We start from the raw sequence: 134,456 nt of genomic DNA, 5'->3' as shown, positions 1-134,456 counted from the left end.
CTGATATCCCCCTCCCGCTCCCCACTTGCAACCCCCTCGTGGCCCAGAGCACCCCGCTGACTCCCAGCAAGGGGCACCCGGACTGGCACCCACCAAGAAACCAAACCCCGGGCACCCGCGCTCGCTCCTGGCTGCCGGGCGGCTGCTGGAGCATCGCGGCACCAGCGGGGCTTTGGCAGGGGGAGCCACAGCAACCGAAAACCCACCCGCCGCTCCCCACGGGGTTATTTCCCAGGCCTGGAGGGGGGGACATGCATGTTGCAGGCAGGGATGCTCCCCACTGCCTGGCACGGCTGCTGCCTGCTTAATTGCGCTGAAAGCACAACAGATGGCAGAATGGCTTCAAGATGTTCTTTTGCAACATTTTGGTGCTGCTGGGCTCTTTTGCTCGCCTTCCTCCAACACAGCTCCAAGGAGGGAGGTCGAGAAGAGCCCTGTTTGCATGGCGGGGGACGATGACCCCAGCCGTGGTGGCCGAGCGCAGGGACACAGTGCAGCCAGGGAATTAAAGGGAATTAAAACATTTGCTGGCCTCACACTGCATCGCTTTCTTCCCGCTGTAATCCCTGGCTGCGCTGCCCTTCCTGCCTGCACCTCCATCACCTGCCTGCTGGTCCCGGGGAACAAAAGCCCCTTTTCCAGCGCTGCCTGAAGTGGGGACATGTGCCTGTGGCAGCTGGTGGCAGCAGCTGGGTGCTGGGGGGTCACTCCCGTCCCAGCGAGGGGTTTCATGCCGTGGGGGGCTGTTGAGAAACCTCGTGGCTTCTTCAGCTGGGTCAGGGTCCCGCCAAGCTCCTGCCTGCGGGAAGGATCCATCCCCGCTCCCCATGCTGAAGCTGATTGCGGTCCCAGGCCCGGTGGCATTGCCACGTTTCGGGCTGTGCTGGGCTCTCCCGCCACGGCTCCAGGAGCAGCGCCAGGGCCCGGCACCGACCGAGCACCCCGGGATAGTGTGGCACCCCCACCCCGAGCTGTGCTGGTGCTGGGCTCCATCACGGTGACTGTGCGATGCTGGCACCCAGCCTGGCTGTGCTGCACCGGTACCCAGCACCAGCATCCAGTCCTGGCTGTGCTGCACCGGTACCCAGCACCAACGCCCAGCACCCACCATGGCGGTGCTGGACCCGCACCCGTTACACGGCTGTGCTGCACTAGCCTCCAGCACCCAGCACCGGCACTCAGCACCCAGCACGGCTGTGATGCGCTGGCACCAGTTACCAGCACCCATCACCAGCACCCATCACCAGCACCCAGCCCTGGCACCCATCACCCAGCCCAGCGTGGCGGCTCCTCCACCTGCCCGCCCCCCCCCGCCGGGAGACAGGGGAGAGGTGTATTAACACGCGGCTTTGATGAATTATTTATAAGGCAGGTGACCTCATTCATTCAGATTGATTTTCCTCTGTGTCACTCCAATTCCATCATGCTCCTGGAACCGGCGGGCAGGCGGCACGTCAGGTACGGACGGGGACTGCTCCGCTCCCAGCATCAGCCAAAGGCCCTTTGCCAGCTAAAGAATTATTATTATTATTATTATTATTATTACTACTATTAGCATCAGCATCAGCACCAGCACAGCACCATTATTAAAATAAAGAATATAAAATAAATATAAGTACATAATAATAATAATAATAAAAATACAGATTATACACATATAAATAGATTCTTATTAATAGTATTAATAATAATAATAATAATGTTAATATTGAAGGTATTACCTCCCTCGTGTTCCCCCCAGAACCCTGCACCACTCTGGGCTGTGCCCACCCTGCCTTGCCCGGAGCAGACAGACCCGCAGGTGCCCAGGCTGCCGGCGGGCGGCTGGACTGGGGCCACCAAGGGCTGTGCCGTCACCTCCCTGGGGTGTCCCCAAGTGGGAAAGTGGGAGATGGCAGCCTGGCTGCTCCCCATAACCCATTGCCTTAAGGATGTGGGCTACAAGGGCACTGTCAGGTTTAAACTGCACATATATTTATATTTTCAAAGAAGTGTTCTTCTCTGTGTTCAACCAGATGCTTCGGTTTATTCATATATATATATATATATGTTTAAATTTTTTTATATATATATATATATGAGTGTGTGTATGTGTGTGTTTGTATGTGTGTATATATATAGAGAGAGTTATATTTGGTCCCCCCAGTGCTGGGGCTGCTCCGGCCCCATCCCCACCCAGCAGTCACAGGGAGAGGATGGAGGCTGGGGGGGCGCATCCTGCCAGCCCAGATGGGGGTTTCCCTGTGCAGGGCAGGTGCACCAAGGGGGTGCTGGGCCCTGCGCTGCAGGACGGGGCCACAGGGGACTGGAGCAGCTCCTGCAGACCCTTCCCAGCTGCTTGCTGCCTGCCCGAGCACTCCGTGCCTCAGTTCCCCTCCCGGGTCGGCAGGAGGAGCATCCCCTGGGCAAGCAGGAGGGGAGGCTGTGCCTTGCAGGAGGAAGGCTGGAGGAGGGCTCACTGCAGCTGGGAGACGTGGGGAAAGGCTGAGCGCGGTGATGTGACAGACAGCCGCATGCTGCAGGCGGTGACAGATGGGGGCTGGTGGTACCTCTGGTGCTGCTGGCCTTGTGGCATGGTGCGCCTATGGGAGAGCACCATCCCGGTGCCTCCATTGCCCTCCCCACTGCTCCCAGCATCCCCTGGCCAAGCATCCTTCCAGCTGAGCATCCCCCTGACTGAGCATCCCTCCAGTAGAGCGTCCCTCTGGCCGGGCATCCCCCCGACTGAGCATCCCCCCTGGATGAGCACCCCTCCAGCTGAGCATCCCTCCACTAGAGCATCCCTCTGGACGAGCATCCCTTTGCCAGAGCATCCCTCCAGCCCAGCAGCCAGCACTGGCTGATGGCCAATTCCCTTAACGAACCTGCCGATACCCCAATTTCCCCCCTGCGCCAGCGATGTCTAATGAAGCCGGGCCCGCAGTGGATCAGCGGGGCGGCTGCCCGTCGCTATTGTCGCCTGACAATGAGACGCGCCCGGCCCAGCTCCCCGAGAGCGCTATTAGCCCAAATATTTGCTTCCCGTCTCCAGGGTGACGGGGTTGCCAGCGCTCACCCACATCCCTCCTTTGATCATTTTCCTCTTGATCTTCAGCGCGCCAGTTCCCTGCGCTCCTCTCCATCTCCCTCGCCTCGCGGGGATGCGGGAGCTGCTGGCAGCTGCAGAATGCGGGCGCGGGGATGCGGCGTTGGGGATGAAGGCAGGGCTGGGGGTGATGGAGATGAGGGGTGGGGGCTGAAGGCTGGGCTGGGCAGGATGGAGATCCTTCCTGGGGAGTGCCAATGGGGAGCACAGGGAATACCTGCATCTTCTGGCAAAGATGGCGGGGGGGGGCAAGAATCTTCCCTTTGCAGCACCTCCCATTTTCCCCCTTTTGGCCCATTTTCACCCCGCCTTGCCCATGGAGGCTGCAAAAGAGGAGACTGGGCGATGATCCTGCCCTCTCAGGGGCAGATTGGCTGTAGCAGATTCAAGCGCCTGACACAAACCCCATGGCCACAACCTCCATGTCCCCGTGGCCACAACCACCTCCCCGGGTACAGACGGGGCGGTTCAATGACCACGGACGGGAGGACAGACACTTATCGGTGGGACCACGCTCCCTCCAGCGTGCTGGGACAGCAGTACCCAGCTCAGCATCGCGGCAGAAGCTCCGGGAAGGATTGATCCAACTTCTCCCACTCCTTCCCCCGCTCCTACGCACCCTCCTGGAACAGGTTTTTCCCAGCTCAGGGAGGCAAGCGGAGCCACCAACAGCCCGGGCTTGTTTCCATCCCTCCCAAAACTCACCCGGGTCCAACACTGGCTCTTGGCCCAGTGGATGGAGTCGGGAAATTTGGCCTTCCCGCACTCAGCACCTTCCCAAGTAAAAGGGGAATTTCGGTGCCAGACGGGATCAGCTCCAAAACCTCCGGGGATTTGGCGGTGGCAGGGGAGGGACCATCAGCGCCGAGCGATTTCTAAGCAGCGTTTTCAAAAAAACAAAGCGAAATCTTTGCCAGAAAATGTTATTTCGATCACTTCGGCAACCACAAGTCATTTCAAAGCGGTGTTTTGTGTTTGGAAGTGGACCCAAATATAAAGGAGATGGGGAAAGAAAAAAACCTGGCCCAGCTCCCCCCTGCTTCCAGCCCCTCGGGCAGGATGCGGCCAGGCAGGATCGGGGGGAGCCACTGGGGGCCTGCGTGGGGCTGGGACCGGTGCTGTGGGGTGGGAGCGAAGCCACCTAGGAAGCCGACGGAATCACAGAGAAGGGTGTCAGGGTTTAGAAGCCGTTGGGGAGGGATTTGGTGAGTGCTTGGGGAGTGCCACCGTCCCTGGTGACAAGCCAACTCCAGTGTCCCCATCCTTGGGGCAGGTGTTCTGGGCAGCCATGGCCCCATGGCCTTTCCCTTGCAAACCCAAAGCCAATCCCAAATCCTTCTGCTTTGCAACAACCTGGCCCCGCACCCCAAATTCCCCTGGGGAAAAGGGCAGGATCTGGCCGCCCTTTCTGAGAAAGCTCAGGAAAGCGGTGTCTGGACTGTGGGCTCTGGAGATGGGCTGCAAGGGGGGGGTGCCTGGAGCATCCCCTGCCCGGGAGTAGCATGAGGCCAGGAGGGACCACGAGGGATGTCATCATGGACCAGGAGGGACCAGGGGGGATGTCATCGTGGGGCCAGGAGGGACATGGTTGCACAGGACCAGGGGGGACCAGGAGGGACCATTATTGGCAGGCCAGGAGGACTGGGGGGCATCATTGGTCAGGGCCAGGAGAGACATTGTTGTGTGGGACCAGTAGGGACACGACTGGAGAACCAGGAGGGACATCACTGCAGGACCAGGAAGGACCAGGAGAACCTGGAGGGACCATTAGGGACAATGTCTCAGGACCAGGAGGGATGCCATCACAGGGGACCAGGAGAGACATCATCAGAGCAGGAGAAAACACCAGGATGGCCATTTTCACAGGCTCGGTGGAACCAGAAGGGTCACTGTCATCAGGTGGGAGCACCTGAGGACACCAAGACATGGGGAAGTGGCAGCACGGGTGGTGGGAATGGCCGTGGCCGGGCGGCCAGGAGAGACGTGCTCACCCGCACTTTGCTGCATGATGGTGATTAAGTTGCTTCCCTTCGTTATGGTCCCTCGGGGAGGTGTTAAACAGCTGCTAATAAAGACGGATGTTTCAGAAGTGATGTCTCCAGAGCCTTTACATCCATTGAATTTCGGGAAAAGCCACCGAGGTGCCCGGAACCACCGGCCAGAGCAGCACCATCCTTGTGCCAGCAGCACCGGCAGCACCGCAGCAAACACCCCGTGCCGACGGTGCTGCCTTTGGGGTGAGATCTCCATTGCAGGGGCGGCGGGGGGGGATGATGGGGAAGGATTTTGGGGGGCTCGGAGGATGCCAAGGGCTGGCCGTGAGCCTGGAGATGTCCTGGGGAGGGGAAGGGTGACCTGAAAGGCTGCAGCGGGGCGGGAAGCAACAGGAAGGGAAGGAAAAACCCGTCAGCAACTGCCCATTAAAATTCATGAAACCTGTTAAAAAGCAGAAAGCAGCGCGAGCTCCTGGCTGCTGATGACAAAGCCGGCGAAGGAGGTGTTGGTGACAGCTCCATACATCTGCAAACTTGTGGTTAAACCCCATTCTCAAGCCAGGCTCCGTCTGGGGGGCACAGTAACGACGGGGGCTTTGTCAGTGCCCACCCACTGCTGGGCAGAGGTGACGGATGGAGGTACCAAACCTCCAGCTCCAGGCACGTCCCTGGGCCAAGGCGACCCCTTCCCCTCGCCAGGGACCCTCAACTCCCTCTGCTCCCCGGACGGTGCATTTGCATCTTAGAGCTCATGTATTTTCCCTTTTCCCATATATTTTTAGCCCCCCCCCACGCACACAACCCCCCTCCCAGCTGCCTGCAAACGGGTTTAACAAGCCACAGCGCATTTCCCTCACCGTAATTAGCAACGTTTCTGCAGGCAAATGGCAGTCGGGAGTGGAAGTGGCATTTCCTTAATTAAAACAATTAATTAGGGTGGGGTGAGAGGGAAGATAAAACATCATCCCTATAGAAATGGCTCTCAGAGCAGCCAGTCCCCTACAACTGTGCCAGGGCTGTGGCTTCCCCAGGGTGACAATGTCACTCGTGTCCCTGTGTCCCCACCCTGGGGTGCTGCCCTGACCGCTGAGCACCCCAGGGTGCCCCCTCAGACCCCGACCACAGCTCCTTGACCTGCAAGGACCAGTTGATTGTCCCAAAATGTCACCGTCCCTGTGCCGGCCGGGCTCAGCCAGAGCATCCTGGCGATGCCGGCAGTGTGCCGGCCCCGGTTCCTCACCCGGGTATAAATATCCGTGTGTTACTTAGCGACTAATTGCACAGAGCGCAACAGCGGGGGGTGCCAGCCCCTAATGAGAATCTGGAATCACAAGCTGCTAATTACCCCTGTGCTGAACTGCTGCTTCGTTACTGCTGGGGTCTGGCTGTCCAGCCCGGCCGCACAGATCCCACCCGCATCCCTTACGGCATCCCCCGGCACTGCCGGACCGAGACCCCTGTGCCAAGGGGTTATGGGGTGGATGGCGGCCAAATCCAAGGGTCTTCCCATACGGATGTCCTCTCTGAGGGCAGGCGCCTTCCGGCACCCGCATCCCAGGATGCTCCTGGCTCCGCCACGGACATGGTCACATCCCTTTGGGTGAACAGCCGTGGACGGGCTGTTGTTTAAGGACCAAAGGGTGCCCGTCTGGGGATGGGGTCTGTCCCCATGTGGCCTTGGCCTTGGTGAGTGCGGCGCAGGCAGCTCCATGGCCAGGGAGGTGTGGGGTGGAGCGTTGGTGCTTGTCCGTGTGTCCAGCAGCGGGACCCCCGTCCGGGGAGGCTGCGCTGCTCCCGCTGCTGCTCATCGTGGGGTGCTGGGGAGCCCATGGGGGGAGGGTGCAGGGGGGTGGGCGTGCAGGGGGGCGCGCAGGGCTGGGGGCGTGGATGGTGTGTGCATGGACGGGTGCACGCCGAGGGGGAAACATGGCCAGGCGGGTGGATGCGCAGGTGCGTGCGGTGGGGGTGCGCACACGCAAACACGGTGCGGGGGTGTTTTCAGTCAAGGCCCTTCCTCATGCGAATGACCAGCCCCAGCCAGGCCGGGGGAACCCCGCGGCATCACCGACCCTTCCCCGGCGGCGCTTCTCCCCCTTGCTGGACCCATCCACCCCCTGGTTTGAACCGAGGGCTTTTACTCACTCCCAGAAGCGCCGACACTCATCGGCTCCCGCTGGCTCCCCGCAGGAGGAGGCTCCAGCACTGCCCGGCACAGGCAGCCCGGCTCGCAGCGCCAGATTAACCTCTGGCTGAACCACCGTGACACCGCGGTACCTGGTGTGTTCCCAGCACCGGGGTTGCCTTTCCCCAGAGCAAGACGCACAGAATTCCGGGTACCCAGCCCCACGCCCACCCCAAACACAGGAGCATCCCTCCGAGCCCAGCATCTCCCTAGGGGGGGACTTTTCTTTCTAGGCTGTGGGCACCGCGTGGATGGTGGAAAGCTGGTCCCGGGTAAATATCTCCCGGCGGGTGAGTGCGGGGATGCTGCCTTCACAGGATTTACAGCTTCAAAGCCTCTGCCTCAAAGCCTGCAAATATCTTTTCATCATTTCATCCACGGTCTAATTACCCGGCTGGCCGCCGGCGCTGGCCGGCTCTCCCAGGTACAGCCTCCCCTTAATAGCTGGGATTTATTATTTAAATGTCTTTTTTCAGCTCCTGTTTCCCGTTCAGGCTCGGAGGGTGCCCGTGGGGTGCAGATCCCCTGCACCCCAAAACCTGGGCACCCTCAACTGCTGGCACCCGGCGTTCATGCTCTCACCCGTGCCGAGTTATTAATTAAAGGCCACGTATCATTCCCTGCTTCATCTTGGGTGTAATTAGATCACGGGGATGCCGGGAAGCGGCACTGGGTGACGTTTGCTGGAGGGAACCGGAGTCATCCCAGCCCAACCGGCGCATCCCAGCGCATTCCATCCCACCGCAGATCTCCCCGGCCCCCTGCAAAATTCGGGGGTTTTCTGTTCTGCCAAGGGACCGGCTCACGCTGGGGGGCCCGTGAGCGGCGGTGCCGGCCTGCCTGCCTTGGCACAGAGCCTCCGTGCCGGTGATTTACAGCGGGTACCAACCCTGCCGGCCCCGGGGCCGCCTGCTGTGATGGATGTGGGGAGCAGCCCCGGCTGCTCGTGCCCGTTAATTATTCGCTTTGGATTTATGAGAAATTACAGCACCCCTTAACGATGGCAGCCAGCTCGCCTCGATTTAGCCGGAGACGGCAGCAATGCCTGGGTCAGCGCCGGCTGTGCCGCTTGCCCGGCTTTTCGGAGGGGCTGCCTTTCCCTGCAGCCAGCTCAGCCGAGAGGATAATTTATGGTTTCGTATCAGCGCCGCTGATCTTGGAGCCTTTCCAGCCTCCTCTTCCCTCTCCCCGCACCGGTGTTCCTCGAAAGCCGACTTCCCAGGATGGGATCCAGCTCCTTGCCGGGCCGCCGCCATCCCCGGCATCCCTGGCCATGCCACCCCTCGGGGACCTGGATCCTGCTTGCGATGAACTCGTGCATGTGCTGAGCTGTGACAGGGCTCAGCAGGTCTCTGGCAACAACAAAGCTGGTTCCTGCACCCGTTTAAGGACGCTCTGGTGCTCCAGTTGCATGGGCAGCACCATCCCCACAGCCTGGGAGCCCTCTCCCACCACCCCTGGACCCCTCCTGGGACGTGCACCCACCCAGGAGCCCTGTGGGAGCGTGGGCACCCCAGGACCCATATACAGAGGGTGATTTTAAGGTGCCAAATTGCCTTTTAGTGATTAAATGCCCCGTGGAAGTGGGGTGTGGGCTCTGGCAGGGGAAGGTCAGCAACAGGCAGTGGTGTCCCCCCAGTCTGGGAAATGGCCTTGGTGCCACCAGCAGGCTCCAGTCTAGGGGAGATTTTCTTGGATTTTGGTGTTTTCTAGGTGGCTGTTGGAGCTCTTCAGCTGGAAGAGAGGAGAGGCAGAGACAGGAGCCGGCAGCTGAAATGGGCAGAGCTTCAGGGATGCAGCACTGTGGCGGTGCCCAGAGGCCACGGTGATGGGCACCAGCTGGGTGACGCTGCCGGAGAGTGTGGTGACAGCCACGGCACGGGCAGGGTTAAGGCGAGCGGCTGCAGGCAGAGCCCTGCCAGGGGAATTAGCCATGTCCCTCCGGTGCAGGCAATTCCCTGCCTTGTCCATCGATCCCTGCGAGGTGTTAAGAGAGGCTGGAGCATCGATCGGAGCAAAGCCCTGGGCGGCAGCAAGGCCGAAGGCTTTCCTGGGCAGGGGAATGCAGGATCCGGCCTCGGGGGCTGGAAGCCAAAGCAGGAACGTTCCCACTGCGATGCACCTGCAGAGGTGCTGCACTGCCCCAGCACAGGCATCCCTTTGGGGACAAAGCATGCCAGGGTTGGGGACACGCAACAGCGTGATGCTCGGCAGTGGAAATGCTGCTGATGATGGGAAACACCGACAAAACCTCCCCGTGTCTGCCAGGCACCTGCGGCGTGCCGGCTTGGCATTTCACCACCGCAAACCGCTCACTGGAGCGCATCCCGGGCACTCACGGTGACAGACGGGGACATTAAACAACGGGCTGATGCCCAAAGCATCCAGCCGCGCTGCTCCCGCGGCACCCGGTGTGGGTTTATCCCCCGCCTCGGGATGCAGCGGGTACCGGAGCATCACCCCGCCTCCGGAGCATCACCCTGTCTCATGGCATTGGGTGCCGCTCCACCGGCGTTTAAATAACAGAGTGATTAAAAAAAAAAAAGGATTCCATTTTCCTGAAAAGAAAGGAAGGGCTAAAGGCGAAAGAGACCGTTTACCAAGCGGCTGGCAGCCCAGGGAAAATTGCTATCAAGGTAAAAAAAATCATAGATTAAGGAAAGGAAAGAGCTGACCTTAACTCCAGTCCTTAGACAGGGAGGAAGGGTGGGATTTTCACCACTTAATTGGGTTTTTTTAACCATTTAGGGCGGTTTGCTTGCTCTACTTCAAAGCTGAGTGCGCATCATTTTTTACTAACTTGCTGTAATAATAGCATAAATAAATAATATTTTTTTTAAAAGCAGCAGCTTTGACTCTGATTGCCCTTGAATTTAGTGAATTCAGTCGTTGTTCAAGGAACAGAGCTCTGTGCGTGTCCCCGGCTCCTGGGGCTTTATCCTCTTGGAGAGGGGACATCCCAGCTGGAGGATTGGGCTGAAAGCTGGAAAATAGATGGGGGGCAGGGGGGGGAAGAGGGAACAACAAATAAGTGGCAGGATGGGGTCAGCAGCCTGCTCCAAGTTTGCGCCTTTATTTTGGGTGAAATTCTTGTGAGTTCTTTTCTCTCCGGGCTGTGGGAGGGGATTTTCCCCCTCCCCAGGTCTTGTCTCTGCAGCGGGTGTTGCCTGAGCTACCCCGGGGGGGGTAAAAAATGCTTTGGCTTGGTCTGGGCCGCCCAGCGAGCGCCGGAGTTAGCCACGCTTGAGGGGAAAATCACAATTGCTGCCGGGGCTGGCTCTTCCCCGGCAAAAGCATCCGTATGGGGGGGGCGGTGGCATCCACGCCGGCTGCCTGCCATGGGGACAGCCCAGTTGGGGGGTGCTGGTGCCACTGGTTGGGTTGGGGGGGACGTCCCTTGGTCACGGTGCATTGGGATGCTGGGGAAACTGAGGCACGGGGTGGGAGGAAGAGGTTTCCAAGGTGGGGGACATGGGGGAAGGAACAGCAGGGTGCAATAGTGTTGGAGGGTGGATGGGGGGGACGTTGTCCCTTGTCCCATCACCCCAGTAGGGAAATTTCCCCCTGCCCATCCCGAAAGTCTTCTCTCTGCTCCTCTTCCTTGGCAGGATACAGAAAACCAAAGGATTTTGTCCTGGGGGGGGAAAGGGAGAGGCTGAGGAGGAGCGAGGATGGGCAACAGCTCTTCCGAGGAAGAAGTGAGTGTGGCAAAGCCCCTCAGAGGGACTGAGGAGACCGAGACCCTTGCCCCCCCATCACATCGTTTCATGGCCGGAGGGAGGGAGAACAGAAAGCCTCCGGGTTGGAAAAAGGTTGCGAAAGTCGCTGCCTCCGTATGGAAATGGAGCAGGAGAGAGCTGAAGGGGAGGTTAAAAATAGTCCTGGCTCGGTGGGAGGCTGGGGGGGGACATGGGGTTGGCTGGGAGGGAAAGGGCTGGGGGGGAAACAGCTGGATTGGGAGGGACTGGGCTCCAGGGAGCACATCGGGATGGGGAAGCTCTGGGTGACAGTGGGAATAGCTGGTTTGGGGAATGGGGGGGCAACAGCCTGATAGATGGCCCTGGGATGGCAATGGGAACAGCTGGAATGGGGTCATGGGGCGGGCACATCTGGAGGGGAGAGCCCTGGGTTTATGGGGAGAGCAGCCGGAGGGACTGTGCAGGGCTGGCAGTGGGAACAGCTGGATTTGGCCTTGGGGAACGTCTGGGTGGGAGACCCCAGTGATGGCCAAGGCCAGGGCAGGCTGAGGTTCACGGGGACATGGGGTGGCCCTGAACGTCACCAGGCCAAGCTGGGTCCCCATGGGGCTCGGGAGGCTCGGTTCCTTCCCGGCCACCCCAGGAGCAGACAGGGAGGTTTTTTTCTCTTTCCGGATGAACTTGATGAAGTTACCACTCATCTCCTGGAGCAGGGAGATGGCAGCGGGGTGGCAGGAACGAGGTCATTAAAGCAGAAAGAGAAATACATTAGAAATGTTCAACTGCTCAGTCTAGCCTGAAATGTGCTTAAATCAGCCCCGAGTAAACAATGAGACGGGATTAATCGTGATTAGCTTTCATTAGAAAGGTGGCATCACCCTCCCCTGCTCCCCAAGGGCTGCTCCCTGCCTTGTTGGGGACCTGGGGATCACCCAGCCGGATCCATCCCTGGCCAAGCGGGTGGCAACGTCCTTCCCGAGCTCGGTGGCTGCGGGGAACCGCTTTATCTCCGCTGAGGCAGAGACGAGGGGCTGGCAGCAGCCGGAGCTTCAAAGGGAACCTGCAAATCCGGCATATGCAAAACCCCATCCGGCACTGCAGATAAACAGGGACGCGGCTTGTCGGCCTCTGCCAGCCCTGGGCTCGTGCTCGGCTCTGGGGTGATGCTCGGCCCCAGGGTGATGCTCAGCCCCGGGGCAGCGCTTTGCTCCAGGGTGATGCTCAGCTCCAGGTGATGCTCGGCCCCAGGATGACGCTCGGCCCCAGGGCAGCGCTTGGCTCCAAGATGATACTCAGCCTCATGGCGATGCCTGACCACGGGGTGATGCTTGGCCCCGGGGTGATGCCTGGCCTCAGGGCAATATTCATCCTTGGCGTGATGCTCAGCCTCAGGACACAGCCCATTTTTGCAGTCCCCCATGTCCAGGCAGGACTTTTGGGGTCGGGACAAGCCGGCAGAGCTCTCAGGGATGCATCGGAAAGGGGTGAGGACACCATGTCCTCCGTGGGCCCTGCAGTCCCTGGCGCTGACGGCTGGCGCTGGGCTCCCCAGGGAAATGCTGCTGGCGGCCCTGCAGGGTGGGACACTCTGGTGGGTGACATGTCCCTCCGTCCCCCAGAGGCTGGCAGCTGGCTGACACGAGTTGCCAGGTCTCAGCTCACAACCACCCACACCCCAAAACCCCTCCCTGGCAGGAGGGATGGAAAGAACCCCGTGCTGCCTCCGGAATGGGGCAAATTCACTCATTTCTGGGGCTGCCCGGCACGTACGCAGCAGCTCCCTCCCTCGCTCCAGGGGTGGCCGTGCCCAGCAGCTCATCGCCTTCTCCCCGGCAGCATCCCTCGCTGACAGGTAGTGATTTGTAAATATTTAAAACCCAACCCCAACTGCCGGTTTGCAGCACGGCCCCGGCTGCTGCCACGATGGTCTGCGGAGAGAAGGCAGAGCCCAGTCGGGAGCTGGGTGAGCCCCATCTCCTGTCCCCCCCCGGGCACCCACATCGCCGGGTGCACCCATTACCAGCGATGATTAATCTCTGGTGCATCATCAGCATCTTGTGCAACCGTGGGGTCCTTCTCCCCCGCCCCCCGAGCACAGCCCCCATCATTAGCACCCAGAAAATGTTGGGTTTCTGGCTGGGAAAACACAGCAGATATGTACATTAAACATCAAATTATAAAATTAACAGATTCAAACTGAGGATGATTTGCATGTGCAAATTAACTTAATTACCACTCTTCCTCCCCGAGCGCCACAGCGTGCTGGGGAAGGGCCGGGCACAACCACGGCCGGTGGCAGGTGCTGGGGACCCGGCGGCATATTTGGGGGGGGGCCGGTGCCAGCTGGGGAAGTTGGGGGGGGCGATTGCAATGCTCCCAGGCGAGCGAATGCAGGGCCACATGTGTGTGCACACACGCACACACGTGCACACGCATGCACGTACCCATGCATGCCCATCCGGCGGCACAAAGGCGTCTCTGTGGTGCGGTGCCCGGCTCCCGGGGCAGGTGGGTGGCGTTGGCACGGAGCGGGGGGCCTGAAAGGCGGGCAGCGTGCCCACCGGGGCTGCCAGCGCCGCCGGCACCCAGCGCCGCAGGGCCCGCGGCAGCCAGCCAGCGCCCGGCACCCACCCCGGCGGCCACGGCTGCAGCTGGGGGGCCCGGGGAGAAGCGCTCCCTGCGCTATGGGGCGTGCACATGCATGCACATACACATGCATGCACATGTGTGTACACAGGCACGCATACGCACACACGTGTACACGCATGCACACACCTCTGCACATAGGCACACACATATGTATGCACAAGAATGCGTGCACACACGTGTACCTGTGCACACACGTGCACGGGGAGGCATGCACACACATCTGCACATAGGCACACACATGCATGCATGTACACACGTATGTATGCATAAGGATGCGTGCACACACATGCACACGGACATGCACCTGCACGCACCTATGCGCACACATGTGCACACAAGCACAGGCGTGCACACACATGAACACATGCACGTGAACAAGCACACACACGCGCCTGCACACAGCGCTCAGCCCTGCCCCAGTCTCTCCCCACCTCCTTGCCCCGTCACTGGATCCCCCCGTGCCTCAGTTTCCCCACCTTCCCCAGCCACGGCGCCCTCAGAACTGGGCCGGGATATGGTGGAATTAAGGGAGTTGTTGGGAATTCTCTCCCTCTCCTGTCTCTCTCTCTCTCTCTCTCTCTCCTATTTCCATTCTGGCTTTTATTTATTTTCCTGGTCTCCGTCATGTCACAGCCCAACCCTTGGGTGCCCCCATGCCCAGAGCACCCCCAGGACAGCAGGCAGCACCCCCCCCCGGGGGGAGACTGGGCTGGGAGGACGCTGTACGATTCCCAGTTCATCCCATTAAGAGGGCTGCTGGGCCAGGCGGAGCCCTCCTGCAGGTGCAGGCAGGCGGCGAGCAGCAGCTAATTAGGAGGGAGGCAATAAGCCGGGGTTAAATGAGCACAGGGGGAGTTTTCACGGCGCGACCAGAGGTGGGTGCCGTGCCTGCCCGCCCCCCAGGGAGGGCTGTGGATGGGGGTCGTGCCTGGGGCTGGGTGCAGGGGATGTTCCCGAAGACGCGATGGTGAAGGCTGGTCCCCACCCGTGGAGCGAGCACGGGGAGGAGAGGACAGCCCCCCCCAAGCCATGGTACCTGACCCCCATGCCATGACCTCCCCAGGGCTGGTGGGGCAGACAGTGTCCCTAGGGACCCTCTGGGGACCAGCCCTGCGTCCTCCTGCCCCCCAAGACTCCCTCCCCGCTGGGAGGAAGGAGGGCAGGGTACACCGGGGGTACACCACCATGCGGGTGGGAGGTCCCTGTCCTGGGGAGGGGACTCCACTGGGGTCCTGAGCCGGAGGGGTCCACGAGCGAGGATGGGGGCTGCTGATAAGTCACCGCTCCCCAAAACCCCTGCCTGGGCCCCAGCAGGGCTCGGGGGGTTGGGGGGGCTGGCTGGGCGGGGGGGGGGGGTGGCATGAAATGCCGTGCCGAACGCGGCAGGCGTGCTGGGGCAGGCCTGGGGGCCGCGGCTCCACCCGCCGCTGCCCCGCGTGCTCAGCATGCACGAGGCCGGCGGGGCGCATACACGGGGGGCCGACATCCCCCCCCGGTCCCCCCACACCCACCCTGCCACAGAGAACGGCACTGCTCATCACGCATGTAGCCATGGGATTTACGGCGAGCCAATTAGCTCTGCTGTCGCTTGCTCTGTTTCCAAAAGGTCAAAGAAACCCCACAGCCCGGGAATAAATCTCGATGCGGAGCCTGTGGATGAGAATAGCCCTCCCCGAGCTGTGGTTTTCCAGATTGCTGGCCAAAATCCTTCCCCGGGAGGATTCCTATGGCCATCACGGCTGGGGAATGTCGGGATGCTGTGGGATATTAAGGTGCCATGGGATGTCGGGGTGCCATGGGATGTCAGCGACATTCAGCAAAAAGCATCTTTGCGATGCTCGGAGGAGGCACAGGAATTGGAGAGGAATTAATCCAGAGGAGTGTTAATTGGGCTTAATTAGCCCAAGTTTGGCCACAGTAAGGGAGCTGAGGGCCGGGGTGTGTGTGAACAGGTCAAAGGGCTCAGCGGTGTCCCCTCAGTGTCTCCCTGGGGACAGTGACTCAGGCGCTGAGTCAAGGCTGTGGTTTCCTTCCTCTGAAGACCCCCCTTTCCAGTGTCTGTCCCCCCCCGGGGTGGTGGCTGTCCCCTTCCCCGCCCCGGGGACCAGGAGGGACCGGAGGAGAGGCAGGAAGAGGTGAATCACCGGCGGCGTGAGAAACCTCCTGCTTCCCAGGCAGGCTGAGCATGGGGCAGAACTCGGTGCACCGATGACACCCAGGCAGGCGGGAGCCAGGCTGCCCCAGCACCGGCGGCTCTGCGGGATCCGTGCTTTGCTTCTCCAGAAACCCGGCTGCCTGCGGAGCGGTGACACCGACGCCAGAGGTCAGTGGCATCGCCCGAGGTGCACCCCGGCACCCTGGGGGCTCAGCTGAGATTTCCCATCCTGGGGAGTGCGTGTGTGTGTATGTTTATTTCTGACTGCCGGGATTTGGGTCTTTTCGGGCAAAGTTAGCTAAAACCGGCTGGGGAAGCAGATGGCGGTGGGGGGACGGTGGTAAAGCATGGAAGCAGTGAAAGCAAAGCACCGTCACCCACCACACTGGGCCCCCACCCTGTGTGTCAGCCCCAGAGCCTGGTGTGCCCCCCCCCGGACACCACCCCGCATCCCCGGGGTGGGATGTTGGGCCTTCCCCATGGGGCACAGAGCAGCTCTGAGCCCTCGGTGTGAGGGGAAACTGAGGCAGGGGGCAGGGATGTGCTCGGTAGCAATGGGGGGGAGCCCCCTTGCCGGGGGGGGGTGCAAGGCTGAGGCAGAGTCGGGGGGACAGGGTCGCACTACCTCTCCGTGCCAGGGAGGGGGGGAAACTGAGGCAGGGGACCGGGGGGGGTGTCGGTCCTGACCCCTCCCGTGCCAGGGATGGAAGAGGGGGGGATGCCCTTTTGCCGCGGGGGGTCCGAGGCAGGCGGGGAGGGCTCCCCCCGCCTCTCCCCTCCTCTCGGCGCCAGGGGCGGGGGGGCCCCGAGGCCGGGCCGGGCCGGGCCGCCTCCCCGGGGCGGGGGCAGGGCGAGGCGGGGGGGGCGCAGCAGCCGCTCCGGGAGCGGCGGCGGCTCCTCCATCGCCGCTGTTGCCGGAGCGGCCCCGGTAGAGCCGCATCCACCGGGCGGGCCCGGCTCCGGCTCCGGCTCCGGCCGCGGCCCCCCCCGCGCCGCCCGCGGCCCCGCCCCGCCCGGGCTCCGGTGCCCCGGCGCCTCCCGCCGCGGCGGCGGAGCGCAGCGGAACGGAGCGGAGCGGGGCCGGGCCGAGCCGCGCTGCCGGCGGCCGCAGGTGCGCGGTGCACCGGGACCCTCCCCCGCGGCCCCCAGCCCCGGACCCCCCCACCCCGGGACGGCGGAGGTAAGGACGCGGCGGGTGCCCTCTCCCTCCCCCCCCCCCCCGCGGCGATGCGGTCCGGTCCAACGGGTTTATTCCCCCCCCTTCCATCGGTTGCCCCCTCCCGGGGGGAGGATGGGAGGGAGCGGAGGGTGCCCCCCCCAGCCCTCCCCCCTCCCGCCGGCGGAGGCTGCTGCATTGGGAAGCGGCGCTTTTGTTAGCGGCTCCGGGCGGAGCGGGCGGAACCTTGAAGGGTCACGGGCTGGAGGGCCCCCCCCCGCACCCCCCGGCACCCTCGGCACCCCCAACCCGCACCCCTCTGCCCCCTCCTCCTTGTCCCCTGAGGCCCCCCCGCACCGCGTGTCCCCCCCCCAACCTCCATTCCTGCGTCCCCATCCCTACCCGAGCACTCCTGGGGAGCCCCCCGGCGCCCCCATCCTCCCCCCTGCAGCCCCCTCCGGCACCCCAGGCACCCCTCCGCACCCCCAGCCCGCACCCCCAGCCCACCCCGGCGAGCCTCCCCGCACACCGATCCTGCACCCCCGGCACCACGGAGACCCTCCCGCACCCGGATCCTGCACCCCCACGCCCCCCCCCCAGCATCCTTGTCCCCCCCCAGCACCCCGTTCTCCCCGCAGCATCCCGATCCCGCTCCCCTCTCCCCAAGGCAGCACCCCGATCCCCACCCCCCGCACCCTTGAGCCCCGCACAGCACCTCAGTCCCGCACCCCCCCCCTCCACCCAGCACCCAGTCCCACCCCCCCATCCCCTCCCACGCCCCCATCCCACCCGTCAGAACCCCAGACCGGCACCCCGACACCCCCCCCAGCCCCGGGACACGGTGATGGGCGGGAGGTGCGGGAGGGGTCGGGGGGAGCTGGGAGGACGGAGATGGTGGGGGGGGCGTCCCTGCTTCATCGGGCTCCGTTTTGCCTCCGCCGCCACTTTGGGAAGCAGCCAGGGCTTGTTGGTTTTTTTTGGGGGGAGGCAGGAAAAAGGGGGGCTGTTTTGTGCCCCCCCCCATGCGGCCTCAGCTGGGCTGGGGGGGGGGCGGGCAGAGAGACTGAACTGGGGGGGCCTGTCCAATGCAGCCCCCAAAAGGGCGGAGGGGAGCAGCAAGGTCTCAGCCTGGGGGGGGTTGCGATAGGCCCCCCCCAAAAAATAACCCTGCAGGGCTGGGGGGGCAGAGCCCTCACAAACTGGGGGGGTGCCTGGCTCCGTCTCGCTGAATCTGTAACTTGGTGGGGACAAGGAACAGGGGGGCAGACCTGTCAAAAGTGGGGCACCCCCCCCGAGCATGGGGGGGGTGGTGGCACACCCCAGCGTCAGAGCATGGCTGTGGAGCCCCGTGCAGGCAGTGGCTGGGGGGGCCCCGTCCCCCTTTTGGGGCTCAGCACTGTCATGCCGACTGCAAATTTGGAGGGGGGGGTCAACCCTAAAATAACATGAGGTGTAAGGTGCTAACCACAACCCAAATCCTGCCCGGTCGCCCCCACTGCTGGGTGCCCTGGGCACCCCCCAACCCCAGCACCCCCCCACTCCTCCCAGGCCAGGCCTCCCTTGCTCTCACATAACCCAGAGCAGCTGGGGTGCTGGGCCCCCCCGAGCCCCCACCTGCCCCGGCTGCTCCCACTCCGTGGGGCCGGAGGGAATGGGGAGCTTTGGGGGGGCCCAGCACCCCCCACAGCAGCGGGGAGGGCTGCGGGGCTGTGCCGTCGGCTCGGGGTGACCTTGGGTGAGCACTGCCTCTTGCTGTGCCTCAGTTTCCCCCCCCTCAGGGACACCCACCTCTGCTTGTCACCCGTGTCTGGCGGAGGTGGGGATGATGGTGTCACATTGGGACCACTGCCCCTCCCCGATGCCCCACTCCATTCTCTTTGCGGGTGCCCCAGCCGGGCCGGATCCTGCTCCGAGGGGCGCACGGCTGAGCTCCCCGTCCCATCCTGCTGAGACAGCCGTGGGGAAGGAGTGTGTTGCCTTCGGGAGGGTCCCCTCTGTGTGTGTCCCCCCGGCAATTTCAACCACATTTAGGGCTGGAACCGGTGACACTAGAGGGCAGGCAGCTCCGTGCACAGCTGGGGGGTGCAGGATCCGGCCCTGGGTGCCAGGACCCTGGTCACACCGTGTGCCCCCTGCTCCCCGAGCCATGGGGGGGTGTTTGCAGGTGCGTGTCCCCGCTGGGTGCTGGGGGCCAGGGCCGAGCGGGTGCTGAGCACAGGCAGCGATGCCCATTTTGCAGCATCCCCGGGGTGACACGGGAATTGGGTCACCGCTGTCACCGGGGCACGTGGCTGCAGCGGGGAGCAGGGGGGATGTTTTGTGCATGGGGGGAGGCTGGAGGTGGTCCCTGACCGGGGGTGGGATTGGGGCTGTGAGGATGCTGGGGGCAGCTCAGCCCCCGCCAGTGGTGCCGGTGCAGCCGGTGTTCCGGCTGCGGGGGAGATGGCTCCTTTCTGCCCTCCCCCTGGGAACTGCTTCGCAAGATGTTTTCCCCGCCGATCCCATAAACAAAGGGACCCCCCCTCCAAATTCAACCCCCAGCAGCAGCAAAGCCACCGGCAAAACCGGGCTGCGCTGCTCGGTGACCGCAGCGGGCTGGAGGTGGCTGTGCACACGTGTGCATGCGTGTGCGTGCGTGTCCATGTGTGTGCACGCGTGTGGGTGTGCCGCTCCCTGTGGCGGAGCTGCCCCCAGCTGCGGGGACCCCAGTGCTCTCCCAAAACCAGGTGGTTTTTGGGCGCTTTGCAGCCCACCAAGCCCTGCCAGGAGCCCGAAGTCACGGGGCAGGGTGGTGACGTGCCAGGCTGGGTGTCACCGTCCCCCTCGCACGCCCCCTCATCCCTCCGAGCCGGCATCCCTCGCTCCGCACACGCCACGTGATGGTTTGGCTCCCAGTTAAACCAGTGGCTCCTGGGAGAACTCTTCCCTCCCCATCAGATCTGCCGGGCCGGTGCTGGGGGGGCCGAGTCTGGCCACGAGGCCCGTGCCGGCACGATGCTCGCCGGGTACCGCAGCTGGATGCAGCTCCCTGCTGCAGTGCCGGACGCGGTTTGTATCCTTAGACAAGCTCGAATATTTTTAATTAAACCTGCCAGTTTGGATGAGATTTAATTTTTCAGTGGGCTGAGCCGCGCCGGCCCCTCAGTACATCTCCCGCACCGGGGCCGCTCCAGCCGTATCTATTTCCCGGCGTTGCCTTCTGAGGTTATTCCTACTGGTGGCTTTCCCGGTGCCAGCACCTCTTGCTGTGCCAGGTGAGTGGGGTGCCACTGGCCCAGTTGGGATGGTTTGACAGCGGTGCCGGTGTGGTGGCATCTGGTGTGCGTTCTGGCAACATAAATAGTAGTGAAGAAAACCAAGAACAAGCCCGGTTCCATCTGGCCTGTGCCACGGCGCCTGCTTAACCTGTCTGCGCCCGATCGCCGCTGGCATCGCCCGATCACCGCTGGCAACATCCCATCACCACCAACAGCATCCGATAGCTGCCGGCATCATCTGATTGCCACCAGCATCACAGGTGCCGCATCCCGGGGGCTCCAGGATCTCTACTTCCCATCCCTCCATCCCCAGGATGGAGATGGAGGTGGCTGCCGGAGCGTGGTACCCAAAAGGATGCTGCCATATCCCCAGCAGCACCCAGTCCCACCGCAGAGGGGACCCGGTGGCCCTGGGGACCTCCCCGCTCGTCCCTGGGGACCTTCGGGCTTCACTTGCATCCCCTGAAAGGGGTGATGAAGGTTTCGATTCCCTGCGCAAAGGCAGGAGGGAGAGGGAGAGCGATCGTCTGGCACGGAGGAGATCCCAGTGGGGCTGCCTTGTGCTAACAGGATTTTACTCCCTATTTAATTACAATTTTGTCAAATTAAAAAAAAAAAAAAGAAAGAAAGAAAAAGAGGGGAAAAAAAAGATCCCTCTTGTCTCTTTGTGCCGGTTCCTGGCACCCGGTTAATTAAAGAGCGGCTGGTGAAGCCACCAGTCCCCAGAGGAGGTCCCAGGGGACCCCAGCCCCAGGGCTTGGCAGTCACACCTTGGTTCCAGTTCCTCCCAGTTCAGCCCAGTTCGGCCCGCGGGTGGCGAGGTGGGCCACAGCTCTGGCAGCAGCGTGCCAATGCGCCGTGGCTAATCCCCGGCTCTTCTCTGTGTAATCCCACCCGCCGGGATAATCTCATCAAACCCAGCGGCGCCGCGGCCGAACTCAGTGCCGGGTTTGGTGCTGGATGGATCTGGGCGGGGGGGGCGGGACATGGTGGCCCTGGGGGAGCGGTGGCTGCAGTCAAATCCTTGGTGGGGTGATGTGGGGCTGTGGATGCTTGTGGGGTGCTTGGGCATCGGGTGGGGAAACTGAGGCACGGAGTAGGGGACAGCATGTGACTTTGCGGTAGTTGGGGACTGGGACAGGGGGTGGTGGCAGCCACCCCCGTCCCAGCACTGAAAACAAATCCGAGGCGATGGAGAAGGGTGGGATGGGAAGAGGCAGCAGTGGGAGCACCCACAGGCTCTTTGGAGAGACCGGGCCCAGTTTGGGCGGTGGGAAAATAACTGGCTTTTATTATCAGCCCCGTCCATCATCTCCTGCCGAGGGAAAGGGGTGTAAAGTGCCGGGAAATTGGGAAGCATTAAAAAAGGAGCTTTGGGAGGCCAGGAGCCATCCTGGCCCTGCGCTGCGTGGGGCCTGATCCTGCCCAGGGCAGCGGGTCGGGAGTGTGGAGCTGCAGAGAACCCCGGCCCGTGTCCTTCGTGTCACCCGCGGGGACTGAGCTGGCGCACCATGGGGTCAGTGCTGGGAACAGCCTGGAGCACGGGCTGGGGCCCGATCCTGCCCAGCTTGGGGGGTGCCCGGCTCCCACCCACCCCCAGCACCCCGGTCATCGCACAGCTGCTGCTGCTCACACATGACAGCCCCATGCACACAAACGCCAGACGCGTGCACCCCCACGGGTGCACAACAGCCCCATGCGCACACACAGAGCCCTGTGTGCACACCTGTCCCTGCACACTCCTCACGCGCATGACAGCCGGTGCACAGACACCTGCACACACGTGATACCCCATGCACAGACACCTGCACACACATGACACGTAGTGTACACACGCCAGCACACACGTGACAGCCGGTACCCATGCTGACACCCGCACACACGTGACACAGTGCACACTGCCACACACATGTGCCAGCTGGTGCACACACCAACACCTACACAGCTGTCACACATGGTGCACACACACCTGCACGCAGATGACACGCAGTGCACATGCACCGGCACACACACGTGACACCTAGTGTCCACACGCCTGCACACGTGTGCCCGCCGGTGCCTATGCTGACACCTGCACACACCTGACAGCTGGTGCACATGCACACACACACAGGCACACACGTGACATCTGCTGCACACGCCAACACCTGCACACACACCCAACGCATGGTGCACACACACCCACACACAGATGACACCCGCCACATCTGGCGGGGCCACCCAGGGGACAGGGACCTTTATCACCCGTCCTGCCACAAGCTTTGTGGCACCGGTGGCCAGGAGCAACGCGGTGGCGGCGGGGAGGAGAGCGGGTCCATGCCGGCCTGGTGGGTGCCAGCGGCTGAGGGGGCTTTGCCGGCGCTGGCGGGGGAACAAGGAGCCGTTTCGAGGGCAGCGAGGAAACACCTGACCTTCCGGCGAGGCGGCCAGCGCGGGGGCGGCGGCGCTGGGCGCGCGCCCGCAAACAATGGCCCTTTGTTCCGCGCCGCCACTGGCATCCCGCATCCCAGCCTGCATCCCATCCTGCATCCCACCCCACATCCCAGCCTGCATCCCATCCAGCATCCCGCATCCCATCCTGCGTCCCTCATCCCATCCCAGCCTGCATCCTAGCCTCCATCCCATCCCGCATCCCAGCCTGCATCCCATCTAGTATCCCACCCACATCCCAGCCTGAATCCTCTATCCCACTCTGCATCTCATCCTGCATCCCATCCCGCATCCCAGCCTGCATCCCATCCTGCATCCCTCATCCCATCCTGAATCCCATCCAGCATCCCGCATCCCATCCCACATCCTATCCCGCATCCCATCTCGTATCCTGCATCCCATCCCGCATCCTGCATCCCAGCCTGCATCCCATCTCGTATCCTGCATCCCAGCCTGCATCCCACATCCCAGCCTGCATCTAATATCCCACCCACATCCCACCCTGCATCCCACATCCCAGCCTGCATCCTGTATCCCACATTGCATCCCTCCTCGCATCCCGCATCCCGCCCTGCATCCCACATCACATCCCACATCCCACGTGCCATCCCGCACCCTGGCAGTGCCGCAGTGCCAGCACCCACACTACCCTGGCTCCGGTGCATCCCACAGCCCAGCTGGGGCTCGGGGTGTGCCCGTGTCAGGGTGCTGGTGGCTCGTGGCAGCGGGGGCATTGGGTGTCACCCTTCATGGCCCACGCACCAGCACCAGGAGCTGGCAGTGGCCGTGGCTCCTGTCCCCAGGGGTGTCACCGTCCCTTGGTGTCCCCAGGAGGTGGGTGGTGCGGGGGAGAGAGAGGGGTTTTCACAGAGTGGGTGCCCTGGGTAGAAACACACCCCGGGTGGCAGCTCCGGGGCCACCATCACCTCAGGGACTGCGTGATGCTGGGGACGGTGGCACAGCAGAGTCCCTGAGAGCTGCAACCCTCCCCAGCGCCCACCTGCACCCCTCGCCCCCCGGCACCGCGCTGTTTCACCAAGCAGGCAGGATATTTCATCTTATTTAACTACAAATAAGTGTTTTGGAGCGTAGAAATCTGAACTCGAGGCGCTGGCGCCCAGGCTTGGAGCAATTAAAAGCCCCGTTTTCCCGGCCGGAGCAGAGCAGCCGAGCGCAGCTGGCGCGGGGGAGCCCGGAATGGAAATAAAACCATCAAAACCAACAACTAAACTTTATTAAGGTTTAAAAAATGAGCAGGCTGAGGGGTTGAGCGCTTGCTCCTGGCCTCCCCAGCACCTCCTCCACCTCCTCTGGCTCTCCCCAGCTGCTGGCGTCTGTGGGTTTGTTATTGTAGGGTTGCTTTCTCAGGACTGGGGTTGTTTGGGGGTTTTTTGGGCTGTTTCTGACAGGTGTGGGTGTGTGCGGCAACCTCCCGCCTGGGCTCCGGGCCCTGGTTTGTGACTGTAGGGTTCCCACTTGGAGCTGGGTGTGAAGAGGCAGGTTTGTGATGGTGGGTCTCCCATGTGGAGCTGGGTTTGCCTGTTGGGGTTGAACCAGGAGCTCTGTGTCCCTCTGCCCACTCGGGGACAGGGCACCCTGGGGACACCTGGGGGACCAGGGTCCCTGAGGACAGGGCAGCCCAGAGCTGGGGGCACCCTGGGCATGGGGCTACCTGGGGACAGGGCTCCCTGGGAACATGGGCTCCCTGGGGACGGGGCATCCTGGGCATGGGGCTCCTTGGAGACAGGGTTCCCTGGGGACATGAGCTCCCTGGGGATAGGGGCTCCCTGGGGACAGGGCACCCTGGGGTGCACAGGGGAGGTCCCGGGAGCAGTGGCCAGACTCCGGCTGGGAGCAGGGGGCTCCCCCTTCCTATGCTGAGGGGAAACTGAGGCAGGAGGCTGGAAGCGGTGACTCAGGGTGGCCGGACCTGCTCCTGCCGGCGGGACCTGACTGCGGCCGCCCACAGCCAGGGTGGCCCCAGGGCCATGCGGGTGCCCAAGCGGTGTGCCAGGGTGACACTTGGCAGCCCAAGGGGACCCAGCGAGGGTGCAGAGCCGCTGGGGTGGCACAGGAGACCAGAAAGGACGAGGGGGGTGAGTGCCTTTGGGTACAAGGGGGGATGTGTGACTCTGGGGACAAGGGGGACAATGGGGATGGCTGTCTTGGAGGGGCAGGAGGGACATGTGAGGATGAGAGCTTTTGGGGACAAGAGAATGAGTGCCCTTGGGGACACGGGGGTGACTGTCTTTGCGGGGACAGGAGGGCCATGGGGGGATCGGTATCTGTAGGGACAAGTGCCTTGGGGGAACCAGCAGGACAAGAGGATCCATGTGCCTGGGGGGGGACAGGGGACAAGGGCTGTGAATGGGGAAGGGGAGGGAACAGGGCAGCCATGTGCTTGGGGACAGGGGACAACGGCTGTGAACTGGGGGGGACAGCATCCTGGGGTGCCCCTGCCTGCCACCCTGTCCCCTCCATGGGGTTTATTTTGGCATGAAGCGTGACACCTTCTTGATAGGAAACCATCCGTAATATGCAGATGAGTATGTATTTAATATGCAAATTACCTTGCGGCTCTGGCCGGCCACCAGCCCAGGCGTGGCGGAGGGGATGTGCCAGGGTCACGCAGCACCCATGGGTGTCACCCAGCGGGTGTCAAAGGTGCTGACAGCACCCAGTGGCTCATGTCACCCCTGGGGATCGCGGCGGGTGACGAGTGCAGGGACAAAGCCACCCAAAGTGACCACGGGGTCCCCACCATCCCCAGAACCCGTGTTGGGGGGTCGGCCCCCCCCTGGTGCTCGGGGATGTCCTGGGGGGCCCAGACGCCTGGGTCCCCACCGGGGGGGGTGGGTCGTGGGTGCTGGGGAGGGGACAGGGACAGGGACAGGGGCTATAAACGGCAGCTGTAAGAGGAGCCGGTAACCGGAGCGGGAGGCCCGGGGGGACATTTGAGCCGCCGGCGGGGCCGTGGAAGCGCCAAGGTAAATGGTGGGTGCTCTGAGTGTGTGTGTGTGTGTGTCCACGCCAGTGGCCCCCCGTCCCTGTCACCCGCATGGGGACCCCACTAATGCTGGGGTCCCACCCATCCTCTTGGCACCCCCCCAGCTCTGGGGGTGCTAACTGCCTGCTGCACCCCCCGGGAGGTGCTGCTTGGTGGAGGGAGGGGGGACACGGTGGCAGGGGACAGGGCCAGGGCCAGCCTGCGGTGCCAGGTGGCCGGGGTGACATTTGCTCTGTCCCCGCCGTGGGGACAGCTGCTTCCTGGCTCTGCCATCTGAACCGGCCCCGGAACGGAAACCCGGGGGGGGGGCTGAGCCCCCCCCACCCCGGCGGTGGCAGCAGCTGGGTTGGGGGGGGCTCCCCACAGCCATTTCGGTGCGACCCCCAAAACCCCCCCTGTGGCAATGGGGGGAACCCCCCATGTGACCGCCCAGAGCAAGGGATGCTCTGGGGACCCGCATTTTGGGGGGCTGGTGAGTGGAGGGGGCGCATTTTCCTTAATGCTGCTTATAAGGGCCTCATTAGCATATCTAATTGCTGGTTGCTTATTGGCGCTGGGTACTTTCTGAAGGAAATCACCCCAAACAGCAAATAAATCTGGCATTAGCCCTGTGAAAGGGGAAGGGATTTATTTAGATATTGAGATAATACCGTAAACCCCCCCCCCCATACATTGTCAAATGCCTGATAACGACCCTGATTAATTAGGGGCTGGTGGCTGGTCGTGCTGGACCACTGCTGCTGGTATTCCTAAAAAAAGTTGTATTTTAAGGGATTTCAGGGCTGGTGTTCCCTTCATTTCCTTGTGTCCCCCACCCTTTCCTGGTGTTCCACCCCTTTCCCGGTGTACCCCCCCATTTCCCAGTGTGTCCCCCCGTTCTAACGGGTTTCTGTTGTGAGGCTGAGCCGGGGCGGGTGGAATCTGGGATCCCATGGGAATGAACTGGGATCAGCTCCGGGTGCGGCGATGGCTGGTGAGGATGTGGGGAACGGGACTGTGGTGCCGCTCGGGGGGTCCCATGGGTGGCCACCCCCCCCCCGGGTCCCCGGCTGCGGTGACAGCTGCCAGGGGGGTTGGTGGCTCCAGTTACGGTGACATCAGCCCTACCTTCCCACCTGGCGCGGGTGGGGGGCGCGGGCCCCCCTCCCCCGGGGGTCCCTGCGGGGGGGTTATGTGACAGCTGAGCCACTTTCGGGACGCCGGAGCCCCCAGCACCGTCGGGGCGTCCTGAGAAGGGGGGGACACTCACCCCCAGCTATGGGACCCAGGCGTCGGGGACCCCCCCTTGGAGCGGTGGGGACAGCGGTGGCCGTGCCATAGGGCCAGCAGAGGTGGCCGGTGGAGCTCAGGTGGGCAGAGCCCGGTGCCGGGGGCGGGGGGGGGCAGGAGCCGTACCCCACCACAGGGAAGGGCTCCCATCCCCGGGAGGGGAATGGGGGCAGCGTGTCCCCCCTCCCCGGCAGGCGGGGGGTGTGTGCTGGCAGACCCCTCTTCGGGGTCACAGGGACCCCACTGCGCTTCGGGGTCACTGCTCCTAGAAATTATGGCGGGGGGGGAAAAAGTGTGTGGGGGGGCTGCTCCCCCTTCCTGCCCCATCACCCCTGTGTTGGGGGTTGGGGAGACGCTGCGGGGGGGAAAGACAGGGTTAGTGGCTGCTCCCCACCCCCCCAAAAAAAAAAAGCGTTGTGTGCAGTGGGTGAGGGCTGAGTGAGCTTTCAAATGGGGAAACTGAGGCACGGGGGGGCTGCAGCAGGGACAAAGGCAAGGGAAATGGCCGAGGATGTTCAGCTGTGCGGTGTCAGAGACATGGGGGCTTGAGACCCTGAAGCCCCCCCGGACCATCCAGTGCATCCCCGGCATGGCCACCCTGTCCCCACCCACTGCCTCAGTTTCCCCACCGCCGCCTTGGGGACACGCACGGTGACCATCCCCTCTCCTCTGCCGCCACCGTGAATGGGTCCCTGTTTGTCACCCGCCCCCCCCACCGTGCCCCCCCTCCCCTCTGGCCCCCTCCTCCCCACTGCCTTTTCTTTGCCCGCACAATCGCAGGCATTTATGTCGCCGGAGGCTCCAGTTACCCCGTGCCCGCTCACTGTCACCACCCAGGCTGGGGGGGCGCGGACATGGTGACACCGGACCCCCTGGCTTGGGGATACAGGGACCCAAGGCTGCAACGCAACAACCCCGCGCCCCAAATCCCACCCGGCATGGTTGGATTCTCAGGTGGCTGATATACGCTGAACCCTTCCCTTGGGCTGCTTTTTGGGGTCCCCCTCTCCCTCCAATGCCTGGGGACACTTAAATTTGGTGGGTTTTGGATGCTGCTGGTGTCACCCAGCGTGGAGGGGGGAGTTACAACGTGGGGACATCGTTACCCAAGTGGCATCGCTCGTTTGGGTAACGAGGCTAGACAAGGAGCCCCCACCAGCCCCTAAAGGTAAAGCTGGAGGGGGGGCTTTGGGGAACCCCCCTAATTCAGCTCAGGTGGTAAAAGCCTCTGAAGCTTAAACTACAGCAATTAAATTGTTCATGGCCTTTAGAAAACAGCTCAGACACAAAAAATAGATTTAAAAAAATAGGAATTTTCAGGCTGGTTGCCCAGGGGATGGGACCCATCCTGGCCGGTTTGTCACCCACGGTGTGCCATGGGTGACAAACCTGCAGCTGCCTGTGCCAAAACCAGCTCATTTCCCTCTTTTTGGGGGGAAAAATCCCCCCCCATCCCACTCCTCGTCAGCAGCGCCAAACCTCTGGGTTGCTCTTGGCGTTGGCTGTGGTGGTGCCACCGGCGTTGCAAGGGCTTTGAGGCCCTTGCAGGGCCCCATCGGTTATTTTTTATAGAAATATATCTTTTAATATATATTTTTATAGAAAAATTAATAAGAGGTGGTGCTGTTTGCTCCTTGTGAAGGTGGGGGAACTGAGGCATGGACCCGTCCCACGGCTGTGGCCGTCCCCAGGAGGCCACTGTGCCCCTGGGAACACATCCCTGGGGGCTGTGACACTGTGGGGTCAGTTGTTCTTGGGGGATGTGACACTGTGGGGATGGGGTTGGGTGTCCCTGGGGTCTGTGACACCCTGGGGATGGGGCCAGTTGTCCCTGGGGGCTGTGACACAGTGGGGTTGGGGTCAGATGTCCCTGGAGACTGACACTGCAGGGTGGACCGGGATGGGGACAGTGCTGGTTCTCAGCCAGGGCTGGTGACACTGCAGAGGGGACAGGGACGAGTCTCCCCACTGGAGCTGCCCGGCATCCAGGCGCCGCAACCCCCATCCCCACGCAATGTCACCCATCCTCGCTGCCCGCAGGGGACACAGCAGCAGGAGGGCGACGGTTCAATTGAACCCGCTCCCTGCTCTCACAGAATTGATAATCAATTAAATCCCTGCCTGGCTGCTAATTACCCAGCCCTACCCCCATCCCCACTGCCCCACGGGGATGGGGGGCAGGATAGCGATGGTGGCCCAGTGCGGTGGGGGGGACGGTGGAGGTGGCATTGGGGCTGTCTGTGCGGGGGGCGGTGTGTTGTGGCACGTGGTGCTCCAGTGTGTCCCCAGGGATTTTCTGAGCTATCCCAATGTCATTTTGGATGGAGAAAAGTCTCACTGGCTTCCCCCGTGTCCCCGTGTCCCTATATCCCCCCGTCCCTGTGTACCCATGTCCCAGCCCTACCATGCCACCACGCTCTGGCTCAGTTCCCCTATGGCTAGTTGGTGGTGAGCCACCAGCGAAGCCCCAGTTTGGGCCCAGTAGCCCCAGTGCAGAGCCGCGCAGGCGCTGGGGGCGCGGGGGCCGCTTTTCCCAGCATATTTGAAATTCTTCAGCCGGGGAAGGACTTGCTTCCCTATCACCACTCCCGGCCGCATCCCACGCCGGCCCCTCGCCGCTGGCACTGGCCCAGCACCGACGCCTTAAGCCCCCCCCACCCTCCCCCGAGACCGCCCCTGGACCCCAGCACTGGTGACGGGTTTGGGGTACAGGTGGGTCACGCAATGGGGAAGGAGCCCAGGCGTCCGGGTGGGTGTTGCCCCACACACACACCTCTCCCCATTCCCGCAGGTGCAGTGGGTGCCCACCCGCGGCGGGGGGTACCATGGGGCCACCACCCCGCGTCCCCCTGGTCCTGCTGCTCCTGCTGGTGGCAGAGAGGACGGCCCACGGCACCTTCCCCGAGGAGCCCGGCCCCATCGCTGTGGCCCCTGAGGACTGTGAGTGCCCACCCGGGGGTGCAGGGTAGGGGTCAGGGTGCTGCATTGATGCACAAGGTGGGGACGTGGCTCAGCAAGGGGACGGGGTTTTGGGGTGCTTTGGGGTGAAGGCGGGAGGGGGCACCCATGTGAAGTGGGTTTGGGGTGAAGGCGGGAGGGGGCACCCATGGGCAGGGCTGGGTGAGGGCAGTCGCCCCGGCTCTCTGGGGGAACCGGGGTGGGTGGGGGTGCCCTGGCAGTGTGTGACCCCCCATGTGTCCTGTCCTCCCCCAGATGTGAAGCACTACGCCGTCTTCGTGGGCCACGGGACGAGCCGACCAGCTGGCCCCGAGGGTGGGAGCACCCAGCGCCTCAACATCCAGCGCATCCTCAAGGTCAACCGGACCCTCTTCATCGGGGAGAGGTCTGAACCGCGGCACCCCAAAACCTCCTGCCCCACTGGGGTGGGCACCCAACACCCCCCCCAACCCTCTTTGCTGGGGAGTGACGCCTGGGGCACCCCAAAATCTGCCATGGGGCTCCTCGGGGGGGGGCTCCGTCATGGCTGGCCCTGCCCCAGTGATGCTCATCGCCCACCCCAGCACCCCACATCCCCCCAGTGGGGTGGTAGTGGATCCTGCACCCCCCCCCAGCATGCCTCCCTGGGGGGCACATCCACGGGGTGCCCTGCGGGGTGGTGACACCTGTGTCCCCGTCCCCAGGGACAACGTCTACCGTGTCAGCCTGGAGCCCACCGGTGCCGGCGAGATGCGCTACCACCGGGTAAGTGCCGAGCCCTCAGGTGCCGGGGGGACACTGGGGCGGGGAGGGCTGCCAGCTTCTCCCCAGCCCCACGCTGGGTTTTCTTGCCCCCCCAGAAGCTGACGTGGCGCTCGAACCAGCACGACATCAGCATCTGCCGGATGAAGGGGAAACACGAGGTATGGGGCAGGGGGGCTGCACCTCATGGGACTCCTCCCGGTGGGGACCGAGCACCCTCTGCACCCTGTGTCACACAGACAAGGCCACCCTGTCGTGTCCCCCCCTCAGTGTCACCCTCTCCCTCCCCGCTCCCTGCCAGCGGTTGTGTCTCTGTGATTTATTGGCCACTTGGATAATTGGGTTTGTAATTAATTATTTCGGGATCAAAGCAGGCCCGGCCCAGCATCTGCCAGAAATCCAATTTCCAGGTCCCTTAAATGCCATTTTGGGGTGAAAACAGCCCCCAAGCCAGACCCTCACATCAATGGAGGAGTGGGTGGCAGCACCCAGAGGTGGGGTGGGGGGGACAGGGTGCCGAGGGGTGACGGTCCCCTCTCACCGGCGCAGGCAGAGTGCCGTAACTTCGTCAAGGTGCTGCTGGTGCGGAATGAGAGCCTGCTCTTCGTCTGCGGCACCAACGCCTTCAACCCCGTCTGCGCCAACTACAGCGTGAGTCACCCAACCCCCCTGCCGGGACGGGGCCACCTGGGACCCCACATGTCACCCCCGCTGTGTCCGAGTGGCTGGCGGGCAGGGGATGCTCCTGCCTGCGTGGCATCGCTCACGGCCCTGTCTCACCCGCTATAGATGGACACTCTGGAGCCCGTCGGGGACAACATCAGCGGCATGGCCCGGTGTCCCTATGACCCCAAGCATGCCAACGTGGCCCTCTTCACAGGTCAGTGGTGGCACCGCTGGCACCTCGCCAGGCTCTCTGCCTGCTGTCCCCTGCCCCGTGCCCGGCTGACGTCCCTCTCCCGCGCAGGGGGGATGCTCTTCACTGCCACCGTGACGGATTTCCTGGCCATCGACGCTGTCATCTACCGCAGCCTGGGGGACAGCCCGACCCTCCGCACCGTCAAACATGACTCCAAATGGTTCAAAGGTGCCCCCTGTGGCATGGTGCCCACCATGTGCCACACAGCACTGGTCCCTGTCCCCTTTGATGACATCCTGGGACCTCCCTGACCCTGCCACTGTCCCCACAGAGCCCTACTTTGTGCACGCCGTGGAATGGAGAAGCCACGTCTACTTCTTCTTTCGGGAGATTGCCATGGAGTTCAACTACCTGGAGAAGGTGGGAGACATCCCTGTGATGGCCCAAGACACTCAGAGTGGAAATGGGGACAAGGGGACTGTCATCAGGGTTGGGTACCAGCTGGTGATGGGTGTCCATCCCATAGGTGGTGGTGTCACGGGTGGCCCGGGTGTGCAAGAACGACATGGGGGGCTCACAGCGGGTGCTGGAGAAGCAGTGGACCTCCTTCCTCAAGGCCCGGCTCAACTGCTCCGTGCCGGGTGATTCGCATTTCTACTTCAATGTCATCCAAGCCGTGACGGACATCCTGGAGCTGGACGGACGCCCTGTGGTGCTGGCCGTCTTCTCCACGCCTGCGAACAGGTCAGACCCTCTTGTGCCCCACCGAGACCCATGAGGCTGGGCTGGGACCCCTCTGTGCGCCCCAGTGGCCATGGGGGCCATGGGGGACAGGTTGAGGTGTTCAACCTGTGCCCATGTCCCCCCAGCATCCCTGGCTCGGCCGTCTGTGCCTTCGACATGACGCAAGTGGCCGCCGTCTTCGAGGGACGTTTCCGGGAGCAGAAATCGCCTGAGTCCATCTGGACACCTGTGCCCGAGGACATGGTGCCGAAGCCCCGGTGAGTGACCTGCTGTGGGGACAGGGATGGGGACAGCCAGGCTGGGACCTGCAGGAAGGGGCATGGGGATGGAGGTGGGGACAGGGATGGGGACAGGGACAGCCAGGTCTGGTACCCACAGGGAGAGTGATGGAAGTAGGCATAGGGGCAGGGATGGGGACGGGGACAGGAATGGGAACAGGGACAGGGACAGGGACAGGAATGATCAGGGCTGTTAACTGCAGGGAGGGTGGGGACAGGGATGGGGATGGGGACAGGGATGGGGATGGGGACGGGGATGATGATGGGGACATCATCAGGGATGGGGACGGGGACAGGGATGGGGATGGGGACAGGGATGATGATGATGGGGACAGGGATGGGGATGGGGACAGGGATGATGATGATGGGGACAGGGACAGTTCTGACACCAGCGGGAAGGGTAGAGGGGATGGGGACAGGAACAGTGACAGCCAGGGCTAGTACCGGCTGGGCTGGGGATAGGGCTGGTGACAGGCAGGGCTGGTGGTGGCAGGTTTGGGGGCAGGCGGGGCTGGGGACAGGGCCACTGTGGCTGTGGGGACGCTGAGCTGTGCCACCGTGGCCGCAGGCCCGGGTGCTGCGCGTCCCCGGGGATGCGCTACAACTCCTCCAGCACCTTCCCCGATGAGATCCTCAACTTTGTCAAGACGCACCCACTGATGGACGAGGCGGTGCCGTCCCTGGGCAACGCGCCCTGGATCCTCCGCACCATGAGCCGGTGAGCGCCCAGGGCAGGATCCGTCCTGGGGAGGGGCTGAGGGGACTGGTGGGTGCTGGGAGGACTGGGGGGTGCTGGGGGAACTGGGGGGTGCTGGCCAGAGTCTCTCCCACCGCCCTTGCATGCATGTGCAAAGGAGACCGCCAGGAGACCTGATAAATCTCATAAACTTTGCAGTCAAGATCGTCTCGTCCTAATTAAATCTGCCTTAATTGCTGCTTGATGGGGAATTAATCAAGCAGCGCTCTCGGGCCGTAGCCTCCCGCCGGCAGGGCAGCTGGGGCGCTTGTGGGACTGGGGACGGGGACACAGGGCTGGAGACAGGGACACGACGCTGGGGATGAGCATGTGGGGCTGGGGACGGGGCCACAGGGTTAGGGACAGGGCCGTGAGGCTGGGATGGGGACACAAAGCTGGGAAGGGGACACAAGGGTGGGGACAGGGATGCAGGGCTGGGATGGGGACATGAGGCTGGGGATGGGGATGTGGGGATGGGGACCAGCTAGGATCCTGTCAAGGGACTGGGAGGATCTGGGGTGGTTCCTTGGTGGGATCTGAGCTGAGTCCCGGTGGGGATCTGGGTGGAATCCAGGCTGGGTCCAGGCAGGATCTGGGATGGATCATGGGTGGGATCTGGGATGGATCTGGCTGGTTCCTGGGTGGGACCTGGGCTGGGTCCTGGCTGGGATCTGGACTAGTTTCCATCCGGGATCTGCACGACCCCTCACGCTCCCTGGGGACTCCCTGCTCTGGGCCAGCCACAGCCTGTCCATCCCCAGGGAGGGTCCCAGGCCCCCCATCCTGCCTCAGGTTCCCCCTCCCTGGGGACACGCAGGCTCCCACACACCCCAACGCCTGCTCTGCTCACATCACGCAGGTACCAGCTCCGCAAGATCGTGGTGGACAATGCAGCGGGGCCGTGGGGCAACCACACCGTGGTCTTCCTGGGCTCCAGCACAGGCACCGTCCTCAAGTTCCTCATCCAGCCCAACGCCAGCACCAGCCCCGCACCCGTCCCCCCCGGCAGCCAGAGCGTCTTCCTGGAGGAGTTTGAGACCTACCAGCCTGGGAGGTGGGTGCTGGAGTGCTGGGAGGGAGGGGAAGGGTGAGTCGGGGTGGTCAGATATGTGTGTGTATGGATGGATGGATGGGTGGACGGATGGAGGGATGGATGGATAGATGGATGGATGGAGAGTGGGTGAATGGATGGATGGGTGGGTGGATGGATGGATGGATGTGTGTGTGTGTGGATGGATGGATGGATGGATGGATGGGTGGATGGATGGATTGATGGGCGGATGAGTGGTTGGATGGGTGGGTGGATGGATGGGTGGGCAGGTGGGTGAGTAGGCAGGTGGGTGGGTGAGTGACTGGTTGGATGGATGGGTGGATGAGTGGTTGGAGAGCTGGATGGATGAGAGGTGGTTGGATTGATGGGTGGAAGGATGGATGAGATGTTTAGGGAGGGATTGATTGGCAGTTGCAAGATGACAGGGGAGGATGAATGAGGTGGTTGGGGAGGGAGGGATGGATGGATGGATGGATGGATGGATGGATAAGATGGATGGATGGTTGGTTGGAGGGGATGGGTCAGAGGGATGCAAGGGGTGGGTGAGGGGAATGGGTGACATGCCCTCCTTTGGACCAGCCTACACTTGGGCTGGCTCCATGGTGGGCAGGCATGGACCAGGGCCAGAGCCACGCTGAGCTGTGCCCCATCCCCAGATGTGGCCGGGACACAGAGGATGAGCGGCGGCTCCTGGGGCTGGAGCTGGACAAGGCAGCGGGGTCCCTGCTGCTGGCCTTCCCCCCGTGTGTGGCCAGGGTGCCGGTGGCTCGCTGCCAGCAGCACTCAGGCTGCATGAGGTGAGTGTGCCGGTCTCAGCTGCCCCCCGGTGTGGCTTGCTGAGCCGGGGGGCACACAAAGAGCAGGGAGGGGTTACCTTCACATCCCAGGAATTTGCCCTGCGCTGGGTTCCAGCTGCGAAGGACTCAGCATGGCTGGGAGCATGGCCAAGGGAAACTGAGGCATGGCGTGGCACGGGGTCAGGGTCCCTCGTGGGAGTCTGGGGTGTCATATCCCCCGCCATGTTGGGCCTGATCCTGATGTCTCTGCTCCCTGCCAGGAACTGCCTCGGGAGCCGGGACCCCTACTGCGGCTGGACACCTGAGGGCTCCTGTGTTTTCCTGGAGCCCAGCCCCAGGTAACGCTGCCAGGCCCGGGGGGCAAAAAGGCCAGGGGACACAGTCTCAGGGGATCCCCAGAGAGCACTGGCTCCTGCAACCCCCTACCCTTACCTCTGAGACAGAGCAAACTCATTGCTTGCTGAAGCAAGCTGGGAGCCCTCTGCCAGGCTATTAGGGACCGGCTGACCCCCCCCCGAATTTGCACTCCCCCAGGGTGGCTTTCGAGCAGGACATCGCCGGCAGCAGCACGTCCCACCTGGGCGAGTGCGAGGGTGAGTGCGGGGCAGGGGTGGGGCTTGGGGACATGGCAGTAGCACCACCAGACTCCCACTGCAGCCATCCCCTGACGTATGTGTCCCCCCGCCATCACCCAGGGCTGGTGACGGAGAGCTTTGTGGACGAGCCGGACGGGCTGGTATCGGTGAACCTGTTGGTGATCTCCTCCGTAGCAGCCTTCGTCATCGGCGCCGTCATCTCCGGCTTCAGCGTCTGCTGGTTCATCGGCCACCGGGACCGCAAGGAGCTGGCCCGCCGCAAGGACAAGGAGACCATCCTGGCACACAGCGAGTCGGTGGTGAGCGTCAGCCGGCTGGGCGAGCGGCGGGCGCGTGGCGGGCAACCCGGCGCCTTGCTGGCCCCGCTGATGCCCAATGGTTGGCCCAAGGAGTTGGGGAAGGTCACCCAACACGACCTGGACTCGGGGGTCCTGCCCACGCCGGAGCAGACCCCGTTGCAGCAGAAACGCTGCCCTGGTGCCCTCCAAAACTGCACCTGGGAGCAGAGTCATAACATCATCAACGCCGCCTTGCGGGACCCCGGTGGATCCGGCACTGCTGGTGCCGGTCGGCTGCGTGCTGGCTCCGGCCGCTCGGCTCGCGGCATCCCCCTCTCCTGCCACGCCATCCTGGTGGACCAGGAGCTGGAAGCTGAACTCAGCGACTCCTCGGGTGATGGGCATTGGGGTCGGGACCCCCAGGAGGGTCCCCACACCCGGCAGCACGCACCCGCTGGCACCCGCCGCCCACCCCGCAGCTCCTACGGTGACTTCGCCAGCACGCCGCACCCCAGCCCCGATCGCCGACGGGTGGTTTCGGCACCGGGCGGGGAGGGGGGAGACTTTACTGAGGGGCCACCCTGGCACCCCGAGCAGCTGAACTTCAACGCCAACAATGGCACGGGCCGCCCTGGCGCCCACCTCAAGAGGAACCACACGTTCAACAGCGGCGAGGCGTCGGGGGGCAGTTACGGGCAACACGGCACAGCACCCCGGGCAGCCAGCGCTGGGCCCCCCCGGGCACTGACGGACCTGCACCACCTCCTGCGCTACGGCGTGGAGCGGACTCCCTCGGGAAAATAGGGTCCCACCATGTGTGTCCCCCCACCCAGGGTACCCATGGGGTCCCCCACCGGCTCCCTGGGGACAGGGAGGGGTGGCCAGGCAGGAGCTGCAGGCATGGGGTGAGATGCTGCATGGGTCAGGACAGACACCCCCTGGGTGTCCCCAAGTAGGGTTTGGAGCTGGCCGCGATTGGCATGGGGCAGTGCCCCGCGCTCCGGCTGCTTGATCCTGGGGGGGTCCATCCAGCCGGTCCCCTCCCCAGGCTGGACCCAGGGACCATGGATCCCTGGGAGGGGGATCCCTGGGAGGCAGCAGGATGGACGCACAGACACGGACCCTGCTGAGGCGGAGCAGGGCTGTGCCCCCCACAGCCCCGCAGCCCCTCGGACCCATCAGCTGCACCTGGGGGGGCTTGTGGGTGCTGCCAGCACCCCGGGGACACCTGGCCAGGGGGGTGCCACCAGGGTTGTGTTGGTTGTGGTGATGGGACACGGTGAACATTTGGGGTGCAGGGAGATGGGGGGGGGGCAAATACTTGTGTTACCTGGGGATGGGGCACACTCATCCCCCGGCCTGGGGTCACCCCTGCCCAGTGCCAGCTTGGGGGGGTGGGGGGCCCTTGTCCATGCCCCCCCACTCCTCCCTCCTGGAAAGCACAGCCGTGATGTGGGGGCACCGCTGGGGCTGGGGAGGGTTCCCCACCGAACCCACTCTCTGCTGGCAAAGGGTGCCCTTTCGGTGCCACCCCTGCCTGGCCCTGGGGGGGCAGGTCCCCGGGGGGGGTGGCAGGCTGTAAATAGGGTGGGGGGTGGCGGGCGCCCCCCCCCCCCCCCCCCCAGCGGCCATGCATGCGGCCGCCCGCGGTCTGTACCCCGCGGCCCCAATAAATGCCCGTTTACTGGAGGCAACTCCCCCACTGCTGCCTCGGCACCTTCTTACACCCCGCCTTGCCCTGGGACCCCCCAGCCTCGGGAGGCGGCAGCAGCTGGGGCTGGGCAGGGGGTGCTGCTGGTGGGGGGGACATGGGCATCTGGTGTGCAAAGTCCTCATGTGGGGACACCCCCCCCCAACATGCCATGCGTGTCTCCATGCACTCACCCCCCTCCGTGGGCACATGTGCATCTGCTGCACTCACACATGCACCCCCACCCTCCCCGCGCACCCCCCACCTTGGTGCTCACTCCCCCCCCCCGGGTACCCTCCCACTCCAGCCCTGCACCCATCCACTGCCATACTACCATCCCCTCTCCCATGCAACGAGTTCCTCCATGCTCAGCCTGCAGTGGCCACCAGCCACAGGGGCGGGGGGGGCTCATGGGGGCTTTGCCACGCAGGCAGTGGGTGCGACACAGGGTCCCACTGCTCCCCAGCACCCATGTCATGCTGTGCATCAGCTCCCCCCAGGGCTTGTACAGCACCGTGTGCTGCCGACAGCACAGCGGGTGCTGGGGTCCCCTGGGTATCTGAGAGGGGTGAGGGTGGAAGGGGGGTGTCAATGCTGCGTTCCCCAAGAGCCGGGGGGGTGCAATGAGGACACGGCGGACACCAGCACCCTGCACCGGATGCCAGCACCCTGCAAGCTGGCAGTGACGGCAGCGATTTCCCAACCGGCACGTGAGGCCGTGCCACCAGCCCCCTGGGCTGACAGCCACCGAGGAGACAGGACCGTCCCCAAGGAGCCTTGCCACCGGTTGGGAAGGTAAGGGCAGGGCTGGGGGTCTCGGAGTGGGGTTGGGGAGAGGGGGGGACATGGGGGGTCAGGGCATCTCCCTGCCTGCAGGCATGGCCTGCCCTCTCCCGGGTGGAGGGCCGGCAGTGGGACAGCAGTGGCGGGGCTTGCACAACCCTCGAGTGACGATGGCTGCCTGCCTACAGCCCTGCACCGCGATGCCACCCAGCCGGATCCTGCCACCGCTGCTGCTGCTGCTGCTGCTGGCGCCGGGCCCCACCGCCCCGTGCTCCCCCCCCCAGCCCAATGCCACCCATTTCGTCTGCACCGAGCCCACCCTGAGCACCTTCCCTGCCGGGCTGCCCCCCACCACCCTGGCTGTCTCGGTGGAGTTCACGGCACTGGCCACCCTCCTCCCCACCGCCCTGGCGGGGCTGCCCCGGCTGCAGGAGCTGCACCTCTCCTCCAACCGCCTCACCACCCTCCCCGAACCCCTCCTGCGCCCTGTGCCCACCCTGCGTGTCCTCGACCTGACGGACAACCTCCTGGCTGACCTCCCCACTGGCATCTTCACCGCCGCCGGCCACCTCCAGCACTTGGTGCTGCGGGGGAACCGGCTGCAGGCGCTGCAACCTGCCTGGTTCCGGCACCTTCCCCGCCTGCAGTGGCTCGACCTGGCTGACAACGCCTTGACGGAAGTGCCACCTGCGATTTTCCACCCCTTGAGCTCCCTGCATAGCCTGGATCTATCCCACAACCGCTTGGCAACCCTGGCACCGGACGCACTGGCCGGGCTGCGGGTGCTGGAGAGGCTTGACCTGGAGGGCAACCAGCTGGGCACGCTGCTGCCTGCCGTCTTCGCCCCCACGCCCGCCCTGCGCCTCCTCTTCCTCCAGGACAACAAGCTGCAGACACTGCCCACCGGCGTCTTCGTCCCCCTGCACCATCTCCGCGTTCTCGACCTGTCGGGTAACCGGCTGCAGGCGCTGGAGCTGCCCCCCGGCACCATGTTGGACCTCGACATCTCCGGGAACCCCTGGGCCTGCGAGTGCCCACTGCTGATGCTGCTGCGGCAGGCGGCCCCGCAGCTCACTGCCAGCCGCAATACCCTCTGCGCCAGCCCCGCGCACCGCCGGGGACAGGAGGTGGCTGCTGTGAGCCGGGCTGGGGACACGGGCTGCGAGCCTAAGGGGGACGGGCAGCGCCCACCGAATCCCTAGGCAAGGGGTTTGGTGTCAACCCAGGTGGCCGGGCATGTCACCTCCCTCCCTGCCACTCTGTCACCAGCCGAGATGAGCTCTCCTGGGGAAACTGAGGCAGTGAGACAGGGGTGCAGCTGTCCCCAGCCCAAAGGCCACTCTCCCCATCCCGTGATGCCCATCCCAATGGCTCCCAGCCCCATCCCACTTGGCTCAGGCTGTCCCACATCCCTGTCCCCATCCCGCCTGGCACATGTCCCTGTCCCCACCCCACAACAGCACATTAAATGCCATCACTTGTAGTCATCACATTGTCTCCTGTGTGTTGTCCTGTGAAGTCCCCAGGGATAAGACAGTGACAGGCACCATGCCCCTGGCTGTGCCCATCCCATACCTTCTGTGTCCCCTGCCCATGCCCATTCCATCTAGGCCAGCCCACTCCCCCACAGGCCCACTCCCTGGGATTGCCCCCATCCTCTCCCGCCAGCCTTGCTCACCCCCAGGTGACACAGCTGTCCCCTCGCCTGACCATCCAGAGAGGCTGAGGGAGGCGTGGGACCCTGTGGGAGCTCTGCTTCACATGGGAACACCTGGTTTGGAGACATTTGGTATGGAGATATTTGGCATGGGGACACGTGACAAAGGGACATTTGGTATAGAGTCACTTGGTATGGGGACACATGTCAAGAGGACACTCATTGTGGAGATGCTTGGCATGGAGACACCTGGCGTTGGGTCACTTTGGAAACACCTAGGGTGGGGACACTTGGCATGGAGATGCTTGGTAAGGGGACACCTGGTATGGGGACTTCTGTCAAGGGGAAACTTGATATGGAGATGCTTGGCATGGGGACACCTGGCAAGGGGACACTGGGTATGGGGACATATGTCAAGAGGACACTCGGTATGGAGATGCTTGGCATGGGGACACCTGGCAAGGGGACACTTGCCATGGGGACACACGGCAAAGGGACACTTAGTATGGGGACACCAGTCATTGTGTCCTGTTGCTGTGGGGACACGTGGTGAGGGGGCACCTGGGGCGGGGACACGTGGCGTGGGGCGGTGGGCCGGGGCCCCTGGCCGCCCAGCCGGGGCCGGGTGTCGCTGGGGGTGTCGCTGGGGTTGTCCCCCCGCTGTCCCCGGGCAGGATCGGGCCCCCGCGGCCCCACGTGAGAGCCACCACGTGGCGGCGCCCTCCAAAGCCCGCCCCCCTGCCCGCCTCTCACTCCTGATTGGTGGCGGCGCGGCCCTCCCCTTCGCTGATTGGCTCCCGCCGCCAACTATGAATCCGGCGCTGGGCGGGAGCCGGGGATCGCGATCACGGCCGGGGGTCGCGACAGACCGCCCCCCACCCCCCGTAAGTACTGTGCCCGGGACTTGGCGGTAGTTGGAGGGTGGAAAGCGGGCCTGGGGGGGGGGCGTCCAGGGGCTCCCGCGGGATCGGGGGGTCCCAGGTGTCCCCTGCATGTCCCCCCCCTCCGCCCCTCCGTGATGGGTGCCACGGAGCAGCCCAGGGACTCCTAGGGGACCTGCCCCCCCCGGGACCTGACCCCGGGACCCAGAGGGACACCCCCAAGGACCACAGGGGACACCCAGGGACCCCGAGGGGACCTGCCCCCTGGGACCTGACCTCCGGGACACAAGGGGACCCCTCCAGGGACGCAAGGGGACCTGCCCCCCTCCAAGGACCTGCCTTCAGGCCCCCCCCTCCAAAGCCCCCTAGGAGTTGCCCCCTGGGTTGCACAGGACCAGGCTGGGGGGACAGCGGGGCAGGGACGCTGCCGTGTCCCCCGCGGGCCCCAGAGTGCAGCCGTGGGGCAGCGGGACACCCCAAGGGGCAGAGATGCTGCGGGGGCGGGGGGGGGGCGCACACGGTGGGGTCTGTCAGCTGCCCCGCTCCCTGTGGTGGGTCCTGGGGCTGCCCCGGCCGAGGTGACGGTGACCGGTGGCACGTCCCCACTGCAGGGTTGCGTAAGGCGAACCCAGCCCGGCTTCCGGGTGAATCACCCAAAACCCCTCCCCAGCCCCAAACGGGGGAATGGGGGGGCCCAAGCAGGGATGGGGGGGCCCAATCCTGCTGCATCCCGGCATGGCAGGAGATCAGCCCCACCCCCAAACCCCTTCCAGACCCCCATGACACCCCCTCGAGCGGCTCAGAGGCTTCCAGCTGCCTTCCACTCATGTCATGAGTTGATGGGTCTCAGCTCTTGGAGGAGTAGGGGCTGTGGAGGGGCGTGTTGGGGGGGCTCAGCCCCACCACGTGCTGCTTTCCATGGCATGGCGAGGGGTGGCCACAGGGCTCGGCCACCCCAGGGGTCCACACCAGGCTCAGCCACCCATGTCACCCTGTGATCTCTCTCTTCCGGCTGCAGCCGCCGCTGTCATGTCAGCCAAAAACACTGCACCGGCAGAGGATGGGCAGGAGCTGAAGGTAGGGTGGCAAGGAGGGTTCAAGGTGGGACTGCAGGCATCGCTTGGGGCCCCAGCTCACCGTCACTGCCCCAGCAGAGTGTGGTGAGCCGGGTGGCCAGCCTGGCCCTGGTGAGCTCTGCCTGCGGCGCCGTCTCCACAGCGTACACCACCACCAAGGAGAGCCACCCCTACGTCAGGTCCGTCTGCGACGCCGCCGAAAAGGGGGTGAAGACGCTGACAGCAGCGGCGGTCAGCGGGGCCCAGCCCATCCTCACCAAGCTGGAGCCGCAGAGTGAGTGGGGCTGGGAGGGGGGCAGCACCCCGTGGGATTTGGGGTACGCCAAAAACTGGCCTTCGCAAAGATCCTGCAAGTCATCAGGATATTAAAACCACCTATTTTCACACCTCTAGTTTCCACTGCGAACGAGTACGCCTGCAAAGGGCTGGATAAGCTGGAGGAGAAGTTGCCCATCCTGCAGCAGCCCACGGAGAGGGTAACGTCTCCCCTGGGGGACGTGGGGGGGGGGGTGTCCAACCAGCGCTGGGCGAGGTGCTGGGACAAGGTGTCCCTCTGATGTCCCCTCCCAGGTGGTTGCAGGGACCAGGGAGCTGGTGTCATCCACTGTGAGCGGGGCGGTGGGCCTGGCCCGTGGCGCAGTGCAGGGCAGCGTGGAGAGGACGCGCTCGGCACTGAGCACCGGTGTCAGCAGCGTGGTGGGCTCCCGCGTGGGCCGGCTGCTGGCCACAGGGGTGGACGCGGTGCTGGGGAAATCGGAGGAACTGGTGGAGCGATACCTGCCTGGGACAGACGAGGAGCTGGGTGAGTGCCGACCGCACCGTGCCAGAAACCGTCTCCCATCTCCATCTCCCACATTTTGCCCTCCGGGACCTCCACCCCATCACTCACCACCGCTCCAACACCCAGTGCCCCTCCTTAGCCCCCTGCGGCAGTGCCCATGGCCACCGTGACACCGCACAGGGGGCCATCCCCACCCGTTGGGAACCCGAAGCCAGGGAAGGCGGTGGGTGAACTCTCACCTGGAAACCAGAAAGCAAATATAGCCCTGTGCCGCCGCTGCGGGTATTTATAGCTCAGCACGGGGTAGGGGTGGGCAGAGCTGGCCCCATGTCATGGCAGAGGTGACCGGAGAGGCCACCTGGCTTTTTGGTGACACCTACACATGACTTGGTGGCCAAGCATCCCATGGGTGGGCACCCCTGCCTCCCCATGATGGGTGCGGAGCTTGGGGGGCTCATCCTAGCACCAGGGGGTGGGATGCTCTGGTGCCTGGCACGCGATGCTCTGGTCCCTGATGCGGGATGGTCCAGCCACCCAGTTCTCGCCCCACAGCAGTGGCGGCAGCGGGTGTAGAGGTGGCCTCACCGGAGTGGCAGAGACGGTGGCAGAGTTACTTTGTCCGCGTGGGCTCGCTCTCAGCCAAGCTACGGCACCGAGCCCTCCGGCGCTCACTGGGTGAGCTGCAGCGGGCACGGCACAGCGCCCTCCAGGTCCTGGCCAAGCTCCACCACATCTTCGAGCTGGTAAGGATGCCTTGGGGACCACGCCAGCCCCATGCCAGCCTGGCACACCCCCCCCCGTGTGATCCCACCTCACTGTGTCTTTCCCCAGATTGAACAGGGGTGGCAGGGCATGGACGGGCCCCTGTACGGCACCCGGCAACACCTCCACCGCATGTGGCTGGAGTGGAGCCAGCAGGATGCTGTGCCCATGGAGGAGAGCGAGGTACGGAGAGGTGTACCATGCGGGACACCAAGGTATGGGGTGGAGTTGGGGGCTGTGCCCATGGAGGACACCAAGGTATAGGATGGAGGACCATGCCCCTGCAGGTGACCACAATACAGGGCAGGGGTACCCATGGAGGACACCAAGGTACAGGGTGGGGTGGGAGGCCCTTCCCATGGAAGACACTGAGGTATGAGGTAGGGGCCCATGTCCATGGAGGACACCGAGATACAGGTTGGGGGGCCATTCTTCTGAAGGACATCAAGGTATGGGATGGGGGATCATGCTTGTGGAGGTCACCAAGGTATGGGATGGGGGACCATGCCCTTGGAGGACACCAAGGTATGGTGTAGGGGACCATACCCATGGAAGGACACCAAGGTAAGTGGTGGAAGGCCATGCCCATGGAGGACACCAAGGTACAGGTGTCCAAGCCAGGCACGGGCAGCATCGTACTCCAGGGCCACCACTGCCCGCTGGCTGCCTTGCAGGTGGAGGCACGGACACTGGCCATGCTACGCGGGCTCCTGTGCCAGCTCCACGCCACCTGCACCCGCCTGGTCACCAGCGCCCGGAGTTTCCCCAACAGCGTGCAGGAGACGGCGGGACACGTCCGGCACAGCGTGGAGGGCATGCAGGCTTCCCTCTCCCACGCCCACTCCTTCCACGACCTGTCGGGTTTGGTGCTGGCGCAGAGCCGGGAGACGGTGATGCGGGCGCAGCTGAGCATTGACGAGCTGCTGGAGTATGTGGGGCAACACGCGCCCCTGCCCTGGCTGGTGGGACCCTTCGCCCCCGTCCTCGTGGAGTATCCGGAGGATGTCCCTGTGGAGATGGCCAAATGGGAGGGTTGTGTCACCGTGGGGGGGTCCCACCATGTGGCCACTCCCCCACGGCTCTGCAGCCAGCGCTGAGCCCCCAACACCACCAAACTGGGGGAGGACCCGCCTGCCCGCAGCAGCAAACCCCATCCCCACCGGGGACGAGGTGACGATGGACTTGGTGACCCGGCGTGGGACCCCTGATGCCACAGCCAGGGACTTGTTTGGGGAGGGAGGGGACAGTGGCACAGAGAGGGCACAGCGTGTGCCCAGCCCTCCCCTTCTGGGGGTCCCTGAGCCTGGAGAGTGTCGGGATTTCTTGTCTTAGTGGCTTCAACACACTTTAAAGAGGAAGAAAACTTTTTAGGCCTTAAAATGACTCACAGCCTGTAGCGCTGGCTGTGGCAGAGCCACCACATCGTGCTGGGCTCACTGGGGGGGCTCGGCAGGGGCGGCAGAGCTAGGGGCGTGGGGTCACCCCGCGAGGGGGGTTTTGCCCGTGGGGTGCTGGGGTGGGGGAAGTGGGGTGGGTGGTGGGGTGGAGGGTGCTGGTGGGTGGCGGGGGTGGCTGGACTGTGAACCGCAGCCGTGTGGCACTGACCTTCGTCCCGGTTATCACCGGCACGGGGCTGGGCCCAGGGTGTCCCCAACATTGCAGCCGCAGCGTGGCCACGGCACCCAGCGGGGTGGCACCAGCTCCCCCAGGACTGGCCGTCCTCCTGCCACTGGCACCCACTGGGACCAGTCTGACCTTCGCTGGGCAAGGTCGGGGGGGAAACAGCGGGAGCCCTGTGCTGGGGGAGTCCCCCAGGGGGGAGGGTGGGTTTGGGGGGGGCGGTCAGTGCCTGAGCTGTGCCGGGGGGGTCAGTGCAGCCGGGGATTCAGTGTCAGGGCGGCCGGTGCAGCCTGGCTTGGGGGATCCGGACCCGGGGGGGTGGTCGGGTCCCGGGGGGGTGGGTTCAGTCCAGTCCCAACGGAGCGGGTCCTGGGTGGGTCGGTGCAGCCCGCTCCCAAGGGAAGGCGTCCCGGGGGGGGGCCTGTCCCGGGGGATCGGTACATCCCGGTGCAGGCAGGGGGTGTCGGTGCATCCCGTTCCCGGGGGTCATCCCGTCCTGGGGGTATCAGTGCGGTCCGGTCTCGAGGGATCGGGTCCCGGGGACGGGGGATCCGGTCCCGGGGAGGGGGCGGTGTCGGTGCAGGCGGTCCCGGGGGCTCCGATCCAGCGGCGGCCGGCGCCCGGAGGGGTCCTTGTCCCGGTCCCGGGCGGGGTCGCTGCGGCCGGTCGGTGCTCCCGGACCGCCTCGGGTCGGCCCCGGCGGGGCGGGTCCCGGTGCCGGTCACATGCGCTCGGGGCCGGCCTCCGGGGCTATAAAGGCTGGTGCGGAGGGAGCGGGGCGAGCCCAGAGCTGAGACGAGTCTTCGGCGGTGAGCGCGGTCCCGGTCGCCTGGGAACCCCCCTGTCCTGGGGGGCCACAGGCGGGTGGGGGCTGCCCCGTCCTGGGGGGGAGTAACTTGGGGTTCCCCCAGTCTGGGGGTGAGTTGGGGGGGTCTGACTCTACTCACAGTTTCCTTCCCCCCAGCTCCACCATGGCCACCAGTGAGCCTGGGACGGCGCAGCCCAAGGCGGAGGAGCAGCAGGTCAGTGGGAGCAAGCTAGAGTTTGGGGTGGGGGGTCCGGGGGGGTCCCGGTTTGTGAACAGGGCTCTGAGCCCTTGGGTGGGCTCAGAGGGTCCTTGGAGTACCCCAAAACCATCCTCGGGGATTGGGGGCACACACTGCCTTCCATCACCTATCAGCTTTGGGGCTCCATCACCCCCCAACTTGTCCTGACCCCTTCATGTCCCCAGAGCATCGGGACGCGGGTGGCCAGCCTGCCCCTGGTGAGCTCTGCCTACGGCATGGTCTCCACCGCCTACGCCTCCACCAAGGAGAGCCACCCCTACGTCAGGTCCGTCTGCGACGCCGCCGAAAAGGGGGTGAAGACGCTGACAGCAGCGGCGGTCAGCGGGGCCCAGCCCATCCTCACCAAGCTGGAGCCGCAGAGTGAGTGGGGCTGGGAGGGGGGCAGCACCCCGTGGGATTTGGGGGTGCCCCAAAACTGGCCCTAGCAGAGCTCCTGCAGGGCAGCAGGGTGTGAATAATCTTGTTTTGCTTCTCTAGTTTATGTTGACAATAATTATGAATGTAAAGGGCTGGAGAAGCTAGAGAAGAAAGTGGGGGGGGCAGTACCCCATGGGTTTTGGGGTACCCCAAAAACTGGCCTTCACAAAGATCCTGCAAGTCATCAGGATATTAAAAACGCCTATTTTCATGCCTCTAGTTTCCACTGCCAACGAATATGCCTGCAAAGGGCTGGATAAGCTGGAGGAGAAGCTGCCCATCCTGCAGCAGCCCACGGAGAAGGTAGCGGGGTGGCGTGGGATGGGCAAACACACCCAAGATCCATCCCAGTGCTGCCTAACAGAGGGTTTTCCACCCCCAACCAGCTCATCTCGGACACCAAGCAGCTGGTGACATCCACGGTGACAGGGGCCAAGGATGTCCTGACCAGCACCGTGGCTGGGGCCAAGGATGTGGTGACCAGCCGGGTGACGGGTGTGATGGACATGACCAAAGGGGCTGTGCAGGGCAGTGTGGAGCTGACCAAGTCGGCGGTGAGCAGCGGTGTCAGCACTGTCATGGGCTCCACTGTGGGCCAGATGGTGGTGAGCGGGATGGGCTCTGTGCTGGAGAAGTCGGAGGAGCTGGTGGACCATTACCTGCCCATGACAGATGAGGAGCTGGGTAAGGAGCTGATCACAACCCCCTGGAGATGTGTCGTGGGCTGGGATCCCCTTGGGGAGGGGTGGGTAGAGCCTGGGCAGGGGGATGCTGGCTCTCCATGGGGGGTGGTGGGGCCACCTCAGCAGCTCCTCTCCCACAGCCAAGTTGGCCACGGCTGTGGAGGGCTTTGAAACGGAGCAGCAGAAGCAGCAGCAAAGTTACTTCGTGCGCCTGGGCTCTCTCTCTACCAAGCTGCGGCACCGAGCCCTCCAGCACTCGCTGGGCAAGCTGCAGAATGCCCGCCGCAGCAGCCAGGATGTGCTGGTCCAGCTCCAACGCACCCTCGACCTGGTAGGACCCATCCCCATGTCCCCACCATGCCATCCAGGGGCTGCAGCAGACCCCGCCACGCTGGCCTCTGCCTCTCCTCCCAGGTGGAGCACCTCAAGCAGGGCATGGACCAGAAGCTGCAAGGAGGGCAGGAGAAGCTGCAGCAGATGTGGCTGGAGTGGAGCAAGAAGCAACCAGGCGGTGGCAAAGACCTGGTGCCACCAGAGGTAGGTGGAGGGCAGGGGGTCCCCAGGGGCACCTGGTGTCCCTCCCACCCCTCACCACCCCTTTGTCCCATCACAGCCGGTGGAGTCGGGCACACTGGCCATGCTGCAGGGCTTGACACAGCAGCTCCAGAGCTCCTGCCAGCCCTTGGTGTCCAGCCTCCAGGGCCTCCCCACCAGCATCCAGGACACGGCGGGGCAGGTCCGGCAAAATGTGGAAGAGCTCCGGGCGTCCCTCGCCTCTGCCGCCTCCCTGCAGGACGTGACAAGCAGTGTGCTGGCCCAAGCCCGTGCCCATGCCACCAAAGCTCGCCAGCTGATGGATGAGCTGGTGGAGCATGTGGCGCACAACACCCCCCTGACGTGGCTGGTGGGACCCTTTGCCCCGTCGGGCCAGCGCCTGGTGGACCTGGAGATGAAGTAGCATCCTCTGGGGTGGGGTGACACTGGTGTTGTCCCCCCCAAGCCTAGATAGGAGCATCTACTAACCTCTGCCTGGCCCACCTTGCCTATAACCATAGTGCCTGCCTGTACCGGGGAACCCCTCCTGCCTGCCCAGGTGCAGCCCTGTCCCTTGTCACCTGTGCCAGGCACGTGCAGCAAAGTGCCTTGGTTCCCCCCAAGTGCCTGGTTGGGGTCACCTCCAGCCCCCAGCTGTATCCCCCATGTCCCCTCATCCTTCAAGCCACCAGCCACGTAGGGTTGGGGACAGCTTGTGAAGCAATAAACTCTGGTTAGTTTTCACTGGACTGATGCTTCTTCTTGGGGGACGTGTAGGGCACCAAGGTGGCATCAGGGTCACCACGGCTGGATGCCACCCCAGGCAGGGGAGCTGCTGGCAGGAGGGATGATGTCACAGCCCTGCATGACCTCACAGGGGCTGGGGCTTCTAACGGAGTCACAGGGCGGGGGGACAGCCGGGTGCTGAGTGCCCGGCACAGCGGCCTCTTTCCACCCCACCCCTGAGCAGAACACATGGCTGAGGGTGAGTGCAGGAGGTGCTCTGGAGCAGCAGCCACCCATGTCCTGGCCCCAGCGACACCCCGAGCCTGTCCCCCTGCTGCTGTCCCCTGCCCTGGGTGCACAGGAGGTGGCACCAGCACGTACCCAGCCCTGGGGGCAGAATGAGGCCCATGGAGGGTGGCTCAGACACAGCCCCTATCCCAGCGGTGGTGGGGTGTAGGGCGCTGCTTATCCCCCTGGGAGTGAGTGGCAGCACCCCAGGTCCTCTGCTCTCTCCCCCCAGACCAGGCCACCACCCACACCACTGGTGGCAATGGCCGCCTTGGGGCACCATTCCCGGGTGCAGGTTGGCATCAGGGGCTGAGCAGGACCCCAGCGCCCCCCCCAGAGCAGCTCAGCGCCTCACCCCACACAGCCTGCCATGTCCCACCCATCCTGCCAGCAGCCCCCCCCCCCTGCACCCTGGAGGAGATGGGCACTGAGGTCCCCCTGTGGGCATGGCTTGGCCCAGAGGTGGCACTTGGGTCTCAGTGGCACCCACCTGCACACTGGGTGTCAGCCCTGTGTCCCATCCCATTTCCCCCATCTCCTCCCCGCCCCCCCCGCACTCCTTACAGGCAGAGCCACCCAGGACCCCGTGGATGAGGTGACTCTGCAGCCACCTGAGCAGGTATCCTGTCCCCAGGGGCTGTGCCCCTGCTTGGGGTCCCGCAGGTCCCTGGAGGGGACCCAATCCTGTGTGTGTGTGTGATGGCATCCCCTCTGTGCCCAGGGTGCTGCAGGCTCTGCCCCAAGGTGTCCTGCGCTGCAGCCGAGGGTCCCCAAGGACACCAGCACCAGCATCTCCTCGGCCATGGCCACCACCCTCCGCACCTTGCTGGGCCCCACGGTGGGGGCACGACAACTCTTCCTCCGGGACGTGGAGCAGGCACTGGACTCGTCCCAGCAGTGGCTGAACCATTACCTGCCCCTGGGCGAGAGGCAGGCGGGTAAGAGACCCTGGGACACTGATGGGGGTCCCCATGTCACCTTTACTCCACGATGCTCCTGGGGGTCCCCACACCTTCCTTGCCCTGGGATGCTGCTGCTGGTCCCCAAGTCCCCTTTGCCCCACAATGCTGCTGGGGGGTCCCCCCTGCCCCGGGATGCTGCTGGGGGGGTCCCCACATCTCCCTCACCCTGGATGCTGCTGGGGGCCAGGACCCCCGGCACCCCATGCCCAGCACCTCTTCCCCTGCAGAGGCCAAGGCTGCAGAGGGGCTCGATTTGGCGTCGGCCGGGGCTCTCCGGCACGGCCACCCCGTTCCCCTCGGCTCCCTCTCGGAGGACGCCAGGAGCCGAGCCTTGGCCCTGCTGCAGCAGCTCTGGCAGGAGCGGTTGGATGCCCACCACCTCCTCACCCAGCTCCAGCACATCCTTGACATGGTGAGAGCCAACGGTTTGTGGTGCTGGGGAGGGGGATCCCCACTGTGCCTGGGAACCCCTGTGCCCACAGTGCCATTGCTCCCGCAGGTGGAGGCCATGCAGGAAGGCTTGGAGGGGCCACTCCACAACAGTCAGGAGCCGTGGGAGTGCAGGAATGCAGCGCAGGCAGACCCCTGCCCACACTCTGCCTGTCCCCACGGCCAGGCAAGGTCAGCCGAGGGGTCTGGGACCCCCATGATGCTGCAGGCACTGGCCGTGGGTCGGATGCTGGCGCAGCGGCTGCAGGACACCCTGGTGCAGGCAGTGTGGCGAGCCCAAAGCGGCATGGCCAAGCTCCACGCCACTGTCAGCCAGGCTGGGTCCCTGTGGGAGCTGCTGGGGACCGTGGTGGCCCGGGGACGCAAGGTGGTGGCCCAGGCCTGGGAGACTCTGGTGGTGTTCACGCTCCAGCACCTGAGCTTGCCGTGGCTGGAGGATGCCGGGATGGCAGCACTACGCGTCACCTCACCACACCCCCAAAACTAAGGGTGCCCCAAATTCAGCCAGACACAGCCATGAGGGTCTGAACGCCCCCCGCTGCATCCCAGGTGTCACTAACGGCTCTGCTCACATTCATGTCCTTGTCTTGTCTTTATTCTGTCACCCCTGTGCTGTCATCCGTGACGATGGAGGCTGCAACAGCCAAAGGAAATGAGGGATTTTTGGGGGGACAGACAAACCTTGTATTGCCTTTAAATCCCCGCTGTCCCCAAGGCGGGGGCTCACACAAGCCTCCCGCTTCCCAGCAGTTGGGCAAGAGGCATAGAAGACTTTTTTTTTTTGCGGGGGTTTTATTTGGGTTTTGTTTACCGAGGGCTGGAGTGTGAAATCAGCCCTGGAAAAAAAAAAGAAATAACCCTTCTCCCCAGGGCAGAGTTGCAGCAACAGCAGCCTCAAAGCGGGGTCGGGGCATCCTCCCTCCGCCCTGGCACAAAGAGGACGCGAGGACTCAGCGTCTGGTTGAGCTGGGAACATCTTTATTTTACGTGTACAAAAAGCTTCGGGTCTTTTGCGAAAGAGCAGACGGACAAACAGACAAAGATGCTGCCCAGCACAAGGCAGGATGCTGCCACAGTTCAGTCCCTCCCTGGCCAAGAGAGGAGAGAGAATAGACCATTTTTACTCTGTTTTTAACCCAAAACCTGGTGCCCAGCCCTGCTGCTTCCCCTGGTGCTGAGGGACCCGGCTCCAGCAGCAGCCTCTGGCTGGAGAGAAGGTGATGGTGGGGAACAGGGCGCAGAGAAGCTGGAAAAATCAAGCAGAAAGCAGCCCAGAGGCTGTCCCGCTCCCCGTGCCAGGACCCAGCAGAGACAGGGACACCCATGGGTGCCTGGTCCTGGCCCGTAGGAGAGGGAAGGGGAGGACCCCTGGGGGTGTTTTCCAGACGGGGCCCTGGGCAGGGGGCTGCTCCTGCCCTCCCCTTGTCACAGTCAGCAATGCCTCAAGAAACAGACACTAGGGCTCCTTGTGTTTTTCATTAAAAAACCCTTTATATTCATTTCATGTCGGTTGAAATCACAAGAAATTAGGTAGGAGGGAAAAACAAAACAAACAACCCCCCCCCAAAAAAAAATAACAAAAAAAACCCAAACAAAACAAACAAAAAAAAAAAAAAGAGGGGACAAATACAGACAACCAGCACAGCCTCCCCCGCGGTCGATGCTCTCGCGGGGCCAGGGGCACAGGACAAGACCTAGGACATCAGCTACTGTGTGACTTAGTGAAGTAACTCAAGCAGGGGAGGAGGCAGAGGCTGGTCTCCCTTCGCAGCCCCTCCACTGCTGCCTCCTCCTCCTCCAGGCGGGAGCCACTTCCTCAGCTCTCCTCCGCATCATCCACAGCCTCTGACTCCCCGCGAGCCCTCTCCCGCTCCGGCACGGCTCGCTCGGCCTTGGGATAGTCCTGCATGCTGCTGGGGGAGAGCACAGGCATCTCAGCCAGCGTCTCCCCCGCCCCTCTCCTGCACCCCAGGCTCCTTTCCAAGCCGATAAAAGCCCAACACAACCCATGAATCCCCCCCCCAGATCATCCATGCGAGAGCCCAGCCTGGACGTGCACTGAATCCCAGGGAGCTGCCGAGCCCCCAGCTCTGTCCCTCGCACACTCACTTGTTGTGGGTCTCCTCGGTGGATCCGTCCGTCTCTCTGGCTCCTGGCCCTTGGCTTTTGTCCTTCTCCTCCGTGCCCTCCGCTTTTTGGGACAGGGATTCGCCATTCACAGGACCCGACAAGTCTAAAGGGAAGAGAGAGGCTCAGACACCTGAGTCCCCACGTTCACTCCGACCCACGAGGGGCTGGGCAAGCTGAGAACCCACAGCCACAGGCTGACCCAAGGAGGTAAGGGACACCCAGTCAAGACTGAGGGGACTCCAGGTCTGGCCTGACCCCGACAGCTACGAGAAGGGCCCCAAGACCCCATCCCCCCATCCCCGAGGCAGGCCCATGGCAGATTTTCCTTATCGGCTCCTCTGGGAAGGCTCTTGCAGCATTACCAGGACGTCCCCAGGCAGGGACTCGGCCAGGATGGTGGAAGATCCCCGTCACCAGCTGCCTGCGCAAGACCCTGAGCCAGCGTCCAAGGGCGTCTCTGCATTCCTTTGTCTCCCTGGTGCCTTGGACCAGTGCTCAAGCTGGCAGCGAGGAGCCATCCTGGGCCAAAAATCAGCCCAAAGGCACCCAAAGCCAGGGCGTGGGTGCTGAGGTTTGCCCTCTGCTCTCACTGCCGCGGGCGTTCCATAGTCAGTCTTTTGCCACTCCTGCACTCCAACAAACGAGGAACTGGAGGTGCCACGCATGGCTGCCAACCCCCTCCACCACCGAGGCCAAAAGCCACCCCTGTTCGTGTCCCTGGTCCCCAGCGGCATGTGCTGTGCCCCAAGAAGGGCCCTGGGATCACTACATGCCCGGACAGCAGGGAATTGCCCTGAGACGTGCAGGGAGCATTACCAGCATTTGTCTCCTCTTCCCCCTTCTCATTCCGTGTCTCCCCTCCCGACAGCTTCTCCTGGCCCTTCTCCGCCTCCCCCTTGTCCTTCTCAGGCCCAGCTTTGTTAGCTTTCTGGATCGCCTCCATCTTTGGTCCCAGGACACGCGACTTCAACCGGGTGTAGACTTCAGCAGCTTTCTCCATCACGTCCTTGTTTGCTTTATAGCGACGGATCTACACCAGAAAGAGGGAGAAGGGATGCCATTAGAACTAGGGTGGCCCAAGCAGGCTCCTGGCTCCTCCCAGGCAGGGACTCAGGCCTCTGCCCTACCTTTTTCAGCGTAGCCACCACGTCGGTGTGCTTCTGGAGGATGTGAGAGGTGACCTGGAGCGTGCCCAGCTCCTCTAGCGCATTCAAACACCGCTTGATGTCCTGCAAGGACGGCACCAAGATCAGAAGGTGCCTGGAAGTCTCCCTGTGGGCACCTGGGGAGCGCTGCATGGAGCGTGGTCCCCTAATGCCACCCAGCACCCAGAAAGGGAGGAGGAGGCTCAGCCAGGCTGAGCATCCCCAGGTGTCGCAGCTGGGCAAGGCTCATGCCGTGGCCAAGGACGTGATGAGCAGGGACCTCCCAGGCCACGCCAGCCTCTCAGGCACTCACCGGGTTATCCACCTTCAGGGCAAACTTGATCTCGCTGTGAAGTTTCTGAAGTTTCTCTTCGACTGTGGGCTCTGGAGCAGCAAGAAAGACAGGTCGAGGCACCAGGCCAGTGCCCAGGACCTCTCCCCCAGCAAGGGTTTGTTTCCTCCTGCATCTCCAAGGTCAAACACAGCCCCAGGGGCCTCTCTGAAGAGGATGGGTTGGGATGTGCCAAGATTTGGGAGGGGATGTGTATAGGGAAGCTCACTGCCTCTGCACACCCTGTAAATACTTCCCAACGCAATGCTGGGACCACAGCAGTGCTGAGAAAGGCCCTCTGGGAAAGATCCCTCCCTTTCCTTGGGATGGGGGAACCCACCCTGGATCTCTCCTCTCCCTCTCCCCACCTCTGTGACAGCAAGCAATGGCGCTCTCACCCTTTTTCTTCTCCATCCTCCTTTCAGGGATCAGGTCAGATTTCTTTCGGCCTCGTTCCACTTTCAAAGGCCTGTAGGAGGAAAAGGAAAGAGGTAAGATGGTTCAGGTGAAACCCCCTGCTTGCCTCTGGGCTAACAAGAAGAGTGATGATGCACACATCAGTGCATCTCCCCGGCCTGCCCGAGGGCGCGAGCCGGGCAGTAGAGCCTTGCCATGCTCCACCCACGCTTTCACACATATCTCGCAGCTCGCAGGCAGGCAGGAGCCCTGAGACAGCAGCTCCCCCATGCCCCAGCTTCCCGGGATTGCAGAAAGGCAAAGCCCCAAAGCAGTACCCCAAGGATCCTCCCCTGTGAGATGGAAGACACGAGGGAAGCTCAACCTGGTGCCCCCTCAACACCCCTTCCAGCCCCTTCAGCTCTAAGGGAGGTAAGAGCCCGGACCCTCCACGGGTGCTGCTGGCCCAGGGGCAGCTCCACGGGAGCCCAGTTCCCACCCTGGGAAGGGCTGGGCAGCAGCAGAGGAACAGCCCTGTCCTTAGAGGAAGAAAGCACTGATGCAGGGGGGGGAGATGCTGACTTGTTCCGTGGTGGTTTCTCCTCTGCGCGGCCCCTCTTCTCCTTCTGATTTGGTTTCCTTGACAACTCGGAGGGCTGCTTCTTCGCTGGCTTCTTTACCTTGGAGGAGAGAACAATGCAGGCGAGACGGGCAGAGCCCTCCCCACTGCAGGAGGGAGACAGTGCCATGGCCCCAGCTGGGCACGATTCGGCGCCCATCACACCGCTGTGACGAGATGGTTTGGGTGCAGGGGCATGCCCTGCATGGGATAAAAAAGGATTCTGGTTGCAGCACAAGGATGTGCTGCTCCAAAAGTAAATATTCTGGTACAAGTGGCCCACCCAGCCTGCAGTACCTGACTAGCAGACCCACCCATCCTTCCAGACCTCAAGATCTTTGTGCTGCTTTCCCGGCCCCCCTCCACAGGCTAAAGGGGGACCATGCCTCTGACCACGGCAGCGTGGTTCCTAAGAGCCCTCTGCACCCCCAGCCGCCGCAGAGAGCGGCAGAGCAAATCTGATGACTGTGGTGGGAAGGAGAGCACCATGAAGGTGTAAGACCCACAGCTGGATGGGGCGTTCTAGACCAGGAAAAGAGCTGGCATGGATGTGCCTACGGACACAACCCTTCTCAGTGCCACGTGGACCACCTCAGGGTAACACAAGACCAAGACAGCAGGTCTCTGTCATTCCTGGAGGTCCCTGCTGTTCTCACAGGGAGATGACAGGCTGTCTGTTTGTCCCCAGCTCCCCATGGCTCTGTACTCACCTCTTTCTCCACCTCCAGCTCAGAGTCTGAGGAGGACGGGGCCTTGGCCCGGCCTTTCCGTCCCTTTTTGGCCACTTCATCCTCTGCACTGCTGTCTGAGTCTGAGTGCACCTCCTCACTCTTCTCCACTTTCTCCTTCCTCTTCTCCTTCTCCTCCTTCTCCTGCTCCCGGAGCCGACGGATCTCTTCCTCTTGCTCCCTCTTCCTCTTCTCCTCCAGCTCCCGCCGTCGTTCTTCATCTCGCCTCTTCCACTCGCTGATGCGGTCCACGTCACTATCGCTATCACTGCAAAGGACAGAGCACGCTCAGACCCTTTGGGAGGTGGGTGACCCTCCATCCCAGCCCCGAGGGTGACAGTGTCCCAGCTGATCTCACCTGTCACTGCTGGAGCTGGTCGGGACACGCTCGGGCTTCGGTTTCCTGCCACGGGGCTTGGGAGGGGGTTTCTCAGCTGCAAGACAACAGGGAGATGTTCAGCAGGAGCCCTGGTTGTTCCTCTGTTAAGACAGCCCCAAACTGGGGGGCAGAGGGCTATTCAGATGTGAGCTGGAAGTGTCCACGAGAGAAGGGGACCCCAGAGTCTCAGGAGCCCCCAACCTCACATGCTCTCCATTCCCACAAGGAAGCCAGCAGTGGCCCAGCAGTGGTGGAAGAAGCTTCCTTGTCATTACCTGGCTTCCTGCCCCGCGGAGCCTTCTTCACAGACACATCTGAGTCTGAATCGGAGTTAGAGTCTGACTTGGTCATGTCCACAGTTGCATTTCCCATTTCCGAATCCGAGTCCACTTTGGAGTCTGAGTCAGAACCGGACTCCACTTTCTGCAGGCACAGAGTAGGGTTGGCCCGGGTTGGGGTTGGCAGCGGCTCAGCCCCAAAACACAGCAGCACGGGACACAACTGGATTGCTGAGGCATCAGTGAGGTCCCTCCTAGCACTGAACCTACATCCAGCCCATGGCAGAGCCCTGCCACCCCCTGCTCTCCCCTCCAGCAGCGCAGACCCCAGACTCCAGCTTTCCTCCCGCTGCACCACAGACCAGGGGTCTTTTACCTTCTTCTTCCTCCCTGCTGCTGGCATCCTCCGGGGTGCCCTGGCCACTGGCTTCTTCTCAGGAGTGAAGTCCTGGAGGAAAACACAGATATGAAGAAATGGAGAACAGTCTCACAACAGTTTCAGAAGCCAGTCAGGTTCCCTCAAGCCATTGCCCCTGCAGACAGTGATGCTCTTCCTCCAGCCCTTTCCCCACCGCCCTGCCAGCCTCCATACAAGCATATCCCAAAACACTCTCACCTGGTCGCTGTTTTTTTCCGACTCAGAAGATGTTTCCGAGTTCTCCTCTTCTGTCAGGGAGGGGCTGCCCTGATCCAGGTCACTGGAGGATTTCCGAGGACGTTTTGCCACCGGCATCTGATATGTGAGAAGTGAAAATGTGAGAGAAGCCCTCTCCACCCACAGCAGAAAGCCAACACTTGTTGGGAAAGGGCTTTGCCCAACTCTTCCTGATTGGCCCTGCAAGAGCAGCCATGTGCACTCAGAAGAGTTCTGAAGCTCCTGGCTGCAGACATCTCCAGGACTTGTCCATCCCACCATCCCACAACACGAGACAGCTGTGGGACCCCCAAACACACTCTGAACCCCATTTCCCAATGGAGAATCCAGAGGGAGTTGGTTTTTTCACCACCTCCAGCCACAGTGGGTTTGACATGCTGTATGGTAGACCCAACAACCGTACTGGCATCCTCCTGACCAGGACACCCTCCCGGCCCCGCTGCGTGGAACCGCCTCAGCCCACACTCACTTTCATAGCCAGCGATTTTCGCTTGAGCCCGCTGTGGTCGCTGCCTCGATCTGAGTCCTCATCACTTTCCATTTTCTCCGTGGCAACTGCAGCCATGGCAGCATCTTCCTCATCATCACCTGCATCGCTTCCTCCCATCGGGTCGTTCTCAGGAACGTCGCTGTCGGAGGAGCTCGCAGGCTAAAGACAGCAGAAACAAGAGTTGTGTTATCACCCCAAGGGGCCTGTGGTGCATTGGGGCAGGGGGCAGGGAGAAAAGTGGCACAAAAGGGTCAGAAGCGATGGACAGCAGTGCTGAGCAGAGAGTGTGCATGCAGAGGAGCGTGGGGCAGCCTCCCCTCCCAGCATAGAACTCTTCAGCACAGCTCTGGGGCAGGGGGACAACGTGACCAGCCCTCCAATGAGGACGCTCAGTCGACCCCCTTCTAGTTCCCCTGCATGCCCTTCCCGAGGTCCCTCACGCACCACCCTGAGACCACCAGCAACACCTTCCCTCTGGATCCCCCAGCTCAGCTTCCACCTGCCACTGCCACCTCACTCCCCTCTCCTCATCCTCGCACTCTGCCAAAGACCCCCGGAGAAGCCGAGCCCCTCCTGGGTGTGCGGACCCCAGCCCTCCTCTGCCCGAAAGGCGCCAGACAAGTGGAGCTGGGTGGCTCGGTCCAGCCTCTCCTACAGCATCAGGGAGCAGCCGTTCTCCTCCAGTGGGCTGGCAGCCAGTCCTCGACTTGGGTCAGGCCTCCTCCTTCTCAGACAGCTTCACCCCACAGCACATCGTGTGCCTTCCCCATGGGAAAGGTCCACACGAGGAGTCCAGTGTGGTGGCCACCGCTCTTCCCAGTTGGGATGTCCTGTGTCCCGTTCCCTCACTCTCACGTAGGGAAGATCTCCTGGTTTCTCACCAGCCCATCATGAGGTTCCTCAGGTAAGAACGTTGCGCCCAAGGGGTTTCCTAGAGCTGGGATTCTTCCAGTGCTGGAGCCTTCCTGCTGGAAAGCCTCTCCTCATCCTTGACTGTTCCTGGCAGCTCGCTCCATTTAGGTCTCAAGACCAAAAAAAGACCTCTACTTCAATCTCTTCTTCTGCTCCTCCAGGTATTTTGGCCACATGTGCAATTGGCGTTGGTGAACCCTCAGCTTTGCTTGGGCCATTGGCCTCATCTCGGTCCCTCAATCCCAGTAGGCCCCTCACCAACAAGTTTCTTACCCCTGCTGTGAGTTCACAGTGGAGTCCCTGGACAAAGCAGGTGCTGCCTCCCTCACCATCACCAACCTCCTGCCCAACAAGCTGAAATCGTTCTCCAGGTTTTCAAGCATCTCCATAGTCTCACCTTATTCTACATCTGCAGTTTTGTGTCTGACCATCTCCCACAGCTACTCAAACCACATCCTCTCTCCTGCACTGGCGGTGGCACAGCCAGGGGGGTCACTCCCTGAGCCTGCCTACCTCCAGACAACCTTGTCCTTGTAGCTCACCTTAAAAACCTTCCTCTGCCTCTTCAGACCAACTGCCTATGAAGCTGCTTTGGATGCCTTCTTTGAAGATCGCTATACAATAAATTGTATCACACAATTACGGTTACGAAATGCCCACGCAAGCAATTGATAGCAAAGAGCCATCTCCCAACCTGCTCTGGAGACCGCTGAAGGAGCAGCCCAGTGCCTTTTGGCTCGGGACCTCAGAAATGGGTGAAAAGGGGACTGCCCAACACTCCACACGCAGGCCTGGGAGACAGGGATGAGCAAACTTCAAGTTCACACTCTGACAACAAAATCCTCCGTGGTTTTGGGCAAGCGGCACAAAGCACATCCCCGGTTCCACCTCAAAGATGGGGTAAAGGCGCCTTCCTCCAGAGGAGGAAGAGGAGTGCTGAGTCCCTCAGGAAGGGAGAGGGCAGGGAAGGGAAGCTACTTCAACCTTGAGAAAGCCAATGTGCGAGCTGGAAGCGCGTAGGCACCGTAGCAATGAGAAGCAGAAAAAGGAGGAGAGCGGCTCGGAGGAAAAGAGAGATGGCGACGCTGGCAGCCCACGTCCTCGCTGCCCCCCCGCCGCGCGAGGCCCGCACTCACCGCAGGGGCACTGTAACTGGCGTGAGGGTTGTTCTGGATTTCCCACAATCCCTCGTTGAAGCCTTTTCTCTTGTTTGGTTTCCCATATTTGTCTTTATATTTTTCATAAGGGAAGAGATCTTTAGGGCCCAAGAAGGCACTGGAGAGAAACAAAGCAGAGGTGAGCCCGGAACAGAGGCAGCGGGGCAAAGCCCAGAGAGGGGAGCGAGGCAGCGCTTACGTCTCGTGGGTGCCGAAGAAGAAGATGGGGTACTTGTTCGGTGGGGGTTTCACAGCGCCGTCCGCGATGTCATCAATCTGAAAGGAAACCCAAAGCAGGAGGTGGTCAGAGAGAGCGGCTTGAGCATGTCCTCTGCGAGGCACGTCAGCCCCGGCTAGCAGCGTTGGCCTCCGGCACCCGCACCCGCTTGCAGGCAAGCGCGGCAAGAAAGCACCCGGGACGGGGACCTTGCTATGCACAAGGGTCCCACTGCGGTGTCAGAGCCCGGCGGGATCTCTAGAAGAGTAACAGAAGGGATCCGGCACGGATGCTCTACAGCTAGAGCTTGGCACGAGGTCATCTCTCCACCGCCAGGCTCAACGCCCAGGGGAACGCGGGCCTTGTGCTACTCCCCAGAGATCCATCGCACCAGCCGCCTCGGGGGGGATGCCCGAGGGAAGCCCCCTCCAGCACGGGGTTGGGGTTCCGATGGGGCGACCTGAGGGTCCTTCCTGGCTGGAAACCGGCTGCAGGAAAAGCCCCGCTGCCAGCGGGATGCATGGGGCACCCCGTCTTCTTCCCACGCGCTGGCTCCAGCGCCCGTCTGTCTGCTCCAGGTGGTCAAGGGCTGCGGGCAGAGCTGCAGGTGGGGGCCTCGGGGTGCGCAGGGGCTGCCCTGCGTGCTGGGGAGGTCTTCGGGGCAAGGGGGGAGCCGTCCCCAAAAGAGCAAGCGAGCTAAAAGCAGGAAGGGCTGCAGATGCCAGCAGCGCGAGGGCTCTCCTGGAAGGACCGAGTCCTCTCGGCGCCAGGTCAGCCATGACAGCGCAGGGATGGCATCCTAGATCTCACGGCGTGGTGTGGCCAAGCATCGTCGTCTCCGGCACCCTGAGCCTCCCTGGTACCTGCCGGCCCCAGTCCTGCACAGTTTCCACCTGCCAGTCTTTTGCCATCGGACACTTCTGTGGACGAACCTGCCTCACCCTCAGCTGCTGCTGCGGACCACCGCAGAACCCCCCGTCCAAGCCCCCGAGCCACCTCACGGTCCCCTCATGAGCATGGCCGACACCGGCTCCCACTCCGCTGGGTCTCCTCCAGGCACCGTCACGGCACAACACTGTCACCCGGCCAGCAGGACCTGTCGCCCTCCACCACATGAGCTCCATTGCCCCATCCGCACCTCCCAACCTCTGATCCTGCACCTCGCGAGCGCTCAGCCGCAGACCCCGCACATGTCACATCCAGGCACTGTCCCCAGCGTGTGTCCCCCCGTCCTGTCCCCAACAAGGGACACCACCCTGGACTCCGGCTCTGTCCTCACCCCAGCAGGGGACAGAGGGTGGGTGACATCCAGGCTGGGAAGGGGAATGTGGGGGGTCTCTGCAGAGGCAGGGTCATGCTGGGCGGTGGGAGGATGAGGATGAAGACGGAGAGTGAAGGGCAGGACTCCTCCAGGGTGCTGGGGCTGTGGGGGGACACCTCCATGGGGTTGGGGTGCCTGGAGCACCAGGGCCCCTGGGGTGCAGCAGAGGATGGGGGTGGCAGGGGTCACCCCAGCAGGAGAGAGGGTCCCTGGGCCTGGGGATGCAGCAGGGCTAAGGCCTCGTTCAGTCACCCCAAGGGGGTCCCGGATGCAGGTCGTAAGGGAGGGCTCAGGGTGCCATCAGGGCAGGAGGGGGAAACACCCTCCTGGTAAGGGGACCCCAGGTCTCCCCCATCCCTTGCCAAGTACAGGCACCACTGTGGGACCCCCCCGCCTCCCTCAGTGCAGGTGCCAGTGTGGGACCCACACCCTGGTGCCAGATCCCCTCCCAGTATAGGTGCCAGCATAGGACCCCAATTCCAGTCCCAGGCACCCATCCCGGTCTGGGTTTCTCCATGCTGGTACAGGTGCCAACATGGCACCTCCCTCCCAGGATCGAGCCCCAGTGCCAGTATGGGTGCTGGTGGGATCCCCATCCCAGTGCAGGACCCCATCCTGGTACTGGGCTCCCACCCCAGCACAGGTGCCACCACGGTATCTCCCATTCCAGTACAGGACACTCCATTCCCGTACCAGGTGCCCATCCCAGTATGTGTGCTGGAATGGGACCTCCCATCCCATTATGGTGCCAGATCCCCATCCCAGTACAGGTGCGGGTACGAGACTTCCCATCCTAATATGGGACATCCCAACCCGTTACGGGTGCTGGGACAGGACTCCCCATCCCAGTATGGGTCCTGGGACTGGTCCCTCGTGCTGGTACCAGGTTCACATCCCGGGATAGATACCAGTATAGGTTCTCCCACCCCAGTACAGGATGCTCCCTGCCGGTACTGGGTCCCCATCCTGGTATGGGTGCTGTTACGGGATCTCCATCTCAGTATGGGTGCTGGTACAACACCCTCATGCTGCTACCGGGCCCATAGTCCCGGGACAGGTGCTGGTACCAGGTCCCCCGTCCCGGTACGGGACACCCCATGCCGGTAATGGGTTCCCATCCCGCTACGGGAACCGTTATACATCTCCATCCCGCTACGGGCCCCCCACCGCGGGACAGGAGCCGGTACGGCTCCCCCTCCCGGTACCGGCCCTCCATCCCAGTGCAGAATCTCCATCCCAGGACGGGATCCCCGTCCCGCGCCGGTTCCCCGCCCCCCCGCCCCGGTGGGTCCCCCCGCCGGCGCGATCCCGCCGTCTCACCCGGGCTGGCCAGTGCGGGTAGCCCTTCATCTTGGCGAAGACGAGGTCTCCGGGCTTGAAGCTGTGCGGCATGGCGGCCGCGGGGCGGGGCGGCGGCGGCGGAGGCCCAGGCCGCGGGCAGCACCGGGCACCGGGGCGGGGACGGCCCGGCCCGCAGGATGTCCCGCCCCCGCCCGCGGCGGCGGCTCCTGTTGGCTCTGCGTCGCGTCCCTCCGACTTCTCATCCAATAGGAGCGAGGCGAAGGCACGGCGGGATAGCGGGATTGGGCCGCACCGCCAGAGGCGCCGAGGAGGGGGCGTGGCCAAGGGGGGCGGGGGAGAGGGTGGGGTCGGGGCTGGGGAGGGGGACAGGGCTGTGGGGTAAGGGAGAGTGGTGTAGGGAGGGGGACAGGGCTATAGGGTAAGGGACGGGGCTACAGGGTAAAGGACAGGGGAATTGGGTGGGGGTCAGGGCCATAGGGTAAGGGACAGGGCTATAGGGTGGGGGTGAGGGCTATAGGGTAAAGGACAGGGGAATAGGGTGGGGGTGAGGGCCATAGGGTAAGGGACAGGGCTATAGGGTGGGGGTCAGGGCTATAGGGTAAAGGACAGGGGAATAGGGTGGGGGTGAGGGCCATAGGGTAAGGGACAGGGCTGTAGGGTGGGGGTCAGGGCCATAGGGTAAAGGACAGGGTAATAGGGTGGGGGTGAGGGCCATAGGGTAAGGGACAGGGCTATAGGGTGGGGGTCAGGGCCATAGGGTAAAGGACAGGGTAATAGGGTGGGGGTCAGGGCCATAGGGTAAGGGACAGGGCTATAGGGTAGGGGTCAGGGCTATAAGGTAAAGGACAGGGGAATAGGGTGGGGGTGAGGGCCATAGGGTAAGGGACAGGGCTATAGGGTAGGGGTCAGGGCTATAGGGTAAGGGACAGGGCTATAGGGTGGGGGTCAGGGCTATAGGGTAAGGGACAGGGCTATAGGGTGGGGGTCAGGGCTATAGGGTAAAGGACAGGGGAATAGGGTGGGGGTGAGTGCCATAGGGTAAGGGACAGGGCTATAGGGTGGGGGCTGGATCTGTCCCGAGCTGAGCAGCCGGGTCAGTGGCCATAGGGCCAGGGAGGACAGGCCAGGCCCGGGGGGGACACAGGGGACATCGGGGGAGTCCCTCCACCGTCACCACCTCGCCCCCCCCCAGCCTGGGGACACGACACCACCCCTACGTGGCCAAACCCTGCTGAGTCGGGGGCTCCGTCCCTGGCCTCATCCCGGGTCCCTCCGGTTCGGGGCGGGTGGCAGTGTCCCCAGGATGAGGATGTGGCCACCAGGCAGAGACACCTGGGGCGAGGCCGTGGGGGACGGAGTCAGACCTGCTTTACCTTCCCTTGGAAAGTGCTGGGGCTGCCCAGTGTCAGGTGCCTGCCCGACAGCTTCTCTGGCTTTTAAACCTGTTTTTAACCCAATTTGGTTTCTTTGTGAGGTCATGGAAACGCAAAAGGCTTGTGGCCCGTGCCGGGCTCACCGCCTGGCACCAAAGCAGCTGGGGTGGCTGCTGGAGCTCCCGGCAAGAGCCAGGCAGGGACAAAACACAAACCACGCTCGGGGGAGGAATTATTTACAGCGATTGTGGCCCTGGGGGGAGGCTAGTGGGGACGAACTCCATGATTTTACAGCTTTTTTCCAACCTAAGTGATTCTGTGAAGCACGGGCAGCGGCCACAGCACGTTGGGGATGTGCACAACGAGGGGGAATTCCTCTGGGCTTTGCGGGAGGGAATTTGTGAAGTGAGGGGTGTTGGGGAGCGAGCGGGTCCGGGGGGATCTGTGGTTCTTGAGGTCACCCTGCGAGCGAGTGCTCGCTCCTGTGCCGTGTCCTGGGCTGTGCCACGTCCCAGGCTGCGTGTTGCCTTGCTGGTGGTGCCGTGGCTCCGTGTGAGTGCCCCTGGCAACGCAGGCGTGGGTCCAGCCTCCATCAGCATGATTCTGGTTCTTGGTGCTGCTGTGGTGGCCCAGGTCCCCGTGCCGATGCCCGAGTTGCTGCCGAGGTGCGGTGCCAGGGTGCCGTTTCCACAGCTGCCATCTCACAGGTGAACGTGCAACCCCCTATTTGGGATGGGGCATCCTCCTCATCCAGTGTGCGGCCCCTTCCTTTGCAGTGACTGTCCCGTATCCTTGTGGGGAGGAGGAAGAGTTGTGCTGTGGGAATAAACCTCATCAAACTATCTGTCCCCAAATTTTGAGCCCATTGGCCAGTCTCAAACCTGCTTTGCAGGACAGGAAGCAAAGTTCCTGTCTGTTCCAGGGCGGGGGCTGGCAGGTGAGGGAGGGCCAGGCTGTGGGCCCAGGCAGAGAAAACGGAAAATCTTCTGTTTTAGGCTCCCTCAGCCCGGGTTGTACCCAGGGCTGGGTGAGGTTTGCTACAGAGCCATGGAGGGTCTGTTTCAGGCTCATCTGCTCAGACTGGGGCTGCTGGTTCCTCCTGGGGGCACCAGGGGACGGTTCCGAGGCTGTAGAGCAGGGGCTGTGGATGCGGGCCGGGGGGCTGTGTGGTCTGTGGGGCTCCATGAGTGCAAGCCTGGGGTCCATGGGGGCAGGCCTTGGAGCCGTGGGGGTCTCTGGGTGCAGGTTTGGGGTCTGGGGGGGTCCGTGGGTGCAGGCCTGGGGTCCGTGGGTGCAGGCCTGCTGTCCATGGGGGTCCGTAGATGCAGGCTTGGGGTCCAAGGGGTGCGGGCCTGGGGTCCGGGGGGGTCTCGGCCCCGCTCTCCCCCGCAGCCCCGCCTTCTCCGGAGCCTGGAGGACCGCGGATGCCATAGAGTGGCGGGAGCCTAGAGCGACGCTGGGGCCCGGCGTCACGGGCTCGCCCCTTCCGGAGGCGGTGCCGCGGGCGGGGCGGAAGCGCGGGCTGGAGGCGGTGGCCCCGGTCCCCGTCCCGATCCCAGTGCCGGCGCAATGCGCAAGTTCTTCCAGGAGATCAAGGCCGACCTGAAGTTCAGGACCGCGGGGCCCGGACAGAAGCTCTCGGAGCCGTCCCGGTACGGGGTAGGGGGACCCTCCGGTAACGGTGGGCCTGGCGCGGGGGCGGACGCCGTTCCCAGGCGGCCGCCGGCGGCCAGCGGGGCTGAGCGGGCGGGAGCCGGCCCCCTCCGCCCGGCTGCCGGTCCCCACGGTTGACCCGGTCCCGGTGCCACCCGGTACGTGGGAGTTGCCAGGGGACACCGGGCCGGGACCGACGCCGCCGGCTGCGGGGGCCGGTGAGCGGCACTGGGCCCAAGCCACGCACCCGTGGGGGCTGACACTCACTGGGCAGTGATCGTGCCGCACCGGGGTGGCCGGTTCCCTGGCACTAGGGCAGTAATTGCCATTACGTGTCTGTGGCCACATCCGAGCCAGCACAGTCCCATTGGCAGTGGTGGAGACCGTCTCCTCCCGAGCTCCACCATTCCCTCTTGCCCAGGGTCCCCAAGGAGAAGCCAAAAGCTGAAGCAGCACCGAAGCCTCGTCAGGGACCAACGGATGAAGCACAGATGGCAGCGGCGGCGGCGCTGGCCCGGATGGAGCTGAAGCCCAAGGTCAAGGTTGCCTCCTCCCAGGAGGCCATCAAGAACCAGGGTAGGAGCTCGCTGGAGGCTGCAGAGCTGCTGTGCCGGTGTAGGGACGGTCATGGCTCCGAGCTGAGCCCAGGGAGGGAGATCCTGGGTCCTCAAGCTCTCGAGGGCGTTGCGGGGTGCAGCTGGCTTTTGTGTCTGCTTGGGTGTCATAGAAATGGGGGTCACGCTTGCCCCTGGACTCCCAGGCCAGGGACAGAGCACCCGCGTAGGCATTCGGAGTGCAATCTGCTGAACCTCCACCCCCGTAACCTGTCTTTGTCTCTCATAGTGAGAAGAGAGCTGATGGCTGAGGCAGCTGCGAGTGGGAAAGGGCTCTCAGCAGAAGAAAAGGTACAAGAGATGGTACTGTCCCTGCTCAGCACCCTCCTGGGCTGCTGTCCCTGCCCCCCCTGTGGACACGCCACAGCATTTAAAACAAATCCCAACCTTCCTGCACTCAGTTCAGTGCCTGGTTTTGTCTCCTTTAGGATGTCACTTCCCCAGACCAGGAAGGGGCAGCTGCCCCTTCTGTTTCAGGAGTCTACTTTATTTGCCCATTAACCGGTGCAGTTGTAAGGAAAGACCAGAAGGAAAAGCACCTCCGAGAAGCCATCCAGTCGGTAAGCACCATGTCTGCCAGCTGCACGGCTTCCCTTCCTCCTGCTTTAACTGGTTTTGTGGTGTGGGTCCCCTCGAGCAGTGACCTCTCTACCTTCTCCCTGTAAAATCTCCACAGTCTCCCAAAGGGCAACTCTGGTCTGCTGTAGTCGTACACATGCCTGTCCAAGCACCCTCCCTTCGGCTTGCTGGAAATGCTGGGACTGGGAACTCTGGTCCTGGACTGGTTTTGGCTGGGACAGAGTTAATTTTCTTCAGAGCAGCTGCGATGGTGCCGTGTTTTAGATTTGTGATGAAAACAGTGTTGATTACACACTGGAAATGGCTAAACTGGGAAGCAGTGAATAAATGCCTTTCGCTTTACCTAATAATCTTGTCTTTAGCCCAACCCATGAGTTTTCACACTGTTTTTACCCTTCCAGTTCTCTCCCTGTCCCGCTGGGGGGGAACAAACACGGTGCTGAGCTGCTGGTCAGGGTTAAACTGCAACACACCCCCACATCCCTTTGTGCAGAGTAGGGCCAGCTCCCCCCGACCAGTTTCTTTCCTTCTCCCCCAGTATTTCTCCGTAGACCCGGTGGCTGCCTCCATCATGGAGATTCACACCTTCAATAAGGACCATGAGAAAGTACGAATGGGCGTGGAGACCATGGCCAAGTAAGTGGGCTGCATTAGGACCAAGCGGCTTTTCCCTTCTCTGCAAGGCCAACAGGCAGGTGGATTTTCTTGCTGTGCTTCAGGCAATGCCTGAAGAAAAACCAAAGCCAAACACCTGAATCATCTTAATTGTCAGTTGAAATAAGGTCAGCATCTTAGAGATGTTTTAAGAGTTGGTCCACTCATCCAAGAGGTTTGGGAGCTGCTGGTTGAGATCAGCCACCCCCATCTTCTGTCTGGTTTGGGCACGAAACACTGATGTATTTTCCTTTCCTCAGTTTTTCAGCTCTTTTATCAGTGAGAAATAATGTGAGGTCGCCCAGTCTTTTCTTACATCTTGGGGTAGAACGTTCTGAAGTGCCTCTTTGATCCTTACATTCCTCTTTCTGCAGATACTTGGATAATATCTATCTCCATCCAGAGGAAGAGAAGTACCGGAAAATCAAGCTGCAGAACAAAGTGTTTCAGGTGAGGTTAAGACTCCTGCAGATGCTCTGCCTGGGAACAACCTTGCCTGGTACAGGCTACATTTAAATTCTTTCCTTTTCTTCCAGGAAAGGATAAGCTGCCTGGATGGGATACACCGATTTTTCCAGGCTATCGGGTTTGAGACAAAAACACTGCCTGTTCCAGGACAAGGCAAGCAATCTAAGCGTATTAAACTGGAGTCAGAGTTTGAGTGGTGGTGGGATGTCCCAGGGGAGGTTAACGAGGCAGCTTTGCTTGCTCCACAGGCTCTTACTCCAGGCTGTAACAGCAACAGCTGCTCACCCTGTTAAGACACTATATTTTACGGAGATCCTTGCTCTTATATTTCACACATTACTCATGTCAAGAACAAGAGCCTCAAATCCCATCCTTTTGGTTGTAGAGAACAGAGAGGAGTATTACGTACTGAAGGAAGAAATGCTGACCAAGTTGGAAGACCTCAAGGACTACAAAGAGCAGCTTTTAAGCTCCAAGCCTGTGAGAGCCCAGCTGGATCGCCAGCTCTGTGTATTTAAACCATCACCTGAAGCTGCTCGGTTTGAGCTGCCAGATGACTTTTACAACCTCACTGCAGAAGAGATCAAACGAGAGCAACGGCTCCGGTGAGCAGGCTTACGAGGAGGGCCCAGACCGCGCAGGGGGCGCAGGATGCCAGTGAGGAGTCTTGTACCTCTCCTTCATGCTAAAAATTGCTTTTTCTCTAAAGGACAGAAGCAGTGGAGAAGGCTTCGATGCTGAGGACGAGAGCCATGCGAGAGAAAGAAGAACAAAGGGAAATGCGGAAGTACAACTACACCCTGATACGAGTCCGGTTTCCCGATGGATACATCCTCCAAGGTAAAAAGGCTTCTTACCCTTTCTTTGTACACCTCTAAAAGCTTCTGAGAATACTTGAGAGCTTGAATAATAAGCAGGCTAGAGGCAGGCTGAACACAGCTGGTAGAATAAAGCAAGAAAAACCAGAGCAGGGTAATTCTTCTCTAAGAACTCTTCCCATCTCCGAGCCCTCCCCTGTACACAGTTGGGACCATAAGCCAGGGTTGAGTGGAGAGGGAAGAATCTCAAGGCGCTGTTAATTAAAGTGTGCTCTTCCCAGGCTACTGGGAGCAAGCTGGACTCATTAGATCGGTTTGATATAGTAACCAGCATGAGGTCACCTGTGTGGTGTGAGGCTATGTAACAGTATAAATCCTCTTTGCATTTTGCAGAAGAACTCTGGAAATCATTTCAGGCTTTCCCAGCTCTTTGTGACAGGCTGGCAGGGGCTTGCAACAATTGAAGTAATATTTTTCTTTGGGGATTCTGCTTTTATACTTCTCAGCTGAATCAGGCTGTTTCTGTGTCACTGAGGTAGCTCATGAAGTTCGCATCAGTACAGGAGCCCCACGAAACCTACCACAAAAGGTTAGATTTGGTAAATGCCAGGCTCTCTTGCAATATCTCACCTTTTTTTCTCATGGCAGGGACTTTTTATGCACGGGAATCGGTGTCTGTGCTCTACAACTTTGTGAGAGAAGCACTCAGAGATGACTGGCTGCCCTTTGAGCTGTTGGGACCCGGAGGTCTCAAACTGACTGATGAGAACTTGGCCTTCAATGAATGTGGACTGGTGAGTAAAAAAAAAAAAAAGAGAGAGAGAGAGATAGCTGGTACCTTCCACAGGGGTCTTCAGGTTGTCAGAGTCATCTGCTGCTCATAATTTAAGAAGAAGTTTGTGTCTTGTGCTTTCAGTGCCAGAAGTTGTGCTCTGGTCGCTTCCTTTCTAAGTGCAAACAAGTTAATGCTTGAAGGCTTCTGGCTGAAGGCTATGAGGTCTATCTAGAGGAACCGCACGGACAGACCTCCTGTAGCAAACGCAGGCTGCAGTAGTTGCCAGCAGCTCTGCCAGAGGCTTAGCATCCACGCTGGGAAGAGACGGAAGGCAGCAACGGAGGCAAGTGCAGCTCTAGCACGTGGCTACCAACAGAAAGCCCAAAGCAGCACTCCCTCTAAGGAGCTTCTTGCAGAAATCCACACGTGTCCTTTTTAGTTGAAATGCTCTAAGTTTTTTCAGCTCTGTGAACATACACAGCACCTTATGAACTCAAAGTATAACACTGGTATAGTGTAATAGCTCTGCCTTTTCTCTTCCAGGTGCCCTCAGCCCTCCTGACTCTCGCCTGGGACGCAGCAGTCATGGCAGACATTCAGGCCTCGGGAGAGGAGCAGCCAGCAAGCCCCCTGAAACCCGAACTTCTCTCCAGAGTCCAGACACTGTCATGAAATAAAGGGGAGTGGATTCAGCGCTGGTGGTTTTAGACTGTTCCCTCATTTTCCCCATGCAGACTGTTGGAGCTTCCAGCTACGGGACCTCAGAAATTACTTTCTTTTAGCTCTGCAGAGTGGGAGTCTAGATTCTGTTGGGTCACACCAACCCTGCTGCAGTCACCTCCACAACTCCAGTAGCCACACACTAAGGCAGTCTTGCCCAGTAAGACACTCACAGGACTGCTCTGAATGGCTTGAAAAAACAAGTTGTAGCAGTGAACTGCTTGAGGTGTTTCCAAGACCATGATGAAGCACCCCTCTGCTCCCTTGGAGGAGGGATGAGGTGCTAGTAACTAGGCTGGATCACCGATCGATTGAGCCTGGGTATCAGGCTGGGTTTAGAACTCAGCTTTTCCTTTTGCTTCTGTGTGCACTGTAACTCCTATTGGAGAGATTATATTTAGATAAAATGACGCTTAGTCTGATTAAATGGAATATTTAAAGACTCAGTTCTGTTCAGAGTTATTTGAATTGCATCGCTCTTACAGGTTTGAAATGCAGACGAGCTCCAGTCGGTGCTGGGGCTGGCACTGGTGTTACTGGTGCAGCTGTGGCATTACCCACCTTTTGACTTCATGGCACCTGCAGACAGAACAAGGGACAGGCAGAGACTGACGACAGACACAGCTATTTACGCTGCCCACCAGTGAGAGATTAAGCCTCTATAGCCAGTATTTTAGGGAACTCACCCATCAACTCACAAGCCGTATGAAGTTAAAAGCCCCAACAAGTTTGTTACATAAACAAGTTTGATGCTAGTCCAGTCCTTTATACTTCAATCTTAAAAGTTTTTCTGTGGGGTAGAGGGCCGCTTTTATGTATATAGCTTCTCTTGCAGCAATGTGTAGAGGAGACCAATAATCTATCACTAGCCCAATGTCTAATTAATACCAGCCTATCCCAAAACAAGAGAAACAAGTGAGTTTATTCTTTTCTTTTCCAAAGGTAAAGCCCTGCTGCTGTTCTCTGTAGCAAGTAAGACCACAAACAGGATGATATAGATAGCATAAATTCAAATATAATTGTACATCATTTATACCCAAGGCCATGCTATACAACATTATGAACAGCAGTATCACAATAAGCTTATTTCAAAATCCTTCTGCTAGTTTTAGAGATAACTTAGATAGATACTTTCCATTACAAAGAAGTATCAAAATTTCAATAATGCTTTATTAAGGACAGATTAATATGCGATATTTTTTTAAGCTAAAAACTAGATCTAAAAATTTAAGCTTCCATCTGGTCTGAAGCAGAACAAAGTGCTGTCTTCTCTTTACAAGAAATATGGAATACTTTCAAGTATCTTGTTCAAAGATACACAAGGTTTAAAATTTTCTAATTAATTCTACATACATACAGAGAAGTTAGTAGGCATTTAAGTCTCAAACTGTATTAGATGGGCTGGCCATGCTGGTGTCCTGGTGAGCGGCTCTTGTGCCACTGGATTCTGAAGCTGTTTTGGTAACTGCTAACATAGAATCTGCAAAGTAGAAGATGTGTTGGTTTTGTTGTGTGTTTTTGTTTTCTTTTATCCTCATTGATCTAGTAGAATTTGGCTACTTCATGCTTTATCTGTTTTAGCTTGTCTGCCCATATCTGTTGCAAGTCTCCTTTTCAGTACCATTTAAAAACTGGTTTTAATAGTAGGTTAACATCAATCCAGAATAAAGTTACTTCAACCATAAAAAGGATCTTCATAATCTTTTCAGTGCTTTAGACTCAGGCAGAGGTAAATAAATACAGCTGCATGTGTGTCAACAGAGCCTGAGGAAGGCCAGCAACCCCCTCCTCAGAACAAGAGGTTACAAACCTGAAGCAAGACTTTCATCTTGCTGCAGTCTTGTAATAAGCAAAAGCAGCTTAAGATTAAATGCGAAGCTTCTCATCAAACAGTTATATTGTCTGTTATGGCAGGCAAGAGGAGGGATGTAGCACCAGCTGAGATAGAAAGGAGAACCTAAATATGTCAGAATGGGTCAAACACTATAGAATTTAAGGCTCTGGGAATATGCACGAGCCCTTATCTATCAATTAGAGGAGCTGCCCAACACAAAAACCCCACTTTCTGTAATTCAGGTTGTGCCAGTAGCATTGTGAAAGAGCTCCATTGTGAGCACAGTAAGAAAGGGCTCGGAGGTTTTGAAAGCAGTTGAGAAGAGCTGAATGCACATCATGTGGCTGGTGTTAAGTCGTTGATCTGTATGATCAAGTATATATAGTTAAAACCTCACTGAGATGAAAGGAGCCGCTCCACATCCTCATCCCACTCTTTCTCAATCCATAGCCTGAAAGGATACACTACAGCAGCGGAGCTTTGAAAGCTCTTCTCCAAGGGATAACTGGGATACAAATATAAGCAACTGCTTAGATTCTAGAGCAACGTGATGATCATAGCCCTCACGTGTCAAACATCTGAGAGCTTGGTTATTATCTGATGTTATTTCCTTCAGAACAGACAATTCAGCCTGCACCTAAGGCTTGAGGAAGGCAGCAGAGGGGAGTTACACTCCAGACCTTTGCAGTCCTGGAAGGTCTCTGAACATAGGTACGCACGTCCCAGAGACCAGCCCTGCTCAGCAACATTTACCAACAGTGGATCTGCTGATGTTGACCCCAATGTTCACTTTTTTTTTTAACCAGAAAAAACAAAGGTAACACTGGCAGCCAAGTGCTAGTCACAAGTACTTTGTGCTATTTAGTCAATTGGAGGAAGGAAAGAAGAACGGGCAAGAGCAGGTTAGAGAAGACCGTAAATAGCAAGCAAAGAAGCATCTAGAATAAGACATAAAAATACCCAGTATATATATTCTAGTACGTAGAATAAAACATCAAACTCAAGGCTTGATGAAAGAGTGGCAGAAAAATTGCAACAGGTTCAGGCACACATCGTTCTCACTCTGTCATACTCTCCCTCGTGGGAGCAAGGTCTGCCAAGAGACTGATATCGATTTATTTCCCCACCTTTGCCTGGCTGTATATCAACGATCATGCAGTCGTCATCTTCCTCATCCTCCTCGGTATCTGCCTGAAATCCATCCATTTCTGCAGCTTCAGCCTTAAGGAAAGAAGAAAGATATCAGCTGCGTATCAGCAAGCTGCCAGTGCTAACACGCGAAACCAAGCACAGCCAGCGCTGAGGAGGACTCACAACTGGGACTCGCAGCACAGCCTGAGCAGCTGGGCATATTTATAGGGAAGAAAAATAAGCAACCCCTGGCTTCAACAGACACTGATTTTTGATAAAAGGCCTCGTCTGCAATGGCACGTAGCACAGGAAGCACGCCAAGCTTCTGCTCCGAAATGTTTCCCTGTTACACAACACGGTGAACAGCCTACACATGAAAAAGTCAGTTCAAACCTTAATTGAAATCTGACTCAGTTTTGTTGGGTTTTTTGGAAGGGAAATCTCTCCCCCCTCTGCTGATTATTTTGGATGCCTTCTTCCTTCTGAAGCCTTTTGCTTGTCAAATTTAAAGCATGTTCTCCCCTGATTGCTCCTCATCGTTGCCAATTAGCTTTTATTCAGGGAGGGGTGACAGTTCTTCCCTTAGTGACTCCATTTTCTGCCACGGGAGCAGCACAAAGTACTCATTTTTGAATTGAGAAAATGAACACAAGGAGTGATACAAACTGAATTTGACCAGCTTTGAACAGCTGTGAGTGTTTTTTTGGTTATGCATCCCCCCAGCTGGAACTGCAGAATGAAAAGTCTCGGACCTAGAACCTGGTCCCCAGCCCCTGCAAGCTGTTCTCCCAGAGAAGACATTTTAAATTCACATCTTTCATTAAAATCACAATTCTCAGATTAAGCATTCCCCTCCTACACGTGTGCACTGCCCACTTCAATACCGAGTTGTTCTCTCTCCATGGTTTCTGTAGGACCACCTTTACTTACACAAGTCCTGGCATGAGCTCCACGGCAGAATAACGCGTGCCAGCTGTAGAGGACCTGGTGGCCTTGACCTACCAGTGGCCCCCAGGCTCTCCCAGCTCCAACCTGGCTCCACAGGAAGGACGGGATCTCAACGCCTCAGCAGGGCTGATTTAGACATCAGGCATGAAATCCTTTCAGGACTCTGACACCTCTGCTCTGAGCTGCACAGCACCGCGCCTCACAAGGGCAGCTTTGAGACACTTTCAAGAGCTTTGAAGAATTGAGGCCGGTGATGTAACTCCACTAAAAGCCTTTGGTTTGCTCTTTCTGCTCAAATAGTTGGTTACAAGCAGAATTCCAGTGGGTGCCAAGCAGAGATTTTTATCTCTGCCTTTATTTAGTGTATAGAAACCCAAGCAGATGGAGTCTGGGGGCTGAACAGCTTCTCACAAGTCTCCGATCCCTATCAATAGTTGAATGCAGAGCTTTTTCAGTAAAAAAGCCAAAGAAGCCAAGAATGAAGTGGGCAGAAAAAGCATAAAAAGCCTTGTCTGTGGCTTCTTTCCTCACCCCCTTGTCTGCGGGGCACGAGGAATAAATCGACTGACAGCGCAAACCCTGTCCTACCTGTAGGTTTGGAAGCAAATAGTTGGTAACACCAAGCTTCAGGACCTGAAGCCTTAAACACATGACAGAGCATCACACAGCTAAAGCACCGATCACACACTTTTCAGTCATCCTTTTGGATGATTAAGCTCTTAATACTACTTGTGGTTACCCTGAAAAGCAGAAGCAACAACAGGAAGACCTCAATAAAGCTTAGAGCTGGAGTGGCATCTACTCCAAATCCATCTCATTTTGTTCCTATGAATTACTATATTTTTAAACCAGCTCTCAAAATTCAGCTTTATGTATGATAGTATAAGGAGAAGACTTTACAAAAGACTTTTCTTTATGGCTTGGAGTTGCAGTGCTTAGGAACATTTAATCAGCACACATGCAACCGATGCAAGTCACCAGCTCAGACTATACATCTGGCAGCCATACACACATAAAAACCTGCATACAAATTACATACAGCTGTAAAACCAAGGCCAAGCAGACACTCAGAAACTATTCACAGCTTGGATGCAACCACTGCCAAATAGCAGAAAATGGAAGAACAGCAGGAGAGCAGCATTTCAAATGGAACAGTCAGTCCAAGCTGGAGAAACAGAAAAGAAACCCATCTCTTCAGAGTCACATAATTTCACTCCTTTCCCCACAAAAAAGGGTCTTTTTGTATGAAGATTTGTAGCTCAGTATATTTTGACTCTGCTCACAGCAGATCTAGGCCAATCTGGGATGCCTGCCAGGACACTCACCTACAGAAGACACACAGCTACATTCCCGTCGTTCTTTACTGCAGAAGAGCGCCGCAAAAGGAACTCACCTGTTCAGCATCCTGAGGCCTCTTCATGAATTTAGTGATGGACATGCTGCCGGTGGACTTCCTCTTTACCGACAAAGGGGTGGTCTGCAGGACTGCCACGCCTGGCATGCTGCCACCCTCCTCCTTCCCCGAAGAAGGGACTTGGGTGATGTAGTTCCATTGACAAGGGACGGGGAGATGCTCTTGATCAAAACTCTTCAGCACCTCCGAGTGGACGTACCAGCACATCCGATATTCAGGTCTCTTCTCGTACACAGAGTTCTCAGAAATTATTCGCTTTAGCCTGGCTTTGGAGGGGACACCGCTGTCCTCACCAACAGGCGTCTGCGGCCGGGAGGTGTGGGGGCTCACAGGGCTCGTGTCGCTACAGTCAGCAGCTGCAGTCACATCACTGAACAGTCCTTGCCGGCAGCACTCCTGGAATTCCTGGATGATGACTTTGCTCCCGTTCACATTGCCATGCAGCAGCGGCAGAAGCTGGCCAAGGACTGCAGAGAAGAAAAGATGCACAAAGGTTATGAGGAAGAAACATTTAAAAGCCGAGAAAAGCCAGGCTGATGTAACCTATCAGTACGCACACTCCAGAAAGAAAACAAATAGGTTGACATTAATTTTAGATATGGGATTGTACCAGGAGCTAAATTTGATGTAGAAAAGTCACTCCCCAATAATAACAATTCCCTAAAGTGGGAGCATCAGGCCCTATTCTTGCCTTTACATGCATCATTCACATCCTTGTGTTAATCACGTACAGGAGATAGTCATTACTGAAACCGGTCACACAAAAGAAATCCTCTCCCCCTGAACAATAAACAGGTGAACAGGCTCGAGCACTTCCAGTAAGCAGCCCTAAATCTGAATCTTGTTGGCTTAATTTTCTAGATTATCTAGAGGAAGAGTTTTTGGAAAGCGTAACTACAGCCATACCAGATGCAATGCCGAAAAACTCCTTTCCAAGAACTCTCACAGAGATTCCTTGGGTTTCAGACTCATCAAGAACAGGTTATTCTGAATTTGACACTCAACACAAAAAGCTGTTCTCTCCAAAGCAAAGTACAACAGTGCATAAGTACAACTATTTAGCCCTTCATGTCTTACTTTGCTGATCTTTTGCTCTTTTTTTACTACATTTCTGTATCTGCTGTTCTTCCTCTGCAACAGATGAATCCAGGATACACACTGCAAATTGCTGGAGAACCTTTAGGTCCGTGTTTGTGCTGCTGTTGTTTTCTGCGCTTTCCCAGACACAGCCAATTTTCACAGGCTGTAGAACATGGAACCTCTTCCCCTTGGCCATCAGTTCGTCCCACTCCTTTGCTTTCAGTTTTTGACGAACCTTCTGATTCTCTGGATCACACTCCTAAAGCCACAAGCGAAAAAGAACTCGATACAGTCATTCCAGGAAAAACAAAAGCTTTTTAAACCCAGCTTTTTACCATGTTCCCTGAGCTACAGAAGTCTGCTCCTGAACCGTGCAGATCTGAGATGAGTCACATCACTGCCAACACTACGTGCTTTCTTCCTCTGCCAATATTTGTCACATGCTTCATTGGAAACAGAGGTGGAAATCCAGTGACACCCAGTTCACTTACTTCTGTCACTCCTTCATCTTCAGATAAGTACCCATGGGGTACAAAAAACCCATCGTCATCATCTTCATCCTCTCCCTCCTCTTCATCATCCTAAAAATAAACTCTGCTTATTAGAAATTACACTGACAAGTGCAATTGGTTCAGAAAGCTATTTTTCAGCATGCAGAATCCTTACCCCTTCGCTATGGGAGAGACTTTCTCCAGGTTCCTCCTCTTCCCATTCTTCATCACTATCTACTTCATAATCCAGTAGTTTCTAGAAGAAATGCCAACAGGCCATTTCCATAAGTGATTTGAGAGCATGACGCCAGACCCCAGCCAGGGTTTCAAAAGTTAGTAGCAAGAGGAAACATACAAGTGGATCAGAAATCCCAGAGAACAAGTGAAGCTGGCCAACCCCATATTCACTTCAAGAACAGAAAGAAAGAGAAAAAAAAAAAAAAATCAACTACAGCGCCCACGAGGTGCTTACGCTGTCCTTTGACCAAGGATTCCTGGGACGGATCATAGTGGTTTTCTTGTTCCATGTGCCCCAGTACGCAGGACGGTGATTCTCACAGAACTGTAGAAGTTTCATTCTACCGAATTTCCCCCTTTCGGGAACAGCATCCGTTTTGCAGTTATCCACTACCACTACATCACTGTTAAAAGAAGACACCATCTTCAGTCCTTCACTCCCCTATGCTCAGCAGAACATCTTACAGAAAGCTTCGGTTCAGCCACAATATCAACCCAGAGCTTGAGTCCATTAGAACAGCCACTCCCAACGCGCTCACAAGAACATGGGGGCTCCAGACAAGCCACCTCTCTCCTTAATGGCTCCTCCGTTTTAGCTATCACTATGTTTATTTTTTAAAAGTATCACAGACAAACGCCGCTAAAAGCCACTAGTGTCCGGTGCTGAAGGCAGCTGCCTGAAGCACAAGATTTCCTGCGGGGAAGGATTTGAGAAGCATTGTGTGGAATGAAGGAAATCTACATCGTGATGTACTGCTCCCTGTGGAAACAATTCGCATACAAAGTGAGCATTCAAAGAAAAGCTCCATCTTTCCAGCATTAGATTAAAGACTACCTCAAAACCACTCCCGTTCATTACATAAAAAAATGTGATGAAAATCCCCAAAACACAGACTAACCTGTTTACTATGTCAGCACTGTTATTGACAAAAGTAGGTCCAGTTTTCCGTGGTTTACGACACTTTAGATCCCTCAAGAAAGAAACATCACTATTCTGGGCATGCAGGAGCTTATCCAGCTGTTCTAAGAAGTCTGGATCCAGGGCAATACGACAGAGGGGAGCTAAGACCATGTTCTCCTTAATTTCAAAAGGAGCAAACTTTCCACAAGAGCCAGCAAGAATCTGAAACATTAGATGAGGATCATTAGGGTCTGAACACCCGAGAAACTGCAGCACCAACACATTCCAGATACACAACAATCATCAATACCAGGTGCTAAGCTTTGAGTGAAGATTGAGGTTATGCCCTTCCTATCTGAGACTCCAACAGATCTTTTCAAGGGAATCTAGGTCTTCACAGCCAAGGAAGCAGAAGACAGAGCTCAGGTTTTTACTAAAGCAACTACAAACTTCTTTTACAGTCTCTGCTCCAGTCACTGACTTTTTTTTTTTAAATCCTTTACACTTTTGAAAGTAGGAAGTAAGAAATACTAATGCTTTGTCCACCTAACAAGCTCTAAATGACAGATCAGATGGAAATCAGTGTCTTTGTTAGAAGACAGCTCATGAAAGGGCAACATACGCAGGAACAGCAATACCTCACCTTCGGGGCTTGTGGAGTCTTTGGTTTCTGGAAGAACCTTGTAATTTCTGCTTTCTGTGCGTTAATACGCTGCAATCAGAATCAAAATGCAAATTATAAACACAAAGGTAGGACAAGGAAGGCCTTATAATTCAAGGCAAGTTCACGCATGACTCAACTTCAAATCTAGTGAGGTATAAAGCAAAGCTCAGTTATTTTTGAGCTCTTGTAACTCAACAACAACAAAAATAATTGTTTTCTCTAACACAGCTCTGTGGCTTCTAATGTCATTGCTAAGACAAAGGACAGAGTTCACTTATGGGCACTGAAAAACACAAATCTAGAAAGACTTTAACAGATAAAGGCAAAGACACCAATGCATACGAAAGAGTCAAGAAACCTGCATGACATTGCACCACCGCATCAGACTGGGCAGGCTGCATCCCAGATGAACACACACTCCCAAGAGGCATGGCCGTGAAGGAGGACACCGAGGGAGGATGCACTGCCCGCAAAACTGCAGTAGCTGTCATGAATGGCTCAGCAGCGTCGGCCAGGCGCCAGGGAGCCCATTAACATCATTTGACCATAGCAGAAAGAACTTAGAGACAAGCATTTACCTTTTCCTCCTCTCTTAACCGTTTCTCCTCTTCTTTCTTTCTCTTCTCTTCAAGTTTTGCCCTTTAATATAAAGTTCATTTTAATTGTCACAAATCATGAAGTGTTTATTTGCACTGAGGAAGAGGTGAGAAGCCCCAGACCTTGACCCCAACGTGCTAGACAAGAAGATAATTAATCTATTAATCGATCAAGGACCATACTTGGTTAAGCGTACAGAAGACTCCCTTCATTCCTTCTAGAGCAAATATTGACCTGTTTTACCCACAAAGTAGCGAGGCTGCTTCAAGCTTCCCTCAATGCCAGGAAAAGGTATTTATGGTACTATCAAGTTACAAGCAACTTCGTCACCAGACAGGGCACCAGCGCCAGCACGTTGCAAAAGTGCAGGCAAGACTGGTCATGAAGGGAAAACTCAAGTGGAGCATGACAGTGCTTTTCAGCCCTTTCAAATCAGAAGCCCAGGTCAGCCCCCAGCAAGAAGCACTGCTGGGCCTCGGGTCTGGCATACAGAGTCTTTCAAGCGCTTAATATCTATCCTGTGACAAAGAGGCATGTGCTGTCTGACCAGGACAGCCTCCAGAAGGGATGGCCAAGCTGGGCATGGAAAGGTGCTCACACCACTACATGTTAGTCCCCAGGACCTTCAGAAACCCAGACACTTACTCTAACGCTTCCTGCCTCTCCTTGCGTTTCTCCTCCTTCACTCTCAGCTTCTCGGCTTTTTCCTTTTCTTCTTTCTCTTTCTTTTCTCTCCTTTCTTTCTCTTTCAACTCCTTCTCCTCTTCTTTCTTCTTCTTTGCCTCCTCCTTGGCTCGCTCTTTCGCGGCTTTCGCTTCTTCTTTCAGTCTTCCCTTTTCCTCCCTTTCTGCCTGCAACTTCTGCAGCTTGCCTGCGCGCTCCTGATCCTGGTTCATAAACAAGTTGTTAAGTTGGCTTTTTGTCCACAGCAATAAAAATTTGAGTAAAATAAGGACTTTATTTCTTCAGCTGAGATCCCAGAGTAGACTCTTGCACCCACGCAGCACTTGACCCGCAGCACTGTTTCTAGCAATCCCCGGACACAAGGTTATTGACTGCAGCTACCTGTTGCCTCAGCTGATGGAGCTATTTGGACTGGCTCTCTAAAGACATTAATTATTCTTTTCTCCTAACAAATGGAGGCGTTTCCATTTTCTAAGCATCACAGCAAGCTTTGTAATCTACTCGCTTTATATTTGAGTCATCTTCCTTAGCAATGTAGCATTATGGAAAATTATATGGGAATTTAAAATATATAGTTTTTAATTTAATACAAGATTTCAGATTGTTTCCAAAAGACTTTCTTTGGAAATATATACCTCCCGAGCTAAGCTTTCATGCTTTTATATCAATGTAGTAGGAAAAGTGAAGTTGATCTGATTTTGCATTATAGACCCATAAGGACTTTCTGACCATGTTTTTCTGCTATTTCAGGCAGTAACACGAGTCTCCAAACTCTGATGCTTTATAAGACCTGGAGCTCACAAAAGAAACTGTCACTTGTGTTAGTCCACGTTAGATAATCTGGTATCATAAGCCTATTTAAGTGGCACTATGGGAATAACGGGGGGAAGATTACATTGAAAAGTTTTCCTGTTCACAGTATTTCCTCCCAAAGCAACTGAAATTCTCATTATGGATCTGCTGCCACAAAGGAGAACGCAAGACCCTTACTCAAAAATGACAAATTGAATAAAGATAGCATCCCCACATTGTAGGCACTGGTGACTTCACCAGGAACCAAGGGTATGTCTGTGCTTAGAGGTACAAATACCCTCCCTGTGTATTTTCAGGGTTTTTTTAATTTATTTCACATCTCTTCTTGGCAACATCAAGACCTAGTGAAGAGTATCACAATGTACAAATAACTGCAGAAGGCAACCAACATACAAAACAGTGCCAATGGTAAAAAAAAAAAACCAAACAATATTGTCAGAACTGAGTCATGGTAATCAGTGAAAAATCTGCTGGGTAGTTTGGAAAATGGTGTGAAGTTAACAGCAAGATTGGCAGGTCTATTTAATTTGTAGCGTAATAAAGCTTCCATTCTCATCTCTCCCTCACATTACTGCTATTTTTAACACACGCAGAATGGAAGAAAACAACAGATTGGACTTCTATGTGGGGGACTGTACAAAGCAAGCATCTTGGGAGCAGGCTCAACCACATATATAGCTTATATAGAAAAACGTAACAGTCCCCTACCAACTTTATAAACTAGTTACTAAGAAACACAATAAGAATTCATAAGCACTGGCCTTCCAAACTGCAGTTAAAGTAATACCCAGTTTTCCAGCAGGCAAAGCCCACTCATACAGCACTGACTGTTCAAGAACCCTGTGTGATCCAGCAGCCTCATTTATATTTAGCATTTTATGACTGAAAGTAGAATGGACAGCAAAATTATCACACCATCATTTTGTTATGGAACACAGTTTGCTGAGTAGCAGCATTCAAGCAGAAACCGGAGCTTGAGCATTTCCAGCAGCAACATCCAACAGGTTCTTCAGCCATAAACACAGCAGCCCATTTGCCTCCCTGATTAACGACGAACAGACCCTATGTTTTGCAGCTTAAAAGGGGGAAAGGATGAGAAGGATGGAGCAGGAACTGACCCTAAACAGCAAGCTCTCCAAGATTTCACCTGCCTCCGTCCACTTGGAAGGCTGCGCCTTCTCAGGAAGGGTTTGAAAAAATTCTCAAAAGCATTTTGACAAGCCATAGCAACATTTAGTTCCTTAGTATCTCACCAAAGTGCACAGAACTGCAGTGCAGGCCACCCACACCTCATTATGTATGCATTAAGCGGCTCTGGAACGAGCCAAGTACTTTAACTGCGTGCATTAAGATTCTTCCATATTCATCAGTGAGGAAAAACAGGAAAAGAGATGTTCTAAGTAGACTAAGATGAAGGACAAAGGGCTTTGCTCGCTACTCAACGCAAAAGCACAGCAGGGTAACCTTCTGCGTCAGGGAAAATGCCTTACTCTTTGCAATCTCAGCTTCTCCTTCTCCGCCGAACTTTTGTGGAATTTCTGAGACACCTGGAATTACAAAACATAAATTTTAGAGATTCACATTATTCCCTTTCCACAATGCACTAGAATTCTTACCGAAAGAGCAGCCAGCTTCATCTGAATTACATTAACATTGTTCTTGCAGATTAGTATATTCAGCAACTTAAGCATTCCTTTGGTATAGGATATAATACAGTTCAAGCATTTCTAATCTCGCTGATTTACATTTAAGCCTGAATACATTTAAATGCCTCAGTTTACATCAAGGCCTCGCATTATTAAGTTTTGCATAAACAAATCCCTCTGGTCCCCTCCATTTCTAAAGTATCATTTGCAAGGGAATATCACGTGCAGAAAAACAAACAGAAGCCAGAGCTGCTCCAAATCACGAGAGCACAACAGAGAACATTTAATTATAGCAAAGTCACTTCCTTTGAGTTGAACTTTTTTTTTGCATCCTACCACTTACTCTCTCTATGATATTTAACTATAACTTCCTGAATACAAGGACTATTATCCATATTTTAACGCTGTTTCTTCTTGTAACCCACAGCTCTCTTGTTCTTCCACTAGCATCAGTGCATCGACTCCAAGTTCCCAACAGGTCTGACTTCTCACTTCTCTTAAAGCTGTTACTTATAGAGGTGGGGGAAAAATGTATTTTTTTGCTTAAAAGCATTGTTCGTAGACTGGCCAAAGGCGTAATTTGTCAATAATTCAGCATACTGTGGCTTGGTTTCACGTATCTCCCTCTTCCTTCTCCTGACATTTGCAGTATAAGGTACCCTGTGATTAAGCAACTAACACAAACCAACCGCTTTATTTTCTGTAGTCACAGACATTTCAGTTCACACTGTGCAAAGCTGCATGAGGAGATTCTAGATTTATCTGACACAAAAATAGAAGTTCTTCCAACCAGGAGATTTAGTTTATCAGAGCTTTTCCCACCTAAGAAAACAAACATGCCAGGACAGACAACCAACAGGGCAAGCCGCACCTGAGCTGTTCCTCCCTTACTTCACACCATGGGAGATCAATAGCTTGTTTGCATTATCGTATTACATCAGGAATCAAGTACTTTTTTGTTTGCTCTGCTGCACTGGAAATACTTCATGCCTACTTGAGTTTATGTATTTATTTTAGTGATGAAAGATTGCAAGGTTTAACAGTATAGGAATTGTTCATTTTTCCTGAAAGCACACAACAGAAGAAAAGGAAAACCCATCACATCGTCAGCTACAAGTCCCAAATAAGTTATCCATACCTCCACGGGGCGAGCAAGGTTTTTCCTCCCCTGTGGGACAGTTTCTCCTTAAACCGCAGGGGGATAATTGTTTAAAATCTTTCTGAAAAGGCTCAGGATGACACAAGCAGGAAGGCTACCAGCTGCTTCACCCTCATTTACCCGAGCCACCTACTCAATTCTCCACCTCTGGCAGCACAACATGGACCCACCCATCAATACCTTCCTCACTTTCCACTCTAATAATGTATTTGAGCAAAGCAAATGCACCAGGCAGACAGACCAGCCTAACTGTAGGTGAGGCTGAGCTGCAGCACCCAAACCCCAAGTGCATTCACCAGGACTGTTCTGCTTCACAGGCTTCACCATGGGTGACTGTCTCCCCCACACACCCCGCCCCGCCTCCCGAGAAACCCCCACTTTACACCTCCACTTATCTCTTCCCCAGAATGGTTGAGCAGTGAACAGGCATCTGAGCCACGCGAATGTTTCGGCCACCTGCATGGATATTGTCTTTAGAAGCTTCCCCTTCAACATAAGGCCAAAAGTCACAATGTTTTAGGGCCTCTTGCTGGAGCAGAGGTACTAAACTGGAACTAAGATCACAACCAGCTCATACAGAACTAATTCCAAGGCGTTCTCTCCTGTGCTCCGGCCCTCGCTACCCAGCAGCACCGAGTGTCCCCAGGAGCGCTCTATGTGTAGTGACTTTTCCCTAAAGCAGTTACCCGTGACAAGATGGCTGAGAGCACAAGCTCTGTGCACCCACTTTGGAGAGAGAGAGGAGCCCATCTGACTCGTCCTCTGTCCTCACACACAGATCCACAGTTCCACTGTGATTTCAGCTTAAAGCATTTTCTATGCCACAGCTGCAGAAATTCAGAACTTGGCAAGTATCTGCACTGACTGGTACTGGGGTAATGTCCTCTCACAGTAATTACAGCAGCTTCATCAAGGATAGAATAGACGTTGTAAAACATCACCGCTTTTGGACACTGTCATCCCAATCACTAAAACACTAAGTCCAAGGGCACACACTTCATAAACGGTTTATAAAAAAAAATATAAAGTGAACCTATAACAGAACTTAAAGTTACATTTATACAATGCAAATATGCCAGCAGCTCAAAACCAGGCAAGATTTAAATCCTTTAGTTATAGTACTTAAAGGAAGATTCAAAAAGGTAGTAAGTCAGTTATGTTATTAATCAATCAACACCACCTTTCATACACTTCTCACAATCTTTACAAATATCCTACCTGTCCTTCTCACCACAGGCAGAGGAAGCCATACAACCTATCTGCAACACAACAGCTTTGAAAAAAACCCAAGAAAAGAGACCAACCTTCCTAACAGGCGTTGAGGCAGCTAAGGGACTAGAATTTCTCTTTGTTTCTGCAACGGGCTGCGTCTCAGGTGAGCTCACAGAGTGAGAGCTGAGTGAAGAATTGGTAAGTCCAGAGTCTCCTTCGTGAGATGATTCCATGGTCTCATTTTCCGACGTGATGCTTCCATCCAGAGAAGTGACTTGGGGAGATTTTGCAGTCATAATATCCTCCAGGAGCACTATAGGCATCTTCCCCTCAAAGATGACGTCCTTCAGTTTGCTCTGATTTACCTTTGTGTTTTCCCCGCTGTTACACTCTGTTAACCCAGAACACCACTGAATTCCATCTACCAAATCTTCATCTTTATTTGCTACAGCTTCACACGGCACATCAGTCTCCATTGAGTCATCCGTTTGGCTACTCTGCACAGAATTCAGGCAACTCAACTGGTTTCTCTCTTTTCCTAATGTGCCATTAGTTACAGCTATAGATGAAGATGCTTTTGAATCACAGTTAACATGGTCTACACCATCGCTTAGTCTATGGCTAGAGCCCTTTGTCAGGTCAATAACAACCACAGTTTTGTTTGTGTCATCTTTTGAGTTTTTCTGCATAAAATGGTCTAACTTCCCATTAATAAGCTTTGGGGCAAAATTCACATCTGCATCCAGCTGGCAGTCGTTCTCCACATTGTCCAGGGAGGCATGCGATGCATCCAGGGAGGAATCCTTACTTGGACCAAAACCGCTTTGCGAGCTCTTTACTTTTTTGACTTCTGAATCTGCATCGTATTTTTCCTTTGGTACAGGATTCAAGCGTTTGAACGGCAACCGAGCTGAAACAACATTTTATTATTTTACTCACATCATATGCATCAGTGGGTTGAGGGGAGGGATCAAACAGAGGGATGTTTAATTAGTTCTTAAGCATAAGAATTAAAACAGGTTAGCCAGTTAGGGCCAGTTTATTACTGCAAAGCCAATATAATTTACACAACTGGGTCTGACGCCTTCTTAGCACACTAAAGCTGCACTGGGTGATGGACACTCCGCAGCCTCACCTTGTACGAGCTTCCGCGGAGGAACGGCCGCTTTGTCTCTGCACTCCATGGCTGTGAGGGAAAAACAGCAGAAATAAACACCCATGACGCGTTCCTGGTGAGCTACCCGCTTTCCCGCGACAGCCGACCGGCGGCAGCACCCAACAGCTCTGCCGACGGCAGAGCGTGGGCCCGGCCCGGCCGGACAAAGAGGCCGGGGCCAGCACCCCTCAGGCTGAGGGGATCCCCAGCCCCCAGGCCGCCGGACACCAGCCCCCCGAGCTTGGCCCAGGCAGAGGGAGAGGAGGCCGGATAGGAAGGAGGCGGCGGGCGAGGCGACGGGCTGGGCCCAGTTGCGGGGCGCGGCAGCCGGGCCTCCTTTGTTACCCCCAGGAAGGCCCCGCGCACCCCAACCGCCGCCGGAAACGCACCGCGCCCCGGGCCCGCCACACACCGAGCTCAGCCCTACCTGCCAGGGCGGGACGCGGCGGCTCCCGCCACTCCTCCTCCCACTGCGGCGGCGGCAGCCGTCGCGGCCTGTCGCGTTCCGTCCCACCGCAGCCGGTCCCGCCCCGGGGGCTCCCGCTCGTATTTGGCGGGAGCCGGGGCGACTCCGCGCCTGTCCGCGCTGATAGGCGGAGCACGCCCCACGTGACCCACCCTTCCGCCCGCCCCGCCCCTCGCCCCCCCGCGTCCCGTGAGGAAGGCGGGAGGGAAACGCGTTGCCCGGCCTGGATACTGCCTCCTGATTGGTTAGCGCGACGGCCGTCGCTGATTGGCGGCGGCGGCTGTCAGTCAGCCCCGCTGGAAGCGCTAATTGGCTAGCTGGGTGAGGGCCGGCGGGGTGCCGCTGGGTCCTTACACCCGCCTGCTCCCCGGGCGCGAGCCTGGGCAGCGGCGGTGCGGCCCCGGGGCCGGCTCAGGAGAGGCCAGGACAGCCGTTCCCTAGCACCAGGTGGAGGGGCCCAAGCTAGGGCGCGAAATGGCGGCAGGGCCGGCAACCAATGAAAGGCTGTCGCAGCGGCGCGCAGGCGCAGAGACGTGCCGCTAGGGATTCTGGGAGTTGTAGTTCCTCCTTGCAGCTGCCCCCATTCCCATGGGAGGTGCTTGGGATTGGATACGGGCCCTTTCCCGGCCTAGCCTGGCCACCCCCGGTCGCACTCGCTATCTTCTCCGTGCAGCACTGCCTCGGCCGGTGCTGGGCCCTTCAGCCCGGTAACGGCAGGGGCCGCCCCTCCCCTCCGCCGTGGCTCGTCCGTAACGTGTGGTGGCGCCGCCCGGCCCGCAGGGGGCGCGAGGGCACCACGTGGCGAGTGTGGCGGCGCTCCGGCCGGCGCGAGGCCGCTCCTCAGTGGTGCCGGTGGCCGTTAGGGGGCGGGGCGGGGCGGGGCGCGCGCTTCCTGGCGGTGGCCGCGGCGGAAGCAGCAGCGGCGACGGCTGGGCCGGGCTGGGCTCCTGCGTGCCGAGGCGTCCCGCCGCCCCCAGGGTCCCTCGGCTGGCGGCAGAATGTCGGTGGCGGGGCTGAAGAAGCAGTTCTACAAGGCTAGCCAGGTGAGGTACTGGGGAACCGCCGCGGCACCGGGGGCGGCTGGCCGGCCTGCTATTACTAGCTCCGTCTCGGTGACCCCCCACCCCCCCCCCGCTGTCAGCCTGGGACGGCCTCTTGGTGCCGTGATACCCGCCGTTGTCCTCTCCCGGGATCCTTCGCCGGTGCCCCATCTCAGCACCCCCGGTATTGCGGTCACGCGTGTCCTCACCCTTTCCCCAGGTGCCTCCCAACACCCCCAGTTATCGTCTCCCGGTGGCTTCTGGCCTTACTGGAGCCTAGTGTCCCGGACCCGCCTCGCCGTTGTGGGGCTGGGAGTGGGGTGGAGCGGGGAGCTGCAGTGTCCCCGCTGTGCTCCCCTTGGGGGAGTCTGGGGGATCCCGGGTTGGTCCTGTACCCCCTGGGCTGGGGGCCCCAGCAGCAAAACGCACCTGACGTGTACCGGAGGGTGCCGGGGTTTGGGAACCGGCTGTACCCAACGTCCAGGTGGGTGTTGTGGTCCCCAAAATCAGTCCGTGTCTGCAGCATGGCGGGGAGATGGATCCAGCTGGCTCCATGGGCCATAGCAGTGAAGGGCTATTGAGGAATAGCCCTTGGACTTCCTAAGCAGAGCCGGATTTTAGGAGAAAAGCTCTGGCAGGTGGCGGCCATGTGGGGTTTGAGGTCGTAATGGGGAGTCACCAGCCCCGGTAACCTTGGATGGCAGCTGCATCCCGACCCCGGGAAGCTCCTGCTTCCTGGAGAGCCGCTGGCTCAGGATTTTGGAATTGAGGGAGCCCAGACTGGACGGGAAACAGCCACGGGAACATCGGAAAAAACTTGTCAGATGTGCGATTTTTAGCCGAGAGAAAATCGATCCCATAATTGATTGCTCCGGCAGTAAACAGTGAGTTTCTGTCATCCTGAAGTGAAGATGGAATGTGGCTCCTCAAGGCTGCAGCTCTCCCCCCCTCCCCAGACCTGGGAATCTGCCTATAATGGGGTTCGTTAATCCCTCTTCCCTCACACGCACACCCCCAAGGGGTGGCCGTCCCAATCTGCCTGAGCAGCATCATCCTTCCTTCATCTTGTGAACATTGCTGAAATCAACAGTTGCATATTTTAAATGTATTTTTAGAATGATTTGGGAATGACAAATACTCCTCTGCTTCCCCTGGTCACTGCTTTTCTGCCCCCATTTTAAATTTAAGATGAATCTTTTGCACAGATCTACTACCAGACCTTGTTTTCCAGGTGTAAAGCTTAGACCTGTTTAAGCTCAGCCCAAGCATGTTTGCTACGTGTGGTGCCTCCTTTCTTGGCCACGTTTATGATAATGCATGTTGCTTAAACAGCAAAGCAAAATAACAAATTCCTGAAGTCATTCCCCCACCCCCTATCTCGCAAACCCTTGCGTCCTGTTTTTTTGTTTGTTTTTTTACGACTTCCAGGAGGGAAGGTTGTGCTGAAAACTCAGTGTAGGAGGATTTAGCTGGCGTGGATGTGCCGTGGTGGTGTCGCAGGGCAATTAGTGGTGAAAGCTCATCAATGGGTCAGGAGTAGTGTGTTCCTGAAGTCTAAAAACATTGTTTTACAACACCCGATGAAGTCTTTCTTGGGAGGAATTATTGTGAAGTGAAATCACATGTGGTCTTTGGTGTTTTTTTCCTGTTACAGGTGTCTTTTTTTCTTAAAAGGAACTATTTTGGCTACTTCTGGAAAAATTAAACCTGGTGCAGCTGTCCAGGGAGAAGTAATTTGCCCAATGCACAGACTTGGCGGCCCATTCACCTCTCGTGCATGCGTTTCCCTTGGGTGCTTAAACTGCGTTCAGTGGCATATTAAATTGGGAGATAAGTTGTATTTCCAATTGCGTCATGTGTATTTGCTGTAGCATCGTGAGTTCTTTCGCGGCTCTTGTTGCCGCAGGGTTTTGGGAGCTGATTTCATCTAAAGAAGCCGATTTTAGTGTCAGATTTTCCACCAATATGAGTGAAGCGACTCGCTTTGCAGGGATGAGAGGGACGCAGTCCTCTTTCGGAGGTGCTGCCACCCCCTTTACGGTGCCCTGGTGACGAGGACACAGGTATCTATGCTTTAGAGATGCTTTAACTGGAAACTGAGAGCGATTGGTTCCAGTCATTTTTCTGTCTTCTCCTCCTCTCCCTTCCCTTTCCACCCTCCTTCCCTTTCCCTCCGCTGGTCCCACTCCTCAGCCGCCCCTTGGCTGAAGGAGAGGAGGATTAGTTATTTTTTGGCTCCCCTTAAAGTTATTGAATGCTGCCAAAACCAAACATGTGGAAGATCTTTCCTAAAATGTTACGTTTTGTTCCATGTCTGTTGTTAATTGAAGGAAAAACTGAGCCAGGACCAAGGTCTGCAAGGACCTCGGCACCGCTGGAGCGGCAGGTTTGGGATCCACCCTGCCCTCACCGCACGATGAGGGGGCCAGTTCGGCCCCCTCGGTAGCCTAAGGGACCAGAGATCGGCTCGCGGGCTTCTGCCGTCTGATTCCTGCTGGCCCATGTCTTCCCTGGGTGAGGCAGCCGGGCGCCCACACGCAGAATGCCGAGATAGTATCCTGCAAAATAAAGTCACGCTGGCAAATGCTGCAGATGGTGTGTGCATCCAGAACAGGTTTTGCTAGTTTACAGCAAAATGTTCTTTTTTATTAAAAAAAAAAAAAAAAAAGCTGTAGAAAACATTCTCGCAAAAGGAAGGAGGAGAAACAGCAGCAGCAGATCTGAGCTCCAGCATCGCGAGCTGGGAGCGGGATGCGAAATCCCTGCAGGTACGAGACCATCCAGTCCTGGGTACCGTCCAGCTTTCATCCATCGGCATCCACTCAGGAATCTGCAGGAACCTGCTGGTATGGAGATGGCTTCATTTGCTTTTTATACAGACTGATAGAAGTCCTAAAAGCCTGCAAAACTTTCCATGAGGATAGGGCAGGCTGCACAAAGCAGGGTGCCTGCCTGTGCCGTTCCTGGGCAAATCTGATGCTTATTGAGCATAAGTTGTTTTGTCACTATTTGCCCGTCGAGCAGCAGAGCCCTGCCTGGCACCTGCAGGTTTATCAGCTGCCAGTTTGAAGGGACAAGCCCTAGGGTGGAGGCGGCGGTGGTGGTAAACATGTCCCCTCCCTCCCGCCGTGACAGCAGGACTGTCCTACCTGGGATTACACACGGCCTGGCAGTGTGGAGGCGGGAGATGTGGCACAGCCTGCTCGGGGGGGACAGATCTAATCTGGGGAGTGGCGTGTGGTGCTGTTGTCTGTAGCCCATGTTGGTGCGGTGTCACTGTGGCTCCCGGTGTGGCTGTCTGGGAGCTGCCCCGTGGACGTGGGGAGCATCCCTCTCTGCCGGGCACTGCATGGGGCAGTCGTGGCTTGGCAGATGACCAAGAATGACCTTGCCAAATATTGTCATTTCAGGGGTAACAGAGCCCTTCTGGGGACATGAGACTTGTTTTTCTGTGCCAGTGGTTCAGCTCGGGGAGCAGCCTCAGCCCAGGCGAGGGTGAGCGACGGCAGGCGGCATTGCTTTTTTAAACTGGGCTGGTATCCAGCCCCAGGCACCGCTGTCATCCCGAACGGGATTAACGTGCTCCCAAAGCCTGCGTGGTCCAAGCCTGTACCTTGCTTGGCTGCCTGGCCTTAGAAACGGGGGTAGCAAGCGATGGCTCATGCCCTGCTGTCCCTGGCAAGTCCTGTCCCGAGACACAGACCGGCAACCTCCTCCTCCACACACAAAGCACAAAAGCCATTTTCTGAGAAGGTGGAGCGGGGGGAAGAGGCGAGTGCTAATTAAAACGAGCAAGCCCTTGACATTCATGCTTTTTCCTGAGTTTGATGGTTGCTCTCAAGGCTTCCAAAGATATTTTTGAATGTGAATAGCTACCCCTTGCTTTCTGCCTGGCCCCAGAGCCCGGGACGTGCCACTGACAGCCGTTTCAGCCGAGAAGGACCGCAGAATTCCTGAGCTCTGTATGTTGGCAATGTATACTTTTCGGCCAGTTGTTAATGAGCCCTAAGAGCTTCCTTCCCTACAGCTTGGCATCCAGGTGCTGCAATGCGATGGCATCTGCTCAGAAGGCTGAGGCAGAGGAATCCGCTCCTAGACTCACACAGGGACTGTTTGGTGACAAGGGACAGAGTGCAGCTGATGGGCAGGAGTGGCATTTCTCCTTTTTTTTTTTTTTTTTTTTTGGCCTTTGTGGTCATTTGTCTTGCTGGTGCTAGGTTGGGATTTCCCTTATTTCTCTTTGTGTGAGGCTCTTTCTGTGGTGGCTTTGCGCTGTGCTTTCAAATATGCTTGTTTTTTTTCCTCCCATTTCCAGATAATACCAGTTAACAGCTACTTTGGGGGTTTTTGAGGTTAAATCAGTCCTTCTAGCATCTGGCTCTCTGGGGCTTCCTCTTGTAGGCATGAGATGGCTTTCTGCTTGCTGCCTTTGCTCTGTGTGCAGCTGGGCAGTGGGTTTCTTGGGACATCACAGATGTGCCATGCAGCACAGGATCTTCTGCTGGAAGAGCAGTGGAAAGCGCAGCATGCGGGATAACCTTCCATGTGGAAAACCAAACTCACAAGGTCCCTTTCCCTGGCCAGAGCTTGTCTGTCGGTACCCTGTCTTGCTGCAGATGGTTCTGATTGTGCCTGCCCTCCAGCTCACTCCTGCTCTTCTGGAGACTGATGCACTCTGAGTTCATCTGCGCATTTTTGCTCAAAGTCGACGCTGCCAGAGTTTAATCCGCGGATAGTGGGGGCTAGAGAGGAGCTGTGGAGCCGGGAGAGCAGAGGGTCCTGCTCCCACTGCTGATGGCCGCAGGACAGTTATCCCAGCGGCAGAGAGATCGTAGACTCGGTTGGAAGGGACCTTTGAAGGCCATTGAGTCCAACCCCCTGCCATGAGCAGGGACATCTTCAACTCCATTAGGTTGCTCAGAGCCCCGTTCAACCTGACCTTGAATGTTGCCAGGGATGCAGCATCCACAGCTTCTCTGGGCAACCTGGGCCAGGGTTTCAGCACCCTCATAATAAAAAATTTCTTCATTATATCTAGGATCTATCTGGATCTATCTAGATCTTCTCTTGCTGCAGGCTGGTGGATGCCTGTTGGAGCTCTTAGGACAGTGCCAGTGCCCAGGGACATTAAAGGGAGAGGCCAGTCTCTGCTCTGCAGTGGCGTCAGAACTTCATGCTGACTTGTCTTGAATCCTCCAGCAATTAGTAAAGCCAAGAATGGACCTGAGATGGTCTGTGTGGTAGCTCTTCTGCTTTCGCAGAAGGCCGAGGTGGGTGGTTTGAGCGCAGGCAGCAGTTGGGCAGAGCTGCCTGCCCTGTACAGCAGTGAAATCCTGGGGAAGCCCTTCCTGGTGCACTGGGGCCGAGACTGCACCCAGGAGGGCACCCAGAGCTGCCAGTGGAGGAACCAGGCACCCGAGGTGGCATTTGAGGTGCTAATTTGGGCTCAACGTGTTCTTTTTGAGCTGTTCTTATGAATTTTGCACACCTGTATCTGGCCACCAGTAAGTGAGTCAGCAACAAAGATGCTGGCAGCAGGTCGTTCCTTGGCTTTTTTGCTGTGGCAGTGGCTTTGCTTTGATGACAAAGGCAGAATGAGGTGGTGCGACAGCGCAGGGAGCAGGTCATTCCTGGGGGAGGTAGTTGTCAATGTCGGGCTATAAGTTCCTTATCTGTACATGGGAATTTGGACTGGGGAGTCCAGGGATTTTGCTGATGCCTGCCAGCCTGACCTTCCCTCCCAGAGCACCTGATGTTTACTCTATTAATATTAACCTGAGCTGGAGATCCCTGCATCTTTCCTAGTTTATCTTTCAATATTAATCTGCTCCTGATGCTGGAGGAAAGCCGGATTTGCTGGAGTCCCGTGCGCTCAGCTGAGGTCTGGCTGGGAGGGAGTCAGATTCAGCAGTCACCATCCTCACCTGACACTCTGAAGCCCTGAGCAGTTTGCTCTTGCTGGAGGTGGGTGTTTTAGTGATGTGTGTGTTTGCACAGCCACATACAGCAGGTGAAAAAGCGGAGGAGGACGCATGTACTCTGCCAGTGATGGGAACTAGACTTCAGCACATACCTCTTCTAGCCTAGGTGGTGATGAGTGAATGCTTGCAGAGATGCCCGCTGTCGTGTCGAGTTAAAATGACTGCGAGTGGGGTATTTTCATAGTAACTCCCTCTCCTTTTCTTGCATGATTTGTCGTCAGTGAAACGCTTGGCACGGCGACGTCATTTGGCTGGTTAATCATTGCCGGAGCTGAGCTGGGCAGCCCCGTAATGGAGCAGTTTTCAGCTTTTCTCAGTATTGTTGGGCCCGTCTGGAGTAACAAGAACTCGGATTCTTGCAAGGCAAAGACAGAAAACAGAGGTGGAAAACGCCAGCTCTCCATACCCTGCTCCGTTTGCTCCCCTCCTCATTGCCAGTGTCAAAGAGGGAAAGCGTTATCCTGTGCCTGCAGCTGTGGGAATCTGGGACACCGGAGGGAGACGTGACTCAGGGCTAGGGGGGGATTGTGCAGCGCTAGGAGAGCTGATTCCTCCTCCTCATCTCGCTGGTCATTTTAGACCTCCTCATCTGTCTAAAATTATTTATCTAACTCTCCGTTTTCACAGGTTATGGGTGAACTATTGAAAGTGGATGGTGCCCAGGGGGATGGTTTCTGGATGCGATGGAAGGAAATCCTTCCTCCCCCTTCTCCCTGCCAATACTTTCCTCCTGGGAAAGAGCAAAATAGGGATGAGATCAGGCAGGCTGGCTTGTAAAAGCTGATTCATTTCTTTAGCACGTTTTTTTTTTCTTCTTCTTCTTCCTTCTCTCCTCCATCCCTACATATGCCAGTGCCTTTTGCCAGGGCTCGCAGCCCTGTCCAAGCCCTGGGTGGTAAAACTGGAGGGACGGCAGCCTGTGCTGGGAGCAGGGCAGCTCCTCCTGCCTGAGACTGCGGAAATACCAACTAAAAATCAAAACTGCAGGGTAGAAATCAAAATTGTGGGTAAAAATCAAAACTACGGGCTGTCTCGGCAGGCTTGCTGCCCCTCGGAGGGAAATTGTGGGCAGCGGGGTGTGAGGGGTTATTACAAGTCCTGAGCCTGCTGCAGCCTGCATCGATGTGCTGTCCCTTCGGGAGAAGGCTCCTGAGCAGGATGCCGAACTACTGAAAAGACCAGAAATAAAGTAAATCCGTAATCCAGAAGGTCTTGGGTTTGTAATGCCAGCTGAACTCATTTGCATGGAAACTCAGTCATGTATCTAGACACTGATGCTGTTTCATAAGACTCCTGCGTTGTGGAGGGCTGCGCTTATGGTCCTTTCCATCTTTCTAATTGCGTTGATTAAATCATCAGCCTGAGCTGTGAAGTCAGGGGCACAGAGCCGGAGCTCCTGTCAATGGGGTGACTTTTCCTGCAGATCTGCTCCCTCCTGAGCTGTGTCCCCCCCGGCCATGGCTATGTCCCAGGTGAGCCTGTGCAGAGCCCAAGAGGACAGGGAAGGATATGGGCTCATCGGGGGGAGAGCCCCGCAGCATTGCGTAGCTTCTCTTCATAAACTGCTGTGTGACATGGCTTAGTGCAAGATTCATCCTCTTTTGGCCTCTCCCTGCGATTATAAAAGCAATAATTAATTTTTCTTTTAAAAAGGCTTCCGCTTCCTCTTCCCCCCCTGGCCCCCCCCATCTCTTTCGTGGGCGATCCCATGGCTTTCAGGAACGGTTCCTGTTGACGGGAAAGAGCTGTGTTTGGCCCAAGCTGAGGGGGGGATAAACAAGCAGTTCTTGGGATCCTCTCCAGCGGCTGCCTGGTTTTGTGGCTGGATCTGGGGATGCTGGTGAGATCTTCAACCTGCTGCAGCAAAGGCAGGGGTGTCCCCGTTGCACTGTCCTGGGGCGGGGGGACACATGGTCCCCCTGATGATCCTGGACCTGCTCCTCTTGCAGCAGATGGAGAGTCCATCAAGAAAGAATCCAGGCTGCTCTTCCTTCCAAGAAGAGCCTTCCAGCCAATGGTGTGTCTAATTAGCTTTGTTGCTGATACCTTATTAATAGAATGTCTCTTTTTTTTCTTTTGAAGCCACTGGGAATTTTAGGATCTTCCTATCTCATATTAACTGGCTATTAATAAAGTTCATGATACTGTCACTAATTGGATTGCTTTTCTGCTCAAAAAAAAAAAGTTAAAACACATCTCCGTAATGAAATTCTGTCTTTGAGACAGAAGATAAAATTTGCATGATTAAAGCTTTAAAGGACTTTTTCGAATTGAGAAAATGCTTCATAATTCATCCTAGAGCTTGAAAACTGGGCTGTATCTTCTCGTTGGCCCAGACTTTATTATCAGTGATCGTTTATTAACCGCTTTCTTGTACAAATTTATTTTGGCTTAACAGGACTAGCTATATTTAAACTTAATCTTGCCACCTTTATGACAAAAAAGGCAGGAAAATGGTGAACAATTACCTACATATGAAGCAAATCCATTGCGTGTGGTGCAGTGGATGGTGCTATTCTTGCCAAAATGGGTTTCCCCCGCTCCCTAATCTTTTTCACTGTATAGTTTGTGGTGGAGCATTTAGAAAATGTCCTTTTTGCAGCTGATGTGTGTCTGCGCACATGCTTTTGGGTGGACTTAGGGGGTATTGGGCAGGCACAAATCTGGAGTGCCAGATGTTGGTGTAGCAGCTATTTGCATCGTAAAGTTCCTCCAAATTATATTGGGTGAATTTTAAAGACAAAGGAGTCTGTACGTGCGCTTGACAGGGACAGCGTAATCTAAATATTATCTCCCTGAATTTCTGGCTCACCTATTGCTCTGGCTGCAGGGCGGAAAGGCAATCGGGATGCATCGATGGTGTCCCCTGCAGAGTAAAAGCAAACCGCAAAGCACTTGGAGGGCTTTGTTTTTCCATTTAAACCATTCTGAAATGAGTATTAGCAAGCGTTAATGATGTACAGCAAGAAAAACAATGCATCATCTGGCATGGGCTGGAAGCGTGGCAGAGTACCTGGCTGTGGGGATGGCTCCCGTGCAGAACTCTTGGAGGAACTGGTGCAGGAGCTGGAGTTTGATCTGGTCCAGCACGTCCTTCCCGCATCGCTCCTGGCAGCCTTGGGGGCGGTCTGTTCGCTTATTCCCGCTCTCCTTTTCCTTAGGATGCTGTGCTCTGGTCTGATAGCCACTATGCTTTTCCTAGTATTCAAATTAACGAGGAAGACTTGTGTGTATAGTGTTCTCAATTATTTCTCTCCCTCTTTGATGTTTGTGTACACTAAGATATCACTAGGTCCGTGCTGGAGTTTTCCCTTGGCCAACGCTGTCCGTGTTAAACTTGCTCTGCATAGGGCTCCCTCTGTCCCCTTCCAGTCACAAAGAAGGTTTTTGTCTTCCTTTTGATGGAGTTGAGCTCCTGCCTGAGCTCAGCATCTTTTTTTTGATCTCCCTTCTGGCTGCAAACCTGCCTGGGAACTCACCTTGACTCTTCTGAACTCACTAACGCTGTCTGCCACTCAAAACTGAATACAGCCATGACTCAACTTTTTAAGTAATTGCTCTACGTGTCCCATCAGCCTGGTTTGGTCTCATCACGCTGCAAATACGGAGGTTCTAGTGCCTCCTTCCCAGGTCCATGATAGTCTCTGGGCTCCATTGCTGGTTTGTTTTGGTTTTTTTTTTTTTTTACTGGGTGATGCCAGTTCGTGTCACGTGTCTGGGGAGGTGTTTTTTCATCTCTCTTGGTTTGCACGGGGGCAGAAATCCCATCTGCTGCTCTTTTCCAAGCTGCCCTGTGGCCATAGTGTTTTCCCCAGGGAAATACAGGTGTCATAAGTCCTCCTGTTCTTTTGTTTTCCCCTTATTTTTGTGAAATCCTTAGGAGTGGCGTACAGGCGGACGGTTGGATCTGATCCTCGGTACGCTGACCCAAGGACGGGAGCGCTGAGCGCTCTGCCTCCGTTTGTCATTGAAGCTTTGCGGAAGAGGAACCCAAGAATTGCAATTAGTAGGAGGCACTTCTAGCGCTTTGTACTTTTATATCTAATGAGTGGCTCCAAGTCTCAAATGCGAGGAGCCGCTTGTGTTTTTTTTCCCCTGGGTCTGCAAAGGTCGGGTGGAGCTGCTGAGGAATGATGGCTCAGCAGCTCTGCAAAAGTCAGGCTGTGATTCACTAAAGGTCTTCTGAGATAGGACGTAGGGAGGCTGGGCAGGAAATCTGGACCCAAGGCAAATATTCCATGTTTCCCCTCGGCAGTTCAGACTTCATCTGAATTGCTGAAGTCACTGTGAGTGGGTGAGGAGACGGGCATTGCCAGGGGAGAGAAGAGAGCTGCTTTTTTCCTTACATGTTTTTGTTTTCCCTGTTAACTTGACCCGGTTATATTATTTATTTTTTTTCCATCTGAATAGAAATTATGTCTCATTTGGTCCAGAGCACATGAGAAATACCTAATAACAGGAGAAAATATTTCTGCTGCAAATGGCTGTTGCTGACTGTTGGGAAGTGCTCCCTTCCCTGCAGCAAGAACATTTCAAGTGTCTCCTTGCGGCGAGAGCTGCGTATTGAAACTTTTCTCTTCCAGGGTGAGTCTGTTTTCAAGGCAGCGTTGTGCGCTTTTGGCCAACGGGCCCGTCCCAGCTTGGCGTTAGCCCGGGTGAGCCGAGCTGTTGGCTTCTGCTTGGGGAGGGAAGGAGGCAGCGTCTTTCTCCTGCTGGTAGAATTAGCTCGGAGAGCACCAAGATGAGCGCAGAGCCTTGGAAAAAGGGATCACAACCAGGATTTTAAATACTGTCACGCCACAGGCAAGGAAAGGAAGAATCCCCCTAAGCAAACTGCTGCATTGCAGTGCGTGTATATGCCCTTCTCTGGCCTGAGCTCTGCCAGTGTGACCTGCTGGCTGCTGCTTAAGTTACTTTTTTTTTTTTTTTTTTTTTTTTTAATTCATGCTGTCCTCATTCCTCTGAGCCCATCTGCTGGATGGAGATGAGTCATTCGATAGCACTTTGAGTAGGTGATTTGACAGGTGGCTCCCTAGAAAGCTGTCTTTGCATGCGGCAGCTCTTTCTTTGTGGTCTCTATGTAAGATTACAACCTGAGGTCACTTTGAAGGCTTTCTGCCTCGTTGGGAGCGAAGGGAAGGAGCCCTTCATTGTTCTGGGCTGACTTTCCTGCTCAAAATCAAGGCGATTCCTCCAGTGTTGGGTGGAGAGAGGCTAGATCCCCATCTCAGATGGTGAGGGGGTGGAAAGCTCAGTTTGTTTCTAGACATGTTTTTCTGGTGCACGTGTCTAGAGGCAGCGGAGCACCTCTACGTGCCTTTGCACCAGTACAGCGGTGGTGCTTGGGTGGCGAGTCTCGGATGGGACTGGCCCTCCTCATGAAAGATGGGAACTGGAAAAATAAGGGAAAGAAAGTTCAGGGGAAGATTGAGGGCTGGATAACAGAGTAAAAATGCTCCTGTGAGCTATTTATCAGGGAGACCAGACAACTGAGGTGTCTGGAGGAGCAATCACGTGCCCCAGGACAGGTTAGATCAGTGGTAGAGCTGATGTTAGGGACCAGCAGAGGGGTCTTGCTGGGAGGGGCAGGAGGGCAAGAGCTTCAGCTGCCGTTCCTCTTTCTCTGGTTTGCCCAACAGGGAAGTAAGAAATGGTGAGACGGTGTCTGCCGAGTCACATCCACATTCTGTTTTTAGCTCTGCCACTAACCTGCTCTTGACAGCAGGCAAATCGCTTCCTCTCGTGCTCTTTCCTCTTCTAGCACCGGTCAGTCTTCTCTCCTGGCAAAGTGGCAGCTTTTGGGGGGAGAAAGTCCAGTGGGTGTGACAGTGCTCAGCCTCATGAGGACCACGAAGCTGCTGGGTGCCTCCAGTCCCCCAGCTATTTGGAGCATGAGGATCTGCTAGGGAACATGCCTTCCTCTTCATTACAGGGCTAGTGGTAATTGTTCGTCCCCTGTTCTGCACAACAAACGCTTAGATCTGTTTTCTTCTCCTGGAAGTAGGTCAGAAGTCGCTCAGATGAGCTTGCGCTTTGCTGTGGGCATGCCGATCTCTCCTTAAATTGGGGTGTCTGCTGCCTCTCAGCAGCGTCCTTCCTTAAGAAAGGATGCCTTCCATTTTTAATTAAAAAAATAAAGGCTTAAAAAGCTCTAAGGAGGCAGAATACAGTCTGATGTACAAAGCTAACGTGAGCAGACGGAACTGCAGGCTGGCTGGGGAGAGCAGCATCAAAGCTCTCGCTGCATTCGCATCAGCTGCCGCTGCTCCACGGGAACTGGTGACTCCTCTTTTCCCAGTTCCCAGCCCTGCCGTGCTTGCTGGGAGCCAGAGAAATACCCAAAACAACAAGGTCTCGACATGACGTACACTTTTAATCCCAACTGATGTCTGCTGTCGGACCAGCACCTTCCAGTCTTGCCTCGTTTCCAAGGATTATGCCATGAAGGTGACAATTAACTTTTAATGAGACACTTCGTGTTGGTGCCTGTGCATCGGAGCACAGACACTTGCGGGGGATTGCCATCGGCCTTGAGACGCCTCCAGGCACAGGCTGGTTCTGCGAGGAGCCTCTGCGGCAGCAGAGACATGCGGCATGCTCCGGGAGGACCCCGGGTGTTTTTTCCAGGCACTGGGCTCCTGTTTCTCCCGGGAACACCATTAGGAACAGTGTGTGTTTCCAGGAGGTTTTTTTGGGGCTCTACAGCCCTGCTGTTGCCAAACCCCACTGACCGCACCTGAGTGACTAAATCCATTTACAAGCCATCTATTTTGAAGCTTAAATACACACGCAGCAAGAGTAAATTCTCACATTGGCTCCGTGGAGCTGCAAAGGCCCAGCTGCCTCTTACTGTGATGATAAAGCTACCAGTGAAGATGACCAAAAATTGGACTTAATGCCAGGGAGTGACGCCTTGCTGAGCTGGAGCAGTGGCAATGACTTTACTTAGCTTTTATGGAGCAGCCCATAGATCTGGGCACGACTAAAACTGGGCACCAGCGATCCCAGTTAGCCCTGGTTTTCCTTAACTTCTACCTGTCCCTTCCAGGCTGTCGTGTTGTACTCAAGCTATCTTCATCTGGGGTTTAAAAAACATGTACAGCACTTTTTTTAATTATTTTGTGGGCTGGATTTTTCCACTGGAGTTGCTCTTTCCTGACAAAGGGAGCCAGGGTTTGTCTGTTTGCTCGTCTGTGGGGTTTTTTATTTCTTGAAGGGAACTTTCTGTTGAGAGGCAGAGGGTGGCGGGGAGGAAGAGGAAGGCTTTGATACGCCAGCATCTGAAGGGAGAAGGTTTTCATTCTACTGCAGGGAACTGTTTTGAATGTGCAAGGATGGTGTATGTTTGATGTGCTATAAATAGGGTTGACTTTGCAATGGAAAAAGAAAGCAAAGTTTAAAAAAAAAAATAGTTTTTGTGTTTCTCTTGGTGTGTTTTGCTTGTTTGAGGCTGAGGGAGTTGGGGCTAGTTTCCCATTTTAAGGTATCTAAAGGCTAAAGAGCAGAATATTAAAATCAGTTATGTGAAGTAGCATGGAAAAGCTGCTTATTAGCAGAAAATAAGACTGACTGACGGCTCCCGCATTGCGGGTTGGGCAGACGAGGAGCTGCGGGGTGGGGTGTGCTGCAAACCTGCCCTCCTTGGGTTCTGAGGTGCCTTGCAGGTGTTCCACGGCTGGGGGGAGTTTGGCTGATGGCGTCTTCGCCCTCAGTTTATCATGGATTTTTTGCTGATGATGCTGTACAAAAATCTCCTTTTTCTTTTTTTTTCTACGCATCTTTCACACCTCTGCCAAAGGCAGCCCCTGGGAGCGATGCAGCAAGGCCACGGTGCAGAACGGCCTATCCTATGGCTCTGGGCTGGGACTGCCCATCTCTCCTTGGGGAACAGCCTCAGCTACTGCTCACAAAACCGCTCCCCATCTTCTGTGCTCCTAAATATACCCAGGCACAGCCTGACCAAGCACAGCCTACCACGGGCATGGGCTGGTGCCCCTGGCCGGAACGTTACTGGGGTGATACTGCAGCCAGCACCAAGGGAAATGCGGCTTTGGGGTGGGAGAGGGTGTGTTGGGGTCCTTCTCCAGACCTTTGGGACCGTTTTGGGTTTTGGTGACAGCATGGGCAGCACCAAATGGCTGATACCTCTCTGTCTGATCCATCTGGTTCAAGTAAGGATGCCCCATGCAGCATAGCAAGGGATGGACACTCACATTTCTTTATTTGCTGTTGTCCTGGAGCTGAGCGGATGAGATGAAGGAATGCTGCGTTTTGAGGAAGGGCACATGGATTTTGTGCCACAAGTCGGGAGTGGCTGCGCAGTCCTCCCTTGTCCCAAGTTACGTTTCTCTCCCACTCCCAGCTGTAGAAAAGAAGCCCTCTTCATCACGTCTTTCTTCCCCCTCTGTGTACACATACCATTCCTGCCTCTCCTCGTAGCCAACCTCCTGTCGCAGTGGTTAGTTTAAACAATAGGTCTTTCATTTCCGAAGGTCTTCCACCACGCGCAGTGCTTCGGTGGGTTTTGAAGAGCCAGGGGAAGTCGGGATTGCTCGCGTTCCCACGCCCCTGCGAAGGAAAGTGACGGAAACCCCCGTGAGTAGATGCTCTTTCAAAGGAGGCTGCAGAAACCGCACAGCGTGATCAGGAGTGGCCCATCCCACCCCTCTGGATTAGTTCTCCTGGGGTTGAAGTAGGCAGGATGCCGTGCTCCCGGAGATGGAGCCCCGCACCAGCCTGGAGTTAAGTACACCTCCCTCCTCTCTGATCTCAGGTCAGAGCTATCTATGAGGGCGTGTTTTAACTGTCAGTATCATTTTAATTAAACATGGATGGGAAGCGAGGGATTGATTCCTGGCTTCTGTGTTGGATTTTGCGTGCGGCAGTGGCTTTGGCCCTCTTCCCCCACCCTGCGGCATGGTTTGGTTGGGATGCCAGAGAAACAGCCGTAATATTTTGTAGCATTTTTTAATCTCACTGGGCCGTGTTGCCCAACTATATCGCCTCATGCTAATACTTGTTGTAGGAAGCTTTTGGTTCGGGCTGCTGTGGCAGCGGAGCTGAGGGCTTCTGCTCTGTCACAGAAGCAGCTTGGTTCAGCTTTAACCTTTTAGCGTGTGTCCCATCCTGGCAGGGCTGGGAAATTAAAGAAACTGGAGAGGATAGCTTTGTTCTCATCTTTCATGTCAAGCCAGCTGAAGCGCTTCAGCATAAGCCTGCAAGAGCATATTTGGGCCACTGAATTTGGTTAAGGATTTGCACATCTTGCCGTGCACGGTCCCTTCCCCGGGTTCACGTCCGTCTTGATCGCAGCATTCGTGAGAGGTTATGTCCCCAACCAGGGGAGGCAGACGTATCCCAAGTCTCCTTGTGGCTGCTCAAGAAATAAAAGTGCAGAAGAATTGTCACCACATCTTCAAGAAAGTCCCTGAATCGCTCTCTGGAGGAAGCTGTGCTGGGACGTGCACTGACAGCCTTTCACTGCCCAACTTCACTTCAGCCAAGCTACAGGCAGCACGCGGTTGCTTCCTTCCTCTCCCCTCCTGCGAGCAAAGGGCAAGCTTCCTGGTGAACTTAACGCTTCCCTGAGAAAGCCAGCCGCCAACGCGCCAGCCGCTGTGGGCTTTTTGCAGGCAGAGCGATGAGCTGCATGATATGTCACTTGGAAACTTGGCTCCTGGTCGCGTGGTGAAGCTCTAGGTTAAACAAGGAGCCGGCGAGGGCTTCTCTTGGCTCTTGTCTCGACTAGCGCCAGAGGGGAGGAATCTGCATTAGTTTGTTTCCCTGCCCGACAGATTTGGGGATAGGGATGGAGCCGCTGTGGATGACACACAGTCCCTCCTTCTTTCCTCCCGTGATGAAGCCTTCCAGTTTAATTAGAGCCAGCAGGGAGAGAACCTCAATCTTCTTATTCCTTCTCAGCAGGGCACCAGTAGCATTTCTTGGACGTCAAAAGGAGGATTAAATTAGTCTGCAAGCAAGGGTTTGTTTTTTGTTGTTGTTGTTTTTTCCTCCTTCGCATCTCTCAGCTCTCTGGGAGGGTGTTAAGCCTCTGAAATCACTGTGGTGATCAATGCCTTAGACATAGCACGCAATCCCTGATTACAGCAGAGCTCCCTGCCTGGGGGAGGATTTGCAGTTTTCTGGGCTGCAAATGCATAGGTGGGTGGGTGGGAAGGAGTGGGAATGGAATGGCTTGTGATAATTGTACCCTTCCCAGGTGTATTAGCAAATAAAGGACGTTTCCGGTGCCGCAACCTTTGCGAAAGTGATCCGGGGCGTGCAGCAGCCCCTTTCTTTGGCCAGGGACAGGTGATGGGGGCGAGTTTTGCTGTGCTGACTTTGCCCTGGCAGGCAGAGCAACCGCTTCCTGGGGTGCTTTTTCTAGACTTGGCATATCTGGAGAGGAACATGCACCTCCCCAGCTGATAGCCGGCTTGTTGATGTGTGTGTTGGCAGCCCAAGCACGGAACAGGCATCCAAAAAAGTCAAGAAGTCAAGCTGAGCTTGGTTGCCCATCTGCAAACAGCTATGGGGTGATAATGCCCTTTCCAGCCTCCTTCATGTGCGGGGATGGGCATCCTGGCACACATCCTGGTCCGCATCCCAGCTCTTGCTGGGTCCTGTGGACCTGTGAGGACCTTATCTGGGGGTTAAGCAGGAGAATGAAATCCACAGCTGAGCTGAGTGAACCAGGAGAGCGTCAACCCTTTTTTCCCCCCAGTATCTAAATGTCAAGGGTGAACTACAGCTATCCCTCTTTGTCTGACATCTTGGGTCTTCTGCTGAGCTGTGCTTCCTCTGAAAGAGGGGGGAAAAAAAGGCTTCCCTTGGTGCAGGGGGCTGTTGCCACGTTTGTCAGCCTCGTTGAACCATTGTTTTGGCCCTGCAGTGGTGGATGCTGCGCGGCTTCGTGCTGAGTGGTCTGTTAGAAGAGCTCTTGGGGCTCCCCACCCTCAGACATCAGCATCCTTGGCAGCACTGAAGGGCTGCTGATGTCTCCCCACTGAGATGCAAGAAGCTTCTCAGCCGTGGCTGTGCTGGGAGCCGTGATGTTTGTGCTCAGCACCAGAGCCTTGGCATACCAATGGTCTTTGAATACATACATTTATTTTTCTTCTCCTCCCTGTTTTGGGGTTTGGAAATGGGATTTTGCTGAACCGCTGAAGATCTTGTTGTTCTTCGTAAAGAACAAGCGTTTCGTCTTTCGTCTGCATGTCCTGCTTGGTGACTTGATTTTAGAGGGGCTGAGCGTGGCACAGTAGGTGCAAGCACCCAGGGCAGAGCGGCTGGTGGGGTGTCTCCCAGTGCTTCTGAAACTGGGTAATTACCTAAAGAGTTTTTTTTTTTTTCCCCTATTCTTCCTCAAAAAAGTAAGGAACCATTTTGAATCCCCATGGGAGGAGGAGAGTTCCAGAGGAAGAAAGACTTGGTAAAACCAAGTATTTGATGTTGAAGTAAACAAACCTGTATTGTTCGTCCAGAACTGGAGTTTTGACTACAAATAGGAGAAATCCTGGCAGTGCCCTGCAGCAGGCGTCAAGTGCTTGGGCGTCAGCGCCTGTTTCCTGCACCACTTTTGATGTCTGTGTAGATAATTTGCTGTCCATTTGGACCAGTTTGGGGCAAGATAATCAGTAATTTTGGCCAATCTGTATGAGCTGCATCCTGAGGCGCTGCCACTTGCCACAGCAGCATGGGGCTGGGAAGGAAATGTTCCTCCCCATTTAGGCTGCAGAGAAGGACACTTTTAGGTGGATTTAGTAAAGGCGCTTATCTTTCAGCTCAGGCGAATGGTGGGGTTTAGGGAGCAGGGGTCTTTTGTTAGACCAAGCAATATCTACAAGAAAGCTGATACGCCTTCACACAAATAGCCTAAAACAGCCCTGTCTTTACAGCTTGTCAAACATCTCACCTTTTCGCTGGTTTTAGAACAGGTGTCAGAGACGCTTTGATAAATGGATCTGAAAACTTGACCGTAGCTTCTGCAGATCTCTCTCTCCTCCGCTTACAAAGAATTCAAACCCCTGTGCCCCAGATCCTGAGCTCCTCCAGCGTTTCCCCCAGGAGTGATGGTTTAGGGCTTTGAGATGTCTGCTCTCTCCAGACTCTGTTCTTGCGCTGGCTGCTGCAGGCGGAGTGTGTTGATTCTCTGTTTACTTGCATTTTGCCATGTGTGAAACTCAAGCCTTGGCTCAAAATGGAGTCGAGAGACAATTCTGCTGCTTGCTTTTTCCAGCAAGCGTTGGAGTTGGAGCTGTGTGGTGTGATTTAAGGAGCTGCATAGCTTCTGCTGGGTGAGGATTATCCTGACTGAGCCGTGCTTTGGAAGGGTAGGAGATGCTTGGATTTTTAGTGGGGCAGTGTTAGCAAAGAGCCACAACTTTTTAACATGCTTTGGGCTGATCCTGACACCTCCTTTCTCTTGCATGTGCTGTCTGGACCACTCCTCTTCCCTTTTTGTCCCCAGGACTTACTGCATGAGGTATAAGGGGCTTTAAGGAGTTACTGCTGTGCCTGATTCCTCCTCCCTTCTTTTTCTGCAGCTGGTCAGTGAGAAGGTTGGAGGGGCTGAAGGGACCAAGCTTGACGATGACTTCAAGGAAATGGAAAAGGTGAGTAAGGAACAAGAAAAATCTCTAAAATCACCCATATATCTCCTCTGTGACCCTGAGCTGATCTTCACTGCTGCCGGGTTGTCTTGTCTTTCCTACAGAAAGTGGACCTGACCAGCAAGGCAGTTACAGAAGTATTGACCAGAACAATAGAGTACCTCCAGCCGAACCCAGGTGAGTGCCTGGACCTTTCCTGTCCCCTTCTCTCTGCTCCCCCAGTTTTCCAGGGAAAGCGGCAGAGAGATATCAGAGAGAACCTTTTTGGCCCTGAGGTATTGGTCACCAGCCCATATTTGAGATCAGGCAACTTGGGTGAAGATCCAGATACTCCTCTTGCCCTGTGCCGTGTTCCTGGGCTGTAAGATGCTGCTGTTGCTGTCGAACTGTGAAAGAACAGGCACATCTTTCACCTTGGACTGAGAGAGGCCCTGAAGGGGACCCCTTTTTCTTGGGATGTCGAGAAAAAGTGGCATCTCTGGGCTGGGAAGGGCTTTGTAGGCATCGCCTCTGCAGCCTGCTGTCCTGCATACTTTGAGCCGGCTGGTTCAGAGAGCGCTGCAGGGACTACGGGAGGGTTGGGGAAACTCCTTTGGCCTTCACTGGCAAGCTGTGGGGAACTATTTTTGCATGCTGTCTTGGAAAAGAAACTTCTCTTTTTATAGTGAATGATATTTCTGGGAGATGAAGACAATAGGGCTTCTTGGCTTTGGGTGTAGCTTTAAAAAATAAAAAAAAAAAACAGTTGGCAGTGGCCAGCAGCTGCTGGCAAGTCCAAGTAATTGCAAACACGGCTGTGGCTGTTTCTCTGCCAGCTTCCAGAGCCAAGCTAACCATGCTCAACACAATGTCAAAGATCCGCGGGCAGGTGAAGAACCCCGGCTACCCGCAGTCGGAAGGGCTGCTGGGGGAGAGCATGATCCGATACGGCAAGGAGCTGGGCGAGGACTCCAATTTCGGTGAGTGTCCCGTTGGGCCACCTCTCCCTGGGAGCATGCGGATGAGATGACAAAGGCTGCTGCCAAATATCCAATTTGTTGTTCTAAATTCTGGAAGGGCTATGTGACCCTTTGTGTCACCTAACACTGCTGGGGGCTCTTAAAAGAGGTTTGAGGGCTTCCACCCGGGGTGGCAGGGAAGTGGTAAGCAGAGCCCAAGTGTCCTGCATCCCAATCCATGGCATCACGTGCAGAACCACCTCTTAATGCTTTTTTACTAAACACTGAGATCAATTTGCATGTATGAAAAAATGCTTCCGTGCTTCTAAACTGAACAACGGTGAGGTGGAAACCAGATTGAGCGAGGTGGGGAGTTTTACGGTGCAGTTCCCAGCCAGAGCTCTGCTACAGGGAGCCAAGAAATCTTTTTGCGTGGCAATTTCCCATAACCGCATGTGACTTGCAGGGAGGAGGGGGCTGAGGTCTTTTGGTGACATCAGTTTTAATCCACTAAAACATCAGCCTGCGCATGTGATGGAGCTGTTACAGCGCACAGCTGTCTGATGGCTTCCAGCACAGGGAGGAGCATTCAGGAAAATTACAAAGCTCTGGCTACTTTGTGGGAGTGATGCAGAAGTCTCAAGAGTATCTGTGGCCAACTCAGAGTCCTGCATCTCTCTTGACTTGCAGGAACTGGAGAGCAAGGGGGAAGGAAGTTTTTAGAAGAACACACCAAACCTGATTTCCTTTAATAGCCTCGCTTTAAAGGAACACTTAACTTGATAAATTTCTCTGTTAGTACTGCAGCCCTCCCTAGGACGGGTTATCTAGAGTTATCACAATTGAAATAACCCTTCTCGTGTATGTATTTTTTCCAGCTGGACAGTAGAGTGATGTTTTTGCTTTACTCTCTATTTCACTTTTATATTCTCCTGTGCTAACAGAGTGCTGAAACGGTTGGTTTGCCAAAGCTGCACAGGAGTAATTTAATCTATAAATGGTTTTCACTGGCATAAAAAGCCAAGACTAAAAATGCTTTGCTGCAAGTCTGTCTGGCTTAGCTGTCATTGTAGGAGGAGCCTTAGAACAGCATGAAACGAAATAGGTTTCAATAAGCAACTTTGAGCCCTCTAATTCCCAGGGGAGGAGAGGGGATAAGGTTGGCCCAGTAGAGGTTAGTGTCTAAAATTAATAAAAAGCTGTGAGTTTGCTGCCAGCATCTGGGGAAACTTGAAAAGTTGGTCAGAGTGCTCTGGGCTTAAAATCTTCTGAACAAAAGGATGGCCAGGCTGGATCAGACTGAAAGCGCCTCTGCCCCGGGCTTCTCTTGCCAGCAGCAGCCAAGGAGCAGAGCCAGGTTAAAGCACTGCATGGCCAATGAGCAGCTCAGCAACTCCCCGAGCCAACAGGGAGTTTAAAAATACTGTTTTTTAAAACTATTTTAACCTTTTCCTTCCTCTGTGTAGTTGGCAGAGATTGTTCCTGTTTTTCAGAGGAAAAAGAATGAAGCGTGTTGGTGGAGTGTCTTGCATGGAGTCAGTACCAACAGGCAGTTGCCTGCTGTCACGCTGGGCACCGCTCGCTCCGTGCCAGCCTCGGCGATTTGCTCTGGACAGAAATGTGGGGTGTCGGACAGGGGACGGATCTTGCACACGCTGGGTGTCTTGGCAGAATGGCTCTGCATGCAGCCGCGACGGACTTCGGCTCTGTTTAACTGGCTGGCCCCTTTCTCCCTTTCTCTTTCCTTCCTTTTCTCACTCGAAGGCGATGCGCTTCTTGATGCTGGCGAGTCTATGAAGCGGTTGGCTGAAGTGAAGGACTCTCTGGATATTGAAGTCAAACAAAACTTTATTGATCCCCTCCAGAACCTGTGTGACAAAGACCTGAAAGAGATCCAGGTAAACACCTCAGTGTTTTTCTCTCCTCATCATCTCTTTCGCTTCTGGCCCCTCCTGGGTAGTAGTGCATTTAATTGCTTGCTCTGTTGTGGTGGGAACCAAGGACTCACACAGGTCCCTTCCCCTGCACTGTGTGTGCTTTCTCTGCCCACGTTCACTAGCATTTCCTCCTTGCTCAGCACTGCTGCTACTACTTATGCAGCTTGTAAGGCTGGATGCAGGTTTGGATGGTTCTTCATTTACCGTGTTTTATGGAGGATGCTGTGGGAGTACGTTCTGGGCTTGCTGAATTTGGTTCTTTGTGCTGTGAGCTCCCAGCCGTGTTACGTTTGGGCCACCTAGCATTAAACTTTACAGTGTCTTTACAGCTGTTGGCCCTATTCTGTTAGTAGCCTGGATTTACAACATACTTTCAAACTATGAGCAAGCTTCCCTGTATGTGTCTCATGCAGCATCTCAAGAAGGCCTTTCGGTGTCTCACTGGGGAGACACGGAGCTTGGCAGCTCCCATGTGGTACCACAGAGACAAGTCTGTGCCAAGCACGGCCAGGCTTTGTAACAGGATCCATCCCAACCTGTAATTCACAAGGCAGCTCTCGCGAGTGAATTTTTGCTTACAGTGGTGTCCCAGATAAAACAACCGCCAACTACTGTTTCAGTACTTATCTGTACTCCAATTCTGCAGGCTGCGTTAGAGATAATTTAAGCAGCCCTATGCAGTCAGGGGATGCAGTGCCCACAACCTGCATCCCAATTCCTGATCTCCAGAGCTCCCCGTCCCTCCTGGGGAGCTGAAAGAAGCGGGTCAACTCTTCATCTTCCCCAAAAGGCTTACGTGGGGAGCAGACCTGGGCTGTTGCCTGCAGCATTATCCTCCAGCCCTTGGCTGGAAGGGGGTGAAATCCTATCGCCATGCCAGTTTGTTGAGGATTTATTAGTAAAAAGCCATTGTGGACACAGCAGTAATCCTCTGCCAAACTGAGCTCAGACGGTCCACTTGTCCCTGTCACCTCGTGGCAGCCCTGCCTTGCAGCTCACCATCACATCCTGGAGCTTCTCAGGGGTCTGAACAAAGGTGGGAGCCACAGAAGCATGTGCTTCAAGATCAGGTTTCTGAGATGAATGAACCTGGTCTGTAACTAGAGCTGCCTTCCCAGCAGGAGAGCTTGGCTGCTCCCACTCTCTGCCTTTTCCTTCTTCTCCTTTACTCTTCATAACCATCCTCTTCCCAGCACCATCTCAAGAAGCTGGAAGGCAGACGCTTGGACTTTGACTACAAGAAGAAGCGACAGGGCAAAATCCCCGATGAGGAACTTCGACAGGCCATGGAGAAATTTGAAGAGTCCAAGGAAGTAGCGGAGACCAGTATGCACAACCTCCTAGAAACCGATGTGAGTGCATGGGGGGAGCACCGGCTCCTCTGCCCCAGGCTGAGAGCTGCTGGGTGGGTTGTCTTTCTGTGTGCACGAGGGTGGGATCTCTTGAGGGATGGAGAAGTTAGGCACTTAATTTCCACTCTTGTTTTTGCAAGCGTGGTTTTGCTCTCTGAAAACCCAGATCTGAGAGCCCAGCACGTGGCTTGGTGGCCTCTTATCCTTTCTGTAGCCCCTCTTCCTGATCCAGCCCTTGGCCAGAGGAGAAGCTGTGGCTTCTACCAAACCAAGTCTCTTCTCAGTGTGCTGGTGAGTTTGGGCAGGTAACACGGCTTACTTGGGAAGGATTTGAACAGTGAAGCCCAGAGAGTGGTAGATGTCCTCTGTGCTGCTGAGTCTCGGCCAGTGCCTGACCTCTGGTGTCTGAAATCCCAGACCTTCTCCTCGTCTCCCCGGGGAGGTTGTCCTTCGTACATATTCTGCCCCCAGTACTCATAGGTACAACAAGGGAGTATCTGGTCAACTGGGAAGAGCCATTCATCCCACCTTGGTGTGATTCTTGCAGATCGAGCAGGTGAGCCAGCTCTCAGCCTTGGTGGACGCCCAGCTGGACTACCACAGGCAGGCAGTGCAGATCCTGGACGAGCTTGCTGAAAAACTCAAACGCAGGTGAGTCCCAGGGGCCTGTAGGCACTCTTATTTTTCACAGCCACAACCTGTCCCTGTGGTACCTGTCTGTAAATACCTGACCATCCCTCTATATCTATCTTCTGGTGTTAAAGCTGCATCTGGCAATCACTAGAGCTTCAAACCAGACCTTCAGGTTGGAGAGAGCGATGCCGGCTGCACAGCCTGCTTTCAGTGACAGAGACATTCTGACATCTGAAACAAAACCTCTGTGCTTCCACTGTGGGTGGCCGGTCTCTGCTGGGCTGAGCCCTGCCTGGATCGGGGTGTGCTGCGCCCAGTTGAATTTGGCAGGGGTGGAGGCAGAGGGTGAAATCCTCTTCGTGCCAGGGTTCACGGCTCCTTGTTTTGTGGGCTTTGAGTGTGGGAGTGTTCCCCAAGAGGTGCCTTTTGACTGGACCCAGTATTGAGTCAGAAGTTGCGTCATGTTGGTGGAGCAGACGGCTCAGATGTCACGAGCTGGACATGCCTGGCACCCAGTGTCACCTGGAACCACCTAGCCTGGAGGCTTTGTGCCATTAGCTTCAGTTGTGGTTAAGGAGGGTACCTGGAAATTGACCAGAATCCTTTCTGGTTGTGGTCCAGAAAGGTCTGTGTCAAGGGCTCCCAGTTGCTCTGAAGACCAGAAAGTGAATGCAATGTGGCGGGGATGATGTGGTGGCCACAGGCCGGTGGAGGAGCTCCTAGATCACGTCCTTAAAGACACACATCTGTGAGCCCTCTGCCAGAACCCTCATTTTCCAGCAAGCCCTGCACTTCCTTCTGTCCACATGGTGGTCCCTGGCTGCACATATGGCACTGCTGCGCATGCTCTGGAGTTTTGAGCTGCGTGAGCCTGTTGGTGAAAGGCAGGTATGTGTCTGGCACACAGGAGCAGGGCGAGCCACAGAGCTGCCTGGTCTTGCTGCGTTCCCTGCCCTTCCTCAGGTGCCCGACCTCTGCAGTGGCCCTGGGCAACATGCGGTTTCTGCCCAGGTGCCAAGAAACGCAGAGGTGGTGTTGAAACACCGAATGAACGGCTTCATGCGACTGCCATGACTTGCGCAGTTGTTCATCCTGCTGCTCTGCCTCACCTGAGCCAGCATCTCTCCAAACCCTGGTCAAGGAAGGAGAGGTGGCTTCCTTGCATCTGGGGCTTCCCTGCAGAGCTGGGGATGTGCCTTTGGCAGCCTGGCTCTTCGACGGAGCCAGGGCAGCCTCTCTGCTCCTCAGGGTGATTTGGCAATGCCACCCTCCTGCTGTTGCCTCCTAGAAGAAACTGCTGAGTGGATGCTGTGTCTGGTTTGAATTAAGAAGAGCTGGGAGGATCCTGCCAAGCATGAGCTTTACAACCACAGCACGAGTGTCCTCTGCTGGCCTGAATTGCCTGAGACACCTCCATAACAAAGCTTTGGGGCATGTGGCCCTCTCTAAGGGCCAGGTCCCACACCCTGGGCAAGATCCATCTTCAGAACACCCCAGCGTAGAGGGTTGTGCAGATTCTTGTCTACAAACCAATCTGCTCCCCTACATAGCCACCAAGGAGAAAAAATATCATCTTGATCTCATCGTATTCTGTTTCATATTTCAATTTATCCACATTAGTTTTCCTTCTTCCAGAATGAGGGAGGCCTCCTCGCGTCCCAGGCGGGAATACAAGCCCAAACCCAGGGAGACATACGACTTTGGAGAGACCGACCAGTCTAACGGGGGCTTCTCTTGCAATCCTACCCCCAAAGTCTCAGGTAAAGTTGTCCCGTGTGTGTGCACACACAGATGCCTCTGGAGCAGTCTCCTGGGGATGGAGGTGAACTACTCTGCCTGGAAATGATGGTTCTGGTGTGCCGGATGTGCCTGCGTGAGCTGGTGGCTCTGAAAAATGTCAGAAATGCCTCTAGACTCAGGCTGTTTTCTCTTAGGACCCAGCAGCCTTCGTTATATTGGCTTTGGGGACATCCCAGCGGGGTCTCCAGCCCGGGCCACTCGCCTGTAGTGCCCAGTCAGGGTCAGCAGTGGCAGACAGGAAAAATGAAGCATCTCTCACACCCTCCCCATCTTCCATCATGCTGCATTCATCCCTCCCTGGTCCTGGCAAGGCAGGCGGGTTTCTAACACAGCATGTGGGCCACCCTGTTTCTCCTAATAGATCCTCCCTTCAGCCCCTGCCTTTTCCTCTCTCCAGTTCATGTTGTTTTAAGCATGTCTCTTTTTGTTTGGAAGCAGCTTCCTCCTCTTTCCGATCCGACAAGCCGTCCCGGGCCTCCGTCAGGAGTATCCGTGAGTTTCCTCCCTCTGCACTGCATGATGTATGACCATCTCTCCCCATCCCTCCTTGCTCTTCCTTCCATGATGCTGCTGCTTTGGAGCCGCTAACACCTCCGGGCTGTGCCTGGCCAGCAGAATAGCGCAGCTAAGCCTCGAGCTAAGCCCCAAATTAAAACAGCCATGCTAAACTGATATTTACCACCCCAAAGCTGGGGCCATTGCTCACCCGGAGGCGTTGTAGCAGCTATCATCACGCAGGCATGTCCGGCGTGAGGCCACAGCGATCAGATGCTCTTCCACGAGGTATCAGACATCTGAGGGTTACCCCCTTCTCGTTCCAAGCACCCAGCCTGGATCTGTCCCACTCCTGCTCGTGCTGCCCCCCGCCAAACCCCACCGCTGAAGGCTGGGGGGAGTGGGTAGAGCCTAGGCATGCCGAGCAGGTTTTGTGGTCCCAGCTGGGCAGCGAGGAGCCTACAATGGGTTGCGGGAGTGACGTGGGGTCTGTGGGTCAGCATTCCTACTGAAGGGACACGTGGGGGTCCCGTTGGAGTCCTGTTGGAGTCCCGAGGCCAGGCTGGGTCTGTGGCTTAGAGCCGCGGTGGTGGGGAAAGCTCGTGGTGGTGCAGCAAAGGGGCAGGAGGAGTGAAGGAGCCTGGTGCAGGGAAGTGCCGTGGTGGTGGGACCAGCCTGGTATTTTGAGAAGTTGTCTCAAAACCTGCTTGGCTGCCGCTTCTGGTGTTTTCTGAGTTCTCTTCTAATGCTGGGTCCTTCCTTGCTGTGGGTGTTCAGCAGACCAGACGTGCTGCTGCTGTTCATGCCATTCCTCCTGCCCTGGTTGGAAGAGGGTGGGGGACAGGGGCCCTGCAGCCCCCAGTGGTCTCTATTAGCTCTGTCAGTAGGATCCCCACAGCTGTGAAGCTGAGTGTCTGCCCATCCCAAAACGTCAGCGCATAGAGCAAGCAGCAGCTTTCCCTGCTACAAAACACCCTTTGCAGTCAGGTCTGATGCTTAAATCATGGAGCTGAGATGGGGGAAAGAGACCCCCCCTGTTTTTTGGGGGGAGCTTGCATGCAACACTGAACTGATAATTTCCTAATTTAATTAATTTAGCCTGCTGCCCAGGGGAGGCAGTTGCACTCCTCCCCCTCCCATCACACTCAGGCTCAGGGTGATGAGCGACCCCCAGGTCCTTCTCTGCCACATTCTGGTGTCTAACCCCATCCTCGATGAACTGCATGGCAGCTTCTCTCATCTCTGGAGGAATACCGTGGCTTTTCACCACCTGGTTTCCATTATGGGGGTCTAAATTAGGTTGGCGTTTAGTTTAGAGAGGGGGAAGTCAGGCAGGATCAGGTGGTGGACCTGGGATGCTGGAGGTGGGACTCTGCTTTGGGAGAAGCTTGTGCAGGACCTGGTTGTGGCAAGATGGTGGAGGAACAATGAGCTAAAAGCCAGTGAGGACTTTAAACTGGGTTAATGCTTTACCGTCACGGGGACAAAGTGAAGGGCCGGTTTATCCCGGGCAGGGCAGAGCTGGGTTGTGAAACCAGTTGTGCAAGCCCTGGCTCGGGCAGAGCCGATGATGCTGCACGGTGTCCAGATCCGGCATCCACCAGCGCGATCCCGGGGATCCCCGGCGTCGGCAGAGCCAGGGCCTTGAGGAAAGGGGTGCGAGGGGGCCCAGCTCACGTCTCCCCTCCCCTGTCTCTCCCCGCAGCCCCCCTGGACCAGCCCTGCTGCAAGGCTCTCTACGACTTTGAACCCGAAAACGATGGCGAGTTGGGCTTCAAGGAAGGCGATATCATCACCCTGACCAACCAGATTGACGAAAACTGGTACGAGGGCATGATCAACGGCCAGTCGGGCTTCTTCCCCCTCAACTACGTGGAAGTGCTGGTTCCGCTACCTCAGTGAAACGGCATCACTCCCGTCCCCCATCCGCTCATGCGGGGCCGAGCTCCATTCCACCTCCCTCCTGACACTGGCCCTGTCCGGCGGCGGGGCCGCGTTCTCTCTGTGTCACCTCGGGGCGAGATTGCCACCAGGGAACAAGCCAGAAGGGTCAAACGACCCCCCCACCCCTTGTGAATTTGGTTATTTTAATTTTTTTTTTTTTTTTTGTGTGTGTCCTTCTGGTGCTTGAACTTCGGTACTTTGCGCACCCTGCCAGGTCCCCCCGACCCCCAGGCTGTACGATGGCCACAGGCCTCTCCCTGTCCAGTTTTTCTTTCTTTCGGGTCAAGCAGCTGGATGAGCCAGGTTGGGAGAGCCAGGATGCATCCTTTGCCCTGACCATCACCCTGGGGAGACGCGTGGCCCAGTGACAGGGGGGCAAAGCAGCCCTTTACCCCCCACCCCCTTAAACACTACCCCTCTCCCTGACGATGCCCAGCCTTCCATCCAGGACCCTGGCTCTCCCAGGGGGCTCAGGGGAGGGATGCCATGGCGCAGCAACACTACGACACCCATCAAACACTAAACCAGCCCTGCGGCGCGGGTGCTGAGCTCTGCCTGCGGCTCTGTGCTGCTCGCCCCACACACACCCTGGAGGGACAAAGCAGGGATGTCCCTCTGCCCCCTCCTCCCAGAGCTTGGCTCCAAAGCGGGGTGGTTTCTCCCTTCTGCCCTATTTTAAGCCAAGTTGCTTCTGGACCTTTGGGATTTTCCTACTCCAGACTTGACTGAGTGTGTCAGAGATGGGGGATAATTTTGGGGAGGGGGTGGGAACTGGGCCACAGCCTGGGTTCTACCCACCACGGGGCAGAGCGGGTGGTGGCTCCTCTCCCTGGGGAGCCATCGGCACCCAGTGCTGCAGGACCGGGGCTTGCTGGAGCTTGGCTGATCCTCATGTGCCTTCCCTGTACCCCCCACCTCTGCCCCGCAGCCCCCTCCTTGGCCGGGGGGGGAGCAATGAGCCCCTCTGCCATGGGTTTGGTGGGAAAAGGTATCACACATCTCAGCGCTGCCTCTGCCACCCCTTAGCCCTAAGCATCCCGGCGTGTTCCTTCTTACGGGGGGCAGGATGGGGCCCGGCAGTGCTCCCCCCATCTCTCACTCAACTCCGTGGATTTCCTTGCTAGAAAAATGGTCTTTTTCTCCCTCCTTTGTGGGTCTTTGCCGGGCTCTAGCCCCTCTCCTCCTTGGTTAGCACTGTCCCCCTGCCCAGGCCAGGGGCCAAGCCGCAGCTCCACACTGGGCCCATGCCGCAGCACGTCTCTGTCCCTGCTCTTCCCGGCACGTTACAGTTACCCATCCCCTTTTTAACGATTTTAACAGTGCATGTCAATGTACATCCCGTCCCCTGCTGCGCTGTGCTCCAGGCGGGCTGAGCGGTGGCCCCGCTCCCAGCCGCAGGGGACACGGGGCAGCTCCCCCTCGCTCCCAGCAGCACAGGGAGCCCCAGGGACCACTGTCCTCGGGGACCTCGTGTCCGTCCCCTCCCCGGTGGGGACTGCGGTCACAGCCCAGGAGCGCTGGCTCCTGCTCAGGTGGATTGAAATGCGTTTTGTCAGTTGGGACAACTTGCTAGACTTTTTTTTTTTTGGTAATGGTTTCTCCTGGTTTTTAGGAGGAAAAAAAAAAAGACCCAAAAATCTTGACTTGTATCTCTGAATAAAAGTATTAAATGTTTTCTTCTTTCTAATGGCTGCTTCCTCTCTGTGAGTGTGAGGCTGGGCAGGAGGAGCTCTGGATGAACATCCCCGATTCAGTCCCCAAAACCAGGCAGCTGGACGGTGGCTGCATCCCGTGAGGCCACCAGCACCGTCCCTTACCGCAAGGCCACCAAGATGTCCCCAAGCCAGTGCAGCCGCGTGCTGGCCACCTCTCAGGAACCACTCTTTAATCAACTACCCCTTCCACAAACAACTTACAGCCAAGAGTCCCATCACCATCACCCCCCTCCGCTGCTGCCCTGGGGCAGGGCAGGAGCCAGGGAGGGGCGGGGGGGGGGCATGTCCCAGGACCCCTCGGGTAAGCTCCCAGGAGCAGTGGGCGATGCAGCGTCCCCGCAGCACTGCACTGCCCTGGGTCCGGATGAGCCCCTCGGGCTGGGGGCGGGGGGCTGCTGAGCTGAGCCCTGGCTGCTGGGAAGGCACCTGGTCCAAGTTGAGGCGGGGGTCCCGGCCCCCTCAGCTGCTGAGCTTGAGGAGGCTGTAGATCTGCTCCAGGATGTGGGTGAAGCTCTGGTCTTTGGGGGTGCGGGAGGCCAGGGAGCCCTGACACAGGAACGCAGCCCCGTTAATGAAAACATCGGGAGGGCTGGAACGCCGCCCCCTGAAGCTGAAGCCCCCTCCTCACCTTCAGTTTGTCCAGGTAGGTCTGATCCTGACTCCACAGCTCCTGAAACTTCACCAAGTCCGGCGCGCCCTTGTAAAACTCCACCAGCAGCGTCTGGGGTGGGGGGGCGAGAGGAGCTGCAGGCACCGGGGCTGCCCCAGGGCCCCCCCACCCTTGTGGCACTGAGACCTCGGCAGCACGTCAGGGATGGAGAAGAGATGGTCACCGTCACTGGGAATGGGGACGGGTAGCAGAGCCCCTGCCAGCCCCCCATGGGGTCGGGGAGTTATCCTTGCTGGGGCAAAGGGGGTTTTTGTGTTGTTCCCCCCCAGCATGCTCACCATCTCCTGCAGGACATCATTGGTGAGGAAGCCATCCTGGATGTAGGCCACCTCCACGTCCATGGGGATGCCGTAGTCATTGGGCCGTTGCTGGAGGATGGGGGGGTCACCCCACGGCACTGGGGCCACCCACATCCCAAATCCCCCCCACACACAAAGGGATGGTGACCACTTACCTCCGGTGGTGGCATCACCCAGAAAGGCGCAATTTTGGATTCCACGCCAGGGTTGCCATGATAGTAGGGTCCTGGGGGGTGGGGTGGGGAGAGGTGACACAGATGGGGCTGACACGGGGCGGGAGGGGTGACAGCAGCCCCCAGCACCCCTGAGCCAGCGGGGCCCGGTCTCTTACCGCAGATGAGGGCCAGGCAGGGCTGGAAGCCATTGCCGCTGCCCTGCAGCTTGAGCTGATAATCCATCTGCGCATCGATGTCGTGCAGGGAGGGCAGTGCGGGGCCAAAGGGGTGACTGTGGTACCAGCCCACCAGTGACAGCCCCCGCAGGAACAGGCTCTGGCAGATCTGGGACAGGCAGATTCCATGGGTCCAGGACCCTGGGGACCCCCAAGACCCCTCCAGACTCCCCTGCAGGGCTGCTTTACCTCCTCCTCCACGGCGCCAGCGGCTTCAGCATCACCCAGGCGGGTCCGGCACGGGAAGGCTCGCAGCACCGTAAGCACTGCCAGGGGGGCACAGGGGTGGGTGGCTCCGAAAAGGGCTGGGGGGGCCACCTACCAACGCCCCCACCCTGCTACCTACGCTGTGTGTTGGTGTCCCACCGCCCACCCAGGTAGCCCACCACTTCACTCCGTGTCAGGTGGCTGTGGAAATCCTAAAGGAAAAGGTTAAAATCAACAGTTTGGCCCCAAAATGACAATGGGGGCACCTCCACCCCTCCCTGCGGGTGTCCTCAGTGCCATCAGAGGTGTCCCAACCTGTCCCCCACCTTGGGGAGGGGACGCACCAGGAGCAGGAGGACGTTGCTAGAAATGGCCACGTTGAAGGGCTGGAACTTGTTGATAGCGGCGAAGGATGTCACCTCCACTAGGGTCTGGGGGTTCCTGGAAGAGCCGCAGTCCCGCTGCCACCCCTGTCCCTCCCTGCACCTGCAGGGCCGGCAAGGGCCCCCGTGGGGGCTGGGGATCCAGTCCCCATTGCACCCTACCTGGCCGAGTCGCGGGTGCCCAGGGTGCAGTAGCGCACGGGCACCCGGGGTTTGCTCTCCAGCCTTTTCCCCGGGGGGCCGTGATCTGCGAAGCACAACGCCCCGTCACTGCTTCCGGGCTGCCCCGGGTTCCCCCAGGGACCCCCCTGTCACCTTACCCATCCCCGCCGGCTCTGCCAGGCTCTTGCACTGCTGCTTCTTGCTCCTCTCCTCCGTTTTTTTGGCAGCCACCAGCTCCGGCACGGGCGCCCGACCCTCCCTCGTCGCCTCCTCCTCTTCCTCCTCAGGCATCTCCTCCTCCTCACCCTCGCTGGCCAGGCTCTGCGGGCAGCACAGGGCTGGCACCCGCCCATCCCACCCACACTTAGGGGGCACCCAGGGGGTTCCGGCCCACCTCCTCGGCGGGCGGCGCGTTGGGCTGGTGCTTGCGGAGCCAGGCGGCTTTGTACTGGTCCAGCTTCTGTCCCTTGTAGCGGACGGAGGCCCAGCCACACCCCGACTTCTTGGCGGGGTTCACCAGGCGCTTGCAGTGGGTGGCCCAGGCGCTGGGCGAGTTGAAGACCTGCCCCGTCTCCTGCCAGGTGATGGTGCCGTCCGCCCCCAGGTCCCCCACGAACTTCTTGCCCTGGGGCGGGTGGGGTGAGCTGGGAAGGCACCCGCCAGTCCCCTGTCCCCCACCTGTGCCCCTCATCCCTGCCCCCCATCCCTGTGTCCTCCATTCCTATGTCCCTCATCCCTGTCCCCCATCCCCCTGTCCCCCATCCCCATGTCTTCCATCCTGGTTCCCCATCCCCGTGTCCCCACCCCGTCGCCTCCCCGCACCACCCACCAGGTAGTAGATGGAGAGGACGCCACGGGCCGGCTCAAGGAGCCCGTCGCGGAGCAGGACACGCAGGGTGATGCCGCGGCGGGTGAGCACGGCCCCCCGGGAGCCCCCCGCCGCCTTCGACCCGCTCCCGGCCTCCGGCTCAGCCTCTGTTTCATCCAGCCCCGGCTCCAGCTCGTCCTCGTCCTCCTCCAGGCACTCGTCCCCACCGGGGGAGGCAGCTGCCAGCGCTGTGGGATGGGGACATGCCGGGATGGGGACAACTTGTGTGGGGGCCTCCCGGGGGGCAGCACCCATGGGCGTCCCCCCCAAGAGCACTCTTGGGTCACCCCAGCCTCGTGTCTGCCTGTGGATGGCGACACTGGGACAGGGATACGCAGGGATATGGGGACAGGAAGATGTGGACATGGGGATGCAAGGATACGGGGGGATGGACATGGGGACAGGAGGGCCCAGGGCCAGGGGGATGGGGACACTGTTGGGGGGAGACACAGGCATGTGAGGACAAAGGGGCATGACGATAGAGGACTTGGGGACACGGGGACACAGGGCCATGGGGACACAGCTGTGGGACACGGCGACACAGGGACAAGACTCTCCTGGCCCAGGAGGTCCCCAGAGCCTGGTCTGAACCCAGAGATGGGGACAGGGACAGAGGTGTCCCCACCCTGACCCACGGGTGTCCCAGAACGTCCCTGTCTCTGCCCCACGGATGTCTTGGAGTGTCCCCACCCCTGAACCACGGTGTCCCGAGGTGTCCCCATCCTGTGGGTGTCTCTATCCCAGCCCCATGGGTGTCTCGGGGTGTCCCCATCCCTGCCCCACGGACGTCCCAGGGTGTCCCTACCCCTGCCCCACGGGTGTCCCCATCCCGTGGGTGTCCCGGCGTGTTCCCCCCCACGGGGGTGCCCGTGGTGCCCGGCCGCGTGCAGGCGCGCCCCGGGGGTCCGCGCACTGGCGTGGGTGTGCGCATGCGCAGGTGCACACGCGTGTGCGCGGGGAGGGGCGGTGTGTGCACACGCAGGTGCATGTGCGTGTGCGCGCGCGTGTGCGGGGTGCGGGCTGTGTGTGTTGCGCGCGCGTGTGCCCGGTGCGTGCGCGCGTGTTCTACCCGGTGCGTGCGCGAGCGCGCGTCGGTGGCGGCGCGCGCCCGCCGGTACCTGCCATGCTCCGCTTGCGCCGCTCCCGCCGCTCCCGCCTCCCCCCGGTGCGCGCGACGGCGGCGCCACGTGATGGGGGGGGGGGGGGGCCGCGCGCCCCGCCCCGCCCCGCCCCGCCCCGCCCGGGGGGAGGAGGGGGGGCGACAACCCTGCACCTGCTGCGCCGACCCGGGAGGGACACGGTGACACAAACCCGCGCCGGTGCCCTGACACCCCCGCTCCTGCCGCACCCCGGCTGGGGAAACCCCACCCCGGTGCCCTCCGCCCCGGGGTGGGGCTGCCCGATGCCCGCAGTCCGGGAGGGACCGGCCCGGCCCGGCGGCACCTGCGGCTCCTGCGGCGGCGGCGGCGGCTGCGGCTCCTGCGGCTCCTGCGGCGGCGGCGGCGGCGGCGGCGGCGGCGGCTGCGGCGGTGGTGGGCGGAGATGGCCCGGCCGGTGCCACTGCCCCGGCGGGACCGACCCCGGCCCCGGCCCCAGCACAGCTACGAGGGCTTCCTGGAGAAGCGGGGCCCGTGGGACCAGGTGGGTCCGCACCCCCCGGGACCGACCCCGGCAACCGGGGTTCACCCCCCCCGTACCGAGCCCCGGCACTGACCCTCTCAGGACCGACCTCCCCCCGGCGTCCGCTCTGCCGCCCTGGGGCCGCGCCGGTGCGTGCTCGCGGAGCCCGGTGTGGGCGTCCCGGTGTCCTCCGCAGCGCCCGGTGCCGGTACCCGGCGGCGGAGCTGAGTCCCATCCCGCCCCCAGGTCTCCCGGAGGGTCTGGGCCGGGCTGCGGGGGGTCACACTCGCCTTCTACGGGCAGCCCCGGGACTGCGAGGTACGGGGGGTCCCTGGGTGGGGACACCGAGTGGGCTGCCCTGGCCGGGACCCGTGGGACACCCCCAGGCTGGGACCCTCCTGTGGGACCCCTCCAGGCTGGAGACACCCCTGGACCCGGGCCCCCATGTCTGGGGCGCCCTCTGGGTGAGCACCCCCCAGCCTGGTACCGCTGTGAAGTCCTGGGGCTGGGACCCCTAAGATGGGACCCCTGGGATGGGACCTCTAGGTGGAACTCCCAGTCCAGGACCGCCCCCCCCAAGAGTGGGAGCCCCAGTGTGGGACTGCTGTGACCCTCTGGGGCTGGGACCACAGGGTTGGGACCCCCCCTGTAGGCTGGGACCCCAGAGACACCCCTGGGTCAGGACCCCCTCAGGATGGGCTTCTCCAGGGTGGAACCCCCAGACTGAGACCCCCGGGACCCTCTAGAGCTGGGATGCCCAAGGTGGGACCCCGGGATTGGGACTCCCTGCTCTAGGCTGGGACCCCAGAGACACCTGTGCACCAGGACACCCTCAGGGTGGGCTCCCCCAGAGTGGGACCCTCAGCCTGAGACCCCCCCAGCTGGGACCCCCGAGGTGGCACCCCTCCCCAAGCTGGGACTCCAGAGATACCCCTGGGCCAGAACCCCCCTGGGTTGACACCCCTGGGCTGGGACCTTTGGGTGACACTGGGGAGTGTCCCCCAGGCTGGGACCCCCTGTGGAGGTGAGGGTGGGGGCCCAGCATGGGGCAGGGGGACGGGTGGCTGGGAGGGGGCTGAGGCCTGGCGCGCTCGTGTCTGTGGTGGCAGGGGGGCCCACACTCAGGTGCCCCCAGCCCCTGGAGGTGCTGGACCTGAGCAAGCTGGTGGCCGTGTGGGCCCGGGGTGGGGACCTTATCCTCCAGCTGCGGGGACAGGGACAGAAGGTGACGCTGAAGGTGAGGGGCATCCCACGGGGGGGCACTGGCAGGTGTTGGGGGCATGTGGGGGGGCTAGGAGCACAGGGTGGCAGAGGGACACGGTTGGTGCCAGGCAGGGCAGAGGCGGGTCTGGGAGGGACTCAGGGGTGGGGTGTTGGGGGACAGAGGGGGCTGGGGACAGGGTTTGAGGGTGCAGGGGGCAACAGGGGCATGGGGGGAGGCACAACATCCCGGGCTGGGGGGCACGGGGGGCAGGATTTGAGGGGACAGAGGGGACAGGATTTGGGGACTGGGGGGACATGGGGGCACTGGGGGCTGGATTTGGGGGTACAGGGGGCAGAGGGGACAGGATTTGGGGACTGGGGAGCAGGGGGGCATTGGGGGCTGGATTTGGGCGTACAGGGGGTGCAGGAGCAGAGGGACGGGGTGGTGGCATGCAGGGGACAGGCTTAGGGGGATGCAGAGGCTGGGGGCAGGGGGCCACAAGGAACAGCATATGGGGACACAGAGGGCGCAGGGGACAGGTCACCTTCACATCACCCCCCTTGTCCCTGGCAGGCGGAGAGCTGGGAAGCGCAGGAGATGTGGCGGGGATTCATCCTGACCATGGTGGAGGTGGGCATGGGGCACTGGGGGGGGTCCCGGTGACAGTGACCTCACTGTGCCCATTGCGGCCCACGTCCTGCCTCCGCCACAGATGAAGGTCCCCACCGACCTGGCACTGCTGCCCGGCCACCTCTTCCAGCTCTCGGAGGCCCTGCGCGAGGAGTGGGACCGACGGGCCATCCCCAGGTCCCCTGCCACCCGCAGCCCCCCGGCCACCCCTGGTGCCCCCAAGCCACCGCTGTCCCCGTGAGTCGGGGGGGCTCTGCATCCTCACTGGGATGCACTGGGGACCAGCATGGCTTGGGGGGGGCTCTGGGTGGCTCTGGGTGGCCTCACAGGGCGGGGGGGTGACAAGGCAGGGCTGTCCCCAGGGTGCCCAGCTGCTTCTTTGAGGTGACGCGCCTCGAGGCCGAGGGGCTGCTGGAGCGGAGTGTGGGCAGGGGGAACATGGTGCTGCGCCCCAGGGGACACGGCCAGGGTGTCTCTGTCACCACGCGCCAGGAGATGAACGGGTGAGTGGGGGGCACTGTTTGGGGACAGGGACGGGTCGCATCACAGCACTGGTCCCTGGGCAAGGGGTGTCCCCCTGGGTGTGGGTCATCATGCAAGGGGTGGCATCAGGCTCTGTGTCCCCATGCGAGGGTCCATGCAAGAGGTGGCCCCAGTGCACAGGTCCCCGTGTGAGGGGTGCCCCCAAAGGGCGAGGGTCCCCATGTGAGGGGTGGCCCCAGGGCAAGGGTCCCTGTGGAGTGCGGGTGCCCATTTGAGGGTTGTCCCTGGGGTGCAGGTCCCTGTGTAAGGGGTCTCCTCCTGGCAATGGGGCTCCTTGTGAGAGGTGGCATCAGGGTGCGTCCCCATGCAAGGAGTGTCCCCAGGACGTGGGTACTTGTGCAAGAGGTGGTCCCAGTGCACAGGTCCCAATGGGAGGGGTGTCCCCAGGGTGCAGGTGCCCATGTGAGTGGTGTCCCCCCAGGGTCAGAGTCCCTCTGCAAGGGGTGGCCCCAGGGCAATGGTCCCCATGTGAGGGGTGTCCCTGGGGTGCAGGTCCCTATGCAAGGCGTGTCCCCCCAGGTTGAGGGTCCCCATGGGGTACGGGTGCCAGTGTGAGGGGTGGCCCTGGGGCACAGGTCCCTGGGTGAGGGGTGGTGGCCCCCGCTGATGCAGCCCCCGCGGCAGCATGGTGCTGCTGAGGCACTACAGGGTGAACCACGTGGACCAGGGCTACATCATCGATGTGGACACGCAGGTGAGTGACATGGGGCATAGCGGGGCTGGCCCTGGGGACAGGGACCCCTCCCCAGGCACTCACCTGAGTCCCTGGGACGGGCCCCACAAGGGCTGGGACCCCCAGGCTGGGATTCAAGGGACCCCCAACAACACTTGGGGTCTGAGACCCACAAGGACTGGCACCCAAGGAACAGGCACCCATGGTGTCTGGGCAACCCCAAGGCTGGGCACCCCACAGCCTGGGCCCCCCAAGGAGCTGGGACCCCCCAGTGCAAGGAAGCCTGGGAACTGGGACCCCAAAAAGGCTGGGAGCCCCAAAAGGGCTGGTACCCAAGGGACTGGGACCCCTAAGGAACTGGGACCCCCTGAGGGCTGATACCCAAGGGACTGGGACCCCCAAAAGGGCTGGGATACTCAAGGGACTGGGACCCCTAAGGGCTGGGATACTCAAGGATCTGAACCCCCCTCACGGCTGGGACGGTGGGACCCAAGGGACTGGGACCCCAAAAGTACAAGGACCCCCAAAAAGGGCTGGGACACAAAGGACTGGTGTCCCTAAGCGACTGTGACACCCCAAAGGGTTGGGACCCTCCCAGGGCCCAGGAGCTGTGGGCTGTGAATGGGGGGACCCATGGGGGTGTACCTCCAAGTGACACCGTGTCCCCCCCAGCATCGCTGCTCCTCGCTGGCTGAGGTGGTGCAGTACTTCGTGGAGAGCAGCAAGGGCAGCCTGCAGCCCCTGCACCGGGAGTACAGCTCACGGCTCGGTGGGCTTGGGGGGGGACTCTGGGGGGGACTACGGGAGGGTCCGCGTGCTCAGCAGGGTCTGGGAGGGAGCGGGTCTTGCAGGACAGTGGTGGCAGCAGTTATGGGTGGTGGAGGGTATCTAGGGGCGGGATCTCTGGGGACTGCTGGAGAGTTGCCTGAGCGTTGGGGTGCTGCGGAATGGTACTGGGAGGGGCAGAGGTGCTGGGGTGTCACAGGCTGGCACTGGAGGTCTTGTGGGGGGGTGGACGTGTCAGGGGCAGGCAGAGAGTCTGTGACACCCCCTTTGCTCTGCTCCAGAGTTCGTGGAGATGGATGGTGAGAATGCAGAGGAGACCCAGAGGGTGTGCGAGCCCCCCCCGGCTGCCCCCACACCCCCGCCCCGTCGGCTCAGCGCACTGAAGCCATCCTCGAGCCCCCATCGCCCTGCGCTGCAGTCCCCGGGGGGGCCTGAGGGACCCCCCCCATTTGGGGCCATCCCAGAGAAGCAGACCTACATGAACAAGCAGGGTGAGGCCACCTGGGCTTGGGGAAACTGAGGCAGGGAGGGGTGCACCCCCATGCTGACCCCTGCCCTTCTCCACAAATGAGGAAGCCCCCTTGAGCTCGGTGCCCCGTCCTGCCCCCCGCAGAGCCCTGCTGCCACCCCACAGCCCCGGTGAGGGGGGGGTCCGGGTGCCTGGAGGGGGAGGGGGATGGAACCTGGAAAGAGGGGACGTGGAGGGGTGCCAGGATGCCTGGATCCTGTCACCTGCTCTGGGGGGCAGTGGGGACAAGTGGTGGAGCAGAGTGGTCCCTCTGGGGTCACTTGGGGGGGAAAGGGAGGGGGCCCGGATGCCTGGGTCCTCTGCCAGGCAGTCATCCCTCCCCCCCACGACCCCGCGGTGCAGACATGGTGGACGAGCTCGCCAAGAAGCTGCAGCTGCACAGAGCTCTCATCGAGGACTGATGCATCCCAGCGCCAGGTCAGGGGGCACGTCCCCCCCACTCTTTGTGACAGGAACCAGCTGGGGCGGCGGTGTCCCCCCCCCGGGGCAAAGCTGCCCCCAGCCCTGCCAGCCCAGCCACATCCGTAGGGCTGGGGTGGCACTGGGGAGGGGAGTGCAAGTGGCACAGAGATGGACCCCTGACCCACGTATTTGGGGAGCAGCATCGTGGGCGCCATCCTGAATAAAGGCACTGCCCCCTCAGCCCTGTCCCGGCTCCTTGTGCCGTGGGGATGGCACCGGGAGCCTCCCCAGTAAAAAAACCCTTTTCCACCCTGGGCTGCTGCCACCCAGTGCCCCATGCCCCATCCATGGCCATGTCACACCTACATCCCAATTTATTCTTCAGGCCAGAAGCAGCTCTCGATGAGGGGCAGGGGGGGGGAAATGTGCCCAGCCCGCTGCCAGCGATAGAGGGGGTGGCACAGAGTGGTGGTGGGGGATCAGCTGGCAGGGCCATGGGTGCACCCCAGCTCTGGGGGCTGGCACAGCCCTGCCAGCACAGCACATGGGTGGGGATGGAGTTTTGGGGAGGTGGTAGGGGTACATTCAGTGCTCTTGCCTGGGGGGGTGTGCCCGCTGGGGGATGGGAACAACAGCTCTAGGGCAGGCTGGCGTTGGAGCTGCTGGCTGTGCTGTTGCGTTTCTGGAGGCATTTCACCGTGCTGGGCACCTGCAAGCCTGAAGAGACGTGGAAGCTGCCGCACCAGACCTGCGGGCACAGGAGCATGGCTGGGGGGGACGGGGCTGGCACAGGTATGGGGGGGCTGAACCCCACCACCAGCAGCCATGGAGGTGGTGCCTAGCCCTGCCTGCCCCTTACCATGAAGGCAGGCAGCACTGGCTGTGTGAACTTGGCCTTGAAGGTGTGGAGCAGCTGCTTGGTCCTGGCGTTGTAGAAGGACAAGAAACCTGTGGGCACATGGGGGAGGTGTGTGGGGGGGTCACAGGTGGGCACAGAGCTTGCAGACCCCCAGCACAGTGTCTATGGTGGTGGCAATGACCATGGTGGACATGCCAGTTCCCATGGTGGTGATGGTGCCCATGGTGGACATGCTGGTGCCCATGGTGGTGGCAGTGCCCATGCTGATGCCCATGCTGGTGCCAGTGCCCATGCTGGACATGCTGGTGCCTGTGGTGGTGGGAGTGCCCACACTGGACATGCTGATGCCCACGGTGGTGGTGGTCTCCGTGGTGGTGGCAGACCCTGCGTCCACCCCCAACACTGCCCCATCCCCACCCCATCCCTCACCCACCTTCATGGAAGTTGCAGTAGACGCCGATGCAGTCGGGCACAGGCACGTCCAGCACCTTGGCCTTGTTGGCGTGCTTGGCGCTGAAGCTGACCTGCAGCCAGTTGTTGAGGTGGAGGCACCAGGAGGCCGAAGTCTTGCCCAGCTGGTCGAATTTGCCCAGGCTGCGATATGCCACCCCCACGCCAAAAGCTTTGCTGTCCCGGTCGTACCGCACCTCCCAGTAGTGGTCGTCCCCATCAATCAGTGTGTCACCTGCAGGCACAGGGCACGGCTCTCCCTGGGGCACCCATGGGTTGCCCCATCCTGTCCCCATCCCCGCCAGGTCCTTCTGGGTGCCCCGTGCCCCCCTACATCACCTCCTGTGCCCTCAGAGCCACCCTCTCTCCTCCGTGTCTCCATCCCCTCATGATGCAGGGTCCCCCACCGGCACCCAAGTGGGTGCCCCCAGATCTCACCCAGAACCGTGTAGGACTCAGCGGTGAAGCGATCTCTGCCCCCGCGCCCTGAGGGCATCCTCTTGGGCGACTGCACCACCCTAGGACAGACGGACACCAGCAAGGAGGACTGGGTTGGCATGACCCAGGGAGTGGGGACAATGCTGGGGTGACAAGGAGGGGGTGACCCTACCTGGCAGGTGAGTTGGCGGGCGAGGCTGTCCTGCCCTTGCCATCCTTCTCGCGTGCCTTGACGTCCTGCACCTTGCCGCCTGTGGCGTCCCACTCCACGCTGAGCTCCTCCACCCGCAGGTTCTGGTGGCACGTGCTGGCGTCCAGCCGAAACATGAACGCTGGGGACAGCCACCATCAGCGCGTCCCCCCCCACCCACCTAGCCCCGCCTGGCACCAAGGGGTCACGGACCTGCTGGCATGCTTGGGAAGGGGCAGCGTGGAGTGGCACGGGGGGTGACAGGTGCCCTGCCACTGCTGGTACCCACCTTTTGTTTCCAAAGTGACTGGCTCGGAGAACTCGCCCGCTACAGCCTTGTTACATGCCCGTACCCGAAAATTCATGTACTTCATGTCAAACTTCAGCCCTGTGGGCACAGCAGGGTCACAAAGCAGGGCACAGGGAGGGCACCGTGACCCCCATGTCCCCTGCAAAGCCTGGCACTGCCACCCAGCCCCCTGGGACAGCCCCAGACCCTAGCCACCCGCAGTGCCCGCTCCCGGCCTGGCACATTTGGGGCTACTTTTGCCCCTGTGCCCTCACCGGAGAGGGTGTACTCAGTGGTCTTGATGCCCTCGACCACCATCCAGGGCTGGTCCTCCTTGGCGCGGGGTGGCCCCTCGAAGTTGGTCCTGCGGTACTCCAGCACGTAATGGTCGATCTTGCTGTCCTCGTCAGGCATCCTCCAGGCCAGCGTCACACAGTTATCGGCCACCAGCGACTCCGCCAGGTCAATCTCAGGGGTGCTGGGCACTGCCCGTGGAAGCAGCCATGCTAGTGTCCCCCCCGCTGCAACCCTGCTGCCAGCCAGAGTGTCCCCAGCACCCCCAGGGACCCTCGGGGCACTCATAGGTCCCTTGGGCATGGCACCCACAGGACCCATGGACACAGCACCCTAGGGACACCATGTGTGGCATCCCAGGCACCCTGGGCATGGCACTTGCCGCATCCCTGGGCACAGCATCTAACAACCCCCCCTGCCCTCATCCCTTCATCCCTAGCACCTTCTTGCCCCTCTGGATGGGGTACCACAGGGTGCCCCAGGCCTGGCACCCCCCCACTCCTCACCCCATCCCCTGGGACCCACCAGACCCCTTAAACCCTGGACCCCCATCCTCATGCTGTCCCCTCGCCAAGCTGGCACAGCACTCTATGCCCTCAGCACTGCCATTCCCTTGCAGCAGGAGAAACCCACCCCCTGTGCCCTGTCCCTGCATGTCCCCCTGTCCCTGTCACCCGCTGCCCATGAGCCGTACCTGGCAGAAAGGCGAGGGCCTGGAGCAGGCGGCGTTCCTGGGCAAAATCCACCATCAAGTGGCTCATGTTGTCGCTCACCTTGGCCTTGAGTGAGAGGCGGAAGGCGGGGTGCCATCGTCACGCTGCATGGGGAACGCGGGGATGAGGGTCAGCGGGTCCGAGAGCCAGACATCCACCCAGCCCTGACTGCTCACCCCCTGCCCTGTGTGGCCATGGGGAGGTGGGGACGGTGGGCAGAGCCACCCCAGCACCCACAGGGCCACCCATCGCGGGGTTCTGGCTGGGAGGAGGGAGGGGGTTAGTGGGACTGGGGGGCACGGGGGTGCCGTACCTATCCTTGATCTGTTTGGCAGCCTTGCGAGCGCAGAGGAAAAGAGGAGGAAAAAAAGAAGCAGGTGAGACAGCAGTGCCAGGAGACAGCGCAGTACAGCGTGCCCGGACCCCTGTTCTAGTGCCAGCATGGCAGAGCATGTCTGCGTCCCTGCTGTGGTACCCAGCAGAACAGCATCCCTGCATCCCCGCTGCGGTACCCCACAGCACAGCATCCCGCATCCCCACCGTGGTACCCCATGGCACAGGATCCCGCATCCCCGCTGCGGTACCCCACAGCACAGCATCCCGCATCCCCACAGTGGTACCCATGGCACAGCATCCCACATCGCTGCTGCGGTACCCCACAGCACAGCATACCCGCTGCAGTACCCCACAGCCACAGCACGCCAATGGCACAGCATGCCATACACCCGCCAGTGCCCCCCATGTCCCTACCATGATGTCCCTTTGTCGCAGCAGAAAGGGGACAACAGGAAGGTTAGGGATGACCCCGGGGGTGGTCCATGCTCCCACCCAGCCCCACAGTGGGCACAGACAGCCCAGCGTTGCCCCAGTGCCCAGCGCAGAAAGAAAGGAAGGTGCCCGCCTGGGGTAAGCGCAGCCTCAGGGTGGCATCGGGAGGCTGTCAAGCTGGGGATCAGGACACCCCCAGTGTGGGGGACAGCCAGATGGGGACACCCCCCTGCACCGGTGGGGACGCACCTGGGCGAAGTCATGGTGGTTGGCTGTCCCCAGGGCCTGGTTGGCTGCCTCCAGCAGCTCCTCCGAGCTCTCCAGGGCCTTGGCACACGCTGCCAGCTGGGCCTGGTGTGGGGAGGGAAAGGGGCAGCAGTCGGCGAGGGTGCCAGTGCAAGGGGGGACACGCAGGGCGAGCACTGACCTGCAGCTCGTAGGTGCGGCTGGCGCGGTCCTGCTTGATCTTCATCAGCATCTGATCCTTCAGCTCATCCAGCAGCGCGTACAGTGACTGGAACTCATTCTCCAGGTCCTCCTGTGCCCGCGACGAGTTGGCCTGGTCACAATGCCCTGGGGTGTCAGTGGGTGCCACCCCAACTCAAGACCCCAGTGTACCAGGGGGTCCCCAGGGGGAGGGCAGGGGGCTGCCCAGTACCTCCACATTCTGCATCATCTGCTTGAGGGAATAGATGAAGTTCTGGATCTCCTCATTCTTCACGGCCAGGGTGGTGATGATCTTCCGCAGAGACTCCTGTCCGGCCCCCCCAGCCCGTGGTCAGTGCCCCTTGGACCCCACCTCCCCTCTGCCCCCCCTGACCTCCCCTCGGCTCGCTGTTCCCGCCAGGCCCAGGCGTGTCAGGTGCCATGGGGACCCCAGGCTCTGCCGCCACGGCGGGAGCGGGATGACTTGGCAAGTGAGTGAAAGCAGAGCGAGGGCAGCTTGGGGGGAGAGCCCTACAGCCCCCCTGCACCCCTCCATCCCTACCTCCTGCACCCCTCCTTCACCATGCTTAACCCCTGCATCCCTTCTTCCTCCCCACCTCTGTCCCTCTTTCTCCATCCCTCCATCCCCTCTTCCTCCCTCCCTCCCTCCCTTGCTCCCTCCCTTCTGCATCCCTCCTTTGCCAGCCTTAACCTCTGCATCCCTCCTTCCTCCACACCTACCTCCCTCCCTCCTTTCCCGACCTTCATCCCCCCAACCTCTCTTCCTCCCTCACTCCACCTCTCCATCTCCCCCTCCTGCACCCCTCCTTCTCTGCTTTGCCTTCCTTAACCCCTCCCTCCCTCCTTCCCCCAGACCTTCATCACCTCCAACCCCTCTTCCTCCAGCCCTCCCTCTCCCTCGCTCCATCCCCCCTCCCTCCTCTATCTCTCCATCCCTCCCTCCCTCCTTCTCCATCCTTAACCCCCCCTCCCTCCTTCCTCCAGACTTTCATCCCCTCTTCCTCCCTCTCCCTCCCCCTCCCTCCATCCCTCCATCCCTCCATCCCTCTCCCTCCATCCCTCTCCCTCTCCCTCCATCCCTCTCCCTCCCCCTCCCTCCATCCCTCCATCCCTCTCCCTCTCCCTCCATCCCTCTCCCTCTCCCTCCATCCCTCTCCCTCCATCCCTCCATCCCTCTCCCTCTCCCTCCATCCCTCTCCCTCCATCCCTCCATCCCTCTCCCTCTCCCTCTCCCTCTCCCTCTCCCTCTCCGTCACTCGCCCACCGGCCCCACCTGGTCACCCATACCGGGCCGGCCCCGCCGCCGCTCGGGCCCCGCCGACACCAACAAAGGGGGAGCGGCGCCCCCCGCCCCGCCCCAGCCGCGGGGCGCGACGGGAAGCGTAGTCCTGGGGGCGTGGTCTCGCCCCGCGGCATGCTGGGAGTTGTAGTCGGGAGGGGGTGCGCGCGGCGCGGACATGTTCCCGGAGGAGTGTCTCAGGTTCCCCCCCAGGAACATGGCTGGCCCCCGCTTTGCAGAGGGAGACCCACTGACACCCTCACAAATACACTCTAGTCAAGGGGGGGGCCGTGAGCCCCCCGGGTCTGGGTGACCCAAGGTAGGGGCCTTGGAGGCTGATGTGGCTAGGAAAGCCCAGCGCCCTGGGGGTTGTGGGGCGATGAAAGCGGTTCCCAGAGACCGTGTGTGGAGGTGTGCTCTCCCCTTTTACCCCTTTTCCCCCTTCCCCCCATCAGTGGGAGTTAGGAGTTGCACTTGAACTTTGGGGGATGGCTGGCAACACAGTCAAAACACTGTCTGGAGTGGGGACCTAGATATTTCGTTCCCTTGTGAATATGATGACAGGTCAATTCTCTTACTCTAGTGGACAGCCCAAGAGCCCTTGGAGCTCTCCTGCACGGCAGCGGCTGCATGCCAGTATCGCCCCTTGAGCGGGGACGCTCACTTAAGGTTCTTCTCCTCGAGGCTGAGAGATTCCTTGGCGCAACAAATTCTTGGTAAGTGACTAATAGCATGCTAAACTTTGAAATCTTAGCTAAGGGATATAAAGGATTGATTGCACATATATCATTCTTTAGACATAAACCGTTGACTAAGTCCAGGGCTAGGAATTGGATCCAGCCGCACCTAGACTCCTCTCTGAGGAGTTTAGAACACAAGGGCGTCCTTTCTGAGCCTCGTGACTCAACGGGAGGGTCTCCCTGACAGCTTGTCGGACCCTGTCCTCTATGCAGTAAATAATCAAGTGTGCCCTTCCATCAAATCTCATAAAACACTGTCGCATTCACTATGAACTTTGTTAAATCAGCATGTGGGAAAGCAATGGAAGATCAACAAGGAGGATTGTAAATACGCTCAAGTGACTCTCACACGGCGTGCTGGGAAACATAAATATCACACTAATTGTTGTTCAGTCTTGGGTGCTTGCACTTAGATAACGTAAGTCTGCGATGGACTCAGGGACACCTTATCTAGCTTCTTGAGAATCCTGCCCTGTTGTTGAAGATCAAAGCACAGCAGGCAAACCGTGCCTGTTTGAACCCTTTAGATACCAGCGAGAACAGGGAGCGCACGCGCGCCCTTGCTAACAAGGACTCTCTCACTCCGCAGTGCCCGCGTCCCCTGCTTGTGTGCCGCTACCCGGCTGGTGCTTCAGATTTTCCCCGGTCCGTGAGGTGTCGAGATTAAACTTGTTCTTTGCATTTCATCTGCGGTTTTGTGGATGTTCCTGTGTCCTGCCTGCATCGGCTCACGCGCACTCTTTTATATTAGTAAATATTACACTACTTCTCTCTTACGGCTGAAGCTAATCATTCTGCCCGCCACAGCATGAGAACACGCAACGGGTTTCCCTGGGGAGAATGAAGAAAGGTGGCGCCCGGGTGGGGCGCGGAGCGGGGCCGGCTGTCTCCGCCGCCGCAGGGTCCCGCCCTGGCCGGGTGCCGCGGCAGCCAGCGGCAGGGCCCCGGGCGTCCGCCCCACGGACGGCTCCCGCTGCGGGAGGGCTGGGCGCGTCACGTGACCCAAGCTGACCAATAGGGTGCTCCATCCCGCCTGCCGCGGCGCGTGCAAGAGCCGAGGGCTCGAAGGGGCCGGGCCGGGCCGGTAAAGGGCCTTCTCCAGGGGCCCTCCCCTCCCCTTCTCTCCCCTTCTCTCCCTTTCTCTCCCTTTCTCTCCCTTCCTGCTATGGCTGACGTCCGTGGAAGACCCTGTCCGCTCACCTGCCTTTGATCCCCACCAGTCTGCTCTGGAATCCAGTTCCCGTCCCTTCCTGAGTCCAGGCTGGAGCTTCCCCAGCGCCTGCTGGTGACGGATTTTGTATATGTATTTGTAAATATTGTATCTATTTCATTATTTACTTTTTATTTAATTATTAATATTGAAGTAGCTCCAGGGGATGGAAAGGTTTTGAGCTGTTTAGAAAATGAATGTTACCTTCATAACACTGTTATTTTGTTGCTGGTTTTCCGGAGGTTACTGGAGTTCCCCCCAAAAGATGTGGGTCACGGCCCCAGAATGTCTGAACATTCCTGGGATGCATTAAAAAATTGTTAAAAACATCTAACTGTGGGCATGAGGCATTGAAAATATATTAGTGTCAAAATAGATGTGTAAGCAGACAGTCTAAATAGATATTCTATATCGTAAGTGTTAATGTATAAGCCTAAGCATATCTAAGTCTAAACAGGATTTCTATATAAATGTAAATAGATGATGTAAATTCCCTAAATATATATGTGCAAATAGATACAT

General features: G+C 58.4%; 10 protein-coding genes across 20 annotated transcripts; 6 read left to right on the top strand and 4 right to left on the bottom strand.

The window, feature by feature from the left end:
- Positions 1 to 16,807: 16,807 nt before the first annotated feature.
- SEMA6B (semaphorin 6B) lies at positions 16,808 to 37,542 on the top strand. The gene is made up of 17 exons (XM_063358098.1): positions 16,808 to 16,943; positions 29,674 to 29,822; positions 30,096 to 30,225; positions 30,524 to 30,584; positions 30,680 to 30,742; positions 31,131 to 31,232; positions 31,371 to 31,461; positions 31,549 to 31,668; positions 31,772 to 31,860; positions 31,967 to 32,184; positions 32,310 to 32,441; positions 33,031 to 33,180; positions 34,058 to 34,252; positions 34,906 to 35,046; positions 35,307 to 35,384; positions 35,581 to 35,639; positions 35,742 to 37,542. The coding sequence occupies exons 2-17, from the start codon at positions 29,708 to 29,710 to the stop codon at positions 36,722 to 36,724; spliced, it is 2,727 nt and encodes a 908-aa protein (XP_063214168.1). The 5' UTR covers positions 16,808 to 16,943; positions 29,674 to 29,707; the 3' UTR covers positions 36,725 to 37,542.
- A 655-nt stretch (positions 37,543 to 38,197) lies between these two features.
- Positions 38,198 to 39,883, top strand: LRG1 (leucine rich alpha-2-glycoprotein 1). The gene is made up of 2 exons (XM_063358104.1): positions 38,198 to 38,405; positions 38,582 to 39,883. The coding sequence occupies exon 2, from the start codon at positions 38,594 to 38,596 to the stop codon at positions 39,593 to 39,595; it is 1,002 nt and encodes a 333-aa protein (XP_063214174.1). The 5' UTR covers positions 38,198 to 38,405; positions 38,582 to 38,593; the 3' UTR covers positions 39,596 to 39,883.
- Positions 39,884 to 41,915: 2,032 nt separating this feature from the next.
- LOC134526473 (uncharacterized) lies at positions 41,916 to 48,620 on the top strand. Its single transcript, XM_063358391.1, has 15 exons — positions 41,916 to 42,008; positions 42,086 to 42,281; positions 42,401 to 42,483; positions 42,578 to 42,809; positions 43,341 to 43,531; positions 43,620 to 43,733; positions 44,225 to 44,640; positions 45,077 to 45,319; positions 46,135 to 46,192; positions 46,402 to 46,597; positions 46,875 to 46,957; positions 47,041 to 47,338; positions 47,478 to 47,668; positions 47,752 to 47,874; positions 47,951 to 48,620. Exons 1-15 carry the CDS (start codon positions 41,916 to 41,918, stop codon positions 48,293 to 48,295), a joined length of 2,862 nt encoding a protein of 953 aa, XP_063214461.1. The 3' UTR covers positions 48,296 to 48,620.
- A 2,633-nt stretch (positions 48,621 to 51,253) lies between these two features.
- On the bottom strand, positions 51,254 to 62,510 carry HDGFL2 (HDGF like 2). 4 transcript variants are annotated; one of them, XM_063358288.1, is made up of 16 exons: positions 62,376 to 62,510; positions 59,717 to 59,793; positions 59,497 to 59,635; positions 57,428 to 57,607; positions 56,920 to 57,036; positions 56,680 to 56,751; positions 56,301 to 56,448; positions 56,005 to 56,080; positions 55,629 to 55,914; positions 54,882 to 54,979; positions 54,302 to 54,372; positions 53,886 to 53,956; positions 53,555 to 53,656; positions 53,244 to 53,457; positions 52,407 to 52,530; positions 51,254 to 52,210 (listed from the first exon to the last, which is right to left on the bottom strand). In XM_063358288.1, exons 1-16 carry the CDS (start codon positions 62,445 to 62,447, stop codon positions 52,114 to 52,116), a joined length of 1,944 nt encoding a protein of 647 aa, XP_063214358.1. In that variant the 5' UTR covers positions 62,448 to 62,510; the 3' UTR covers positions 51,254 to 52,113. The 4 variants fall into 4 exon arrangements, with proteins under 4 accessions (XP_063214358.1, XP_063214359.1, XP_063214360.1 ...); XM_063358289.1 differs by having other exon boundaries at positions 51,254 to 52,207; XM_063358290.1 differs by lacking the exons at positions 59,497 to 59,635; positions 59,717 to 59,793.
- A 2,546-nt stretch (positions 62,511 to 65,056) lies between these two features.
- Positions 65,057 to 70,457, top strand: UBXN6 (UBX domain protein 6). Of its 2 annotated transcripts, none has more exons than XM_063358350.1 (11): positions 65,057 to 65,382; positions 65,805 to 65,959; positions 66,227 to 66,300; positions 66,426 to 66,557; positions 67,115 to 67,212; positions 67,605 to 67,680; positions 67,767 to 67,851; positions 68,084 to 68,303; positions 68,408 to 68,538; positions 69,165 to 69,310; positions 69,835 to 70,457. In XM_063358350.1, exons 1-11 carry the CDS (start codon positions 65,300 to 65,302, stop codon positions 69,961 to 69,963), a joined length of 1,329 nt encoding a protein of 442 aa, XP_063214420.1. In that variant the 5' UTR covers positions 65,057 to 65,299; the 3' UTR covers positions 69,964 to 70,457. The 2 variants fall into 2 exon arrangements, with proteins under 2 accessions (XP_063214420.1, XP_063214421.1); XM_063358351.1 differs by having other exon boundaries at positions 65,062 to 65,382; positions 66,227 to 66,288.
- A 686-nt stretch (positions 70,458 to 71,143) lies between these two features.
- Positions 71,144 to 86,599, bottom strand: CHAF1A (chromatin assembly factor 1 subunit A). Its single transcript, XM_063358349.1, has 15 exons — positions 86,406 to 86,599; positions 85,958 to 86,008; positions 84,915 to 85,732; positions 82,296 to 82,352; positions 79,954 to 80,195; positions 79,290 to 79,350; positions 78,691 to 78,759; positions 78,046 to 78,269; positions 77,382 to 77,550; positions 77,085 to 77,165; positions 76,910 to 76,999; positions 76,416 to 76,677; positions 75,318 to 75,805; positions 72,973 to 73,066; positions 71,144 to 71,491 (listed from the first exon to the last, which is right to left on the bottom strand). The coding sequence occupies exons 2-15, from the start codon at positions 86,004 to 86,006 to the stop codon at positions 71,394 to 71,396; spliced, it is 2,802 nt and encodes a 933-aa protein (XP_063214419.1). The 5' UTR covers positions 86,007 to 86,008; positions 86,406 to 86,599; the 3' UTR covers positions 71,144 to 71,393.
- A 694-nt stretch (positions 86,600 to 87,293) lies between these two features.
- SH3GL1 (SH3 domain containing GRB2 like 1, endophilin A2) lies at positions 87,294 to 116,850 on the top strand. 2 transcript variants are annotated; one of them, XM_063358352.1, is made up of 10 exons: positions 87,294 to 87,487; positions 106,011 to 106,079; positions 106,181 to 106,253; positions 106,892 to 107,035; positions 108,779 to 108,912; positions 110,145 to 110,303; positions 110,851 to 110,954; positions 112,572 to 112,696; positions 113,175 to 113,228; positions 114,937 to 116,850. In XM_063358352.1, exons 1-10 carry the CDS (start codon positions 87,443 to 87,445, stop codon positions 115,131 to 115,133), a joined length of 1,104 nt encoding a protein of 367 aa, XP_063214422.1. In that variant the 5' UTR covers positions 87,294 to 87,442; the 3' UTR covers positions 115,134 to 116,850. The 2 variants fall into 2 exon arrangements, with proteins under 2 accessions (XP_063214422.1, XP_063214423.1); XM_063358353.1 differs by lacking the exon at positions 113,175 to 113,228.
- A 162-nt stretch (positions 116,851 to 117,012) lies between these two features.
- MPND (MPN domain containing) lies at positions 117,013 to 121,070 on the bottom strand. 3 transcript variants are annotated; one of them, XM_063358172.1, is made up of 13 exons: positions 120,989 to 121,070; positions 119,832 to 120,058; positions 119,397 to 119,576; positions 119,161 to 119,323; positions 119,003 to 119,087; positions 118,802 to 118,898; positions 118,597 to 118,669; positions 118,440 to 118,516; positions 118,191 to 118,359; positions 118,015 to 118,085; positions 117,839 to 117,928; positions 117,519 to 117,611; positions 117,013 to 117,436 (listed from the first exon to the last, which is right to left on the bottom strand). In XM_063358172.1, the coding sequence occupies exons 1-13, from the start codon at positions 120,993 to 120,995 to the stop codon at positions 117,350 to 117,352; spliced, it is 1,419 nt and encodes a 472-aa protein (XP_063214242.1). In that variant the 5' UTR covers positions 120,996 to 121,070; the 3' UTR covers positions 117,013 to 117,349. The 3 variants fall into 3 exon arrangements, with proteins under 3 accessions (XP_063214242.1, XP_063214243.1, XP_063214241.1); XM_063358171.1 differs by having other exon boundaries at positions 117,015 to 117,436; positions 119,397 to 119,627; positions 120,989 to 121,068; XM_063358173.1 differs by lacking the exon at positions 119,397 to 119,576 and having other exon boundaries at positions 120,989 to 121,069.
- A 44-nt stretch (positions 121,071 to 121,114) lies between these two features.
- On the top strand, positions 121,115 to 126,487 carry STAP2 (signal transducing adaptor family member 2). Of its 4 annotated transcripts, none has more exons than XM_063358174.1 (10): positions 121,119 to 121,511; positions 121,737 to 121,954; positions 122,600 to 122,727; positions 123,268 to 123,324; positions 123,407 to 123,561; positions 123,687 to 123,827; positions 124,492 to 124,561; positions 125,213 to 125,309; positions 125,608 to 125,817; positions 126,198 to 126,487. In XM_063358174.1, exons 1-10 carry the CDS (start codon positions 121,273 to 121,275, stop codon positions 126,254 to 126,256), a joined length of 1,374 nt encoding a protein of 457 aa, XP_063214244.1. In that variant the 5' UTR covers positions 121,119 to 121,272; the 3' UTR covers positions 126,257 to 126,487. The 4 variants fall into 4 exon arrangements, 3 of the variants coding, with proteins under 3 accessions (XP_063214245.1, XP_063214244.1, XP_063214247.1); XM_063358177.1 differs by having other exon boundaries at positions 121,314 to 121,511; positions 121,737 to 121,808; positions 122,626 to 122,727; XR_010073948.1 differs by lacking the exon at positions 124,492 to 124,561 and having other exon boundaries at positions 121,116 to 121,511.
- A 126-nt stretch (positions 126,488 to 126,613) lies between these two features.
- Positions 126,614 to 132,164, bottom strand: FSD1 (fibronectin type III and SPRY domain containing 1). The gene is given in 14 exon segments (XM_063358170.1): positions 126,614 to 127,005; positions 127,117 to 127,205; positions 127,550 to 127,801; positions 128,005 to 128,084; positions 128,177 to 128,336; positions 128,484 to 128,582; positions 128,759 to 128,968; positions 129,472 to 129,580; positions 129,582 to 129,594; positions 129,804 to 129,826; positions 130,508 to 130,609; positions 130,686 to 130,817; positions 130,917 to 131,012; positions 131,979 to 132,164. Coding segments are annotated over 14 exon segments (1,662 nt in total). The 3' UTR covers positions 126,614 to 126,894.
- Between the last annotated feature and the right edge of the window lie 2,292 nt (positions 132,165 to 134,456).

This window comes from Chroicocephalus ridibundus, chromosome 22 (assembly GCF_963924245.1).
Source record: "Chroicocephalus ridibundus chromosome 22, bChrRid1.1, whole genome shotgun sequence".
In the NCBI taxonomy this organism is placed as follows: Eukaryota; Metazoa; Chordata; class Aves; order Charadriiformes; family Laridae; genus Chroicocephalus; species Chroicocephalus ridibundus.
Note: the sequence above shows the minus strand (reverse complement) of the source record. Positions and strands in the feature narration are given on the sequence as shown.

Bases quoted from the DNA above. Each gene is read 5' to 3' on its own strand.
- SEMA6B (XM_063358098.1), top strand. From the start codon at position 29,708: ATGGGGCCACCACCCCGCGTCCCCCTGGTCCTGCTGCTCCTGCTGGTG. The intron at 32,442-33,030 runs GTGAGTGACCTG...CCGTGGCCGCAG, and splicing joins GACATGGTGCCGAAGCCCCG to GCCCGGGTGCTGCGCGTCCC. The intron at 33,181-34,057 runs GTGAGCGCCCAG...CACATCACGCAG, and splicing joins ATCCTCCGCACCATGAGCCG to GTACCAGCTCCGCAAGATCG.
- LRG1 (XM_063358104.1), top strand. From the start codon at position 38,594: ATGCCACCCAGCCGGATCCTGCCACCGCTGCTGCTGCTGCTGCTGCTG.
- LOC134526473 (XM_063358391.1), top strand. From the start codon at position 41,916: ATGTCACCCTGTGATCTCTCTCTTCCGGCTGCAGCCGCCGCTGTCATG. The intron at 42,009-42,085 runs GTAGGGTGGCAA...CTGCCCCAGCAG, and splicing joins AGGATGGGCAGGAGCTGAAG to AGTGTGGTGAGCCGGGTGGC. The intron at 47,669-47,751 runs GTAGGACCCATC...CTCTCCTCCCAG, and splicing joins TCCAACGCACCCTCGACCTG to GTGGAGCACCTCAAGCAGGG.
- HDGFL2 (XM_063358288.1), bottom strand. From the start codon at position 62,447: ATGCCGCACAGCTTCAAGCCCGGAGACCTCGTCTTCGCCAAGATGAAG. The intron at 59,794-62,375 runs GTGAGACGGCGG...GTTTCCTTTCAG, and splicing joins ACCCGCACTGGCCAGCCCGG to ATTGATGACATCGCGGACGG. The intron at 55,915-56,004 runs GTGAGATCAGCT...TGTCCTTTGCAG, and splicing joins ACCAGCTCCAGCAGTGACAG to TGATAGCGATAGTGACGTGG.
- UBXN6 (XM_063358350.1), top strand. From the start codon at position 65,300: ATGCGCAAGTTCTTCCAGGAGATCAAGGCCGACCTGAAGTTCAGGACC. The intron at 65,383-65,804 runs GTACGGGGTAGG...CCTCTTGCCCAG, and splicing joins AAGCTCTCGGAGCCGTCCCG to GGTCCCCAAGGAGAAGCCAA. The intron at 69,311-69,834 runs GTGAGTAAAAAA...TTTCTCTTCCAG, and splicing joins CCTTCAATGAATGTGGACTG to GTGCCCTCAGCCCTCCTGAC.
- CHAF1A (XM_063358349.1), bottom strand. From the start codon at position 86,006: ATGGAGTGCAGAGACAAAGCGGCCGTTCCTCCGCGGAAGCTCGTACAA. The intron at 77,166-77,381 runs GTAAGCACCTCG...CATTTCTTCTAG, and splicing joins ATCCTTGGTCAAAGGACAGC to AAACTACTGGATTATGAAGT. The intron at 77,000-77,084 runs GTAAGGATTCTG...GTTTATTTTTAG, and splicing joins GTCTCTCCCATAGCGAAGGG to GATGATGAAGAGGAGGGAGA.
- SH3GL1 (XM_063358352.1), top strand. From the start codon at position 87,443: ATGTCGGTGGCGGGGCTGAAGAAGCAGTTCTACAAGGCTAGCCAG. The intron at 106,254-106,891 runs GTGAGTGCCTGG...TTTCTCTGCCAG, and splicing joins GTACCTCCAGCCGAACCCAG to CTTCCAGAGCCAAGCTAACC. The intron at 108,913-110,144 runs GTAAACACCTCA...TCCTCTTCCCAG, and splicing joins AAGACCTGAAAGAGATCCAG to CACCATCTCAAGAAGCTGGA.
- MPND (XM_063358171.1), bottom strand. The intron at 118,670-118,801 runs GTGCGTCCCCTC...CTTTTCCTTTAG, and splicing joins GCAACGTCCTCCTGCTCCTG to GATTTCCACAGCCACCTGAC. The intron at 118,517-118,596 runs GTAGGTAGCAGG...CCCCCCTGGCAG, and splicing joins GTGGGACACCAACACACAGC to TGCTTACGGTGCTGCGAGCC.
- STAP2 (XM_063358174.1), top strand. From the start codon at position 121,273: ATGCCCGCAGTCCGGGAGGGACCGGCCCGGCCCGGCGGCACCTGCGGC. The intron at 123,325-123,406 runs GTGGGCATGGGG...CCTCCGCCACAG, and splicing joins TCATCCTGACCATGGTGGAG to ATGAAGGTCCCCACCGACCT. The intron at 123,562-123,686 runs GTGAGTCGGGGG...GGCTGTCCCCAG, and splicing joins CCCAAGCCACCGCTGTCCCC to GGTGCCCAGCTGCTTCTTTG.